The sequence below is a fragment of the Capricornis sumatraensis genome, chromosome 6, assembly GCF_032405125.1.
Source record: "Capricornis sumatraensis isolate serow.1 chromosome 6, serow.2, whole genome shotgun sequence".
NCBI lineage: Eukaryota > Metazoa > Chordata > Mammalia > Artiodactyla > Bovidae > Capricornis > Capricornis sumatraensis.
The window spans coordinates 121,476,404-121,620,175 of record NC_091074.1 but is presented as its reverse complement, the minus strand read 5'-3'; the positions used below and the strand labels follow the sequence as shown (position 1 = coordinate 121,620,175).

The 143,772-nt window shown below is 47.5% G+C and overlaps 3 protein-coding genes across 5 annotated transcripts; 1 reads left to right on the top strand and 2 right to left on the bottom strand.

The window, feature by feature from the left end:
• Nucleotides 1-27,114: 27,114 nt before the first annotated feature.
• On the bottom strand, nucleotides 27,115-92,960 carry SH3YL1 (SH3 and SYLF domain containing 1). The gene is made up of 10 exons (XM_068974197.1): nucleotides 92,892-92,960; nucleotides 73,139-73,249; nucleotides 69,821-69,934; nucleotides 66,928-66,992; nucleotides 58,992-59,104; nucleotides 57,811-57,939; nucleotides 53,985-54,153; nucleotides 52,228-52,303; nucleotides 35,455-35,511; nucleotides 27,115-27,825 (listed from the first exon to the last, which is right to left on the bottom strand). Coding segments are annotated over exons 1-10 (1,026 nt in total). The 5' UTR covers nucleotides 92,893-92,960; the 3' UTR covers nucleotides 27,115-27,634.
• A 661-nt stretch (nucleotides 92,961-93,621) lies between these two features.
• Nucleotides 93,622-108,202, top strand: ACP1 (acid phosphatase 1). 3 transcript variants are annotated; one of them, XM_068974067.1, is made up of 6 exons: nucleotides 93,622-93,741; nucleotides 97,836-97,909; nucleotides 98,157-98,270; nucleotides 105,224-105,285; nucleotides 107,064-107,169; nucleotides 107,323-108,202. In XM_068974067.1, exons 1-6 carry the CDS (start codon nucleotides 93,699-93,701, stop codon nucleotides 107,398-107,400), a joined length of 477 nt encoding a protein of 158 aa, XP_068830168.1. In that variant the 5' UTR covers nucleotides 93,622-93,698; the 3' UTR covers nucleotides 107,401-108,202. The 3 variants fall into 3 exon arrangements, 2 of the variants coding, with proteins under 2 accessions (XP_068830168.1, XP_068830169.1); XM_068974068.1 differs by lacking the exon at nucleotides 98,157-98,270 and adding an exon at nucleotides 97,996-98,109; XR_011145008.1 differs by lacking the exon at nucleotides 107,323-108,202 and having other exon boundaries at nucleotides 97,996-98,270; nucleotides 107,064-107,129.
• A 4,392-nt stretch (nucleotides 108,203-112,594) lies between these two features.
• On the bottom strand, nucleotides 112,595-116,938 carry ALKAL2 (ALK and LTK ligand 2). The gene is made up of 4 exons (XM_068973665.1): nucleotides 116,683-116,938; nucleotides 115,267-115,320; nucleotides 115,100-115,180; nucleotides 112,595-112,659 (listed from the first exon to the last, which is right to left on the bottom strand). Exons 1-4 carry the CDS (start codon nucleotides 116,936-116,938, stop codon nucleotides 112,595-112,597), a joined length of 456 nt encoding a protein of 151 aa, XP_068829766.1.
• Between the last annotated feature and the right edge of the window lie 26,834 nt (nucleotides 116,939-143,772).

The window sequence follows — 143,772 nt, the reverse complement described above, 5'->3', positions numbered from 1 at the left end:
ATCAAGTAAAGATACAATTGCACTGATTTCATTTGCTAGCAAAGTAATGCTCAGAATCCTTCCAGCTAAGGCTGTAGCAGTATGTGAACCAAGAACTTTCAGATGTACAAGCTGGATTTATAAAAGGCCGAGGAACCAGAGATCAAATTGCCAGCATTCACTGGATCATACAGAAAGCAAGATAATTCCAAGAAAACATCTGCTTCATTGACTACGCTAAAGCCCTTGACGGTGTGTGTCACAACAAACTGGAAAATTCTTAAAGAGATGGGAATACCAGATCACCTTACCTGTCTTCTGAGAAACCTATATGCAGGTCAAGCAGTAAGAATTAGAACCAGACCTGGAACAACAGACTGGTTCAAAATTAGGGAAAGAGTACAACAAGGCTATATATTGTCACTCTGCTTATTTAACATATGTAGGGTATACCATGCAAAATGCCAGGCTGGATGACTCACAAGCTGGAATCAAGATTGCCAGGAGAAATATCAGTAACCTGAGATACACATAATGATTCCACTATAATGGCAGAAAGCAAAGAGGAACTGAGGAGCCTCTCAATGAGGGTGAAAGAGGAGAGTGAAAAAGCTGGCTTAAAACTCAGTGTTCAAAGAAACTAAGATCATGGCATCCAGCCCCATCACTTCATGGCAAACAGATGGAGAAACAGTGGAAACACTGACAGATTTTATTTTCTTAGGCTTCAAAATCACTGTAGTTGGTGACTGCAGCCATGAAATAAAAAGGTGATTGCTCCTTGGAAGAAAAGCTATGACAAACCTAGATGGCATATTAAAAAGCAGAGACATCACTTTGCCACCAAAGATTCATATAATTAACCCCATGGCTTTGCCCGTAGTCATGTATGGATGGATGTAAGAGTTGAACTTTAAAGAAGGCTGAGCGCCACAGAATTGATGCTTTCAAACTGTGGTGTTGGAGAAGACTGTTGAGAGTCCCTTGGATAGGAGATCAACCAGTCAATCCTGAAGGAAATCAACACTGAATATTCACTGGAAGGACTGATGCTGAAGCTGAAGCTCCAATATTTTGGCCACCTGATGAGAAGAGCCAACTCATTGGAAAAGACCCTGATGCTGGGAAAGATTGAGACCAGGAGGAAAAGGGGATGATAGAGGATGGGATGGTTGGAGGGCATCACCAACTCGACGGACATGAGTTTGAGCAAACTCTGGGAAATAGCGAAGGACAGGGAAGCCTGGCGTGCTGCAGTCCACAGGGCTGCTAAGAGTCAACATGACTGTCTGAACAAGAACGATTGCAAGACCTGAGCTTTACAGTTTGCAAAATGACTGACATAAACTGCCTTTTTTTTTTAAACTCTAAACAGCTGTGTAACTGAACTAATATGCCTAAATATTGTTAACTGTGGAGACGTCCAAGACCAAATCAATGAAGCTTCCTCCATCGCTTCAACTGAGCGAGTAACTGGAGCTGGGACCGGCGGTCAGGCTGCCTGACCCCGTGGCCTCTGCTTCCACTGCCCAAAGGACGCTGGCCAAGGTGAGACCCTGGGAAGACATGAGACAGAGGCACTGGGGAGAGAGTGAAGGGAGGGGTGATACGCAGGCAGACGCGGGAGAAGGGAGCCTTAACTCCACGGAGTCAGAACTCGAAGGGACCGTGTAACCAGAGAGCCTCATGCCGGCAGCAGATTCCTGAGCTGACCCAGGGAAGGAACGCTCGTGACACAATTCCAAAAACGGTAAACCTGACGTATTCCAGACGTGAAGCAGTTAAGCCCTCACTTGGAAGGAATGACCCAGGTAACTGCACAAACGTCCATGTTAAGGAATTAAAATGAATTTATATCCATATAAAAATTTAGGAAAGACTGACTTAGATGTTTGGAGACTAAATTAGCAAATGGCTTCCCCAGGGGCACAGTGGTGAAGAATCCACCTACAATGCATGAGACGCAGGGGATGTGGGCTTGATCCCTGGGTCAGGGAGATACCCTGGAGGAAGAAATGGCAACCCATTCCAGTATTCTTGCCTGGAGAATCCCAGGACAGGAAATTGGAGGGCTCCATAGGGTTGCCGAGAGCCAGACACAACTGAGCGCGCACACACACGTACACAGCACACGTACACACATGTAGAGGCATGTGCACAAAGACACATATATGTACAAACACACATGAACATACAGAACACAAGATGTGTGTGACCACACACACGCATGTGCGTGTGTGCACACATATACAGACACTCATGCACATGCAGGCACACAAGTGACGAATGCACATGAACACGCATGTGTGCGCGTGGTCCTGTGTGCACTGTTCATATGAGTGCCTATCACATGTTCACTCACACATGTGTGCACACATGTGTTTAGCTGTTCAAGCAAAGGACAAACAAGCTACCTGGGGGTGGGAGGGGCAGGGTGCCTGTTGTCTCCACTGGAATCTTCTTGTCTTGTCTTGAACTGAATCCCACTCGCACACTGCTGGCCATGTGGTTGCTGAGCTCGGCTCAGCTCCTTTTAGAACCCAAAGACGCCTCTGTGATCCATCAGAACTGACTTCCTTTTCATTCTCTCAGGCAGGCTGCAGGGAAAGAGAGCGGCTGCGAGAGAGGGAGAAGCAGCGGATGGAGAGGTCTGGGGAGGAGCGGCAGAGCCTCGCAGCCAGATAGAGCACAGACGCCCCCGGGGCGTTAAAGCCGCCACGGAGAACCAGCAAGTGCAGCGAAGCCGCAGCTGTGCGGTGTGTGTTTGCCGCAGCTCAGGGGGGCCGTGAGCGGCGGAGGCATCAGACGAGGTCAGAGGCCTGGTGGTCCATCCGGATGGGACACTTCGCCACCGCTGTCAAGGCAGCAGCGTTGAAGTTGACAGGAACCCCCCATTTCCTCCCCTTAAAGCCCAGATCCCTCCACAGAGATCAGGGACACTTGGAATAAACACCTGCCTTGCCTCATTCCCCACGCTGGTGGCTGGGCGCATCCGCAGGCGTCCATACAACCCCCACTGAGACCAAAACTGCTGCTTCCCCAGTTGTCCCAGCTGACGTCAGGGCCTCTCGGAATAAAGAGGCAAATCCCCGCTCAGCCAGTCCTGGCGGCTTCAGACTCTTGGAGGTGAAAGGCGCTGCTTGTCTCCTGTGTGATACAATGAAGTGTGTTCTGGCTACTCTCTTCAGATTTTTCAGGCGACATGAACACAGACCTCTTTGATCTTTCAACTGATCTGTTTTGGAAATGTGTAAAAATAAAACAAGTTGCAATTCTGAGACTCCCAAGAAAAAACATTCAGTTTTAACCTTTGAAACCTAGAGCATGTTGCATTAATGACGGTGATTTCAAATGCACTTGCCATTCCTATCTGGAATAATAAAGAACAATAGAACAAGCTCTTTGCTCTTCTTCTAAATTTTGTGAACATTAGCAAGTCACCCTAATCCTCAGGTTGCTTGTTTCTTCTTTTGGAAAAAGGGAGGAGCCGCTGCCTAAGATTGTGGACCCCACGAGAATACAGGGCACACTAACTGAGCGTCCTGGGGGATTAGAGTGGATTGTTTTTAGACACCATAGCTTTGCTTTATTGACACCTTGTATTAAACAGGTCTCGCTTGCCAAATGCACAGGATACAGGCCGACAGACATGCTTTGAAAGTTCCCATGAGCTGAAGCTGTCTTGGATGCAAAACCCTGAGATAGTTAAAGAGGACATGCGTGTCTCCACGCAGGGCAGCCTCCCTGGAAGCCTCAGCAAGTAAATCTAAGTGGCACCATCCCTTCTTTTAGCAATGTGTTTAGATTTTGTAGATTTCTCCTAGATTTTGTCATGTGAGCTTTATATATACCAAAAGGTCTTAATTAAAGATTTTTAAATGTTGAGTAAAATGTTCACCAGTCTAGTTTGTAATATATATAATAAACCTGTCATATAATTTATTTTCTTTAAAAACAACCTTCTTATATAAATTGCCTTCAGGACTTTCAGTTAGAATTTAAGGTCATTCAGGGGTTAGTGTCATGTAAACAAAACTCTCTGAAGTGCTGGGGTCTTTGGGGGCGTTGCATTCCTACAAGCTGCGATCAAGCCAGGTTTAGTCAGCTCTTGGAAAAACAAATCCTTCTTGGTCTAGGAGCTCAGATGCCTAGGGCTAAGCCAGACGAAGTTTTCTATCCTGAGTCATGAATTCCTCAACGCAGGGTACAGCAGAAGAAAGACCAACTTTAACATCGGCATTGTGATCTGGCAAAGGCCTCAAATACCTCTATCGCCATAAAACTCGCAAAAAAAAAAAGGCCATCTTGCTAGAGGGCTCTGATTCAGAGTACAAAGCTGTGAAGAGTCCGAGTTCTCTCAGAGCCCTTTGTCCATCAGGAAGTCACTGGACTTGAAGTGGGATATGGAAAGGCACTGAGTCTCAGAGCTTGGACACCGAACCTCAATTTTCTGCTAGTTAAAGAAAAATGGTAATATCTGGGTCTTAGGGCCAAAGTGTGGATGAAACGTGTGGCCTGGTGAAGTGTCTAGATCAATGTCGAGCCACACTGGTTTGTTCAGTACCGGGTGCTGTGCGAGTCAGGGCAGCAGCAGCAGCTTCGGAGAGCTGGGCAGGCACGTGAACGGCACGGGAGGAGAGCCGCGGTCGCGCCAGGAGCAGGCAGGGCTTGGTCTGGACCGGCAGCTCACCCTCATGGTCTTCACTGCTGGGCCTCTCTTGGCAGGCCACCGTTGGCGCACCTTTTCCACTTGCCACGCGGTTATTTCTGAGCATCTCTCATTTCCTGGTAGCCACAGGAGCAGGTTAAATACAGGGTTGGGCCCAGCTCAAGATTTCCCTGAATGCTTTTAGAGTCAGAGGGCCCAGCCCCAAACCAAGATCCGTCCTCTGCCTCCGGAGGTGAGTGTGTTGGTGGAGGTGCGTCCCGCAGGACCCCCGGGCCCTTGGGCTCAGAGGGGACGTGGCCGCCCAAAGCTCCCCGGGTCCTGGCACACCCCCCAGAGCAACACGCTTGTCCTTCAGCCACGAAAATGATCCTCGGTTAGTCCAACTGAGGACAGGGTAAAGCGGCCACCAGGGAGCCTACAGAATTCAGCCGTGTAAAGCTTCCTCTGCATATTCACAGAGGAACGAACAGAACGCTCTGTCTCTCACAGAAAGTGTGCAGGTTGTTTCACGGCTTCAGAACATCCACTGCTCTTCATGGGGAAGGGACACTGTTGTGAACATGGTTTGTGTTCTCGTTCCCCCAGAAACGTGAACGTGAACTGATCAGAGGGAAATTAACATTCCAGTTACATCAGTTAAATAATTCATCAATAGAATGTGTTTCTATTAGAAATATTTGAAAGCATTATTGGTTCTTGTTGGTTTTTGTAACATAACGCACACATAACCAACCTGCTTTGGGAGAATGTGTTGTGGCGTTCAGCTTCAAAATTGGTACTCGTATTGAAAGTTCTCTAGAGATAGGTGGTCAGAATTGCTCAAATCTTTCTTGCCATAGGCAGCCCTGAGGTGCCCCCCACCCCCCACCAAATGATCCTGTCTCCCGGTTCTCGTGCCTTTGTACAAACTCCCATCCCTAGGGTGGGTTGAAATGATGTTGTTGTTATTCAGCCGCTCAGTCGTGTCTGACTCTGTGACCCCATGGACTGCAGCAGGCCAGGCCTCCCTGTCCATCACCAGCTCCTGGAGCTTAATCAGACTCATGTCCCATTAAGTCAGTGATGCCATCCAACCATCTCATCCTCTGTCGTCCCCTTCTCCTCCCGCCTTCAACCTTTCCTAGCAACAGGGTCTTTTCTAACGAGTCAGTTCTTCGCATCAGGTGGCCAGAGTATTGGAGCTTAAGCTATAGCATCAGTGCTTCCAATGACTATTCAGGGCTGCTCTCCTTCAGGATGGACTGGTTTGATCTCCCTGCAGTCTAAGGGACTCTTAAGAGTCTTCTCCAACATCACAGCTCCAAAGCATCAGTTCTTTGGTGCTCAGCTTTCTTTCTGGTCCAGCTCTAGCATCCATACATGACTACTGGAGAAACCATAGCCTTGACTAGACGGACCTTTGTCAGCCAGGTGATGTCTCTGCTTTCTAGTGCCCTGTCTAGGTTTGTCTGGCGGCCGCTTCTAATGAGCACTGTGAAGGGAGGGACTGGACGTGTTCGCAGCAGAGGCGTCAGAGAGGCTCTGAGCTCCTGCTTGCTATGCCCACTTGCTCTCGGCTCTGCCTGCTCCGCCGGAGGCCTGCCGTCCTGCTGAGCGTGCCCCTGTGCAGCGGTCCACAGGGCCAAGGGCTGAGGGCGGCCTCTGGGGCCCCACAGTCCACCAGTCCATGCGGTCAGCCCCTGCCAGCAGCAAGGGCCAGAGCAGCACCAGAATCAGCCACAGCTTCCGAGGAGAACACAGCCTGGGAGGCGAGATGAGCTCAGAGCAGCTGCCCTGCCACCCACAGGTTCCCAAAGCACAGAGACGCGCGTTGCTTCAGCCAAGTGCGTTCTGGGTGATCTGTCGTATTCAGTTCAGCTCAGTTCAGTCGCTCAGTCGCGTCCGACTCTTTGCGACCCCATGAACCGCAGCCCGCCAGGCCTCCCTGTCTATCAGCAACTCCCGGAGTCCACCCAAACCCATGTCCATTGAGTCGGTGACGCCATCCAGCCATCTCATCCTCTGTCATCCCCTTCTCCTCCTGCCCTCAGTCTTTCCCAGCATCAGGGTCTTTTCCAATGAGTCAGCTCTTTGCATCATGTGGCCAAAGTACTGGACTTTCAGCTTCAACATCAGTTCTTCCACTGAACACCCAGGACTGCTCTCCTTTAGGATGGACTGGCTGGATCTCCCTGCAATCCAGGGGACTCTATTCCTCCACCATAAATTCTCACTTTTAAGAAATGTCCACCTAACTTTCTAAAGATAAAGTGGCCCATTATCTCCAAATTACTCTCAAATGGTTCAGAAAAAACAATATGCACATATAAAAACAAATAAATAAATACGAAATAATAAGCAAAGGAAGTGAAATATGAACAACTGGAGAAAAAAAGTAAGGTTTTTATAATATTCTTAAAATTATTTCAACTTATAGCAAAATAAAAAGTTACCATTCAGGCCAGTGTAAAAGATCGGTTTAAGAAGAGAACAGTTAAAACTTGTAAAAATGGTAGTTAATAAAGTTGTGAGAATAGGCAGAAATGCAAAATTAAAGCTTTCATCGCACAAAAAATGTGTAACTATAGATGGTGATGGATGCTACTCAGGGTTACTGTGCTGATCATTTCATAAGGTGTACAAATATTCAATCATTACATTGTACACCTGAAAATAATAAATACAATATTACATGCCAATGATACCTCAATAATAAAATTTTTTTAATAAAATACAAAGAAGAAATTATGTTTAAAAACAAAAACAAAGGAGTTTATATTTTTGATTAGTTATGAGTTGTTATCTACAAATGGAATCCTGTGGTCAACATATCAACGATACAGGGTCTTGAAAACCCTGTACCATTATCTCTTCCAGCGTAACAATAGGCAGTAAGAAAGAGACTTGATTTCCCTAAATAAAGAAAAATTGTACAAGACAAAAGCACTGGACTACTTAGTTTATAAATAAAGTTATCACTTTTCATTTGAAAAATCTAAAAACAGCCTTTAGGAAATATATGGATGTTAGCTATTTTAGCTACTTCTTTGCTTATCTTTATTTTGATAAACAAAAATGTCTTCATCTTTAAACACACACCTGTATAGTTGCTCATCTTTAAAGGTATGCTTACATAGTTCAAAGTGGAAGTCTTAGCTGCTCACATGTGTCTGACTCTTTCCGACCCCACATTCGGTAGCCCTCCAGGCTCCTTTGTCCTTGGGATTCTCCAGGCAAGAATACTGGAGTGCGGTGCCATTTCCTTCTCCAGGAGATCTTCCTGACCGAGAGGTTGAAGCCGGGCTGCCTGCGCTGCAGGCAGATTCTTTACCATCTTAGCCCCCCTTCTCCTTTAAATGCACGCCTACCTAGCTGTTCACCATTAAATGCACACCTGTATAGTTATTCACCTTTAAATGCACACCTGTAAATATTGGGTTTGGAAGATCCCCTGGAGAAGGGAAAGGCTACCCACTCCAGTATTCTGGCCTGAAAAATTCCATGGAAAGTAAAGTCCATGAGGTCTCAAAGAGTCGGACACGACTGAGCAACTTTGACTTTCATATAGTCATTCAGCCGTAAATGCACACCTTTATAATTATTCACCTTTGAATGCACACATATATAATTCTAAGCAGTATGCCTCTATGATTTTTGGGAAACATCATATTGAGAATACTTATTTCTATTGATGTTGAACAAATTGGTTCAACTTACTAAAGAAATAATTTGTAAATATACATCAGAACTTTTAAAATATAGCCTTTGACTAGTATTTTAGAAGTTTCCCTGGGCAAATGCGTGCTATAAAAAAGCTTCACACACAAAGATGTTCATGACAACGAAAGTTGGAAATAATCCGTATGTATAACAATTAGAAATTATTTAGCAACTGGAGAAAAATGGAATATCATGTAATAATGAAACTTACGTTCGGGGCTTTTTTTAGACATGGAGACACCCTAAAATCTAGACGCCGATGTATGGAAACAGCAATGCGCGATGAGTCGCAACCGTCTCCTGACTCTTAGGAAGACTGGAGGAGCCACTCTTGTTTCCTTAATGCTGTCTCATATTTTCAAACTGATCTGTGTAACTTACAGTCATGTGCGTTCATGCTAAAAATACACAATAATGTATGTATCATACTCTAATTTTTGTAAGAGAAGAGATAATGGCTTATCTGATATTTTCTTTAATAATTAATAGAGTCAGCTGTGTTGAAGGAATTTAGCAAAATGTAGACATAATCTGTTAACGTGGACGCCAGGAGAGAATTAAAAGGAGGGCTTTTGCTGTCATTTTTAAAGAATATGTGTGCATGCCAAAATTCAAGAGCAGTTTCACAGAGAGTTTATTTTTTAAAGACTATTTATAAGTGACCTTATTCTTTGAGTGTAGTACACATGTCAAATATAATTGAAATAATACTAAGCTAGTTGTTTAGTGAACAAATTGTATCTCCATGTTGGCTTCAAACCATTTGCTGATTAGATTTTTAAACTAAAAAGAAAGTATAAATTCCTCTAAAATATCAACATTTTCCCTTGGAGTCATTTGTATTCCAAAAGTTTAACCAATGGGGAATCTTCAAAAGGAGAATTAGTAGATACCTCCCTTTGGACTCTCTCACGTGTGCTGACAAGGCACACAAAATCACCCTCGCTCCAGCGTGCGGCATTGGTTGCCTGAGAAAGGCTACCCTTGATAGAGCAGGTATCTGGTGTCCTGGGTAACATGCAGAGTAAGACCCCAGTGAGGCTTCAGAATCAAATGACTCCCGGGTCTCACTCAGGTCAGTGACTCTCAGCTCCGGACGTCCGGTTCCTTGTCTCCACAATGCGTGCCCATGTCTGAAGGTGTGTTTGCCACCGTTGAGGGGGACAAGTGGTACTATGTACACATGACACACAGTATAGCCCCACTGCACAGACGATTCAGTTCAAAATGTCAGCAGTGCTGATGTGGGGAAGCCTCAACTAAACGAGATCTCAGAATTGTGTATTTTTATTTTTTAATGCTTGTGTATAAACTCTAATATATTTCAGGCACATGCATCACTTAAGGGAAAAAATAACTTTTCTTTATTAAGGCAATTGTATCATTTAACAATTTCAGAAAAATATCTACTTCTGCTTCATTGACTATGCAAAAGCCTTTGACTGTGTGGATCACAACAAACTGTGGAAAATTCTTAAAGAGATGGTATACCAGACCACCTTACTGTCTCCTGAGAAACCTGTACACAGGCCAAGAAGCAACAGTTAGTCGGACATGGAACAATGGGCTGGTTCGAAACTGGGAAGAGAGTACAAGGCTGCATATGTCACTCTGCTTATTTAATTTATACGCAGAAAGTACCATGTGAAATGCTGAGCTGGATGAATCACAAACTGGAATCAAGAGAGCCAGGGGAAATATCAGCCACCTCAGGTGTGCGCATGATTCCGCTCTAATGGCAGAAAGAGAAGAGAAATTAAAGGGCCTCTTGATGAAGGTGGAAGAGGAGAGTAGAACAACTAGCTTAAAACTCAACATTAAAAAACTAAGATCCTGGCGTCCAGTCCCATCACTTCATGGCAAATAGATGGGAAAAGTGGAAACAGTGACAGATTCTATTTTCCTGGGCTCCAAAATCACTGATTCTGTCCAAAAGACTCTGATGCTGGGAAAGAGTAAAGGCAAAGGCGGAGGGGAGGGTAAAGGATGAGATGATTAGATAGCTTCACAGACTCACTGGATATGAGTCTGAGCCAACTCGGGAGACAGTGAAGGACAGGGCAGCTCGGCATGCTGCAGTCTGCGGGGCCACAGTCAGCCACAACCGAGCAGCTAAGCACAGCCCAGGCTTCTGCAGCAGCTAAAAATTCTTGGCTCCAGTGTCACTTACAGAAATCCACTCACATGACAAAATGCTAGGGAGCTCTCTGCACACTCTGCGCTAACAGCTATCTTCTGGTTTAGACATTTGACCGTCATTGTGTAAAGTGGGCGAATGATACAGAGAAAACCTTGATGCTATTTTGACAGCTTCTTGTGAATTTTTATCTATTTTAAGATAAAAAACTTAAAAATTTTTTAAATGGGCAAATGACTTGAATAGACATTTCTCCAAAGAAGATATGCAATTAGCCAGTAAATAGGGAAGCTCCTCAACGTCACCAGTCAGGACAGAATGTAGACCAAAGCCAGAGGAGCACCCCTCACTCTCCAGAGTGGCTTCAGTCAAAAGAATGAGAAACAGCAAGTCCGATGAGGACTTGCCTGTTCTTGCAGATTAAACCCCAAAGTTTGCTTTATTTTTCTGCAACCTCAGCTGTAAGTTTCCAAATGTCTTGTTTCTTCTCGTTTTTCCTGGCTCCTTGGCCCACAGGTGGCCGCTTTGCAGACGAACCCTCTAGACTGATGCTCACTGTGGTTAAGAACTTAGTGTAATTCTTAATCGGTGCAGTGTCAGACCAAACAAACCTCGACTTAGGCGTTTCAAGAAAAGGAGAGGGCTTTATGGCAATGGAAAGGACTGGGGTATCCAAGCATGTCCGGCTCGGGCAGGAGAGGCTTTGCCTTTCTGAGGAGGAGCGGACATGGGTGGAGAGCGGTGTGAGCCATGAGCGAGACTGCTGGGAGGAGGTGAGAGGTCAGCTGCTCATTTGAGTGCTCAAGGGAAGTCCGAGTTCAAGGGCCCCTGCTGCTGCTGCTGCTGCTGAGCCGCTTCAGTCGTGTCCGACTCTGTGCGACCTCATAGACGGCAGCCCACCAGGCTCCCCCATCCCTGGCATTCTCCAGGCAAGAACACTGGTGTGGGTTGCCATTTCCTTCTCCAGTGCATGAAGGTGAAAAGTGAAAGTGAAGTCGCTCAGTCATGTCTGACTCAGCGACCCCATGGACTGCAGCCTACCAGGCTCTTCCGCCCATGGGATTTTCCAGGCAAGAGTACTGGAGTGGGCTGCCATCGCCTTCAAGGGCCTCTAGGAGGAGAGAATCTTAGCCCAAGGTTGGTTCGTAAGCCAACAGGATTTTGTCCTCTGCGTCAGTGGAGACAAAGCCGCTTAGCAGGCCGCTTGTGGGCAAAGAAGAGAATGTGCCGGGTCTGCTCCTGGCCTTGTCCCGGGCGAACACGGGGATTCTCATCTCGGACGTGGGGAGCGTGTTCTGTGCGGTCAGTTTCTTGTCAGGACATGGGGTGGGGAGCCCAGGGCTCTTTGCTAGGACCCTGGGGCTGGGTAAAGTTCAGCATCGTCAGTAGTTAGAAATAACTTTTGTTTGGGATGGATTTCATTCCGTATGCAGAGTTCAATTTTGCACGGAGTTCTGGCGCTACAGTGTGGTTGAATTCTTACCCGAGGCCCCTGTCACCAGTCACAGCAGTACTGAGCGCACAATGCTGAGCTGAGCGCTTCTTCTTAGGAGGAGAGTCAGGCTGAAAACAGCACTTCCCTTCCATAGAAAGTGGATCCTGAGCGAAGCCACTGTCACTGCCTGGGAAACAGAAACTTAAGGATTTTAATCATCTTGTTTCTAGAATGATGTGGTTTGTGCCTGCTTGCATGGATTATGAGCTCAACCTTTTTCAGCTACACATCTTAGAGCATTTTCAAAGTTTTATATTTAAGAAACCCTTCAACTGTTGTTGAGAGCTAAACACTTGTATCACGTGGACCCCACTTAACTGCTGCCGCCCCCGAAGGCAGACCTGGGCAGGGGGCGGCAAGAGGCCTGAGCAAGGACCCCTCTGGTGTCACCCAGCCAGGGAGCAGGGCTCAGTCCAGCCACACCCTGGCACTCCTGTTCAGTAGGAATCGATTCGCTTCCAGTGACTGAAACAAGAGACGTACTCGGTAGGTGTGTACACGGCTGCAGATGGCTGCCTGGGCGCCTTTCAACCCCAGCGGCTCACTGACCCGTCCACACTGCAACGCACTCTCCTGGCTTCTGCAGGGGCGACGTGTAGCCTCCCGGGAGGTCACTCCTCAGAACCAACACTGTAATTATAATCTTGGAGCTGCTGCCAGGTTTAAAGGTCCGCCAGACAAAGAAGAGTAAACACCCTAGCCCTTTGGGGAAAAAAGATTAATTTCTACTTAAAATCTTTTCTAGGCTTTATTATTATTAAGAAAGGAAAACATGATATGAAATGCCAGACAGAAAAGTCTCACTGCACAGCCCAGCCCGCAGTCCACGCCCGCCTGCGCTTTCCCTCCAACCTCCACCCCTGGCACGTTTCACTCTGTCATATGGATATAAAAGTGTGTGTTCTGATTTTCTCTGAACAATGAATTGTAAGCACTTTTCTGAGCTGTTATTTACTTGTCATAATCCTAATTGTAACGGCAGTATAATATTTCAGAGTTTCTCAACCGTGCTCATATGACTGTGAATAAAATAATATTGAGCCATGATGGGCCTTAAAAGATTAAACAGTATTTCCTGCATGGGCAACAATAGCTGGATTTTCCTCGGGCTCCACATACTTTGGAACCGATTCCATCTCTGCGTGCTTGGTTCTCATCTGCCCGGTCGGGGCGTCTGCTGTGGAGAACATACTGTAGCCCAGACATTAGGCTCAGCCCCCCTGTCATTCTCTTCTCTCCAGCTGGGTCACCTGCAGTCTCCAGGTTTAAAGTTTGCTTTAAGCTTTGTCTTTTCCCACATTCTTTGCTTCTTTAGATAATGTGCATGCAATTATAAAAATAAATTTGAATCAAGGGTGCCTTTGGAGGTGTGGGTGCTGCTCAGAAGAGCCAAGTTCTGCAGAAAGCGGTACTCCTCCTCTGCTTGAGTTGACTGCATGGGAATAAAGCAACGTGACCATTTTACAATAATCTGGGGGGTAAGAACCCAAAACACTGACTGAAAATCAGCCTTGCTAGTCTGTCGGTCCGTTCTGAGTTCCTCCAGCATATGCCCATAGGTATTTAGGTCTTCTTCTGCTTAAATTTGGTTTTCAGCTTCTTTGAAGAGTGCAAGCTACGGATGCTTCGGCTTAGCTAGGCCTCCGCCGACCTGACGTGAGCTCTGTGAAAGGCTGGTGGAGGGAAGGTGAGCAAGGCGCAGGCTGCCCATCGGAGCCCATGGCCAGGAAAAGCCTAGTATCCGACGGTCTGTGTTCCGCCTGTGGGAGGCATCTGACTTCAAGGTGTCTGGGGGAGGAAGGGGAGGGTCAGATTTCATGCAACCTGGATGACTTCCAGTTCTATTTCATAGCATGGCATCGGAATAACGCCAAACGCTGCCCCTAATGCCCCCTTGTGTGTTTTTCTAGGTGTTGGCGCCCCCTATTTTGCACCAACACAGTAATAAAATTCTAACGTGGGGAGTTTAAGACTTGCCCAACTTCCATTTATTACACTGGCAGTTTAGTTAGCTTAAATTCCAAGGGCACAATGACAAAACTTCTGTCCTATTGGGGAGATACGGATGGAAGAGGGATAGAAAATCCAGTGTACAATATACGTGGGTTCAGTCCTCAATAAACGCGCCTCAGAAACAGCAGTTAGAACCAGAAGGTATCCACACAGCCCTTGGGTGCAGAGATTGCTGAGCTAACTGTCCTGTGTGATGCTCCAGGACTTCCCACTTTCATGTGCCCTTGGTGATCATATCTATTGATGATTGTGCCAGAAAGTGGCAAGACCCAAATGAAGCATATTGGCTCTGTAGGCGGCTGAAATATGAGCACCCAGATGGGTTTATGCATATTGATTACCAGTGATCACCTGTTCAAGGTGCAAAGTTTATCTGACGATACCAATAATACTTTGATAATGCTTATTGAGCATTTCTTAAACAACCATCACTCAATGAAATTACTTACATGCGTTGCCTTATTTAATACCCATTTTACATATGGTTGAGTGCAGCACTTTCACAGCATCATCTTTCAGGATTTGAAATAGCTCAACTGGAATTCCATCACCTCCACTAGCTTTGTTCGTAGTGATGCTTTCTAAGACCCACTTGACTTCACATTCCAGGATGTCTGGCTGTAGATGAGTGATCACACCATCGTGATTATCTGGGTCGTGAAGATTTTTTTTGTACAGTTCTTCTGTGTATTCTTGCCACCTCTTCTTAATATCTTCTTCTTCTGTTAGGTCCATACCATTTCTGTCCTTTATCGAGCCCATCTTTGCATGAAATGTTCCCTTGGTATCTCTAAGTTTCTTGAAGAGATCTCTAGTCTTTCCCATTCTGTTGTTTTCCTCTATTTCTTTGCATTGATGGCTGAAGAAGGCTTTCTTATCTCTTCTTGCTATTCTTTGGAACTCTGCATTCAGATGCTTATATCTTTCCTTTTCTCCTTTGCTTTTCACTTCTCTTCTTTTCATAGCTATTTGTAAGCCTTTCCCAGACAGCCATTTTGCTTTTTCACATTTCTTTTCCATGGGGATGGTCTTGATCCCTGTCTCCTGTACAATGTCATGAACCTCATTCCATAGTTCATCAGGCATTCTATCTATCAGATCTAGGCCCTTTAATCTATTTCTCACTTCCACTGTATAATCATAAGGGATTTGATTTAGGACATATCTGAATGGTCTAGCGGTTTTCCCTAATTTCTTCAATTTAAGTCTGAATTTGGTAATGAGTTCATGATCTGAGCCACAGTCAGCTCCTGGCCTTGTTTTTGTTGACTGTATAGAGGTTCTCCATCTTTTGCTGCAGAGAGTATAATCAATCTGATTTCGGTGTTGACCATCTGGTGATGTCCATGTGTAGAGTCTTCTCTTGTGTTGTTGGAGGAAGGTGTTTGCTGTGACCAGTGCATTTTCTTGGCAAAACTCTATTAGTCTTTGCCCTGCTTCATTCCGCATTCCAAGGCCAAATTTGCCTGTTACTCCGGGTGTTTCTTGACTTCCTACTTTTGCATTCCAGGCCCCTATAATGAAAAGGACATCTTTTTGGGGTGTTAGTTCTAAAAGGTCTTGTAGGTCTTCATAGAACCGTTCAACTTCAGCTCCTTCAGCGTTACTGGTTGGGGCATAGACTTGGATTACTGTGATATTGAATTGTTTGCCTTGGAAAGGAACAGAGATCATTCTGTCGTTTTTGAGATTGCATCCAAGTACTGCATTTCAGACTCTTCTGTTGACCATGATGGCTACTCCATTTCTTCTAAGGGATTCCTGCCCACAGTAGTAGATATAATGGTCATCTGAGTTAAATTCACCCATTCCAGTCCATTTTAGTTTGCTGATTCCTAGAATGTCGACATTCACCCTTGCCGTCTCTTGTTTGACCACTTCCAATTTGCCTTGATTCATGGACCTGACATTCCAGGTTCCTATGCAATATTGCTGTTTACAGCATCAGACCTTGCTTCTATCACCAGTCACATCCACAGCTGGGTATTGTTTTTGCTTTGGCTCCATCTCTTCATTCTTTCTGGAGTTATTTCTCCACTGATCTCCAGTAGCATATTGGACACCTACTGACCTCGGGAGTTCCTCTTTCAGTATCCTATCATTTTGCCTTTTCATACTGTTCATGGGGTTCTCAAGGCAAGAATACTGAAGTGGTTTGCCATTCCCTTCTCCAGTGGACCACAATCTGTCAGACCTCTCCACCATGACCCGCCTGTCTTGGGTTGCCCCATGGGCATGGCTTACTTTCATTGAGTTAGACAAGACTGTGGTCCTAGTGTGATTAGATTGACTAGTTGAGTATGGTGTCAGTGTGTCTGCCCTCTAATGCCCTCTTGCAACATCTATCGTCTTACTTGGGTTTCTCTTACCTTGGGCGTGGGGTATCTCTTCACAGCTACTCCAGCAAAGCACAGCCACTGCTCCTTACCTTGGATGAGGGGTATCTCCTCCCACCACCTTCCTGACCTTCAATGTGGGATGGCTCCTCTAGGCCCTTCTGTGCCTGCACAGCCACCACTCCTTGGTCGTGGGGTTGCCCCTCCCAGCTGCTGCCCCTAGCCTTGGGCATGGGGTTGCTGCTCCCGGTCGCTGCGGGCATGGGGTTGCTCCTTCCTGCTGCCACCCTTGGCCTTGGGTGCTGCCCCTGGCCTTGGAGGCGGGGTGGCTCCTCCTGGCCGCCGCCCCTGGCCTCAGACGCGGGATATCTCCTCCTGGCCATCACCCCCGACCTCGAGTGCGGGGTAGCTCTTCTTGGCCATTCCTGCGCCGTTGCAGCCTGGCACTCTAGGCCGCTAGCAAATTTGGAAAACTCAGCAGTGGCCACAGGACTGGAAAAGGTCAGTTTTCATTCCAATCCCCAAGAAAGGCAATGCCAAGGAATGCTCAAACTACCACACAATTGCACTCATCTCACATGCTAGTAAAGTAATGCTCAAAATTCTCCAAGCCAGGCATAAGCAATATGTGAACTGTGAACTTCCTGATGTTCAAGCTGGTTTTAGAAAAGACAGAGGAATCAGAGATCAAATTGCCAACATCCACTGGATCATGGAAAAAGCAAGAGAGTTCCAGAAAAACATCTATTTTTGCTTTATTGACTATGCCAGAGCCTTTGACTGTGTGGATCACAAGAAACTGTGGAAAATTCTTCAAGAGATGGGAATACCAGATCACCTGACCTGCCTCTTGAGAAATCTGTATGCAGGTCAGGAAGCAACAGTTAGAACTGGACATGGAACAACAGACTGGTTCCAAATAGGAAAAGGAGTCCGTCAAGGCTGTATATTGTCACCCTGCTTATTTAACTTCTATGCAGAGTACATCATGAGAAACGCTGGACTGGAAGAAACACAAGCTGGAATCAAGATTGCCAGGAGAAATATCAATAACCTCAGATATGCAGATGACACCACCCTTATGGCAGAAAGTGAAGAGGAGCTAAAAAGCCTCTTGATGAAAGTGAAAGTGGAGAGTGAAAAAGTTGGCTTAAAGCTCAACATTCAGAAAACGAAGATCATGGCATCTGGTCCCATCACTTCATGGGAAATAGATGGGGAAACAGTGGAAACAGTGTCAGACTTTACTTTTGAGGGCTCCAAAATCACTGCAGATGGTGACTGCAGCCATGAAATTAAAAGATGCTTACTCCTTGGAAGGAAAGTTATGACCAACCTAGATAGCATATTCAAAAGCAGAGACATTACTTTGCCAACTAAGGTCCATCTAGTCAAGGCTATGGTTTTTCCAGTGGTCATGTATGGATGTGAGAGTGGGACTGTGAAGAAAGCTGAGTGCCGAAGAATTGATGCTTTTGAACTGTGGTGTTGGAGAAGACTCTTGAGAGTCCCTTCAACTGCAAGGAGATCCAACCAGTCCATTCTGAAGGAGATCAACCCTGGGGGTTCTTTGGAAGGAATGATGCTAAAGCTGAAACTCCAGTACTTTGGCCACCTAATGCGAAGAGTTGACTCATTGGAAAAGACTCTGATGCTGGGAGGGATTGGGGGCAGGAGGAGAAGGGGACGACCGAGGATGAGATGGCTAGATGGCATCACTGACTCGATGGACGTGAGTCTGAGTGAACTCCGGGAGATGGTGATGGACAGGGAGGCCTGGCGTGCTGCGATTCATGGGGTCGCAAAGAGTCAGACACGACTGAGCAACTGAACTAAACTGAACTGAACTGAACTTACATATGGTTGGAGAAGGAAATGGCAACCCATTCCAGTACTCTTGCCTGGATAATCCCATGGAGGGAGGAGCCTGGTGGGCTGCAGTCCACGGGGTCACAAAGAGTCGGACACGACTTCACTTTCACTTTCACTTATATATGGTTCACCTGAGATTCGATATGGAAAGTTCCTTATATAAATCACAGAGCTTGTAGACAGTCGAGTCCAGGCCTGGTATTTAACCACTGTGCTCAGCAGTCTAACTCTAGTATATATGCTAATTTAAAATTTATATGACTATATAACTCCTTATTGCCAAATTCAGACTTAAATTGAAGAAAGTAGGAAAAACCTCTGGACTATTCAGGTATGACCTAAATCCAATCCCTTTTGGTTATAGATTCAAGGGATTAGATCTGATAGATAGAGTGTCTGAAGAACTATGGATGGAGGTTCATGACATGGTACAGGAGACAGGGATCAAGACCATCCCCAAGAAAAAGAAATGCAAAAAGGCAAAATGGTTGTCTGAGGAGGCCTTACAAATAGCTATGAAAAGAAGAGAAGTGAAAGGCAAAGAAGAAAAGCAAAGATATACCCATCTGAATGCAGAGTTCCAAAGAATAGCAAGGAGAGATAAGAAAGCCTTCCTCAGTGATCAATGCAAAGAAATAGAGGAAATCGACAGAATGAGAAAAGCTACAGATCTCTTCAAGAAAATTAGAGATACCAACGGAACATTTCATGTAAAGATGGGCTCGATAAAGGACAGAAATGGTATGGACCTAACAGAAGTAGAAGATATTCAGAAGAGGTGGCAAGAATACACAGAAACACTATACAGAAAAGATCTTAATGACTCAGATAACCATGATGGCGTGATCACTCACCTAGAGCCAGACATCCTGAAATGTGAAGTCAAGTGGGTCTTAGGAAGCATCACTATGAACAAAACTAGTGGAGGTGATGGAATTCCAGTTGAGCTATTTTAAATCCTGAAAGATAATGCTGTGAAAGTGCTGCACTCAACATGCCAGCAAATTTGGAAAACCCAGCAGTGGCCACAGGACTGAAAAGGTCCGTTTTCATTCTAAATCCAAAGAAAGGCAATGCCAAAGAATGCTCAAACTACCACACAATTGCACTCATCTCACATGCTAGCAAAGTAATGCTCAAAATTCTCCAAGCCAGGCTTCAACAGTACATGAACCATGAACTTTCAGATGTTCAAGATGTATTTAGAAAAGGCAGGGGAACCAGGGATCAAATTGCCAACATCGGTTGGATCATCGAAAAAGCAACAGAGTTCTAGAAAAATATTTACTTCTGCTTTATTGACTATGCCAAAGCCTTTGACTGTGTGGATCACAACAAACTGAAAAATTTTTAGAGAAATGAGAATACTAGATCACCTGACCTGCCTCCTGGGAAATCTGTATGCAGATCAAGAAGCAACAGTTAGAACTGGACATGAAACAACAAACTGGTTCCAAATTGGGAAAAGAGTAAATCAAGGCTGTATATTGCCAGCCTGCTTATTTAACTTCTATGCAGAGCACATCCTGAGAAACTTGGGCTGGAGGAGGCACAGCTGGATGAAGCTGGAATCAAGATTGCCGGGAGAAATCTCAATCACCTGAGATATGCAGATGACACCACCCTATGGCGGAAAGAGAAGAGCAGCCAAGGAGCCTCTTGATGAAAGTGAAAGGGGAGAGCGAAACAAAGGCTTAAAGCTCAACGTTCAGAAAACGAAGATCATGGCATCCGGTCCCATCACTCCATGGCAAACAGATGGGGAAACAATGGAAACAGTGACAGCCTTTATTTTGGGGCTCCAAAATCACTGCAGATGGTGACTGCAGCTATGAAATTAAAAGACGCTTGTTCCTTGAAAGAAAACTTATGACCAACGCAGGCAGCATATTAAAAAGAAGACCTATTACTTTGCCAACGAAGGTCCGTCTAGTCAAAGCTGTGGTGTTTCCAGTGGTCATGTATGTACGTGAGAGTTAGACTATAACTGTGGCTGAGCGCTGAAGAACTGATGCTTTTGAACTGTGGTGTTGGAGAAGACTCTTGAGAGTCCCTTGGACTGCAAGGAGATCCAACCAGTTAACCCTAAAGAAAATCAGTCCTGAATAATCATTGGAGGGACTAATGCTGAAGATGAAACTCCAATACTTTTGCCACCTGATGTGAAGAACTGACTCATTGGAAAAGACCCTGATGCTGGGAAAGATTAAAGGTAGGAGGTGAAGTGGACGACAGAGGATGAGATGATTGGATGGCATCACCAACTCAATGGACATGAGTTGGAGCATGCTCTGGGAGTTGGTGATGGACAGGGAAGCCTGGCGTGCTGCAGCGGGGTCACAAAGAGTCAGATATCCGAGCAACTGAAATGAACTGATAAATTGCTTCAAACACAGGGTCCTGAAAGGTTTGGAAGAAAGGCGGTGAGTAGTAGATGGTGAGAGCCATCAGTAAGACATCTCAGAGCTGGTCGGCACGCCTGTGTGGGTTTGGGACCAGCACTCCCGCCTGCCCTGGAGCTCTGGCTTGCCACTTACTAGCGGTGTGGGTGGACATTCAGTTTCTGCATCACTAATATTTGCAGTGATACTCTATTTTGTTCATCTGTGAGGATTAAATGAAAGAACGGTTTTGAAAGTAACTCATAAACCATAAGGCCTGAAATACACATCTATTTGACATTTTTATTTGACTTAAATGAAAGCATGGACATTTCAACATGTTAAAAAAATGGTTCACCTTTGTGAATATAAAATAATTTTATGAGATTTTAAACATCTGTTTTATTGTTGTTTTTAACTAAATTCTTTAATCACTATCTCTGTAGTATGACACAGAAGCTCTATTGATTTACACTGTGACCAATAAGGATTTGGGGGTATTTGATGGAGAGATCATTCTTTGGAAGGAATGATGCTAAAGCTGAAACTCCAGTACTTTGGCCACCTCATGCGACAAGTTGACTCATTGGAAAAGACTCTGATGCTGGGAGGGATTGGGGGCAGGAGGAGAAGGGGACGACCGAGGATGAGATGGCTGGATGGCATCACTGACTCGATGGACGTGAGTCTGAGTGAACTCCGGGAGTTGGTGATGGACAGGGAGGCCTGGTGTGCTGCGATTCATGGGGTTGCAAAGAGTCGGACACAACTGAGCGACTGAACTGAACTGAACTGATGGAGAGATCAGTCTGATAGAGTGAACTAGCCCCTCAGATTTTATCTGAACATGAACCTTAATCATTTGTGAAAACCAAATGAAGTCTGGAAACTACCGGTGGAACCAGCTGGTCAAGGAGCAGTGTGTTCACAGCTTGGCTTTGCCCAGATCGAGAAAGGGAAGAGAAATCACTCAGGACTGGTTTTTGCTTCAAACCAGTGTCCAATACTGAGAAGCTTTCCCAGCTTCTCTCTTCCTACACGAGCAGGGAGCCCTAGGACCACGGGGTGGCCTGCTAAGCTCATGAGAAGGACCCCAGCTTTGCTTCAGGCAGAGTCTCCTTGCTGGTTTCTACTTTCCACCCTTTGCTGTTGTCCCACAAGAGCTGTGTCTGAAGACAGACAGCTCCGCTTACTCTGCTATGATAATAAAAACATAATTATGAAATAATGTAAACATGCATATAAAAACATTCAGAAAAGCCAAACACAGTAACAACCCTGCCAAGCACAGCAACTTAGCCTAAACCCTAAAGAACGCCGAGCAGAGGGATTCAGGCCGGAAAGGCACACTCTAGCAACGCTTAAGCATGCAAACCTTTTAAAACTCTTTTCATGCACAAAAGCTAATTGCAATTGTGCATTTTTTATTTTGACATACTTCTAGACTATAGAAAGCTTGTAAAACTTCTAGATAGATCTTCCTGTCTTCCTCCTATGTTAATATCTTGTTAGTTATCGAAACGGTCAACGTTAGACTCTGCTTGCATTTTGCGCTTTCCGTCCATGCCCTTTGCTGGCCCAGGAGCCTCTCCTTGCTCTCCTCCAACGTGGACCCTGCTTGGCCTCCCATCTGTCAAGGTGAGGAGGTGCTTTTGAAGAGCATTCAAACTGCCGCTCAGTGTTGCTACTGGCGCGACCAGCCTTGGTCACTTGGCGGAAGTAACGCCTACTGGACTTTCTCATTGTGGGGTTATCAGTTTCCCATTTTAATCAGCTACCTTGGGGAGACACTTTGAACTATGTATGAATCTCCTGCCCCTAATTTTGAATCTGTGAGTAGATCTGGCCTGCTAGAATGATTACTATTGTGTTCTTAGGTGATTTTATATTTTCTTGATTCTTTTAACATTATTGATTGGAATTCTTTTCTGAGGAAGAGCTGCCCTTCTTCCCCATTTATTCATTTATCCAGTTAGTAATAGCAGTATGAACTCTGGGTGTTTCTTTTCTGGATTATAATAGAAAGCTTTCATTATTTTGCTGCTCAGATTTTTCAGCCTGGTCACTGGGCACTCTCTTTGGTGAGGGCCTGGGCCATCCCCACATCCCAGACCCTTTCTGAGCTCTTCCTTACTTTCTGGCCCCACAAGGTTTCTCAGGCTCGTCTAGTATTTTCCTGTCTCCGATAGCGGCATCGGCCAATTCTTTCATTGACGTTTAGATGGCATTGCTATTTTCACGGTGTTTCAGAATGAGGATCTCGGGGGCTGGGTGAGCTCAGACAGCAGGGGCTCCTGGCTCCGGGGCCCTCTCGGTGCAGAGCTGGGAGCACGTGGTGTGGACGGTCCGTGTCCGTTTGTCTGCACACGTATCGCAAGCCGTGAGCAACAGTCAGTGCCTCTGACTCCAACCTCAAGCCGAGGGCGCTCCTCCTCGTCTTATTCCCGGGGGCTGAGCTGGTAACTCGTTTCACGTGAGACAGGGCCCGCCTGTTTGTTCAGTCCCGGGGCGTGCACGGCTACGACTGCGCCCCACACGCCGAGCACACTCACCAGCTAGAGTGTGGGACTTCTGAACCTGTTTTCCTCAGTCAAAATCTTGTCGGCGTTAGACTGAGGCTCCCCCTCCTGCCCCTCCAGGGGCCCGCCTGCAGCACAGGCTCACGGCACGGGTTTCCTCTCACGTCATGTCACGTTCGCGTTCTCTGGTGCAGTTTAAAACAACGCTTTCTTTACATGGTTATCTCCAAAGACCGCGCGGAAGTTTACTGGAAACTGCACTCTAGACACAAACGCCAACACTGCAGCACCTCAGATGCTCACGCCGGCGCTTGTATATAAAGGCATTTCCAAAGCATGAGGACAGAAACGGAGTCCAGAAAGCACTAAACCGTCCAGTCCGAGAAACCGCTTCTCAAACATCAGTCATTCATACATAATTTCACAATTTCTTACCACTTTAGAAAACCATCTGCTTTGTTACTAAACACTTATTAAAAGGAAATTTTATTTTGTATTGGCATGCTAAATGGAAGACTGGAATCATCTAACATGAAAGAAAACAGCAAATATTTACATGTAAGCCTGAGTTAAAGGAAAAGGATCACTTTTTAAATAAAAATGAACATATTCTAATATAGCTGTTGGGTTTTACAAAATGAAAACTTAGGTATCTCCTAAATAAGAAAACATTGTAATTGATGAAGAGTTAGCAACAAATGACAAATCAGTTCAGTCGCTCAACCCTGTCCGACTCTTTGTGACCCCATGGACTGCAGCACGCCAGGTTTCCCTGTCCATCCCCAACTCCCAGAGTTTACTCAAACTCACGTCCATCGAGTCGGTGATGCCATCCAACCATCTCATCCTCTATCGTCCCCTTCTCCTCCTGCCTTCACTCTTTCCCAGCATCAGGGTCTTTTCAAATGAGTCAATTCTTCACATCAGGTGGCCAAAGTATTGGAGTTTCAGCTTCGACATCAGTCCTTCCAATGAATATTCAGGACTGATCTCCTTTAGAATGGACTGGTTGATCTCCTTGCAGTCCAAGGGACTCTCAAGAATCTTCTTCAACACCACAGTTCAAAAGCATCAATTCTTGGTGCTAAGCTTTCTTTATAGTCCAACTCTCATATCCATACATGACTACTGGAAAAACCATAGCTTGGACTAGACAGACCTTTGTTGGCAAAATAGTGTCTCTAATTGTTAACATGCTGTCTAGGCTGGTCATAGCTTTTCTTCCAAGGAGCAAGTGTCTTTTAATTTCATGGCTACAGGAATCATCTGCAGTGATGTTGGAGCTCAAGAAAATAAAGTCTCTCACTGTTTCCATTGTTTCCCCATCTACTTGCCATGAAGTGATGGAACCGGATGCCATGATCTTCGTTTTCTGAATGTTGAGCTTTAAGCCAACTTTTTCACTCTCCTCTTTCACTTTCATCAAGAGGCTCTTTAGTTCTTCTTCACTTTCTGCCATAAGGGTGGTGTCATCTGCATATCTGAGGTTATTGATATTTCTCCCGGCAATCTTGATTCCAGCTTGTGCTTCATCCAGCCTACCATTTCTCATGATGTACTCATAAGCAGGGTGACAACATACAGCTTTGGCGTACTCCTTTTCCTATTTGGAACCAGTCTGTTGTTCCATGTCCAGTTCTAACTGTTGCTTCCTGACCTGCATATAGGTTTCTCAGGGGACAGGTCATGTGGTCTGGTATTTCCATCTCTCTCAGAATTTTCCACAGTTTGTTGTGATCCACACAGTTGAAGGCTTTGGCATAGTCAATAAAGCAGAAATAGATGCTTTTCTGGAACTCTCTTGCTTTTTCAATGTTCCAACAGATGTTGGCAATTTGATCTCTGGTTCTTCTGCCTTTTCTAAATCCAGCTTGAACATCTGGTAATTCATGGTTCACATACTGTTGAAGCCTAATTTGGAGAATTTTGAGCATTACTTTACTAGCATGTGAGATGAGTGCAATCGTATAGTAGTTTGAATATTCTTTGGCATTGCCTTTCTTTGGGATTGGAATGAAAACTGACCTTTTCCAGTCCTGTGGCCACTGCTGAGTTTTCCAAATTTGCTGGCATATTGAGTGCAGCACTTTACCAGCATCATCTTTCAGGATTTGAAACAGCTCGATTGGAATTCCATCACCTCCACTAGCTTTGTTCGTAGTGACGCTTTCTAAGGCCCACTTGACTTCACATTCCAGGATGTCTGGCTCTAGGTGAGTGATCACACCATCGTGATTATCCGGGTCGTTAAGATCTTTTTTGTATAGTTCTTCTGTGTATTCTTGCCACCTCTTCTTATTATCTTCTGCTTCTGTTAGGTCCATACCATTTCTGTCCTTTTCAAGCCCATTTTTGCACAAAATGTTCCCTTGGTATCTCTAATTTTCTTGAAGAGATCTCTAGTTTTCCCATTCTGTTGTTTTCCTCTATTTCTTTGCATATTTTCCTCTATTTCTTTGCAGAATTCTTGCCTTGAGAACCTCAAGAACAGGATGAAAAGGCAAAATGATAGGATACTGAAAGAGGAGCTCCCCAGGTCAGTGGGTGCCCAGTATGCTGCTGGAGATCAGTGGAGAAATAACTCCAGAAAGAATGAAGGGATGGAGCCAAAGCAAAAACAATACCCAGCTGTGGATGTGAGGTCATGTGGAAGCAAGGTCCGATGTTGTAAAGAGCAATATCGCATAGGAATCTGGAATGTTAGGTCCATGAATCAAGGCAAATTGGAAGTGGTCAAACAGGAGATGGCAAGAGTGAACGTTGACATCCAAAATCAGCGAACTAAAATGGACTGGAACAGGTGAGTTTACCTCAGATGACCATTATATCTACTACTGTGGGCAGGAATCCCTTAGAAGAAATGGAGTAGCCCTCAGAGTCAAGAAAAGAGTCTGAATTGCAGTACTTGGATGCAATCTCAAAAACGACAGAATGATCTCTGTTCGTTTCCAAGGCAAACCATTCAATATCACAGTAATCCAAGCCTATGCCCCAACCGGTAACACTGAAGAAGCTGAAGTTGAACGGCTCTATGAAGACCTACAAGACCTTTTAGAACTAACACCAAAAAAAGATGTCCTTTTCATTATAGGGGACTGGAATGCAAAAGAAGGAAGTCAAGAAACACCTGGAGTAACAGGCAAATTTGGGCTTTAGTACAGAATGAAGCAGGGCTAATAGAGTTCTACCAAGAAAACACATTGGTCATAGCAAACACCCTCTTCCAACAACACAAGAGAAGACTCTACACATGGACATCACCAGATGGTCAACACCGAAATCAGATTGATTCTATTCTTTGCAGCCAAAGATGGAGAAGCTCTATACAGTCAGCAAAAACAAGACCAGGAGCTGACTGTGGCTCAGATCATGAACCCCTTATTGCCAAATTCAGACTTAAATTGAAGAAAGTATGGAAAACCACTAGACCATTCAGGTATAGCCTAAATCAAATTCCTTATGATTATACAGAGGAAGTGAGAAATAGATTGAAGGGACTAGATCTGATAGATAGAGTGCCTGATGAACTATGGATGGAGGTTTGTGACATTGTACAGGAGACAGGGATCAAGACCATCCCCATGGAAAAGAAATGCAAAAAAGCAAAATGGCTGTCTGAGGAGGCCTTACAAATAGCTGTGAAAAGAAGAGAAGTGAAAAGCAAAGGAGAAAAGGAAAGATATAAGCATCTGAATGCAGAGTTCCAAAGAACAGCAAGAAGAGATAAGAAAGCCTTCCTCAGCGATCAATGCAAAGAAATTACATGTTAAGAAAGCTGAAAAAAAAAAAAAGAAGTTAGCAACACAGTCGTGGAGGTGGATTTTAACCTCCAGACCAACCACAGACCTCTGGTTACAAAAAGAAAATAAGAAAACCAAAATCAAGACAGTAACTTAGCATTTTAAAAACATTTATTTAGAGATAATGGAAGCATATCAACCTAACTTTACTGTTACATATGAGCGAGCATCACTTCATAAAGAAGGGAAGCTAACAGATGTCATCTTTTTAATGCATAGTTGGATTTCTTTGAAATTCTTTGTAATGTTTCATACACATATAATTTTTGAAGATATAGAGATAATTTTTAAGGATTACTATTCTAGTCAATATCTCCAACTCTAAGTATTACTTAATATACCATTTAAGCTGATTTATTCTTTTCTAGTCATTTTGCAAATATATGAAGTGGTATTCATACCCTAATCCTTAGATTCTCAAGATACAATCAAGTCACCATATACATAGGCAAATCAAATGTTTAGTGTATGTTTGAAAATGAGCACAAGAAAAATGTGACATTAACTATTAAATAGTATATGTGATTAAAAAATCAATGGAAAGTAAAGATATGTAAGTTAACCATATATATATATATATATAAAGCCAAAATCTTTTACATACTAGATAAAAGTTTATGGAATAAACAGAGGTGTCTTTACATTTATACTAAACATTATTTAACTGAATAGTAATTCCCTCCAGTGTAGAACTAATTTTTTTATAATTCTCAAAGAACAAAATTATATAAACTTTAATTCATGGTAACATAGTTGGCTGGAAAAATGCCAGTTTGACCTCGAAGCTTTCCTTCCCACCAGTCGAAATGTGAATCTGTTTTTGATATAACTGTGATTCTGTCTCCAGCTTGAAAATTCAAATCTCCTGGCTGTTGTCCTTCAAAAGAATATAGTGCTGTCACTTCTATGGGTTGGTGTGACTTGCCTAAAACAAGAAAAAAATATTTATTCACATTTTTATGAGAAAAGCAGGAAGCATGTGTAGGGAAAAGATAAACCAGCAGCTCAGGGCTTGGGGTTCTCGTGTGGGAGGCCAGCAGAGCCCAGAGCACGCGGTCTCCGTGACTTTTCGTCACATTGTTAACCTTATGTTTTTCTTTGTAAAGAGCAAATATTTGGAAATAACATTTCCTAAATGACACAAGTCAAACTGTATATTATTATATACTTACATATGTGTTTGGCAAATCCCTGTGGTTCTAACTGCTTCAATTTTGTCTAGTCTGTAAGATAATATTATTACGTTTTCCCTATTTTAATAGGAGAGTCATGGTAGTTGCAGTGAATTATACTATTGGGTAAAAGCTGATATTTTACACTCTTGATTGTATCATAAAAGATTGAATTTAAGAACCATGCTCTGTGGTCGCTGAGGATGTGGGCCGCAGCTCAGGTGCATCTGCTGCGCCATCCGTGGGCATTTATCTCCCTCTAGGCTTTTATGGCGGTTTCCACTTCCATGTTTGACCCTTTCTTTCAAAAGAGAGACGAAATTCAAATTAGCACATCAAGACGCCTGCCTGCAGACGTTTAATCAGAGCTTCAGCAAGCATTCAGAAAAAACACCTTTGAGGACTGAGTGGGTAACATGAGCAACACACATTAACTATTATAAATTGTACAGAATCTTAAGAGATTAAAAAACATATTCACTGTGTACTCAGCTACGTGGAATTTGGTATTTCCATGTTTCATATAATTCTGTGCATGAATTAGGCAGTTAGATGCTTGTTTAACGCATCTTAGTACAGAGATACTGAAAGCATATATAACCAAATTCTAAATCTAGTTACTTGCTTGAATCTATAATACTATAATCATAAAAAATAAAGTGACCTTGACCTATTAGTAAGAAATGAAAATAGTCAACACTCTAATAAAATTACATTTACTGAAGCACTGAATTTGTATCTTACACAAGATGGTGCTACAGTTTTTTTAATAAAGCGTGTGCCATGTAGTTGAATTCTCCTAAAGAAATAACTTTAATAATACCTAACATAATTATATCAGTGATATTGTTGGTATAGTTTTTATCTATAAAACAGAGGTCTATATATTTTTATATTTTATACTGTTTACTTTTAACTTATTTATTTTAAAGAAATAAGAGCAAAAGTGTGTCATGAAAGAATAAAGTTTTGATACAGTCTGGATAAATCAAAGCAGTTACACAACCATTAAGGAATAAGAACGGCCGTCACTGCGCACTATGAAGACGGGCGACGGCGCTGCACTGGGGACGAGCAGAGAGCCCTCGCGGCAGCCTCACTGAGGTCAAGCCAGCGTCAGAGGAGAAGTCACTCTGAAGGTGGTTTCATCAGTAATTGTATCCATGACTTCCATACATAAAGCTCAGTCTCAACATACCAAACGCAATTAATGAAAGCCCTCAATAACTCCTCCGCCCCCTTCTTGTCTCCCAAGCACTGTGGAGAACAGAAGCAAGTAAAAAGGGTGCCTGTGAAGATGAGGGAATGTTCTGGAAGCTGCAGCCACCTTAGCTGTAGTACATGCACACACCTGTAGCACTAATTACTCAATTAAGGGTGCAAGCCGGCGCTCCGCGTGGACACAGTGGAACGGCGACGGGGCCTTCAGCCAGGCACTGTGATGGACACACTTGCTCCTCACTTCCAGGGAGGGAGCTCTCACGCCACTTCCCAGAAAATGAACCTGAGACCTACAAATGTTAAGTAATCTGCCCAGGGGGTGAGATTCAAATCTCGGAAGCCTGTATCCAGGCAATCTTAATCACTACTGAGATTAAGCCACAGAGTCTTCAGCAACCATAGAAGTCTTAAATTGCATTCAATATATTGAACTTGGATTCATCAGTACATTTTACCTTCTTAAAAAATTATTTTATTTTTAATGGAAGGATAATTGCTTTATAGTATGCCATGATCTTAGGTTTCTGAATGTTGAGTTTTAAGCCAGCTTTTTCACTCTCCTCTTTCAACTTCATCAAGAGGCTCTTTAGTTCCTCTTTGCTTTCTGCCATCAGGGTGGTATCATCTGCATATCTGAGGTTATTGATATTTCTCCCTGCAATCTTGATTCCAGCTTGTGCTTCATCCAGCCCAGCATTTCACATGATGAACTCTGCATATAAGTTAAATAAGCAGGGTGACAGTATACAGCCTAGACGTACTCCTTTCCCAATTTGGAACCAGTCCATTGTTCCATGTCCAGTTCTAACTGTTGCTTCTTGACCTGCATACAGATTGCTCAGGAAGCAAGCAAGGTGGTCTGGTACTGCCATCTCTTGAAGGATTTCCCACAGTTTGCTGTGATCCACACAGTCAGAGGCTTTGGTGTAGGCAGTGAAACAGAAGTAGGTATTTTCCTGGAACTCTCCCGCTTTTCCTATTACCCAACAGATGTTGGCAATTTGATCTCTGGTTCCTCTGCCTTTTCTAAACCCAGAACATCTGGAAGTTCTCAGTTCACATACAGTTGAAGCCTCGCTTGGAGAATTTTGAGCATTATTTTGCAAGTGTGTGGTAGTCTGAACATTCTCTGGCATTGCCTTTCTTTGGGTTTGAAATGAACACTGACCTTTTCCAGTCCTGTGGCCACTGCTGAGTTTTCCAAATTTGCTGCCATATTGAGTGCAGCACTTTACCAGCATCATCTTTTAGGATTTGAAATAGCTCAATAGGAATTCCATCACCTCCACTAGCTTTGTTCATAGTGATGCTTCCTAAGGCCCACTTGACTTTGCATTCCAGGATGTCTGGCTCTAGGTGAGTGATCAAACCATCATGGTTATCTGGGTCATGAAGATGTTTTTTGTGTAGTTCTTCTGTGTATTCTTGCCACCTCTTCTTAGTATCTTCTGCTTCTGTTAGCTCCATACCATTTGTCCTTTATCGAGCCCATCTTTGCATGAAATGGTCCCTTGGTGTCTCTAATTTTCTTGAAGAGATCTCTAGTCTTTCCCATTCTATTGTTTTCCTCAATTTCTTTGCACTGATCACTGAGGAAGGCTTTCTTATCTCTCCTTGCTATTCTTTGGAACTCTGCATTCAAATAGGTATATCTTTCCTTTTCTCCTTTGCCTTTTGCTTCTCTCCTTTCCTCAGCTATTTGTAAGGTCTCCTCAGACAGCCGTTTTGCCTTTCATTTTCTTGGGAATGATTTGATCACTGCTTCCTGTACAATGTCATGAACCTCCGTCCATAGTTCTTCAGGCACTCTATCTATCAGGTCTGACCCCTTGAATCTATTTCTCACTTCCACTTATCATCAAAGGGGTTTGATTTAGGTCATACCCGAATGGTCTAGTGGTTTTCCCCACTTTCTTCAATTTAAGTATGAACTTTGCAATAACGAGTTCATGATCTGAGCCCCAGTCAGCTCCCAGTCTTGTTTTTGCTGACTGTATAGAGCTTCTCCATCTTTGGCTGCAAAGAATATAATCAGTCTGATTTTGGTATTGACCATCTGGTGATGTCCATGTATAGGGTCATCTCTTGTGTTGTTGGAAGAGGGTGTTTGCTATGACCAGTGTGTTCTCTTGGCAAAACTGTTAGCCTTTGCCATTTTATTTTGTACTCTAAGACCAAACTTGCCTGTTACTCCAGGTATTACTTTTGCTTTTTTTTTTTTTTTTTTGGTGTTAGTTCTAGAAGGTCTTGTAGGTCTTCATAGAACTGTTCAGCTTCTTCAGCATTAGTGGTTGGGGCATAGACTTTGATTACTATGATACTCAATGGTTTACCTTGGAAACGAACCAAGATCATTCTGTTGCTTTTGAGATTGCCCCCAAGTACTGCATTTAAGACTCTTTTATTGACGATGATGGCTATTCCTTTGCTTCTAAGGGATTCTTGCCCATAGTAGTAGATACAACAGTCATTGGAATTAAATTCGCCCCCTCAAGCCCATTTCAGTTCCCTGATTCCTGGAACGTGCATGTTCACTCTTGTCATGCTCGCTCCCAGTCTGCCTGGATTCACGGGCCTGGCATCCCAGGCTCCTGTGATTCACGGGCCTGGCATCCCGGGCTCCTGTGATTCACGGGCCTGGCATCCTGGGCTCCTGTGCACTATTGCTCCCTACAGCATTGGACTTCTGGATTCACAGGCCTGGCATCCCAGGCTCCTGTGATTCACGGGCCTGGCATCCCGGGCTCCTGTGATGCATGGGCCTGGCATCCCGGGCTCCTGTGATTCACAGGCCTGGCATCCCGGGCTCCTGGGCACTATTGTTCTTTACAGCATTGGACTTTACTTTTACCACCAGTCACATCCACAACAGGGCACTGCTTTCGCTTTGGCCCCGCCTCTTCATTCCTTCTGGAGCCAGTTCTCCCCTCTTCTCCAGGAGCATATTGGGCATCTTCCGACCTGGGGAGCTCATCTGTCAGTGTCCTTTTTGTCTCTTCATACTGTTCATGGGGTTCTCAAGGCAAGAATACTGAAGCGTTTGCCATTCCCTTCTCCAGTGGACCACCTTTTGTCAGAACTCTTCACGATGACCCGCCCGTCTTGGGTGGCCCCACACAGCATGGCTCTCAGTTTCACTGAGTTACACCAGGCTGTGGTCCATGTGGTCAGTTTGGGTAGTTTTCTGTGACTGTGGTTTTCAGTCTGTTTGCCCTCTGATGGAGAAGGATAAGAGACTTGTGGAAGCGTCTGATGGGAGGGACTAGCTGTGGGGAAAACTGGGTCTTGCTATGCTTGGGGAGGCCAAGCTCAGTAAATCTTTAATCCAATTTCCGGCTGATGGGTGGGGCTGCGTTCCCTCCCTGTAGTTTGGTTAGGCAAACTATTTTCCGGGGTCACTGAGTTATCCAGACTGTACAAATAATAGGAATATCTGCTGCTGCTGATCCCTGAATTTGTTCTTAGCAGTTTTAGAAATATATTTTATAATGAATAATTAGAGGAAGAAAGATATTATGACCTGAAGAAAAGACAGAAGGGATTGCAGAACAGATTCAATGTTTGCCCCTCCCCCTGCCGGAGGTTGTCTAACTGCCTCTGAATTGCAGCTTCCAAATAAGATAAAGATAAAACAGTAACAGGAAAAACGGGTCTAAGGGCCAAGCAGGGGTTCTGAGTCACAGCAGAGGACGAGGCGGTGCTGCGGGGTGGGAGGAGGCTGGCGCTCCGCGTTCCTCCTGGCGTCCACCCCGGACAGAGGTGAAGCAGAGGGAGGGGTTGCTGCTGGCAGAGCTGGTGAAGGGTGTGGGCAGGATAGGCAGACAGAGGTGGGCCAAATTCCTCACCCATTCACCAGTCAGGCAAATCCCTCTCTTCTAGGAGGGTGCAGGAGGGTCTTGAGTTGAGGGGTTGTTGGGAAAGTTCATTCACAGGAAACAAAGGAGAGAGCTGGGCTCAGGTGAGAGCAGACGCCCCCAGCAGGGACCAGTTCACGTCCACTCGGTGCCAGGTCCCCCTGCTGGCTTTTTCTTCAATAAGCTCAAAATGACTTAAAGTTCCTCTTTACTGTAAGTAGTAGGGACAGTTTCCATAGAAGAAGTTTAATGTCCACAACGCAATCCATTAGAAGAGGCCAGCCAAGAGGGTCTGTTCTTCCAGGGAGGGAGACAACCGTGGAGCGCAGGGCAGTAAGGCCCACAGGGCACCCGAACGGCCAGTGTCCAGGCGCTGAGGACACGCGCCTTCAAGACCACATTCCTACACTTCGAGACAATCTGGAGGGTCTCTGAAGCAACTGACTATTTTGTATCCAAATATTCAAGTTTATTCAAATAGACGTTAGCTTTCTCTCCCCAATCAGGGCCATACTTAACAGGAAACAGATTACAGTCGGCTGTGGTGACTGGCAGCTGCTCTGAGCTCATAATTAGCAAGTCTGCGGCCACGGGATGCCACCGTCTCATCTCACTCCTCAGTGGAGCCTGCATGATGTGACCCACGTGGCATTGTCACATCTGGCCCTGGACACGACTCAGAAGAACCTCAGCCCTTGGAAGGTCCCTCCAGGATGCACGGGAAGCGGGCCTTTGCTGCCGTGATGCTCTGGGCAGCTGACCCGACCCTGGCACCCACATGCCCCAGGATACAGGTGGGGTCCACAGCCCTTGGTGACCGCAATCTCTCTACAGGAGTGTGAGTGAGCAGGATGGGGCCACCAGGAGAGCTCACGAGACCCATGATTCTCAAACGGCAAAGTCAGAAGACGAAGGGCGTCTGTGGTTGTCACACTCAGGGAGGGGGCACCACTGGCATTGAGTGGGCCTAGTCCTCAGGCACACACAGCTCAGGACAGCCTCATGGCAGAGAGCTATGCGCCAGGCCCAGAGGGCCCCTGCCAGTCAGAGGACGGACGGGGGCGGTGATGGATGCTGACCACGGAGGTTTGGACCTCCAGGTACGAAAACCTCAGTTAACAGGGCTATGGATGCTCACCCCATTTTACCGTGAGGTCAGAAGACTTGGTAGCAGGAGCTTCCAAAGGTGTGAAGCAAAAGCACACACCACCTGGAGAACCATCGCTGTGCCCACGCAGCCGGGGCAGGCCCAGGACAGCCAGCCGGGGCAGGGCCACGCAGCGTGGGGCAGGCCCAGGACAGCCAGCTGGGGCAGGGCCACGCAGCGTGGGGCAGGCCCAGGACAGCCAGCCGGGGCGGCCAGGAGTCCTGCTCAGACGGGGCAGGCCCATGCAGCGTGGGGCAGGCCCAGGACAGCCAGCCAGGGCGGGGCCAGGACAGCCAGCCGGGGTGGCCAGGACAGCCAGCCGGGGCGGGCCCGCGCAGCCGGGGTGGCCAGGAGTCCTGCTCAGACAGGTTTTCAACTCAAGCCTCAGGACCGAGGAGTCACAGGGCTGGGACTTTTCTCTGCAAGGCTGATAGACTGGCATAAGGAAGTCCTTAGTAAGAGTTTAACTGATTTCACACAGCAATGTAAAGTAAGCTTTATTTTTAAAATAGACTTTAAATCTTTCCTTGCATTTTCCTTTTCAAAATCCCTTATATGTTAAGAAAGGACTAAAATAAATTAACATTAATATTAACTTATTACCTACTGTTTGAAACATTTAGCTTGTGCTACCCTCAAATATAAAAGCAAAACCCAACCAACCGACCAGCCATGGGAAGTAAAGTGTTTGGAACACACACCCAGAGAATAAAAGTGCTGGCTGTAAGTCTGAGCCTCTGTGCCCAGATCCCACTTAGGGTTTTGTTTCTTATCTTCCCTCATTGCTTTTTAAGAGTTATTTCTAATATTTATCAGGCACTTAGACTATAGGTGGAGACTTTAGAGGGTCTGAGAAAAGGGACGCTAGCCCCAGAGTCACACTGCCAAGGCCACTTCTGCTCAACGGCAGTCAAGGCCCCTAACCCCTCAGGGGCCAGTGGCCCTTTCCCAAGCAGGTCCAGTCTATCTGCTGACTTCATCAAGTTTGATTAGTCCAATTGTGCAGGGTCTGTTTTAAATGAAGTTCTTCTCAAAGTAACATGAACATCCTATTAATGAAATAAGAGGTATTGATATTTTCACAACCTGCCAAATTAGTTAGGAGGTTTGTGATTATAAGATGGTTACAAATCTTTTAAAACAGAAACATTTTTACTTACCAACTCTCTCACGATAGCTGGAAAGTTCAGGATACAGATTATACTCGTTTCTGCTACCTGCACAAAGCAAATAGATACATAAGAGGGGAACATTTAGAAACTTTATTAGTATATAGTATATAGATACCAGGGCTTCCCTGGGGGCTCAGAGGGTAAAGCGTCTGCCTGCAAGAGACCCGGGTTCGATCCCTGGATTGGGAAGATCCCCTGGTGAAGGAAATGGCAACCCACTCCAGTATTCTTGCCTGGAAAATCCCCATGAACAGGGGACCCTGGTAGCCTACAGTCCATGGGGTTGCAAAGAGTTGGAGACAACTGAGCGACTTCATGCGCATGTAAGATACCCAAGAATGCCAAATACTGTTCTTGATAAGCAGGTATTTAAAATCACTCTAGTTGATTGAAATATAATTATTTTATCCTCTTTCAATCAAGAGGGATACCTGGATATAAACAGAAAATAGACCAAACGTAAGGCAGACAGTAAACGTCTAATATCTGCATGACCTCAGGCACATAAATTACAATTCATGGCACTGCAATTACATGTTCACAGAAAATGGATACATCTTTTTCCAAAATTACCAGAATAATAAAATTTGCAATCACCAAGCCAGTGATTTTCAGACAGTCTTGCTTGTTTAACATCTAAAGTAATTTTTAAAGAAGTATTGATATGTGTATTTTTAAACTGATACCTAAAATTGTTAAATGTAAGATTAAGGGTGTAATTTTAGCATATTTTAATGTCAGTTACTTAAAATTCGTGTCACTCCCTTTTTGGGTAAAAGGATCTAAATATGATAATGCTCTGAACCCATCACCATTCATTAAAGAAAATCAAGATTTTTTAATAGTCAGAAATTATATACTGTTCATTTTAAATCTTTAAATCATATTTTCGCTTCATTTGTTCCAAAGATTTTTAACCAGTATATTAATATCGTACTTTTAACTGTGGTGTTGGAGAAGACTCTTGAGAGTCCCTTGGACTGCAAGGAGGTCCAACCAGTCCATCGTAAAGGAAATCTACCCTGAATATTCATTGGAAGGACTGATGTTGAAGCTGAAACTCCAATATTTTGGTCACCTAATATGAAGAGTTGACTCATTTGAAAAGACCCTGATGCGGGGAAAGATTGAAGGTGTGAGGAGAAAGGGACGACAGAGGATGAGATGGTTGGATGAAATCACCAACTCAATGGACATGAGTTTGCGTAAACTCCAGGAGTTGGGGATGGACAGGGAGGCCTGGCGTGCTGCAGTCCATGGGGTCGCAAAGAGTCAGAAATGACTGAGCAACTGAACTGAACTTATGCAAGTTTCTACAACAAGAATTTGTACTAAATTTATTTTAAAAATTTTCTTTTATATAACACAATCATCTATTTAATAATTTCTTATAGATTGAGTTATCATGATCATTATAAGCACACATTGATCAAAACTTTAAAAATATTATAAACTCATTAATTTACTAAACATTAAAGTGTCACTTGAATGTATTTCAACAGGTGGACTAGACTTTGAAAAATTGGTTCATATACACCGTTCAGTTCACTTAAGTTGCTCAGTGGTGACCGATTCTTTGTGACCCCATGGATTGCAGCACGTGGCTTAGAGGTTAAAGTATCTGCCTGCAATGTGGGAGACTTGGGTTCGATCCCTGGGTCAGGAAGATCCCCTGGAGAAGGAAATGGCAACCCACTCCAGTATTCTGGCCTGGAGACTCCCATGGACAGAGGAGCCTAGCGGGCTACAGTCCATGGGGTCACAAAGAGTCAGACACGACTGAGCAACTTCTCTTCCACTTTCTTTCAGGCTTGCTCAAGCTCATGTGCATCAAACAGTGACCCATCCAATCATCTCATCCTTGCCGTCCCCTTCTCCCCCCCCCCCCATTCTCCAAGCTTTCACAGCACTGGGGTCTTTTCTAGTGAGCCAGTTCTTCGCATCAAGTGGCCAAAGTCCTGGAGTTTCAGCTTCAGCACCAGTCTTTCCAATGAATATTCAGGACTGATTTCCTTTAGGGTCAACTGGTTTGATCTCCTGGCAGTCCAAGGGACTCTCAAGAGTCTCCTCCAACACCACAGTTCAAAAGCATCAACTCTTCAGTGCTCAGCTTTTTGTATGGTCCAACTCTCACATTCATACAAGACTACTGGAAAAAAAAAAAAACAACAACATAGCTTTGATTATATGAAACTTTGTTGGCAAAGTAATGTCTCTACTTTTTAATACACTATCTAGGTTGCTCATAGCTTTTCTTCCAAGGAACAAGCATCTTTTAGCTTCATGACTGCAGACACCATCTACAGTGATTTTGGAGCCCAAGAAAATAAAGTCTCTCTCTGTTTCCATTGTTTCCCCATCTATTTGCCATGATGTGATGGGACTAGATGTCATGATCTTAGGTTTCTGAATACTGAGTTTTAATCCAGCTTTTTCACTCTCCTCTCTCACGTCCATCAAAAGGCTCTTTAGCTCCTCTTTGACTTCTGCCCTATGTGTGGTGTCATCTGCATGTCTGAGGTTGGTACTGGCATTTCTCCTGGCAATCTTGACTCCAGTTTGCGCTTCATCCAGTCTGGCATTTCACATGATGCACTCTGTCCACAGGCTAAGCGGACAGGGTGACAATATACAGCCCTGACGTACTCCTACCCCATCTGGGACCAGTCCGTTCTTCCAAGTCCGGTTGTAGCTATTGGTTCTTTACTTGCATATGGATTTCTCAGGAGACAGGTAAGGTGGTCTGGTACTCCCATCTCTTGAAGGATTTCCCACAGTTTGTTGTGATCCACACAGTCAAAGGCTTTAGTGCAGTCAATGAAGCAGAAGTAGACATTTTTCTGGAACTCTCTTGCTTTTCCTGTGACCCAACGGATGTTGGCAATTTGATCTCTGGTTCTTCTGCCTTTTCTAAATCCAGCTTGAACATCTGGAAGTTCTCAGTTCACATATTATTGCAGCCTAGCTTGGAGAATTTTGAGCATTACTTTACTAGTGTGTGAGATGAGTGCAATTGTATGGTAGTTTGAATATCCCTTGGCATTGCCTTTCTTTGGGATTGGAATGAAAACTGACCTTTTCCAGTCCTGTGGCCACTACTGAGTTTTCCAAATTTGCTGGCATATTGAGTGCAGCACTTTACCAGCATCATCTTTTAGGATTTGAAATAGCTCAATAGGAATTCCATCACCTCCACTAGCTTTGTTCATAGTGATGCTTCTTAAGGCCCACTTGACTTTGAACTCCAGGATGTCTGGTTCTAGGTGAGTGATTACACCACTATGGTTATCTGGGTCATGAAGACATTTTTTGTGCAGTTCTTCTGTGTGTTCTCGCCACCTCTTCTTAGTACCTCTGCTTCTGTCAGGTCCAGACCATTTCTGTCCTTTATCGAGCCCATCTTTGCATGAGATGTTCCCTTGGTATCTCTCATTTTCTTGAAGAGATCTCTAGTCTTTCCCATTCTATTGTTTTCCTCTATTTCTTTGCTTTGATCACTGAGGAAGGCTTTCTTTTCTCGCTTCACTATTCTTTGGAACTCTGTGTTCAGATGGGCATATCTTTCCTTTTCTCCTTTGCCCTTCACTTCTCTTCCTTTCTCAGCTATTTGTAAGGCCTCCTCAGACCATCACTTTGTCTTTGTTTTCCTTGAGGACGGTTTTGATCACCAGCTCCTCTACAATGCCACAAACCTCCGTCCATAGTTCTTCAGGCATTCTGTCTACCAGATCTAATGCCCTGATCTATTCGTTACTTCCACTGTGTATCGTAAGGGATTTCATTTAGGTCATACCTGAATTTAGGTCATATACACAGGATAACTATTATTTATAGAATGACACAGTTTCAACATAAAATTGTATCTCAGTGTTCTTTTTTAAGGATATAGATGCTAAGAAAGCTGGTTTTTAGAAAAACTAGAGGGGCCAAGAAAGATATTTTATAAGAATGTAACAGAATTTTTTATTTCCCTTCTTAATAGAGGTAAAAAAATTCTCATAGAGATCTATCATCAAAACAATAGCAATAATAAATTACTTATTAATGAACTATTACTACTATAATTTTTACTTTTATGATAGCTATGTGATTTTATAAATAATTCATGTATAATGATAATATTAATTACTATTCTCATTGTAAATCCAGGCAACGGTCCATTAGGTGTCCATTCAGCTTTGTTGAAAGCTAAAAAAAATGTAATTCATCTAATTTACAAAATTATTTACTGCCCATCAGACTTACCAACTACACTAATATTAGCTTTCATATTTCAAATTGTATCATTGTCCTTACATTTTGGGGACAATGTTGAAGGAGTGTGTTTGTTTTTCTCATTCAAGTGTGAAAAAAACTACTGTAAAAGAACAGAAGACAAAGAGGGCAGCATGTACGTCATGTTCTCAACAAAGAACACGAATGGGGACCGGCCATCTGTAAACTGCACCTCAAGCCACCTGTGCCCAGGAGCTCTTTCCCAACCTCTGGGTGCCCCTTAGGGCTTCCCTGGTGGACCTGCTGGTAAAGAATCTGTCTGCAATGCAGGAGGCCCAAGTTCGATCCCTGGGTCCAAGATCCCCTGGAGGAGGGCATGGCAACCCACTCCAGTGTTCTTGCCCGGAGAATCCCATGGACAGAGGAGCCTGGCGGACTACAGTCCACAGGGTCACAGAGTTGGACAGGACTGAGCGAGTAAGCACATGCCTTCCTCATCTCTGTGAACCCCTAAGGACAGAGGGGCATCAGCGTGAAGGCCACTGGCCAAAGAGGTTTATGAATATAAAAATATAGAAATAAGCATTGGCAATGTGGGGAAGAGGGTATAAATATCAAGAATCTATTTTTAAAACCTGACGAGAAGTAAGAGATTTAGGGTAGGTGACCACATATAAGACAAAATATATGTAAATTAAGGCTTTCTCAACTATTAAAAGAAGCACCCTGGAATATAAATGGGAGAGCGTCTTCCATTCAACACAGCAAACAAAATTACCAGGTACTTAGAAATGAATTTAACAAGAAAGGCACAGAAACTATGAAAGCTTAGGAAAGACATAATATCTCAACAAATGGAAAGGGTGAAATAGGAAGATTATCATATAGATGCCAAATTTATTTGTTTATATATATAATGTTACTGTAATTAATATGAAAAAATCATAGAGTTCATATAAGTACATAATATTACTTTACCAGAATTGCATTGGTACTTGAGAGGAGTATTGGTAAAATGCTCTTAAATTGGCTGAGGAGTAAGAATTTAATAACTGCAAGAATGAGATACTTCAAGAAAACCTAGGACACTATGAATGCAATGTACAGGAGAGAAGACCCTAACCATGCCAAAACACTGATGCTTTCAAACTGTGGCTCTGGAGAAGACCTTGAGGGTCCTTGGACAGCAAGGAGATCAAACCGGTCAATCCTAAAGGAAGTCAACCCTGAATACTCATTGGAAGGACTGATGCTGAAGCTGAAGGGCTGACTCACTGGAAAAGACCCTGATGCTGGGAATGACTGGAAGCAAAAGGAGAAGGGCATGACAGAGGATGAGATGGTTAGATAGCATCCCTGACTCAATGGACATGAACTTGAGCAAACTACAGGAGACAGCAATGGGTAGCAGAGCCTGGTGTGCTGCAGTCCATGGGGTTGCAAAGAGCTGGACATGACTCAGCGACTCAGTAACAACAACTACAAAATATGAAATCTATAAAAAATAAGCGACAGATATATTTTTATGTAAATGTTAAAATGTTGATATATGAAAGTTTTATATGTCAAACTTGCCAATGCTTATTTAGGGATTATGAACTACATGAAAACTGAGGTCAACAAACGATGCATCTAGAGAAATAAACTGTCATCCAAATGAGAAGCCCCTTAATACACAAGACATTCCTGCAAGCTGAATGCAACAAGCATTCCAAGAAAAAAATTAGCCAATGAAATAGAGACTTTTAAGATAAGACTAAATTCCAAACACCAGCAATAAGATGAAAAAGAATGCTTAAATCACTAATAGGGACAAACTCAGTCACTTAACAAGGAGATGTAACCAACTGTCAGACTAGTAGACACTTCAGGATACTCCACCACCACCAGTGACAAGGGATGGCTGTGAGGCATGTTGCGGTAGAGTGTGCACAGTAGGGTGTGTAGGTGTCTAGGGGTGTACACAGTAGACAGTGTCGGTGTCTGATACAGGTGTACGCAGTAGGGAGCGTAGGTGTCTGATACAGATGTGCACAGTAGGGCGTGTAGGCGTCTAGGGGTATACACAGTAGACAGTGTCGGTGTCTGATACAGGTGTACGCAGTAGGGAGCGTAGGTGTCTGATACAGGTGTGCACAGTAGGGCGTGTAGGCGTCTAGGGGTATACACAGTAGACAGTGTCGGTGTCTGATACAGGTGTACGCAGTAGGGAGCGTAGGTGTCTGATACAGGTGTGCACAGTAGGGCGTGTAGGCGTCTAGGGTGTACACAGTAGACAGTGTCGGTGTCTGATACAGGTGTACGCAGTAGGGAGCGTAGGTGTCTGATACAGGTGTGCACAGTAGGGCGTGTAGGCGTCTAGGGGTATACACAGTAGACAGTGTCGGTGTCTGATACAGGTGTACGCAGTAGGGAGCGTAGGTGTCTGATACAGGTGTGCACAGTAGGGCGTGTAGGCGTCTAGGGGTATACACAGTAGACAGTGTCGGTGTCTGATACAGGTGTATGCAGTAGGGAGCGTAGGTGTCTGATACAGGTGTGCACAGTAGGGCGTGTAGGCGTCTAGGGTGTACACAGTAGATAGTGTTGGTGTCTGATACAGGTGTACGCAGTAGGGCGTGTAGGTGTCTGATACAGGTGTGCACAGTAGGGCATGTAGGCGTCTAGGGGTGTACACAGTAGACAGTGTCGGTGTCTGATACAGGTGTACGCAGTAGGGAGCGTAGGTGTCTGATACAGGTGTGCACAGTAGGGCGTGTAGGTGTCTAGGGGTGTACACAGTAGACAGTGTCGGTGTCTGATACAGGTGTACGCAGTAGGGAGCGTAGGTGTCTGATACAGGTGTGCACAGTAGGGCGTGTAGGCGTCTAGGGGTGTACACAGTAGACAGTGTCGGTGTCTGATACAGGTGTACGCAGTAGGGAGCGTAGGTGTCTGATTGGGGTGTACACAGTAGGGCGTATAGGTGTCTAATTGGGGTGTAGACAGTAGGGAGTGTAGGTGTCTGATTGGGGTGTACACAGTAGGGCGTGTAGGTGTCTGATACAGGTGTACACAGTAGGGCGTGTAGGTGTCTGATACAGGTGTACACAGTAGGGAGCGTAGGTGTCTGATTGGGGTGTACACAGTAGGGCGTATAGGTGTCTAATTGGGGTGTAGACAGTAGGGAGTGTAGGTGTCTGATAGGAGTGTGCAGAGTAGGGCGTGTAGGTGTCTGATAGAGGTGTACACAGTAGGGCGTGTAGGTGTCTGATAGGGGTGTACACAGTACAGAGTATAGGTGTCTGATGGGGTGTGCACAGTAGGGAGTGTAGGTGGAGTGTACACAGTAGGGTGTGTTGGTGTCTTGGGGTGTATACAGTATGGCATATAGGTGTCTGATTGGGGTGTACACAGTACGGCGTGTAGGTGTCAAATTGGGGTGTACACAGTAGGGTCTTTGATTAGAGTGTGCACAGTAGGGAATATAGGTGTCAGATAGGGGTGTACACATAGGGCATGTAGGTGTCTGATATGGGTGTACACAGTAGGGAGTGTGGGTGTCTGTCGGGGTGTACACAGTAGGGCATGTAGGTGGAGTGTACATAGTAGGGAGTGTGGGTGTCTGTCTGGGTGTACACAGTAGGGGGTGTGGGTGTGTGATTGGGGTGTGCACAGTAGGGAGTGTGTCTGTTGGGGTGTACACAGTAGGGCGTGTAGGTGGAGTGGACACAGTAGGGCATGTAGGTGGAGTGTACACAGTAGAGACTGTGGGTGTCTGTCGGGGTGTACACAGTAGGGAGTATGGGTGTCTGTTGGGGTGTACACAGTAGGGCGTGTAGGTGGAGTGTACACAGTAGGGCGTGTAGGTGGAGTGTACACAGTAGGGGGTGTGGGTGTGTGATTGGGGTGTACACGGTAGGGAGTGTGGGTGTCTGTTGGGGTGTACACAGTAGGGCTTGTAGGTGGAGTGTACACAGTAGGGCGTGTAGGCGTCTGTCAGGGTGTACACAGTAGAAAATGTGGGTGTCTGATTGGGGTGTGCACAGTAGGGAGTGTGGGTGTCTGTCGGGGTGCACACAGTAGGGCATGTAGGTGGAGTGTACACAGTAGGGAGTGTGGGTGTCTGACGGGGTGCACATGGTGGCAGCGTAGGTGGTGGGGAATGGCTGACAAGTCTCTGCAGTAGTAAAAACTTTAAAAAATCAATCTACCAAATCTCTTAAAAATTTAAAAATACACCCTTTCACCTATCATGTCTGTTCCTGGAAATTATCTTAGAAAATCTTCCACTCTGTAGACAGCTTAAGAAATTGTGACACTGCTTGGCATGAAAAACCTGAAAGTTAGCATCGATCAGGAGGAGAGTGGCTGAGTAAAATATGTCCAACTGCATGATGGAATACTCAATAGCCACTACGAAGAATTAAATTAACTGAGGAGTGAGTATCCAGTAACTGCAAGAACGCAGCTGATTCAGGGATTCCCATGAGATGTCACTGAGCGAAAGGAACAAATAAATCCCACGAACAAACAAGCTCTAGTGAAGCATGGAAACTGCAACAGCACTTTTGTGAGATGGCAGCAAAGCACTGGGCCCGTCTGTGTGTGTCTACATGCTTGCACACACGCTTGTGTGTGGAACTACATGGGGAAAACACAGAGGAACTGTAGGAACACGGAGAAAAGCACCATCCCTATTGTCCCCACGGGTCTGCTGGTGTGAGTATCGAAGAGAGTGACGTGCAATTTAGGACAGAGGAGAATGGGAAAAGGGGAAGGACTCCTAAAAGAAAAAGAAAAAATGCTTTCAAAAAACACATTTATGAACCACATAGACACGTACATAAAATTATATATGTGAGGATATATAAGAAATTAGAAATTAAGATTTTGTTTTTTAATAAAGCACTTAATAATGTCATATTTAAAATGAAAGGTTAAGAATAGATACAAATTTTAAACTTTTGTTTTATTGAATCAAAACCAGGTGTTTGCAACCAGGCATGGCATGCTACATGAGAAGAGATGATGGGCATGTGGAAAAACAGGAATCGAGCAACAGACACGGAAGCTGAAAAAGGAAAGGGGGAGGAAGCGCGGGCGGTGGGCAGAGCTGAGTCTGCAGAAACGTGCCCAGGCGAGCAGGTGAGCGGGCAAGCCCACTGTGAAACCAGCGAGCGCAGCCCCTGCCGGGACAGGAAGCTTCTGAAGACCGAGGTCACTGCCGCAGACAGCCAGGCCAAGGCTGGCGCGGCAGAGGACCCGTGACCAATGAGGCTAGATGCTAAAATACCTGCTCAGGAAGAATATGCAAGAGAAACAAACCTTCCAAAATCTTTCCATTGTTAGCTGAGAAGAGTTTCTTGAGATAAGTTAAGTAGCTTTTAAATCTACACTGACAAGTACCTGATATTGAAGACTCGCAGGATTTTTATGATCTTCTCAACCCAGGGATCGAACCTGGGTCTCCCGTACTGCAGGCAGATGCTTTACCATCTGAGCCACCAGGGACGCTCAACAAGTAACTGATATTGAAGACTAGCAGGATTTTTATGTAGGTGTCATATAGGTACCTACTCCCTCACTGAGGAAATTTTAGAAACACTCTGTATTTTGGAGTATTCACACAGGTCAAGTTTTATGTAATCACTCCTATCTAAATTAAAAAAAGATTCAATGCTCACATCTTGCTACTGAAAATAAGAGTGTAAGCAAATCAATCACCAGAACATAAATAAAAATAAAAATAGGCCATCCCTTTGGAGGAAGAAAGCAGCATTCCAAGAGAACAGGATACACAGCAAGTTGCGTGTGTGTTTAGGGCGTGGGGTGGGGCTCAGCGGCAAAGAACACGCCTGTCAACGCAGGAGATGCAGGACACACAGGTTTGACCCCTGAGTTGGGAAGATCCCCTGGAGGAGGGAACGGCAACCCACTCCAGTATTCTTGCCTGGGAAACCCCATGGACAGGGGAGCCTGGCAGGCTGCAGTCCATGGGGTCGCAGAGTCAGACACGACTGAGTGACGAGCACGCACACAGACACACACACACGCTGAGACACACACACACACGCTGAGACACACACACACACACTGTGATACACACACTGTGACACACACACGCTGTGACACACAAACATGCTGAGACACACACGCTGTGACACACACACTGAGACACACACACACGCTGAGACACACACACGCTGAGACACACACACACACACGCTGAGACACACACACACACACACCGTGATACACACACTGTGACACACACACACGCTGTGACACACAAACATGCTGAGACACACACGCTGTGACACACACACTGAGACACACACACGCTGAGACACACACACGCTGAGACACACACACACGCTGTGACACACACACACGCTGTGACACACGCTGAGACACACGCTGAGACACACACATGCTGACACACACACGCTGAGACACACACACACACGCTGTGACACACACACACACGCTGAGACACACACACACACACTGTGATACACACACACGCTGAGACACACACGCTGAGACACACACACACACGCTGTGACACACACACATGCTGTGACACACGCTGAGACACATGCTGAGACACACACATGCTGACACACACACGCTGAGACACACACACACGCTGAGACACACACACACACGCTGTGACACACACACGCTGTGACACACACACACACGCTGAGACACACACACACGCTGAGACACACACATGCTGAGACACACACACATGCTGAGACACACATACCCTGAGACACACACACACAGTGACACACAATACACACTGAGACACACACGCTGAGACACACACATGCTGTGACACACACACACACTGTGACACACACGCTGAGACACACACACGCTGAGACACACACACACTGTGACACACACACGCTATGACACACACACGCTGTGACACACACATGCTATGACACATATACACGCTGAGACATACATGCTGAGACACACATGCTGTGACACACACACATTGTGACACACACACACACTGAGACACACACACACAGTGACACACACGCTGAGACACACACACATGCTGAGACACACATATGCTGAGACACACACACACGGTGAGACACACACGGTGAGACACACACTGTGACACACACACACTGAGACACACACGCTGAGACACACACAGGCTGAGACACACACACGCTGAGACACACACTGTGACACACACACATGCTGTGACACACACACGCTGACACAAACGCTGTGACACACACTGACACACTGTGACACACACACATGCTGTGACACACACACACTGAGACACACACACTGTGACACACACACTGAGACACACACACGCTGTGACACACACACACGCTGAGACACACACGCTGTGACACACACACGCTGACACACACACACTGACACACACATGCTGACACACACACGCTGTGACACACACACACTGTGACACACACGCTGAGACACACACATGCTATGACACACACACACTGAGACACACACGCTGAGACACACATACACGCTGAGATACACACATGCTGAGACACACACACAGGCTGAGACACACACACAGTGACACACACCCCCACACGCTGTGACACACACACACATGCTGAGATGCACACACACACTGAGACACAAACACACGCTGAGACACACACGCTGTGAGACACACACACGCTGAGACACACATACACACGCTGAGACACACACACACTGTGACACACACACACGCTGTGACACACACACGCTGAGACACACACACGCTGAGACACACACACACACGCTGAGACACACACACATGCTGTGACACACACACGCTGAGACACACACACACGCTGAGACACACACACGCTGAGACACACACACGCTGAGACACACACACACACTGAGACACACACACACGCTGTGACACACACGCTGAGACACACACACACGCTGAGACACACACACACGCTGAGACACACACACACACGCTGAGACACACACACACGCTGAGACACACACATACTGAGACACACACACACGCTGAGACACACACACATGCTGAGACACACACACACACTGTGACACACACACACACGCTGAGACACACACACACACACACACGCTGTGAAGAGCAGCTCTAGGTCCTGAGTATCTTCCTGGAGGAGGTAAATTTAGATGAGCTGAAGGCACAGCCAGGAATCAGTGTGGGCGCCGAGTCGGGTTTCATGCTCATGTCTCACCTGGGCATGAAAACTGGGCAAATGGACACAAAACTCGGAGGGGGAGGGCAGGACCCGCTTTATGACCTTGGCAGCACTTTGACACTTAGAGTCCTCTGCCCAGAGCTTCATATACTGCTGACTGTTGAATAGCGTGGGTTTGCACTGTGTGGGTTCACTTACAAGTGGATTTTTTCTGATAACATTGGAAAATTTGTCTGAGATTTGCCACAAACTGAAAAAACTCAGATGAAACACACAGCCTAGAAATATCATGTGTGTGTGTTGCGAATGCATGGGATTTACGTAGATGCGATTCTGTCTCGCCATTTGCCACTGTAGGGAACACACAAACCTTTTACCAGGAGTTAGAATTTACCAGAACTGTGCGCATGCACACTCAGCCCTCCATTCGCAGTGGAGAGAGATGTAAGCAGATGTGAAGCTGCAGTGTTCAGTCCTAACCATATGAATGAACGTGCTTATTGTACATGCACAAGCACACACACCATACCCTGGAAGACTTGTGTAGCCACCCCCTGCTGCTGTGGTGAGGCGGTGAGGGCTGCAAGTAACTGCCAAGGATGCTGACCTTAATCGTCTGCACGTGACGAGCTGTCTCTCCAGTAAACTGTGTATCACTATGATAAGTGTATTTTTCATTGTGTTTAAAATAATACACCTTGATTAACACCAAGGGACCCATAAAAAGTACCACTAGTGATCCTGGAAGTGCTCCCAAGAAGCAGAGAAAAGTCATTACAAGCAAAAGCTGGACTGCTTGCTGTGTGGAGACTGAGGTCTGCAGCTACCCCTGCCCACCATTCCAGCATGAATGAATTCAGTGTAAGAATCGTTTCTAAAAGAGAAAAGGAAATCCATGAAGTTGTTGCTGCAGCTACACCAACAGGCACAGAAACGCTGCACTGAAATACCTTTTTATCTTATATTACAAATGCAGTTTTTATGTGGGTGCAATAGACTCTAATAAGATTTGAGAAAAAGCAACGTCATTACATGACAGCTTAAAGCAGAAAGAAGGTGAAGGGTCTAAAACTGGAGAACTAAATGCCAGCCAAGTTTGCTTTGATAACTTTAGCAGGAAGTTGGGCTTAAGTAGCATCAAGATAACAGGAGAAGCAGCTTCTGCTGACCAAGAGGCAATAGCCAAGTCCCAGGCGCCATTAAGAAAATCACTGACAAGAAAGAATACTTGCCTGAACAAGTTTTTAATGCAGATGAAACTACCCTATTCTGGGAAAAATTGCAACCAAGGACATTTATTAGTAAGGAAGAGAAGTGAGCACCAGGATTTAAGGCAGGAAGGGACAGACAAGCTCTACTCTTCCGAGCATAGTCTGCCCTCCTCTATCGAACTGCTAAGCCCCAGCCTGGAAGGGGAACAGATAAACACAAGCTGACAACCTTTGGTTGTGCAAAAAGAAGGCCTGGATCATGACAACGCTTTTCCTGCTTTCGGTCCCTGACATCAGGAAGCCCTGTGCCACTCAGGGGCTGCCTTTCAAAGTTCTCTTGATACTGGACAATGCCCCTGGCCACCCAAGGGCCCCGCGAGCTCAGCTCCATGAGCAGACCACCAAGCGGTGTTGCTGGCCTCCAACACAACATCTCTATTTCAGCCCTCTAGATCAGGGGATCATCAGAACTTTTACAGGCTCACTACACACGGCGCTCTGCAGAAAGACCTGCTGACGCTGTGGGAGAGAATGCCTAGAGTGAGAAGAGTATGGAAGCCTGGAAGATCACCCCGCGGAAGACGCCGCTTCTTACAGAAAAGGCCATGAAAGCCATCAAGCCTGAAGCAATAAACTCCTGCCGGAGGAAACTGTTCCAGACGCCACACACGCCTTCAGAGAGTTTAGAGCAGAGCCAGTCAAGGAAGTCAGGAAACAGACTGCAAGCACAGAGACACAGGTGGAGGGAGCGTGGCTGCGAAGGGTCTCAAGGCACGGATCTTGGAGACTTTCAAGGGCTGATGGACACCACATCAGAGGAATTAGCAAAAGATGACTCGATGCAGAGGAGAGCTCTTGAATCAGTGCCAGACAACTAGGAAAAAGACGCAGGGGCAGTGCCAAAGACAAACTGGCATCAGACAATCTGGCAGAGGGTTCTGCTTACTCAGATGGAAGAGAAAGCAGCAGCTGCCCAGTCGTGTCCGACTCTCTGTGACCCCAAGGACTGCAGCCCGCCAGGCTCCTGTGTCCATGGGATTCTCCAGGCGATAATACTGGGGTGGGTTGCCGCACCCTTCTCCAGCTGATCTTCCCAACCCAGGGGTCAAACCTGAGTCTCTCATCGCCTGCACTGGCAGGCAGATTCCTTAACGTTTGAGCTACCTGGGAAGCCCCTGCTTATTCAAGACTGCTTTTAAACTTCTTTTCTGACATGGATCTCGTATGATACACAGACTGAAACCGAAGCAAAGAGTGGAAGGAGGACTGGGATCCCGTATACACATTTTTAGAGAAACGAAAAGCAAAAATGTCAGACAGAAATTATGATGCATTTCCATAAAGGGACATGGAGGGTGCTGCCTCTCTTGCCTCTCTCCCCCCACTCCACTCTGCCACCCCTGGGGCAGCAGACCACCCCATCTTCTTCCGCCTCCTTCTCCTCAGCCTGCTCGACATGAGCATGAGGAGGAAGAAGACCTCTGTGATGACCCACCCCCACTTAAAGGAGAGTAAATGATCGTCGCGTCATTCAGCCAACAGACTTATCTGCTGTGTATGCGCGTGTCCTCATGTGAAAGTCTAGCAACTGTGAGAGGTCTCCGTCATCACAGCATCGCCCAAGCGCTCACCGCGTGGGGCACTGTGTGCGGGACTTGTGAAGAAGTGGACAGGCTGCCCTCACACAGGCCAAGATGGGCCACGTGTCACGCACAATCAGTGACGGGCAGTTTCCTTACTGTCGTGTAACTTGGCTTTCAAAGAATTACACTACGGTATAGCATGCCCCTCTCTCTCCTCTTGTAATTGTAGAAACTATCAGTCTTCATCACATGTAAGTGGTTTTTAAAAAATGTACCAATGTTTCTAATATTTATTATAAACGTGGCTGTAATACTGTATGCCAAAAAAATTTTACAGTTCTTCATTCCCCAGTATATAGGCTAAGCCACCATAAAGCAATCACACTGCTATACCTGTAAATGTGAATTTCTTTTTCCTATTAATTTCTAATTTTTTTTGTTAGCATTACACATAACGTTTACAGAGTTTGTATCACATAAGACAATGTTGACATGGGTGCTGGCAGACAATTCATCTTGTAAACAGATGATGTAAACTTTTGGTATAAATAAATACAGTCCAGTACCATCAATGTATTTTCATTTCCTTACACTTTTCTTAATATTTTTTCTAGTTTACTTTATATAGGAATACAACAGTAGGTAACATATATAACTTACAAAATATGTGTTAATCAACTCTTTATGTTATCAGTAAGGCTTCCAGGCAGCTGTGGGCTCTTAGTAAAGTTTGGGGGGAGTCAAAAGTTAGATATATATTTTTGACTTTGGCATGGGGGGTTGGTGCCTCAGACCCTTGCATTATTTCATGGTACGTCTTCCTGAAATTGCAGTTACTTTTCCACATGTGATCTCTCTGCTCCTGGAGGGAAAGTTCTTTAAAGGCAGGAGATAAGTTAGCTTCATCACTGTGCTCTTAAAAGCCACAGCACAATGCGACTTGCATAACAGGTAATCCCTGCGTGAAACATTGCCTACTTTACTATTCTGCCATTTACTGGAAGCCTCTGTCCATGAGAACCGGAATTCCAAAAGTGACTGTCATAGAAATGAGTGATAGAAAGAGGAGTGAAGGCCGAAAACCTGATGCTTCGTGACTTTCTTCTGCTTTACAACCCTGAGCTATTTAGAAACCCTAGAAAATAGGGTTTCTATTTTGTGAAGCCCTGAGGTTCCAAGAATGTATAGTAAAATCAGTTTTCAGAAATATAAATCTATGTGTATATGAGAAAAACAGGTTTATTGTTTCCATTTCAAATCAGCAGAATAACAGTGTTTGGAAGAGATGCAAAAAAAAAAGAAGAGGAGGAGAGAGAAAACCTTTAAAGTCGAAACTCTGTCACAGGAAAAAGCATTTTCTGAGCGAGAATAAACATTTTCACAAATTACAGGAACGACAATCAGCCTCATGTGTTTAGAAGAGGCCAAGCATTTGTTTTTTTTCTCTTTAATATGCATCAGTTCTTCTATTGGACTCTAAAGCTGTAACTTTTGATTTCTTAATAGTATTTCATACCTACTTAATTATAACTGTATTTGAATTGCAAGAAAAACACTTACTTTGAGAGCCAGAACGCAGCTGTGCTTGTGCAGGTGATTGCTGTGGTCTTGATGATGGTTTCGGAGGCAATTTAGCCTGGGAAGAGCAGGAAAAATGCACGTGATTTTAAATCTGTTTTTTCTTAGGAGCATGTGATTCTTCCCCGCCCCCGCCCGTGCGTGTACATGCAAGTGCGAGGCCCTGCACTCGTTAGCAGAGCACACACACTGCTCTGGGCCACCCCTGGTTGAACTGGACAACAGGCAGGTGACCGCAGGGGCCACGCTTCTGCAGCTGGAAGCGTCCCTCCTCCCGGCCCCGCCACTGCGCAGGAGGAGCCCGCGATGGACCGAGCGGAGCTATGAACCCAGCGCAGAAGGCTCTCCACACATCAAGGCACCAGGCCGGCAGCGGTTATTAGTACTGTTAGTTAATATTATAAAGGTCTGATCTCGCAGAAAGGCAATGAAAGAAAACTGCATCTCTTCCTGGAATTTGTATAGATGATTGCCAAGGTTTCAGGACATTTTTCACAAGAACTGTACGCAAATGAAATTACAAGGGAGGTTTAGTAGGGTGTTTAGAACCGGATATGAAGGATGTGTGTGTTAGTCGCACAGTCCCTTCCGACTCTTTGTGACCCAAGGGACTGTGGCCCACCAGGCTCCTCCGTCCAAGGAAATGTCCGGGCGAGACTACTCGAGGGGCAGCCGTGCCCTCCTCCAGGGGGTCTTCCCTGGCTCAGGATGGAACCCAGGTGCACCGCACTGGAGGGGAAGCCGTGCCCTACTCCAGGGGGTCTTCCCTGGCTCAGGATGGAACCCAGGTGCACCGCACTGGAGGGGCAGCCGTGCCCTCCTCCAGGGGGTCTTCCCTGGCTCAGGATGGAACCCAGGCCCACCGCACTGGAGGGGCAGCCGTGCCTTCTTCCAGGGGGTCTTCCCTGGCTCAGGATGGAACCCAGGCCCACTGCACTGGAGGGGCAGCCGTGCCCTCCTCCAGGGGGTCTTCCCTGGCTCAGGATGGAACCCAGGTGCACCGCACTGGAGGGGCAGCCGTGCCTTCTTCCAGGGGGTCTTCCCTGGCTCAGGATGGAACCCAGGTGCACCGCACTGGAGGGTCAGCCGTGCCCTCCTCCAGGGGGTCTTCCCTGACTCAGGATGGAACCCAGGCCCACCGCACTGGAGGGGCAGCCGTGCCTTCTTCCAGGGGGTCTTCCCTGGCTCAGGATGGAACCCAGGCGCACCGCACTGGAGGGGCAGCCGTGCCCTCCTCCAGGGGGTCTTCCCTGGCTCAGGATGGAACCCAGGCGCACCGCACTGGAGGGGCAGCCGTGCCCTCCTCCAGGGGGTCTTCCCTGGCTCAGGATGGAACCCAGGCCCACCGCACTGGAGGGGCAGCCGTGCCCTCCTCCAGGGGGTCTTCCCTGGCTCAGGATGGAACCCAGGCGCACCGCACTGGAGGGGCAGCCGTGCCCTCCTCCAGGGGGTCTTCCCTGGCTCAGGATGGAACCCAGGCGCACCGCACTGGAGGGGCAGCCGTGCCCTCCTCCAGGGGGTCTTCCCTGGCTCAGGATGGAACCCAGGCCCACCGCACTGGAGGGGCAGCCGTGCCCTCCTCCAGGGGGTCTTCCCTGGCTCAGGATGGAACCCAGGCCCACCGCACTGCAGGCGGATTATGGACTGAGCCCCTTGAGGAGCTCACTACCAAAGGCAGAATCGTCTATATGAAGAAATCCTCTGCAGCTACTAAGGAAAATAGAGAAACCCAGCATCACCGAAGCCTTCTTCTGCTCCCGGGCGGCTCTTCTGGCGTTGACTCGCTGTCCTTCGCTTTCATACTTCTCAGTAAAGGAATCAAGAATTTCATAAAGGTCTTCTGCTTGAGCAGGCCGTGTGATATCGCCAAACAAAATGTCATAGGCTCGAATGTCTTGACAATAAAATCTAGCAGGAAACATATGAGAACGTTTATTTTGAAGACATAGATCTTTTCTGGAGGTAGATGAAGGACACACACCCAGGCGTGTCAGTGTGTCTCGCTCACCCACGGAACTTTACACAAACCACTCTTCAAACACTAACCACCCGCGTTAAGGCCCAACATTCATCCCTCTAAGCTCACCTCTAGAGGCAACTGCCGTTCAGTGGCCTGATATTTATGTCCTTTTCCCAACAATATAAAAGCACTTCACATACACATACATTTATACATAAAAACATATATATAACATTTATATATAAACATATATATACACAAGAATTAAACCCTTGTGCACATGTACCTACAAGCACATACATCTTTTACAGGCTTTTGCTTTATAAGTTTCTTATAAAAATGGTGCCAACCTACAGTTCCCTAAAATGTTTATTTGTAACAAAATTATGTAAGGATCTGCCTTACATGTTTGGAAGCCTTGCAGTTGATTTAAAAGTATATTTGTTTTAGTTTATCCAGGGATTAGGTGAACTTTAGTGGGAAAATCTTCCAAAGGCCTAGAATCACACATTTCTAAAAGCATTCTTAACTTAAATTTCTCAAATTAATAAAACCAGAAGTAAAAACCATTTCTCTTGACTTTACAAGGTAGAGAGTTCTGCAAGCCTTACTTTCCCCATCCCTCCCGTTTTCTGGTTGTTGAGGTCTGCACTGAACATCACTGAGTGAGTGTGGGGCTCCAGGTGGAAGAGCGCCACACACGTGGCCCCTGACTCCTCTCTGTCAGGTGTGAGCAGCAGGCGTTTGCCCACCACCAGCAGGCCCAGGTCCCTGACTCCTCTCTGTCAAGTGTGAGCAGCAGGCATTTGCCCACCACCAGCAGGCGTCTGTCCACCACCAGCAGGCGTCTGCCCGCCACCAGCAGGCGTCTGCCCGCCACCAGTAGGCGTCCGTCCGCCACCAGCAGGCGTCTGCCCGCCACCAGCAGGCCCAGGCCTGTCAGGGTCACTGTTGTGGGACTCCTGCCAGTTTCTGCAAGCAGTCCTCTCAGTCCTAGCTTCTGACCTTTTTCTGGGCAATTAGACACATTTTAGTGGAAATTTGGAAGCACAGTTTTGGGAACTATTAGCTAGATGCCAGGTTAAAGAGGAAGTTCCTTGTTCCCTGTTAGGATCCTCCAAATCTTTTACTTTTTTTAGCTCAAAATTGGTCTGTGAGTTGTGGAAGACAGACAAAGGCTGAGTGTAACAATAGGGAACCTCTTATAATGGTGGACACTGCGCCTTTATTATGTGGGTACAGAAGTGACTGTGGCTTCAGACCACGAATTTTAAGTCATTATAACTAGGTTCAAAAACATCTTTATTAATCAAAATAGGAACGATTACAATCAACACGTTTTCACCAACAAGAAATAAGTTTGCTTATTCCTGTCATGTAAAAATTCATGCTTCAGGATTCAATGAACTCTTGGAAAGCATTTTCTGCCTCCTGCTGGTTGTGGAAGAATTTTGCCTGCAGAAAGTTGTTGAGATGCTTGAAGAGTGGTAGTCAGTTGGTGAGAGATCAGGTGAATACGGTGGATGAAGTGAAACTGTGCAGCCCAACTTGCTCGCCTTTTGCAGTGTCGGCTGTGTGGCAGGTGGCAGGCGTTACCACACAGAAGAATTCGGCTTGTTCTGCTGACCAACGCCCGCTGCGGGCACTGCAGGTTTTGAAGCATCTCTTCAATTTGCTGAGCAGACTTCTCAGAGGTAATGGTTCCTCAGGATTAAGAAAGCTGTAGTGCATAAGAGCAGCAACAGGCCACCAAGCAGTGATCGTGATCTTTTTTGGTGCAAGGTTGGCTTTGGGAAGTGCTTTGGAGCTTCTTCTCAGTCCAACAACTGAGCTGGTCGTCACCAGTCGTCGAATAAAATCCTCCTTTCATCACACGCCACAATCCAATCAAGAAATGGTTCATTACTGTTGCTTAGAATAAGAGAAGACTACACTTCAAAACGATTTTCTTGATTTTTGGTCAGCTCATGAAGCACCCTGGAGAAGGCAATGGCAACCCACTCCAGTACTCTTGCCTGGAAAATCCCATGGACGGAGGGGCCGGGTAGGCTGGAGTCCATGGGGTCACGAAGAGTCGGACACGACTGAGCGACTTCACTTTTCACGCACTGGAGAAGGAAATGGCAACCCACTCCAGTGTTCTTCCCTGGAGAATCCCAGGGACGGTGGAGCCTGGTGAGCTGCTGTCTGTGGGGCTGCACAGAGTCAGACACGACTGAAGCAACTTAGGAGTAGGAGCAGCAGCAGCAGCACGAGGCACCCACTTATTGAGCTTTTTCTCCTTTCCCATTTGCTTCAGATGCAGAATGACTGTAGAACGGTCGACACTGAATTCTTTGCCAATTTGTCATGTGGTTATAAGAGGATTCGATTCAGCGATGGCTCCCAGTTGATTGTTGTCAACTTCTGATGGCCCACGACCACGCTCCTCATCTTCAAAGCTCTCGTGTCCTTGCAAAACTCCTTGAACCGCCGCTGCACTGCCGGTCCGTCAGCAGTTCCTGGGCCGAGTGCACTGTTGATGCTGCAAGTGGTCTCTGCTATTTCACGACCCACTTTGAAATTGAATAAAAAAATCATTTGAATTTGCTTTTTGTCTAAACATCATCTCCCTAATCTAAAATAAATATAAAATAAACAGCAAGTAATAAGTCATCAGCAAAAAACATAAAGTGAGAAACGAGCATTAAAATGAAGTAGAGCCACAATAAGAATGGATTCCAATATCAAATGACAAATTTCAACAACGTAAAACCGCTCCTACTTCCGCACCAACCTAATATGTTATGAGGATGGCTTCTTTCTTCCGTCTCATGAGCCAGCCTCTGCCAGCTTCTCCCTTTCCTTCTGTAGCCCCCACACCTCTCTCCGCCTTCGCAGAGCTGCGGAGAATCAGGGCCTCGCTCTGGATGAGGCTTTGGCTGAAGGCAATGTTGCGCTTGCTTTGGATCTTCGATCCAAACCACTGAAACCGTCTCCGAACCAGTGACGAGGCTGCTCGCTGTCTTATCGCTCATCCTTTCACTGGTGTGGCACTTGTCGCTTCCTTCGGGAACTTCTCCTTTGCAGTCACAGCTTGGCTGACTATTCGGCACCAGAGGCCTAGCTCTCGGCCTGTCTCAGCTTTGACGTGCCTTCCTCATTAAGCTCAGGCGTTTTCAGCTCTTGGTTTAAACTAAGAGATGTGCAGCTCTTCACTTGAACACTTAGAGGTCCTTGTTAATTTCAATGTATTGTATCGAAGGGAACAGGGAGGCCTGAGGAGAGGGACGGAGCCTCGGGGAGGGGCGGTCAGAACATAGACACGCTTACTGACCAGGTTCTCCCCTGACAGGGCGCAGGGCCTGATGTCCCAAACAATCACAGCTGTAACATCCAAGGCCACAGATCACAGATCACCGGAGCCGATGCAATAATGAAAAAGTTTGAAATCCTGTAGGAATTACCAAAACGTGACACAGAGACGCAAGGTGAGCAGGTGCTGCTGGAAGCTCGGTGCCAGCAGACGTGCCGTACGAAGGTGCTCTGTGCCCTCTTAAGAACCACATGAATCTACAAAGGCTCACTTTCTTCAAATCAATTAAAATTATTTGCCTTAGACTTACTTTCGGTTGGTTTCCTTCCTCTCAATCAAACAGCTGCCTTCTAAAGATATGCCGGCGAAGAGGCCTCTTGACTTGCAGTAAGTAAAGACGGCAGCTGAGCTTCTTAGGGAGACATTTCCTTCTAAATTCCTGCAAAACATTATCCCAGAACTGTGAGCATCTTCACCTAAAGGTGACTGTCTGAGCGGCACTAACTTCCAACCCAAAAGAAGGATCTCGCTCTATATACCTACTTCATTTTTATATTTTACTTCCTGCTGGCCTAAGCTAGGTGTGTTGGAGGTGGTTCAGAGGACAGAGTAGGCAAGACGGTTATAGGGCAAGGTGGCACACGGGAAGAACACAAGTTAAGCTGAGATTCTCTAACTTTGTCTTCTTTTACCAAAACAGGGAAGTGCTTCTCAAGAGTAAAAGACTGTGGTTCTGTTTACTGTGAGTATCTCCATAGAACTCAGAAACACTTTTAGATGATTTTACTAACTTCTACAAACAGTCTGAGTTAAAAATATTTAATTGTTCAATTAACTCAAGAATAGTTCTTCATTAATAGCGAAGGGGAATCCACAGCATTGTAAGCATCGCTCATGTAAAACACTTCCACTCCAATTTTTCACAATGTAGTTTGGAAAAATGCTTTTCTTTTTTTTTTCCTGATCAATGCTGCTCTTTCTCAGTTAATTAAAACTGACTTGACCAGGCTCCTTCAAAGCGTATATATAAGTTTTACGTTAATTCTGCATTGCTGAAAATTTAGTTTCCTTTTACATGTGTTAGTTTCAACTTTTCTCATTTTATTACACTGGCTGTGTTTTGTAAGTTTCTTATTTGTGAGCAACCTCAAACCCTCTCTGCATGTGTGTGTGCTCAGGCGTGTCCGACTCTTTGGAACCCGTGGGCTGAAGCCCGTCGGTCTCCTCTGTCCACAGGATTCCCAGGCAAGAATCCTGGAGTGGGGGACACCTCCTCCTTCAGGGGACCTTCCGCATCCAGGGACCTTGTCTCGCTGTCTCCTGCATTGGCAGGGGGATTCTTTACCACTGCTCCACCTGGGAAGATCCTCTGGGACACATGCAGGTCACAAATTTGTGTCACTCTAACTCAATTTTCTCTTAATGCAAAACAATATGGTTTTTAAAGTCTTTACAGTCCATAGCTGCTCAGAAAGGGTTTCGAGCACTCACCTTCCCAAGGGCCCGACGGCCACTGTGAGGTTCCCGCCAAGTGTTAGGTTACCACCTTTTGCAAAAGCTTCTACGGCTCTGTCATAGTTCAAAATTATCACCAAGTCCGATACCTGAAAAGCAGAGCCATGTATTTTAAAATAATCCCGCCCGTATATCACTTAAAATGTGTTTATCACAACTCAAACGTGCGATATGTCCTGCAGCGAGAATCTCGATGTGGGCAAAGAAAGAGCACGAAAGCAGAGTAGCGCTTTACTTTCAGCTGAGGACTTAGGCAGCCCCCGTCCCCCAGGTGAGGAGAGGGGCCGGGCGCCCGCCAGGGGTGCCGCTCCAGCTTCTCCACAGCCTCGTGGGTGAGGCCGGGTGGGCTGTCCTAGTGACCGGCTCACACTCAGGTAGGTGTGAAAGGTCAAAGGACTTTCTCAAACTAAACACTCGGCGAAGGCCGAGCCGGAGAACGGGAGTGAGGAGCAGGCCGGCAGGTCGGGGGTCCGGAGTCTGGATCCCACCCGTGCCCCCCCACCCCAACCCGCACAGACCTGCGCGGTGTCAGGAGGAAGACTTGTGGTCCTAGCTGTGCCTGTCACCACAGTTAGTCCTCCCAGCACAATAAAAGCGACGCTGGAGGGAGAACACGCCCAGGGGTGTATTCTCCAGACTCCTGGGCAGGGCCACCAGGAGGGCTGACAGGGTCCCAGGACCGTTGCAGGTACCTTTGGCCTTTTCATACTTAAAGTCCACAACAGGACCCACCCCTGAGCTACGTGCCCAGAAAACAGAAGGCAGGAGGGCGTAGCTGGATATCTGGGTGATAGCCCCACTCCTGCCCTTGCACACCGTGTGTGTGTGTTAGTCGCTCGGTCGTGTCCGACTCTTTGCGACCCCCTGGACTGTAGCCTGCCAGGTTCCTTCGTCCATGGGATTCTCCAGGCAAGAATGCTGGAGTGGGTTGCCATTTCCTTCTCGAGCACACTGCGTGACCGTGGGCAAACTGAGCAGTTCAGAGCCTCAGTCTCCTTCTCTGTAAGATGGGTATAACAGTAGTTCCCACATTTACAGGCACACGTACTCACACAGGCATGTGCACTGTTGGTGTTCAGCCACTAAACTGTGTGCGACTCTTGGCGACCACACAGACTGCAGCATGCTAGCCTCCCCCGTCCTTCACTGTCTCCCTGAGTTTGCTCAAGTTTATGTCCACTGAATCGGTGATGCTGTGTAACCACCTCATCCTCTGCCACCCCCTCCTCTTTGCCTTCAGTCTTTCCAGCATCAGAGTCATTTCCAGAGTCGGCTCTATTGCATGTGTGTATGTGCATGAACAGACACAGCTGTTTGAAAGATGAATTGAAATAATCTGTAAAGCCTGGCATAGTCACATCTCAACAAAATATGCAAAGGCCAAGCAGATTAATGCTTAAAAGATGAGTTCATTTACACTGCTCTTTACATCTTTCAAGTAGATGTCTTCATCGACAGAAGAATCCAATTATTATCCAATGTGATTGTACTTGGAAGGGCCTCGTAGAATTCCTGATACAGTTTAATTTGAATCACTTCATGAAAAAGTACACTCAGGTTCTGAAGGACAGACTTAATATGCCACCTAACTGACCCATGCAAAACATACCGCTGACTCATATCAATTGTTATTTTTACTTTATACAAGAACAGTTCTGAGGAGCATGGCGTTTAATGATATAGAATTATTTAGCACTTCTCATGCAAAGTTAAGCAATTTTGCCAATGATTGACCACCAAATTGTACATATTTTTTAAGAAAATATACATGGAATTACTTTGCATAGTGCTTAGTGCGTAGACACTGTCACTAAACCTCCAGTCATGACCCTGTAGGTGCTCCAGTTAGTACGGCCCTTTCTGCTTGGTGCGTCTTAGTAAAGTCAGGCACAGCTATGAGTCAGTGAAGAAAATAAATTAACCCTTTAAGTTCATGTCCAATCTCAATTCAGATCTCCTGGAATAAGAGTAAGATAACGCTGCGTTCTCCGGCGACACGACCAATTAGACAGAGAGCCAGGCCCAGAGCCACAGTCTGAAGAGCAGCCGCAGTGCCGATGGCTCTCTACTTCTTTCCGCAGCTTAGAGTGGAGAGCAGGGCGGATTTCCTGAAAGAGGGCGGGGGCAGTGGAGCACGTAAGCCGCATAAGACCGACAGGTGAGAATGTGACAAGGGCTTCTTAACAAGTTGGAATTAAGATACAGTTAGCTTGTAAATAAAACCAAAGTTTTATAATTAAATCCAATTCTTAAACAAGAATTTAAAAAGTCACACAGGAAAAGCTAGGGAAAAGTGTTCTCAGGGGCCACTGGCCACGGCTCCCCGACCCCCTGCCCCACACACCCTGCCCTCTGCCCTCTGCCCTCAGACATTTACCCACCGAGGACCCGAGTCCCCGACACTGCAGTCCTGTGGTGAAGCCAGGCATCCAGGCAACCTGCGGAGAAAGCCCAGGGCCCCGCCTGTGGTTCTGGTGAGACCTGCCCCCGCCTCCTCCACCCTCTGCAGAAGCTCAGACAGTCTTTTTTTCCATCTCTCCAGCCGTTCTGCTCAGAAGTCTGCCCCACTCCCCTGGAAAGCCTCCTCTTGTGGGTGACAAGCTTCACACTCTCACTCAGGGGCATCATCAGCCTCAACATCCAGGCCAAACTTGAGAGGCTCCCAGCGCCTCTCACTCCTCACACCAACAGATCCTCTCGTGCACAGCAACCTCTGATCTCTAACAGTAGCTTCTCAGCTTCAGCCTAGATCTAGCCTTTCTCATTATTAAAGTAAAAGAGTTCATCCAAATTCTCCTGGAAATGACTGAGCCGTTTTTCTCACGTTACAGTCTTGGGCGAAGCTGATCAGACTCGACGGCCCAGTGTGGATTCTGGCTTTTGGTAAACGACAAACAATGGGGTAATCTGTGGTGTCGGGGTTTTCAGAGCTTTGGCCTCTGCTATAATTGTCCTGGAAAGAAAATATTAGTAGCATTTAAACCAGCTCTTTGCATTATCTTTCCTGACTCCACTGACTTTTAAAACTTTTTTTGTTGTTGTTGTGTTTGGTGGGTTTGCATAAGTCATACAACTTTGGGATTCTCAGCAGCTGTCTCAAGTGGACCAGTGCCAGACTGTGTATTTAACTAATGTCCAAGCTGATAAAGGTCAACAAATCCTATCAAAACATGACAACCTATGAAGGACTTCATGGTCTTATCCCGGTCCAGATTCCAAAGCAGAGACTGATCTAGACTTCCTGGTGGTCAGGCCCACATTCCCACATGCATGGAAGGGGCCACCACCCACGGGAGGCAGCACGGAGGGCGGACACCCCCTGGGGCCCTGGGCTCAGGCCCACATTCCCACATGCATGGAAGGGGCCACCACCCGCAGGAGGCAGCACGGAGGGCGGACACCCCCTGGGGCCCTGGGCTCAGGCCCACATTCCCACATGCATGGAAGGGGCCACCACCTGTGGGAGGCAGCACGGAGGGCGGACACTCCCTGGGGCCCTGGGCTCAGGAGAGGGGTCTGGCCACAGGCAGGAGCAGCACCGGCTCCTCCAGCCCCGCACCCAGCACTCAGCTGCCCTCACACTGACAGGTGGTGAGAGCAGCCGTCCCCAGACACTGGCTGGGTCGCTTCTGTCCTAGGACTTGCCTCCTCTCCCTGTCATCAGACCATGGTGAGTTTACCAGGGACGACAGCCTTGCCCAGACGCTTCCCCTTCTCTGTCTGCTTCCCTGGGCCCCTTACAGTCCCCCCGAGAACACTTGCTCAGTAAATCACCTGTGCCCTGAGTCCCATCTCAGGCTCTGTCTCCAGGGGAACCAATCAGAGACAACCACACACCACCTCTGCATGTGGCTGAGTGTCTCTCAGCACTGAAATACCCTCAAAGAGGTAGGCACCCTGCCTACCTCACGCATGTCCTCAAATCCACAGTGTGTTACAGGGACGGCAGTTATAGGCCAGACCAGATGGGGCACCGGAAGCAGCCCTGGAACCAAGCACACAGGGCTCGACGTCTCTGAGCCTCCCTCTTCTTGCCTGTGAAAGGCGGCCAAGACAAGATATCTCGTGAGGGAACCAGCACCCAGGGTTGCAAACAACTCATAACTGTGTTTGGGGCCAGAGGCGTCCCTCTGAATAACCAGCCTGTCGCTCTCTGACTGTCTCCACCGGAGGGGTCACATAACTCAGTTATCTACACAATGACATCCTTCATGACTATGGTATGGAAATGATTCTGTAAGAAGATATGTGAGCGTTTTATGAGACTATTAACTATTATTGCTAACTATTCCACTCTAAAACAGAATGGCAGATCATTAAAGTAGTCAACAAATATTTGATAGTCTGAACCTCTGACACCAGTGCTCTAAAGAAACAGACTTACTCTGTGTGTCTACTTGTGGGTGATACTTGGTCAATCTAAGGACACAGGTACGAAGGCCTCACAATTCAGATAAGGGCCAGACAAGAAGCTCTCCAGGCTGGAGCTTGTGTCAAGCCCTCTGTCTCATTAACAGCACGTGTCTGGTGAAAGAAGAGCACTAGACAGAAGACCAGGAAGCCCAGGGGGCTGCAGAGCCTGGGGCGTGGGCCTTCAGCACCCACTGGCCACGGCTCTGCTATGTTTCACCGGGACCAGAGCTGGGCTAACAAGAGTGTCCAGCAGCAGGAGGTCTGTGGGCTCGTGGCCAACAACCCACCAGCTTCCTCACTCATCCTGGTCCAGGGGTGCGCCCAGAAGGGAAACACACTTCTGTCCAGGTCTGAGATGCTTCCTGGGGGGACCAGCTTGGCCTCTTCCTAGCAGTGAAAAGCAACTGATGACCCTAACCTTACAGCTGTGCTTGGGGAAGCAAAGTGAGGTCATATTCAAGAGGCACAAACTCCTAGGACAGTCTGATCTCTACTTGAAGTGGATATTTTTCAAAGTTAATATGTATTTTCCACGTACAGTATTTAAATAGAATTCTAGAGTTAATTTCTATACAGACACAAGGCTAGGTTGTGTTCAAAGTTTCCACAGTTCAGTCACTCAGTCGTGTCCATCTCTTTGCGACCCCATGGACTGCAGCACAAAAGGCTTCCCTGTCCATCACCAACTCCTGGAGCTTGCTCAAACTCATGTCCATCGAGTCGGTGATATCATCCAACCATCTCATCCTCTGTTGTCCCCTTCTCTTCCTGCCCTCAGTCTTTCCCAGCATCAGGGTCTTTTCAAATGAGTCAGTTCTTCCCATCAGGTGGCCAAAGTATTAGAGCTTCAGCTTCAGCATCAGTCCTTCCAATGAATATTCAGGACTGATTTCCTTTAGGATTGACTGGTTTGATCTCCTTGCAGTCTAAGGGACTCTCAACACCACAGTTCAAAAGCATCAATTCTTCAGTGCTCAGCTTTCTTTATAGTCCAGCTCTGATATCCATACATGACTACTGGAAAAACCATAGCTTTGACTAGATGAACCTTTGTCTCTGCTTTTTGGTCATAACTTTTCTTCCAAGGAGCAAGTGTCTTTTAATGTCATGGCTGCAGTCACCATCTGCAGTGATTTTGGAGCTCAAGAAAATAAAGTCTGACACTGTTTCCATTGTTTTCCCATCTATTTGCCATGAAGTGATGGGACCAGATGCCATGATCTTCGTTTTCTGAATGTTAAGTTTTAAGCCAACTTTTTCACTCTCCACTTTCACTTTCATCAAGAGGCTCTTTAGTTCTTCTTCACTCTCTGCCATAACGATGGTACCATCTGCATATCTGAGGTTACTGGCATTTCTCTCGGCAATCTTGATTCCAGTTTGTGCTTCATCCAGCCTGACATTTCACATGATGTACTCTGCATATAAGTTAAATAAGCAGGATGACAATATACAGTTTTGATGTACTCATTTCCCAATTTGGAGCCAGTTTGTTGTTCTATGTCCAGCTCTAACTGTTTCTTCTTGACCTGCATACAGATTTCTCAGTAAGCAGGTCAAGTGGTCTGGTATTCCCATCTCTTTAAGAATTTTTCACAGTTTGTTGTGATGCACACAGTCAAAGGCTTTGGCATCATCGATAAAGCAGAAGTAGATTTTTTTAGGAACTCTCTTACTTTTTCAATGATCCTATGGATGTTGGCAATTTGATCTCTGGTTCCTCTATACAGTCAATGGAATTCTCCAGGCCAGAATACTGGAGTGGGTAGCCATCCCCTTCTCCAGGGGATCTTCCCAACCTAGGGGTTGAAGCCAGGTCTCCTGCATTACAGGCAGATTCTTTACCATCTGAGCCGCCAGGGAAGCCCCAAATTTCCCAAAGATGGAAAATATAAGTAAATGTTATTTGAGATGGAGCCCCAAAATCTGGGGTCAGAGGGCAGTGACAACAGGGACATGTGGGTGCAGTGCCAGGAGGTGTGAGCAGGGTGCACAACAGATGCTGAAAACACGCTTTGCATACGAGCGCCATGGTGCTGAAGGCTACAATCTCACTGTAAGTAAGGGCCTCCCTGATGGCTCAGACGGTGAAGTGTCTGCCTGCAATGCTGGAGACCTGGGTTCACTGAATACACAGCAAAAAAGCAGCTGTCATAGCAAATCTGAAATACACTCCTCTTTTTATGATACAGATTCATGCAGCAGCAAGTAAAGGTCAAATAAAAATGAAAAAAAAAAACAGTAGTGGAAATAATTCCTCGTGTGTGAGTTCTAAGTCGCTTCAGTCGTGTTCGACACTTTGGGACTCCATGGACTATAGCCTGCCAGGCTCCCCTGTCCACGGGATTCTCCAGGCAAGAATGCTGGAGTAGACTGTCATTTCCTTCTTCAGGAGACCTTCCTGACCCAGGGACTGAATCCACGTCTCTTATGTCTAACCAGTACTGGCAGGCAGGTTCTTTACCACCAGCACCACCTGGGAAGCCCAAGGTCATTTTAAACTATGGCAAAAGAGCAAATTCATAAAAGCAGAGCTTAGGAAGAAATTGGCTGTAATTTGAGAAGAATTCGGGAACATTAGATTTGATTTACCAATCACTAGCAGTAAAACACGGAGAAGGCAATGGCACCCCACTCCAGTACTCTTGTCTGGAAAATCCCACGGATGGAGGAGCCTGGAAGGCTGCAGTCCATGGGGTCGCTGAGGGTCAGACACGACTGAGCGACTTCCCTTTCACTTTTCACTTTCATGCGTTGGAGAAGGAGATGGCAGCCCACTCCAGTGTTCTTGCCTGGAGGATCCCAGGGACGGGGGAGCCTGGTGGGCTGCCGTCTATGGGGTCGCACAGAGACAGACACGACGGAAGCGGCTCAGCAGCAGCAGCAGCAGGGAGACAGCGGATGAAAGATCAGCGCCATGCAGATGCTCGCTGTTGGAGGCCTCTGAAAAGGCGTGCGTGCTGGCGCGATTTCTAGTCCACTTGATGGAAACCATAACGAGAGCAAAGTTACAAAACGAAATAATACAAAGACAATTTGTACTTTAAAAATTTGAAGTAATTTGAACATTAGTAGTAACACAAACTGGATTTTGCCACAAATGATGATACATAACATTAAGCTGTTTGCCCCCACGACTGCTGTCAGAAGCCAGAAGCTGCCAATTAGATTTTGTCAGATCTGAGAATAACTGCTCTTCAGATGTGCTAGAGATGGGAACACGTGAGATGGCAAATGGAGGGAACTCTGCAGCCAAGGAAAGAAAGAGAGACAGATGATAAACGTTAGGAAAGAAAGAGAGACAGATGAAAAACGTTAGGAAAGAAAGAGAGACAGATGAAAAACGTTACACAGTTTAGGCCGAGACTCAAGAAAGTAAAGGGGAACAATTTCCACAGGTGGTGAAACAAGAACAGGAGGAAATCTCAAATCTCTCACCTTTCACGTATCAGCTGCTTCCAGAGAATAAGTCAACTGTACATACACGTCACTCACTCACCTCTATTCCTAGTTCAAATCCGCCACCAAGCCCAGCTATCCCGATGGCTGAAGGCGCAGACCATTCTAATAGAAACAAACAAGCAATTACTCTAACAATAAAACTCCTCGGCATATAAATATAGAGAGGAAAGATGCTAAAATGTGAATGAATGGTGTTTATTTTTAAAATAATGAGACTTTAGCATTTTTGCCTGTTTTTAAATGTTCTTTAATAAACATATAATTTTTTAAGTTAAAAATGTTTAAAAGGTGTTAGATATGTATTATGGGAGAAGGCAATGGCACCCCACTCGGGTACTCTTGCCTAGAAAATCCCACGGACAGAGAAGCCTGGTAGGTTGCAGTCCATGGGGTCATGAAGAGTCGGACACAACTGAGCGACTTCACTTTCACTTTTCACTTTCATGCATTGGAGAAGGAAATGGCAACCCACTCCAGTGTTCTTGCCTGAAGAATCCCAGGGACGGGGGAGCCTGGTGGGCTGCCATCTATGGGGTCGCACAGAGACGGACACGAATGTTTAAAAGGTGTTAGATATGTATTATGAGCTTCATAGACTTACAAGTCTATGTTTTCCAATCTTTCCCTATAAATATGCATAATACCAAACTACTGAATTCTCACTGATTAACTATGCATAGCATTTGATAATTTCATCATTATTTATAATGTTTTGCAAAATAATTGAGCTGGAATTCTAGTCTTTAGTTGGAACTTTATCACAGATATGAGAGCAAAAGGATTCAAAATAATCACTTCTAATGGTAACATAATACTAAACTGTTTCTATTATAAGTCTCTGAGGGCAAAATCCTGTTTTGACACCCTTGGTGCCTAGTAGAAGCACAAGAAACAGATAATCAATTCAAGCTGATTAAAATTCTAACAAGATACATATCCTGACATTTGGAAGCTAAGTAAAACCACTCCATTTGCCATGATACGGTACATTTCAGGACTATCTGTGCATATTTCCTGATGTAGACACAATTATGTTAAACAAGTCTAGAGAAAAGTAACTGGGGGATGGGGTGGTCTTGATGAGTACTTCAGGAAGATATGCGCTGGCGTCCCTAGCCTAGCTTCCCTTGCTGTCATGTATCCTGGATGACAGGCTGGTGCCTGAATGCATCCAGAACTCATCTGTCTGTGCTTAGGGGGGGTTGACTCTGTAAATTAATGTCTCGTAACCCCAAAGTTGTTTTCCACTTCCTCTGTTAGGGACTGTCCCTGTTTAAAGACCACCCACCTGGCCAGAATGCGGGGATTCGCTTGCCCCACCAGCTGGTTTTTGAAATACTCTCTGCAGAGTGACCACCAGATAGTTGGGAAGATGAGAGAGAGAAACTTGGGTACTTAAACCAGTGGGTGGGTCCCCCTGAGGTTCTGAGAGGAGCCCCAGGGTGGATAGCTCCTCCTCTTTCCTGACAGGCACCTGTCCACCACAGCGCTGACCTGCAGGGCAAGATGGGGGGCTTCTTGCAAACCTGGAGCCTAAGAGTGCACTCAATTTGAATGTGCCTACTTGCCTGGTTGTACTGCTGAAAACCTGCCTAGGATAATTTGGGTAACGCGTCTTCTCTTGAGAAAAAGAGAATTTTGTCATTTAGGTTTCATAGCCAAGTCTGGAGCTATGAAATCTGAAGTACAAACTCAGAGGCCAACTCTCATTTACTGTGGGGACACTTCACAGGGGACAGTAAATCCCACTAACACACGTTCCAGAGCTGTGCACCCCACAAATGCCCAGATTTATCTACTGCAAGTGGATGGCCCATGTTCTCTCGGCAGAAAATTAAATTATTGGCACTAAAAAGAGCTATTAGCAGAAGTGAAGTGAAAGTCGCTCAGTTGTGTCCGACTCTTTGCGACCCCATGGACTATATGGTCCATGGAATTCTCCAGGGCAGCATACTAGAGTGGGTAACCTTTCCCTTCTCCAGGGGATCTTCCCAACCCAGGGATCAAACCCAGGCCTCCCGCATTGCAGGCGGATTCTTTACCAGCTGAGCCACAAGGGAAGCCCGACACATTAACACAGTAACAGAAAAAAATGTGTTCAATTATATAACTGAACAGCTAATGTTCAATTCATATAAAAAGGCTTTTAGATGTTATGACACGCCTGGTGGTGGTTTAGTCGCTAAATCGTGTCTGACTCTTGCGGCCCCATGGACTAGAGCCTGCCAAGTTTCTCTGTCTATGGGATTCTCCAGGCAAGAATACTGGAGTTGCCATTTGCTTCTCCAGGGCGTCTTCCCAACCCAGGAATCGAACCCTGGTCCCCTGCATCGCAGGCAGATTCTTTACCAACTGAGTCGCGAAGGAAGCCCCTTACACATACCTACACACATTTCAAATGTGATAAATGTTGGCTCTTGAGAGTCAAGGCAAATGCATTTTGACGTCATGTCTGAAAAATCAGGTATTAGATTTCATACAAGAAAGTAAAGCCAAATTATACTGATCTTGATATGATTCTGCCCTGGGGATGGATATTCTTTAAAATGTTTCCGTTTTTAAGGTCTCCTACAGGAAAAATGGGGGGAAAGCTTACAAACGGTCTTTCACCTTAGCTTCCATAAAACAGAAGAAAACAGCACCCTGAAGCTGAGGAATAAGAATGCGTATTTGACAAGAGAAATATAATGACAACGTTTAGTATCTGCTCCGCGGCAGGACGAGAAAACACGGAAAGGCGGGGGCGCACCTTCCGGGGTTCCGGGAGGCCCCCGGCGGGCAGCTGCCGGAGAGCACCCGGGGGGCCGCCCACCCGAGGCGGGGCCGCGGGGCCGGAAAGCCCGCCTCCCGCCCTGGGACGCGGCTCACGGCTGAAGCGGGGAACCCAGGCGGGGGCTCTCGCTCCCCCGCCTTTAGAGCCACTGACTTACTTCCATCCGGAAGGCGCGCCAGCACGATCCCGCTGCCTCCTCTCGCCGTGACCAGAAAGCCAGCCTTTATCACCGACAGGATCGCGAGGCCCTTGGCTTTGGCGATGACGTGCGCTGCAAAAGAGGAGGGCAGTGTGCACCCCAACGGGCCAGCCCGGGGCACGGAGCTGTGCCTGCGGGACCCGACGGGCCAGCCCGGGGCACGGAGCTGTGCCTGCGGGACCCGGGTCTCCCTGGTCCTAGTGGCACAGGTAACTGGGGAGAATCCACCCCAGGAGAGCCTGAAGCCTTTGGTGGCCCTAACCCGACAGGAGAGGTGCTCAGAAAGTCTGCAACGGCCACAAGAAATGAGAGCCTGGGATGAGACTATGCTGATGTCTAGTAGAAGGACAAATAATTTGATATTTCAATTAATTTAGAACATAATGTATAATTTTCTAATTTATTCAAAGAAATTAAGATCTACAGAGTATTAAGGTCTACGGTGACTGATACACAGTGTGTGGCAGTGTGAGCTTACAGCCACATCACTGGGCTCACCTGCTCTAATAATATGAAAACCTGGATTCAAAACCAGAAAAATTTAATGATTCTGCCATTTAAAAAAGGTTTTTAACTTTATAAAATGATTTGATAAGTATTTGAATAACACATAACTACCAAAGCACTGAAAATATAATTCCATTTACAAAATATCGGTTTATTCACATTTCAGGGAAGTTCATTCTGTAAAAGGAAGGTTATTAACATAGGTCCCACTAAACACAGTGTCTCACTATTCAGTGGATTTATTTACACAATAGTACATCTTTCAAATAACAAAGGAAGCCTTAAGACTGAAATTATTCTTGGAACCCAATTCTACTTTTAAAGTAGTTTAGTTTATCATCATTTTAGTCATATATAATTTTGAAGAAGTCAAACCAAATAGTGTACTCAAATACACAAAAAAGACTTTGTATGTATCCTTAGGAGACACTAAATTTTGAATATAATTATGCATACCATTTCAAAATTTAATAACAGACCCTCAGAGATGATTGAACCAAAGGCACAAGGAGGGGGACACGCAGATTGTCTCTGCAGCTGCTGATACTGAAGCAAGGGTTAGAAGGAATGCTGTTCAGAGGGCGGCCTGCTAAGGGTGCCTGAGTTCCAGTTCCAACGGGTGTAACAAGGTAATGATAACGGGTAGTTTCACTACACGTCGGGAGCCTGGTTTATGCGGCACATGCCGGCAGAACATCCTCAGCACCTCACAGGCCGCTCTCGGCGCTTCTACAACGGGTGGAACAAGGTAGTGATAACGGGCAGTTTCATTACACGCCAGGAGCCTTGTTTATGCGGCACATGCCGGCAGAAATCCTCAGCACCTCACAGGCCGCTCTCGGCGCTTCTACAGTGAGCACTGCCTCTGTTCAGAAACATTAAATAGAACAAAGGTAGATTTCTTTAATGAACACAATTCAAATGTCAGGTGTGTTTTTAATATCTTATCCACCCAAGTTCAGAGACAGTAAACTACCCATAACCACTAAATAATTGTCCACTTAGCTCTTCATCTGTGACTAAGATGCATCAATGGCAAATCGACTCTAAAGTCAGCCTCGCATCTCAGAGCCCTGACACCGGAAAGCTGCGGACGCACGGCCACGGAGGTCTAAAGGTCTGGGCATTCTGTTTTAAGACGCCTTGAGACTTCATCTCCTGCTTCGTAACAGAGCTCCCGGGTTTCAGTGTAAACAGAGCGCCCCGCCCTCCGCGTCCCACGGATAGGCAAGGCTTGGTCCCCAGGCAGCTGGGCCGGCCTGCCCTCCACCCCCACCCCTCCACTCGCAGTCTGTACACCCCGGAAGCAAGCTCTTCTTAAGGCGCCTACGTAAACAGATTTTCATTTTCTGAGTGACAGCCAGTGAAAGGGAGTTGGGTGGCCTTTAACTGGAGGAAGAAAAAGCAAGACAGAATTCTGCTGGACAAAATCCTTGAGAAATAATCCATACCCAGATAATTTTTATGGTAGGAAATACACTTTATCTGTAAGTTGGGCTAGCCTGATATGTAGCTGATATATATCCCAGATATTTTTATGGTAGGAAACGCGCTTTATCTGTAAGTTGGGCTAGCCTGAGATGCAGCTGACATATATCCCAGATATTTTTATGGTAGGAAACGCGCTTTATCTGTAAGTCGGGCTAGCCTGAGATGCAGCTGACATATATCCCAGATATTTTTATGGTAGGAAACACGCTCTATCTGCAAGTCAGGCTAGCCTGACATGCAGCTGATAAATACCAAGAGATGTCTTCTGCCTCCTGCTTCAGAACAGAGCTAAGAAAACTCAGGTTTCCTGGTGGAATTTCCTTCGAGTCCTGTGCGGTGCTTCTCAAACTTTCACAGGCACGTGCCTCACCGGAGACCTTGTGATTACACAGACTATGATTCCTTAGGTCTAAGAGCCTGAGGTCCTACAGTTCTAACAAGCTCCCAGGTGATGCCCAAATGTTGTCCAGTCTGCACTTTGAGTATCAATGCTCTAAAAAGCCCTGTTTTCTTAAGATGAGAGGAGTGGCTAGGCCAAAATAAGCGCAATTATTATTATTATAACAACAACAAATTTTTAATTTTTAAAAACATTCAAAGACCTGTTAAATAACTTCAGAAAATCTAGCTTAAGAAATTAAACTCCTTTCTTTAAAGAAGGATGAAAGTCCTGCACTAAAAGGGAAATTTGCCTGCCCAAGCTTGTTTGCATACGAGTCTCTTAGCATCAGGTAAGTATTTTCTGAAACACCTTTTAGAAACAATGGGTAGTAGTAATAAAGAGACAGTGGTTCCCAAAGGCTTGCCTCTGGACCAGGTCTGGTGTGGCCCGCCTGACTACCGGAGTATCACGGAGTCTGATTCAGCAGGTCTGGGGGAGCTTAGGAACTGAGGTTTCGGACCCCGGGAATACAAATTTCTGGTTGTACTGAAAATCACTGATTAGTCTTCTTAAACCACTGTAAGGTATAACTATCTTATCTAGAAACACAAATTTAAAATTTGTTTATGAGTTAGCTAGTGAGTTTGCAAAGTCCTAAGAAACTGAGGACAAGACCTGTGAGTTTGAGCAAGTGGCGCTGGCAAAGGACACAGGATACTCACAAAAGGAGAAAGGAGCAGGAAGGCAGGTGGGAGAGGGGGCCGCCCAGAGCCCGGCGGGGAAGCCGGGCCCAGAGCAGAGGGGTGGTCTGAGGACCTGGGTGCAGTCAAGGGTGGAGAAGATAATTTGGGAAGCAGAGCAAATGTAGAAGTGGAAAGTACTTATATTACACCTACCAGGGATGATCTTATCAGGTCCATTTCTGGAAGTTATTTCTGTGAATTCTCTTAGAATTTTAGCAGCCTTTTTTGCTTCAGATTTCAAATTGGAAGGTATAGGGTTGTTCACTAAAAGATTAAAAAAGTGATTTTAATAAAAAAAAAACTACAAAATAGAAGTTTGTTATAATTTCATTTTTGTCATACACAATTAAGCATTAACAAACTGTATCCTACCAGACAAAGGAAACAAATTGAAAATCCTTACTTGGTGATCATTTCATCTCTATTTTCCTAATAAATTAAATTCACTCTGAGATTGAGAAACCTTAAACTCTCAAAAATCTTAAATTTAAAATCACGGTGATCTAAAGGATCTTAAAAGGATTTAGCAACTTAACAGCAACCGTCTGGAAGGAACTCAGGCTGAGGTGGGTTCTCTCCCCTGCTGCAGCTTCCAGCAGAAAAGCGGGAAGTCGTGGCCTTCATCTCAGTTTTCCCTCCCCTCAGGAGCCCTAGATCCGTGTGCTGGCATTCAGTATAAAAACATGCTCTAAACATTTCCCCCAGTTTCTGTTTACACAAATGCAATTCCAACACCAGCTTCTTCATTTGAAGCTCTCAGTGCACTTTTAATTTGTTCTTTTATGATGAATAATATTAATATCCTTCCATTTCCGTCAAATCTTTTTTTAAAAATATTTCTTGTCTATTTAGGGAGGGTATTTCTCTGTTTCTTATTGATTTATATATTAAAGGAATTAATCTTTTTTCTAGAATACAAGTTACATTGATTTCCTCTTTGTCATTTGTCTTTTCAATTTTCTTATGATAGTTTTTCTACTTTTTAAAAAATGAAATCAAGTTCATATCCTCTTTTAAGTCTAACAAGTATTTTTTTTTACTAAATAAAGTAGTCCTCAAATTCATTTGGAAAAATAAGCAAGAAAGACTAGAAGAAAATGTGTGAAACAGGAAAAATAAGGGTGAAAACCTCCATCTAACATATTATAAAGCCTCAATAAGTTACCTCCTGGTGATACAAATATGGACAGAAAAATCAGTTTTACAAAATAGAAAATTCAAAAATTGGCCCAAATGTATAAGTGAATTTAATATGTGATGAATACTGCATCTCAAATAAATGTGGAAAGTTGTCTTGCACAATAAACAGTCGTCCTTTGGGGGAAAAAAATCATCCGCAGTGTCACACTACATGAACTCCAAATCTATCAATGATTCAAAATGCCAAAAGTCAGACCATACAAGAACCAGAAATTATGGGAGAATTACTTTTCAAATTCATAGTGTAAAAGGCCCATGAGTTTTGAGACGAAAAGTTTAAAAAAAACAAATAGAAATTATGGCATAAGGCATAAGTGCGTTGTAAAAATAACAGAAAAAGTATAGGTATGCAAATACTGAAGAAAAAAAGACACTCCGACTCCTGATATTCACCAGTACTGCTGTCTGCATTTAGCGTGTGCTTCAGTTGGTTCCTGTTGTTAAACAAGTAGATTATTTCATTTTTAGCTTTTATTGATACCACTGTTGGATAGTAATTATCTTGAGAGAATCTTAGGAGTTGGAATTAATGACTTAAAAAAATTTTTTTAGGCTTTTTTCCATTATCGTCATCTTCTAAAAACACTCTCCAACCTTAGACCCACCAAGTGTCACCACGAGACGTGTACTGTCCCCAGGGGAGCGGCAGAGGCGAGGTGGGCGCGTCAGAACAGGGCGGCGAGCTTGTGTCTGAGCTCATCCACCGCCAGCCAGTGCCTCACTTGTTTCACCTTGCTCTCATATCTTCTGTTGGTGCTCTTTGCCTATTTTTCTGGTCCTATACTCATTTCTCTATAATTCTAGTCATGTCGCAAGTTTCCATCTCAGCTTCTTGTTTTTTACACTTTTATGTATAGTTTCTTAGTATTTGTTTTCATTTGTGTGGCAGTATCTCTCTGGGCTTTCTACCATTATCATCTTTCTATTATTGTGACTAGAAGTCTTATTTTAAGAAAAAAGTTATACAAGTATTATTTCAGATTTTCTTTCAGAGCTTTTATTTTACATTAAATATTTGACATACTTCAAACTTGTGTTTGTATAGGATGTGAAGTTAGAACCTAGTATTTTAAACATATATGACACAATTTATTGAATAAACCACAGCACTTAATTAACAATGCTACATTCACAAGAAGAGCAAGAAAGGAATATTCATATAAACATATATACTCATATATTTAAAAATATATGACAGAGATGACACAGTAGATTAATAAATTGTTCTGGGACAACTCTGGATCATTCAAAGGAAAACAAAATAAAATTAGATTACAACACCACATCATACAAAAAATTCAATGTAACTGAAGGCCTAAATATTAAAAGCATAACTTTGTACTTTTAGAATAAAAAGAATAGGGAATATCTTTATGATCTGAGGATGGAGGAATGGTATAAACAAGGCACAAAATAAAGGGAAACTACAGCTATATTCAACTACATTAAAATGTAAAAAGTTGTATATCAACATACATTTAAAAATAAGAATAGAAGCCACAGACTGGAATATATTTGTCATAAGTATAAATGACAGAGATTTAGAACTCATAATATATATAGATATTTTACTTAAAACACATAAATTTAAATGTATTTGCATTTATTATGACTGATATAATTTATGGGTGATTTATTATAATTACAAATCATTGAATTTTTCAATTTGTATCTCTACCATATCCTTAGAATTTTTTCCTTTGTTATTTAAAGTTCTTCGTGTAGACTTTTTAAAGTCCATCTTTGGTTCCGCACATTTTGCTTCTTCAATTTTTCCTTTAAAAAAAAAAATTCATTGGCGTATAGTTGATTTCCAGCACTGTGTTAGGTTCTTCAGTGCAGAAGAATCGCTCACACACACAGTCATTGCTTTCTCACCGCTCTTTTCCCATACAGGCCGTCACGGCACCTTAATCCGAGCTCCCTGAGCCACACAGTGGGCTCTTATCATCTAGCTTATGCACAGTCACGTGTGGACGCCAGCCCCAATCTCCCAATTTATCCCTCCCTACCCCGTAAGTTCCGTAAGCGTGAGATTGTTTCCTATGTCTGTAACTCTATTCCACATATAAGTGGTATCATATGATATTTGTGTTTGTCTGACTTACTTCACTCAGTGTGACAATCTCCAGGTCCAGCTATGTTGCAGCAAATGACATTGTTTCATTCCTTTTCATGGCTGAGTAATATTCCACTGTATATATGTACTACATCAAGAATATATAAAGATCTTTTAATATCAAAAAATATGAAATTACTACAGAAAATTAGGCAAAATATTCAACTACTAATCCACAGAAGAGACCACCATGGCCAGTAAATACATGGAAAGTGGATCGAACTCCTAAGAGACCAGGGACGTGAAAGCCAGGCCATAATGCATTATCCTCTCTCGTCCTCTAGGTGGGCAGCAGTGAACAAAGCCTGCCAGCGCGCGTGTGCAGGCCGGGCAGGGGCACAGAGGGAAGCCTGTGGCCCGCTGGTGGGTCCTGAGGAAGGGCAGCTGCTGTGGGAGCTCTCTAAGGACAGCAGAGATGACCCACCAATTCCACGCCTGGATGCGCTCACAGAGACGCTGGTGGCTGGGCGGGACGGTGGCCCCAAATTCATGTCCACCAGGTCTCATTTGGAAAGGGGTCTTGATTGGAAAAAGGGCCTTTGCAGATGTAACTAAGTCACTCCAGACTCCCCAGGCGGTCCCTAAGCACAGGATGACTATCCTTAAGGAGACAGAAAGTGTGAGACCTGGAGAGAAGGGGAGGCTGCACTGTGCGGCCGCCAGCCTGGAGCCCGCGGGCTGGGGAGGAGGCGGGCCTTCTGGAGACGTGGGGCCCTCCAGGTGCAGCCGCTGACTCCCCACAGGAGGACTCCCCCGTGGGAGACAACCTGCCTGTTGCTGGGAGCCAACCAGTTCCTGGTAGCTCGTCGTGCAGCCCAAGAAACCAGCACTGCATGTGTGAGAAGGTTCCCTGCGGCAATGCTTTCAATAGCAAAATAAGAGCAGCACACAAAACGAAGCATTTTCAAAGCAGGAGACCAATTCCGCTCAAGAGGAGGATGGCTATACCTAGGCTGGTACAGTATTACAACTGTATTCTATACTGAACTTCAAATAAACCAGGCTTGCATGTATCAACATGGCAAAATATGAATATTGAGAGGAAAAGCAGGCTACATAAAGATATATAGGGTAGCACACACTTATGTAAATGTTTATATAAATATTTATATATAAAAGTAAAGTATAATGATGCTTGCTGTGGGGTGTGGGGAAGGCTCATATAGGAAGCTTGCTGGAGGCTTGTACTGTGGATAGTAAGTCATGGAGGTAAACTGTTACTCTCAATAGTCCTTTGTATGTTGTATGTATGAATATTACATAACAAAGACTTCTCAGTGTAAGTTGAATATTGTACGATTAAATACTTAATGTAGTAGTGTAAATGCATGACTCCAGCTATTTAAAAATGTGTATTATGAATAATTACTCCATACATTATCTTCTGCTTAAAATGTGACCTCTCACAATGAACATGTCTTGTACGAAGAGGTGTAGAAAAGTGAAAATATATCCTTACATTTTACACAAACAAGAGTACAGACAGCCTCCCCTCCCCAGGCATGTTTTGACACACACACACACACACACACACACAATTCACAGGACAGGGATTTGGTGAGTAGCTACACACTGAATGTTCAATTATTAGTATATGCATCTGTGTATCATTGCCAACCCTTAAATTTTAACTTTAGGAACTGATGTACAGTCGCTCTTCCTTCCCCAGTCGTGTATTTAAAATCACACTGTCCCACTTTGCTGATGGGACCAAGATACTGAGGGGCTGAAATTCTCAGTGCTCTGCCGTCACTCTCAGCGGTGGCTATAAAGCACAAAGACGCACGCAGACAAATTCTCAGAAGCACATAATTTTCAAGTAGGGAAGGAATCTTAAAACACCCACTTAAAAGTCTGTCAATGTTCTAGTGACTTTTAAACATTTCCTATTATCAGTGCTTTGGTTAAACAATCTGGATTTAAAAGGTCTTAGAAAAAATATATCCTAGAAAAATTCCAAAGGAACGTATTTCTGTAGACATTTGGGCCCTTAAAGTGCATTTTATAGAAGGAGCTGTTAGTCGTGACTTGATTAATGTGTTACTTTGCTTCAGTTGTGTCTGACCCTTTGTGACCCTAGGGACTGGAGCCCGCCAGGCTCCTCTGTCCATGGGATTCTCCAGGAAGGAGCCCTGGAGCGGGTTGCCACTTCCTCCTCCACGGGACCTTCCCCACCCAGGGGTGGAGCCCTCGATTCTCTCGTCTCCTGCGCTGGCAGGCGGGTTCTTGGCCACCAGTGCCACCAGTAGCAGGCTAAAGACACACAACTGCTTTTGATATTCCGCAGTGATCAAGAGAAAGTGCATATGCTGGGGGCATTCCCAAGTTTTCAACACAGTGCTGACCCCGTGAACAGACTCTCAAAACGGCAGCCAGAGTGAAGACGCGATGGAAGCCAGCCCCACTTGCCGTGATCAGGACGAGGGAGGGAGGAGCTGAGCCCGCAGGAGTCAGCAGGGCACACGGGACACGAGGGGAAAACTGACGAGAGCACCCCAGTCTGCACACTGCGCCCGACTAGGCGGGCCTCTGTTCTCTTACGCAGCCTTGCTCCTATCAGCTGCACGCCGGGTGAGTCGCGCGGCTGGGCAGGAGTTCCCACCCACAAGCGTGCTCGTTGCCGTCCTCCGTCCTCCGGAGCGGCTGCTCAGACGGCGGGGCAGCGTGTTTCCCCACCCTCTCCTTCACTGGCTGCGGGGAGCTGCCCATGACCTGGGGCATGAGGGGGAAATAACTCTTATCGTGGCAAGAAATCGCGATTTGTGGGCTCGCTGCGGCTGAAAGTCGTCATCTCTCCGTGGCATCTGGTACAGAATATGGAAAAGTATCTGCAATTTTTATTTTCTAACTTAGAACTAGACTTGACTTGTTTTATACGCATTCTAATCACTCGGTTGGTTTGGGGAGGTAAATACAACGTGCACATGTTAATGTCTTCCTCTCTGATTCTATAGCTTTTCTAATAGACTATCTGCAAGTCCTTCCTCAAGAAAGCAAAGGTGTGGTTTTCGCCTTTTCATTAAATGTTAAAATGGATGAAAAGATGGTCTTGGCTGCACCTGGAAACAGCCTCACGTCAGAGGGCCCTCCCTGTGCTCTCCCAATCCCTGAGTTAGGCCAGCTCCTGTGGCTGTAACCCCCCGCTCACCTGGAGGAGGTGCAGCAGGCGAGTCCGACAGCAGGTGGAGGCAGGCAGCAGGTATACCCGGGAAATTAACTGTGGGACATGTGCAAGGATGCAGCCCTTCTTGGAGGAGGTGAGGCTCAGCTGCAGACCGCAGAGCACCGTGCTCCCCCAGGCTGGGCCCTGCTGGGAGCTGTGCCCAGGGGTACTGGCAGGCGTGGGATCTGGGCGAGGCGGGGGCAGGACCCTCAGAGCCCGTGGGGGCTCCAGTTTCTGAGTGGAGGGGGCTGTGTGGAGTTCTCCGAGGGCCTTTCTTGGGCCTGTGGCTCAGGAGGCCCTGCCAGATGACCTCTCACCACTCGCTGACCCCGCCTGACCCTTCCTGAGGAAGCTCAGCATCGCCCCTCTAAATGAGCTCTGCTGGTCCTCCCAGAGCACACGCTGAAGGCCGCGTGCGGAGCCAAGAGCACCGAGGACTCGGCAAATCCAGCTGCCGCCTGTTCTCCTATGGCCTGACTGTGAGAGTGCTGCTGCTGCTGCTGCTGCTAAGTCGCTTCAGTCGCGTCCGACTCTGTGCGACCTCATAGACGGCAGCCCACCAGGCTCCCCCGTCCCTGGCATTCTCCAGGCAAGAACACTGGAGTGGGTTGCCATTTCCTTCTCCAATGCATGAAAGTGAAAAGTGAAAGTGAAGTCGCTCAGTTGTGTCCGACCCTTAGCAACCCCATGGACTGCAGCCCACCAGGCTCCTCCGACCATGGGATTTTCCAGGCCAGAGTACTGAGTGGGGTCCCATTGCCTTCTTGGATGTGAGAGTGGTTGGTTGCAAAAAAATGAATCAAAATAAGAATGTTTCGGGGGAGAACACACTTTCAAAGATGAAATAGGTAAAATCTCATCATAGATCAGTGCTGACAGCTAAACACTCGTGACCTGTGGTGATAAAGGGCACTAAACAGTGAGCTCAAGTCGAAAGTGTCCTCCCGCAACGAGAATCACCGTCCACGCGTCAGTACACCTGGGTTACAGAAGTGTCCGTTATCACCACAATCCAGTCACCAATAAAAACGTGTGGAAGGTTGTTTTCTCTCTTGTGTGTCAATGCACAGTTCTGCCTCTTGGCTGCCAAAGCCTGATCTACTGGCTGGCTGGCCCTACAGGAAAAAATGGCGACCTCTGACCTCTTAAAATACCATTCATTCTTCAAGATCAACGTTAAACTCTGTTTCCACTTGAAATCATTGCCCACAGACAGCCCTTTGAGGAACTGAAATCTTAGACCAGGCCTGAGATTTGGCATGAAGCCCTCCCACCCGCCAGCCCTGCCCCGGGCCATCCCTTCCTGGGGCAGCTAAGCAGAGCCTCACCACTTGGACCACACAAAACACAGGTGAGCTGAGGGGTGAGGAACAGCCCTACCCCACGCCTGGAGGGCGAGGCCCGGGGGCCAGCAGCACCAAGGCTGCTAACGCCGACTCCATCTACCTTGCCAGCTCAACACTGTCACTTGTCATCTGACTCTACAGATTAGGTCACTGCAGGTGCAGACCTTCCACACACCCTGAGGGGAGTTCAGGCTGGAGATCAGGAACAAAGCCCTCTCTGCTCTGGAAAAACTGGTGGAACAGGCCTTCAGATAGTTAGACATTTTCAGGAGGAGATTTTAAGAGCCCAGTTTCTTGCCTTTTCTCCTCTCTAGAAGAGCACTAAGGTCATGAATGGAGACACCCCTTCCTTGTGATGAGCAGCAACTTCCGGCCAAAACGTGTGCCTGACTGCAGGCGCCCCCTTCAGCCTCCCCACCCCATCCCTTCCGAGCAGCTCCTCGGCAGTACCTCCGCGACAGTCTGCCGGGTTACGTTCCTCGTTTGGCGCCGAATAAACTGAACTCGCAGCTCTCACACTGTGCATCTCTTTCGGTCAACAGCCTCCAGGAATGAGCCAGGAGGTGGAGGCTAGGGTCCTCTCAGCCTCCCCAAGGCGCCATCCTTTTCTATTCACACTCAACCCTAGGCCTGTGACTTTAAACACCACTTATATCTGGTAATCCTTTCCCGAAATGCCAGACTCAGGGTATCAATTACTAATTGAACATTGAAATCAAGTCAGCATCTCAAATAAATCACATTTAGACGTTACAGTGACGCCCGACTCCTCTCCAGCCTGCTCCCCAAGTTTCCTTTCCAGGTGGGCTCCATCCAGCAGGAGCTCACTCTCAAACCCCAGGCCAGTTGGGACGCCCACGTTTCTCTCGTGCCTTGCCATCCCCCAGTACACAGCACCAAACACAAGCCCCCAGCTTAGAACCTGACTGCATCTCTCCCTCCTCCCGCCTCCAGTCTGGCCCAGGGAGTATCAGTCCTGTGGTGTCCGTTCAGCAGCCTCCTCTGGGGTTTCTGGTTCCAATCTTGAACTCCTGTTCATTTCTCCGCGGAAATGCTCTAAGTAACATCTCAGATAATAGCAGTCCACTGATACATCCCTCAAGGCTCCTCCATCACATCTAGCCTGCACCGTGACCTGTATCTATGTGGGGCATCTGCGGGGTGGCTGGGCTTGCTGGGACTGAACAATAAGGCCGAGGAGCCAGAGGAGAGGACAGACAGGGCCCAGAGCTTGGTGGGCTGCGGGTCATGCGGGCGGCGGATCAGCCCCAGGGCGGCCAGTGGCAGCGATGAGGCTGAGGAACCACGCGCCCCGGGTGTGCTCCAGCCTCAGCTCCCGCCTCCCCAGACCCCTCTCCGGGCACTCCAGCGGGGCTGCTGCCAAGGCCCCTGGGTGGCAAGCAGATCGACACTGGGCGGCCAGTAAAGGCTTACAGGCTCAGTGAGGACCAGCTGTGGGACAGCCAGGGTGCCAGCATGCTGTCCAGCTATGGGGAGTGGCTGAAGGGCACGTCCCTGCTAGTCAGGGCCTGACAAAACGTGGTCCGTGGGAGAAGGGAATGGCAAAACACTTCAGTATTCTTGCCTCGAAAACCCCATGAACACCATGAAAAGGCAGAAAGATATGACACCAGAAGATGAGCCCCCAGGTCAGTAAGTGTCTAATTCACTTACTGTTCTTAGGGAAGAATGGAGAAACAGCTCCGTAAAGAAGGAACAGGCTGGGCTAAAACAGAAACATCACTCAGCTGTGGATGTCTCTGGTGGTGACAGTAAAGCCCAGGGCAGTAAAGAACAATACTGCAAAGGGACCTGGAGTGTTAGGGCCAGGCCCAACGGGTCAAGGTAAACCAAGCTAAGGCGGACATGGTCAAGCAGGAGACGGGAAGCATGGACGTCGACACTGTAGGAATCAGCGAGCTACAGTGGACGGAACGGGCAAACTGCCTTCAGAAGATCACTGTATCTACTACCGTGGGCAAGAATCCATTAGGAAAAATGGAGTGACCCCCACAGTCAACAAAAGAGTCCAAAATGCAGTACTTGGATACAGTCTCAAAAACAACAGAATGATCTTGGTTCGTTTCCAAGACAAACCATTAAACATCACAGTGATTCAACTCTATACTCCAACCACTAAAGCCAAAGAAGATGACACTGAATGGCTCTATGAAGACCTACAAGACCTTCTAGGACTAACACACACACACACACAAAAAATATATATATATATCCTTTTCGTCATAATCAGTTTCCCTCGTGGCTCAGATGATAGAGAATCTGCTTGCAATGCTGGAGACCCAGGTTTGATCTCTGCCTTGGGAAGATCCCCTGGAGAAGGGAATGGTTACCCACTCCAGTATTCTTGCCTGGAGAATCCCATGGACAGAGGAGCCTGGAGGGCTACAGTCCCTGGGGTCACAGAGTTGGACATGACTGAGTGACTAACACTTTCTTCATCACAGGGAACTGGAATGTAAAAGTAGGAAGTCAAGAGACATCTGGAGTAACAGGAAAGTTTGGCCTCAGAGTACGAAATGAAGCAGGGCAAAGGCTGAGTTTTGCAAAGAGAACACACTGGTCATAGCAAACACCCTCTTCCAACAACACAAGAGATGATGCACATGGACATCACCAGATGGTCAATATTGAAATTAGACAGATCATGTTCTCAGCAGCTGAAGATGAAGAAGCTCTATACAGTCAGCAAAAACAAAACCTGGAGCTGGCTGTGGCTCAGATCATCAGCTCCTTCCTGCAAAAGGCAGGCTCAGATTGAAGAAAGCAGGGAAAGCAAGGAGAGATAAGAAAGTCTTCCTTGGTGATCAGTGCAAAGGAACAGAGGAAAATAATAAAGTAGAGATCTCTTCAAGAAAATTAGAGATACCAAGGGAACAATTCATGCAAAGATAAAGGACAGAAATGGGATGGACCTAACAGAAGCAGGCGATACAAGAAGAGGTGGCAAGAGTACACGGAAGAAGTGTGCAGAAAAGATCTTCACGACCCAAGAACTACAGTGATGTGCTCACTGACCTAGAGCCAGACATCCTGGAGCGTGAAGTCAGGTGGCTCCTAGGAAGCTTTATATGAACAAAGCTAGTCGAGGTGATGGAATTCCAGTGGAGCTATTTCAAACCCTAAAAGGTGATGCTGTAAAAGTGCTGCACTCAACACGCCAGCAAATTTGGAAAATGCAGCAGTGGCCACAGGACTGGGAAATGTCAGTTTTCATTCCAATCCCAAAGAAAGGCGGTGCCAAAGAGTGCTCAAACTACTGCACAATTGCACTCATCTCACACGCTAGTAAAGTAATGCTCAAAATTCTCCAAGCCAGGCTTCAACAGTACATGAACCGCGAACTTCCAGATGTTCAAGCTGGTTTACAAAAGGCAGAGGAACCAGAAATCAAATTGCCAACATCTAGGGGAATCACTGAAAAAGCAAGAGTTACAGACAGGTATCTACTCCTGCTTTACTGGTTACACCAAAGCCTCTGACTGTGTGCATCACAACAAACTGTGGAAAATTCTTTACGAGACAGGAATACCTTACCTGCCTCCTGAGAAATCTGTATGCAGGTCAAGAAGCAACAGTTAGAACTAGACATGGAACAACAGCCTGGTTCCAAATCAAGAAAGTAGTACATCAAGGCTGTATACTGTCTCCCTGCTTATTTAACTTATATGCAGAGTACATCATGAGAAATGCTGGAATGGATGAAGCACAATCTGGAATCAAGATTGCCGGGAGAAATATCAATAACCTCAGATATGCAGATGACACCACCCTTATGGCAGAAAGTGAAGAGGAACAGCCTCTTGATGAAAAAGGAGAGTGAAAAAGCTGGCTTAAAACTCAGCATTGAAAAGACTAAGATCATGGCATCCAGTCCCATCACTTCATGGTAAATAGATGGGGAAACAATGGAAACAGTGTCAGACTTTATCTTTTTAGGCTCCAAAATCACTGCAGATGCTGACTGCAGCCCTGAAATTAAAAGATACTTGCTCACTAGAAAAAAGCTCTGACCAACCGAGACAGCATATTAAAAAGCAGAGACATCACTTTGCCAACAAAAGCCCATGTAGTCAAGGCAGTGATTTTTCCAGCGGTCATGTATGGATGCGAGAGTTGGACATGTGCGAGTGAGACCTGTGCAGGGGCTGGTGACCAAAACCATCCCCAAGTTAAAAAAAAAAAAAATCCAAGAAGGCAAAATAGTTGTCTGAGGAGGCCTTACAGACAGCTGAGAAAATAAGAGAAGTGAAAGGCAAAGGAGAAAGGGAAAGATATACCCAACTGAATGCAGAGTTCCAGAGAATAGCAAGGAGAGATAAGAAAACCTTCTTAAGTGAACAATGCAAAGAAACAGAGGAAACCAGTAGAATGGGAAAGATCTAGAGATCTCTTCAAGAAAATTGGGGATTTTATGCAAAAGGGAACATTGGGGATTTTATGCAAAGACGGGCACAATAAAGGACAGAAATGGCAAGGACCTAACAGAAGCAGAGAATATTAAGAAGAGGTAGCAAGAACACACAAAGAAGTGTACAAAAAGGTCTCAATGTGGATAACCATGATGGTGTGGTCACCGACCTAGAGCCAAACATCCTGGAGGGCGAAGTCAAGTGGGACTTAGGAAGCATCACTACAAACAAAGCTAGTGGAGGTGATGGAATTCCAGCTGATATATTTCAAATCCTAAAAGATGATGCTGGTAAAGTCCTACACTCAATATGCCAGCAAATTTGGAAAACTCAGCAGTGGCCTCAGGACTGGAAAAATCACTTTCCAATCCCAAAGAAAGGCAATGCCAAAGAATGTTCAAATTATGCTACAACTGCACTCATCTCACATGCTAGCAAGATTATCCTCAAAATCTTTCAAGCTGGCTTCAGCGGTACATGAACAGAGAACTTCCAGATATGTACTTTGGATTTAGAAAAGGCAGAGACACCAGAGATCAAATGGCCAACATCCGTTGGATCATAGAAAAAGAAAGGGAAATCCAAAAAGAAAACTACTTCTCCACTGACTACGCTGAAGTCCTTGACTGTGGGGTCACAACACACTGAGGAAAATTCTCAAAGAGATGGGACTACCAGGCCACCTTCCCTGTCTCCTGAGAAGCCTGTATGCAGGTCCAGAAGCAACAGTTAAAGCCAGAAATGTAACAACGGACTGGGTCCAAACTGGGAAAGGAGGACGTCAAGGCTGTACATCGTCACCCTGCTTATTTAGCATACATGCAGAGTACATATGCAAAATGCCAGGATGGATTACTCACAAGCTGGAATCCAGATTGCTGGGAGAAATATCAACAATTTCAGATATGCAGATGATGGTTTAATGGCAGAAAACGAAGAACTAAAGAGCCTCTTGATGCATGTGAAAGAGGAAAGTGAAAAAGCTGGTTCAAACTCAACATTCAAAAAACTAAGTTCATGGCATCTGGTCCCATCAATTCATGGCAAATAGATGGAGAAAAAAAATGAAACAATGCCAGACTGTATTTTCTTGGGCTCCAAAATCACTGTGGATGGTGAAATTAAAAGACATTTGCTCCTTGGAAGAAAAGTTAAAGTGAGAGGGTTAGTTGCTCAGTGGTGTCTGGTTCTTTGTGTTCCTAGGGACATAGTAGCCTGCCAGGATTCCATGTCCATGGAATTTTCCAGGCAGAATACTGAAGTGGGTAGCCATTCCCTTCTCTAGCAAATCTCCCCCACCAAGAGATCGAACCTGGGTCTCTTGTAATACAGGCAAATTCTTTACTGTCTGATCCACTAGTGAAGAAATGTTATAACAAACCTATAGTGTATTAAATAGCAGAGACATCACATAGCCAACAAAGGTCCATATAGTCAAAGCTATGGTTTTCCCAGTAGTCATGTACAGCTGTGAGAGCTGGACCTTAAAGAAGGCTGAGTGCCAAAGAATTGATGCTTTCAAACTGTGATGCTGGAGAAGACTCTTGGACTGCAAGATCAAAACAGTCAATCCTAAAGGAAATCAACCCTGAATATTTACTGGAAGGACTGATGCTGAAACTGAAGCTTCAATATTCTGGCCACCTGATGTGAAGAGCTGACTCACTGGAAAAGACCCTGATTCTGGGAAAGACTGAAGGCGGGAGGAGAAAGGGACGACAGAGGATGAGATGGTTGGATGGCATCCCCGCCTCAATGGACACGAGTTTGAGCAAGCTCCGGGAGATAGCGAAGGACAGCAGAGCCTGGTGTGCTGCAGTCCATGGGGTCGCAAAGGTCAGACACCCCTTGGCGACTGAATGGCAACAACATGGGCTATATCCCTGCCCTGTCTAATCCTTCTACCCTGACCCCTCCCTCCACGGTGGAAGTGCCACAGGGCCAGCACACTGACTACACTGTCCAGTGTAGTTTCTCCAACACACATAAGTGTGCACAGCGAGTGTCCAGTAAACATTTGTTAAATGAACAAAGTAGTTGTGATTTTTTGAATTAAAGGTCAAATCTCTGTGTGGACTAGGAAAGATTAATTTACTTGGAAAATCCTATAGGTTTAGAAGAATATGTGCTGAATAAGAGCTAAGGTGCCCTGCCTCTCAGACCCTGTAACATTTTCCAGACCTTAAAAGAGCAGAGGGTAAGGGGGTAGTAAGGTATAAGTGGTCTAATGCCCTAAAATAGTGCTTTCAGAGTTGTCACAGGAAAGGGAGACCAAACCAAACCAAACCAAAGCTGAGATCTGTGTGTGACTCCAGTGTAAATGATGTGCGCCCCACTAAGACCACTGCTGCCCAGAAGGCACAGGAGAGCCAGCTGTGCCCGTGGCAGGGAACTCCACGTTGTTCCAGGAGCGCCAGCTGTGCCCGTGGCAGGGAACTCCATGTTGTTCCAGGAGCGCCAGCTGTGCCCGTGGCAGGGAACTCCACGTTGTTCCAGGAGCGCCAGCTGTGCCCGTGGCAGGGAACTCCATGTTGTTCCATCCGAGAGCTGGAGTGTCAGACCTTGTGAATGCAACAGGGACCATCTTCAGAATTAATGATAACTGAAGACCAAAGAGAGACCTGTATGCAGGTCAGGAAGCAGCAGTTAGAACTGGACATGGAACAACAGACTGGTTCCAAATAGGAAAAGGAGTACATCAAGGCTGTATATTGTCACCCTGCTTATTTAACTTACATGCAGAGTACATCATGAGAAGCGCTGGACTGGAAGAAGCACAAGGTGGAATCAAGATTGCCGGGAGAAATATCAATAACCTCAGATACGCAGATGACACCACCCTTATGGCAGAAAGTGAAGAGGAACTAAAATGCCTCTTGATGAAAGTGAAAGTGGAGAGTGAAAAAGCTGGCTTAAAGCTCAACATTCAGAAAACGAAGATCACGGCATCCAGTCCCATCACTCCATAGGAAATAGATAGGGAAACAGTGGAAACAGTGTCAGACTTTATTTTGGGGGGCTCCAAAATCACTGCAGATGGTGACTGCAGCCATGAAATTTAAAAGAAGCTTACTCCTTGGAAGAAAAGTTATGACCAAACTAGATAGCATATTGAAAAGCAGAGATATTACTTTGCCAACAAAAGTCCATCTAGTCAAGGCTATGGTTTTCCAATGGTCATGTATGGATGTGAGAGTTGGACTGTGAAGAAGGCTGAGCGCTGAAGAATTGATGCTTTTGAAATGTGGTGTTGGAGAAGACACTTGAGAGTCCCTTGGACTGCAAGCAGATCCAACCAGTCCTTTCTGAAGGAGATCAGTCCTGGGTGTTCATTGGAGGGACTGATGCTGAAGCTGAAACTCCAGTACTTTGGCCACCTCATGCGAAGAGTTGACTCATTGGAAAAGACTCTGATGCTGGGAGGGATTGGGGGCAGGAGGAGAAGGGGATGACAGAGGATGAGATGGCTGCGGGGCATCAATGACTCAATGGACGTGAGTCTAAGTGAACTCCAGGAGTTGGTGATGGACAGGGAGGCCTGGTGCGCTGCGATTCATGGGGTCGCAAAGAGTTAGACATGACTGAGCGACTGAACTGAACTGAAGACCAAAAGCAAACCTGACTGGGCAGAGATGGCACCCACTCTGAAAAGTGACTGAACGTGGGGCTCAGGATGAAAGGCTTGCGTTTCTGGCATCTGAGTGTGTGGTTTGAGACTCATCCACACACCGGTCCCGCACTCTCAGCTGCAGTCCTCACAGGTCAGGAGTGCTTTTATAAAGCACACAGAGGCTCAATCTCTCTCACTGCCTTGCATTAATAAACTGCAGTGGAAACTGGTTCCTTTGGCTGCTAAATATCTATGTCTCTTGAGGGGGACCAGCAATTTGTCTGTTCCCCCTAAAACAGCATCCAGAGCAGGACAGGTGACCCGTTTGCTGAATCAGAACCAGTGTCCTCCCTGTGCCACAGCAGAGCTTTGTAACCAGAGCTGATCCACACCAGCATCTGGCCGGGATTGTGTGGGAGCTGTCAGAACTCTCTTGCAGGTACTTGTGTTTGGACTTGTTGCAAGATTGTTTCACCACTGGGGAGAGCCTGAGAGCAGAGCTGTGCAGAGAAGCTCCTGACTAGAGTTAGAGAGGGAAGCCGGGCTCTGCTGGCACTCCTTCAGCCCGGGCGGGGCCACAGCTGAAGCCACAACCAGCCCTTGCAGTGTCTTGCATTTCCTGCACTGGAGGCGGATTCTTTACCACGAGCACCACCTGGGAAGCCCCCTCTTCAGGCACATGGGCCAGTAAAATCCTCTTCTGCTAAAGCCAGTTTGGATCAGATTTTCTGGAACGTGCAACTAAAGTTTAGTAAATGATCATAAATCCTACCCCCAAAAGACCTTCTACTTTGAACTCTATCAACCAAGCAGAGTTAAACCAGTTAAACAAGAAAATTCCATGTTGAGAGTTGCTATTGCAAACATCCTGTTTAGGGAAGGTCAGAGCCTCTTTTCTAAACATGGGAAGGGAAGCTACTGGGCTGGGGAATTCAGATCCAGCTGGGATGCCTGCAGACCACTGAGCCTGAGTGCCAGACACAGCCCTGGTCACTGAGAACTGGTGTCACAAGGCTGGCCATGGTGAGGACAGCTTCATGTTCAGCTGAACTCCAGGAGAGCCTGGCTAATGCGTTTGAATAGCACAGATCCTACTGAATCTCTAATAAAAGCATATTGCTCAATCATAGTTGTGTATAGTGCATTTCTCTGTCAGAGCCAACAAGTAACAATAATGATTTGGAGACAAGCCTCAATACCAGTCCTCAGTATCATGCTGCGGCTCTTCCACGCTCCTCTGCTGACCATAAGGCAGAGGGGCATGGTCTGATCAGAAGGCTGGTATCATTATGTTGCTGAAGTTATGAAGATACAGGTCACTGTTGAGTCATGGTTTGCATCTGAACATTCATAAAAGTTTTAAGTCTCTTGAATTCCAAGGCAAAGCAAATTATACATAAATATTTGAGTTTCCTCCTAAGAGAAGGATGGGTTCCAAACCTCAAGCCAAGAAAACAGAGGCAAAATTTCCTCTAAAGTAGCTAAAAGAGGGCTTCCCTGGTGGTCCACTGGTTAAGAATCTGCCTTGCAATCCAAGGGACACTAGTTCAATCCCTGGTCCTGGAAGATCCCACAGGCTGTCGGGCAACTGAGCCACGACTGCTGAGCCCACATGCCTAGAGCCAGTGCTGCGCAACAGGAGCCGCCACAGTGAGCAGCCCACACCCTGCAGCAAAGCCCTGTGCAGCCAAGGACGAAAGAAAACGGAAAGTAACTAGGACAATCAAAAATCCCCATGCTAAGTCGTCTTTTTTTTTAATTGAGAGGACTTTTTTTTTTAATACTGAGGAGAAAATTTTTACTTTTGAAACCTCAAAACCTTGAAATGACCTTAAGATGTAGAAATAACTTCCGTATTGATCAGAGGGTATTAAACTCAGGGCTGGGGGCACTGGGGGCAACCAGGACATTAGAATCTACTTAGAGAAAGTTGCCACCTAGGAGAGAAGACTGACTAGTTTCCTGTCTGACCCTTCAGAGGTCTGGAATGAACGCAGGAGGGGAATGGCCCCTCCCAGCACCTCAACACTGTAAGACTTCAAGGGCTTCCAAACTGTCCTTCTGTTGACGACAAGCATCCAATATATTATTTTCCTCAACAGAGTCTCAATTACAAGAAGGCTATCTATAGGAAATTTTCTACAAGGTTTTAGTTTGGCTATAAATCTTAGCTAAAAGAAACTTTATATGTGATCTTTCAAAAATCTCTGAAATTTTCTCTTTAGCTTCATTAGTATATCATCATCATGGGTACCACTGCCTGATAACTGTGGCCATTGTTTCTTAAACCAGTTCTTCTCTTTCTGTGATCCAGGCGTAACTGCTTCCTTTGTCTTAAGGAGACAAAGTCTGTCAGTTCTAGAAATCAAAACGGGCCCCTCTGGCCAGGTCATTAACCTTCTAGTCCAAACTTCAAACCACACCGATCATTTGAATCCCAAACATTATCGCGGCTTTTGCCTCTTTTCTGTTCCCCTGACTTCAGGCTTTGGATAGGGGACAGAAGAGTGACGAGACCCATAACTTCCAGCGTTAAGGAGACCCTTGACTTCTACTCTTTACCACTTCTCAAGCTGAAGAGTGATCCTGGCTCAGAGTAAGACTATATGCCACTCTAGTCCGATCACTGACTGTGAAAAATTGATTCCTCCCAAAGAAAATAAAATTCAGTGTGCTAAGGTCTTCAGCTGCACAGGACGGCGTCTTACCACGACTACTTGCGCGTAGCTGTGCCCACCGGCCACTTAGTGACCCGGCAGCAGCATCCCCTTGACTTGTCAGCAGTCTCCTTTCCAAACACCACTTCCTAATTTCTAAACAGAGAGAAACTCCCTGAGAAAATTTCCTAAATGCAATAAGGGCATCAAATCACTCTTGATGAGCAACAATTTCTTTTAAATAATTTTTTTAATCTTTCAAACGATGAGGAGCAGTATTAACTAAGTCTATAGAAACTTTGTTTAAATAGAACATTTGTAAACCAGGTAACCAATTCTCGTTAGTTTAAGCATGATAAACAGGCTGGAAGTAATAACTTCCTTCCTGCAGCTGGTCACTGCACAGGTATTTCAACAGCAGGCCAGGCAAAGAACTAAACAGTACCACTGGAGACTTGTTTCTCCGAGGAGGGTGTGTGCAGAGTGTCTGACAAACCCATTATAACTCAGGCATCTCTCACATCCCAGTAAAAGTCTCATGAGGACAAAAACGCAGAACACTGCATGTTCTGTATATAAAATAAAACCCAGAAACCCCGCCCTTTTGGTAGAACATTCTGGGGCCATCCGCTTCCTACTGTCTGTGGGCAGGGGTCCCCTGTCTGTGTCATTCTCGCCAACTTAGCCTCAGCAGCAGCAGCAGTGGCGACACTCCAATTGAGAGGGAGTGAAAACGACACATTTCCCCCTAGTAGGCTCCATCTCATTACCGTCTGGTCATCTAGCAACTCGGAGCAGTTTCCTGCTTCTTTAAACAAGGAAAAACTACCACAGCAAAGAGATACGGGGTCCAGGGCTCTCAGAGCCGGGCTGCAGTCTGCCCTAAGCGATACCCGCAAAGCGCGGCTGAGCCCGGAGGGCCTGGCAGTTACGCCTCAGGAGGTCGCGGAGCAAGGGCAGCACCCGGACTGCTGCCCGAGTCAGAGGCCGACGCAACCCAGACGGCTCTTACAGAGGTCCAGAATGACCTGCACTTACACACAGGAAACCAAAGGACAGCCACTACTACCTGGCTTCAAGCTTTAAACATTTACACATCGTATAAAATGAATGATAACCGAAAAAGGGGAAACAAGAAAAGCTTGTCTGTTTATCGCATCGACGGGGCCTGAGTCCGCATCACAACCACGTTTGTGGAGAGTCCTTTCAACTTCTGCCAGCTTGTGTGTGGGATGACAGCCTTAAAAGACGCGCAACAGCAAACAATCCCAGAGACACGGCTTCTCCCTTTTCCCCCGAAGACTGACCCTCCCCAGCGAGACTCGGAGGCCCGGAGGCAGCCCCGAGGCCAGGAGAGGCCCGCGCCGACGCCCCTACTCACTCGCGACCCCGAGCCTGGCCCGCTCCGGCGCCCCGGCGCTGCGCACCGCGCCCGGGGAGAGGACGGCCGCCGCCGCGGCTCCGCCCCCGGACGGGGGCCGCTGGGGGCGGCGCACACCTGCGCAGGTGAGGCCGCGGCGTAGGCGCACACCTGGGCCAGGTGAGGGGCGGGTCCACACGCTCCCGCCGCGGGGGCCCCGCCTGGCACGGACTCGCAGGCAGGGGGCGCGCCCGGCCTCGGGCCCGGAAGCAGCCCGCGGTCGGCGAGCGCGCAGCCCACGGCCGCGCGGCCGGCGCGGGCCGAGCGCCGCGGCCCCACGGGCGGGGGCGGGGCCCCAGGTCTCGGGCGGCGCGCGTGGCCCCGCCCCCGGGGGCGGCCGTCACGCGCAGCTGGCGGCTCGCTGACGCGCGCTCACCTGAGCGCCCCGCGAGGCCCCGAGGGCCCCGGGCAGGCCCCGCCGCGCTGGCTTCGCCCTGCGGCTCCGCGAGCCCCTGCGGCCCGGGGCTACGCCCTCTCCGGCCCCGGCGGCCCCCGGCGGCGCGAGCCCCGCTCTGCCCCGGCGCCCTGCCCCCTCAGGTGGCTCTCGGCGCCGCCCCGCCGCCCCCGCCCCCACGGCCTCCAGGTGGCTCGCGGCTCCGCCTCCAGCCGGCGGCGCTGGGGCCAGACTGCGCAAGCGCAAGACCGCCCGCTCGCCCCGGAGGTCGGCGCCGGACTACGCAGGCGCACGGGCGGGCCGCTCGCAGTGCGCAGGCGCCGCGCCGGAAGCGTTCCGACGTTATTACTGGGCGCCTCTGCGCGCGCGGGAAGATGGCTGAGCAGGTGACCAAGTCGGTGCTGTTCGTGTGTCTGGGTGAGACGGCGCCGATCTAGCCCCGCTCTGAGCTTCCCGGAGGGCTGAGTAGGGCGTCACGCGTTCTGAGCTGCGCTGCGCCGCTGAACCAGGGAAAGTGCTGGGGAGGCGGCCAGAGAGGGGAAACCCGAGGGTGGTGGGTGCGCGGCGCCCCGTGTTTGCGCCCCGCGGCCGCCGGGCGACTCTGTACGCGGGGTGCTCTTGACAAGCCTGGTTCTAAGTCCGGTGACTGAGCCGACTCCTTTGTGCAGGTCTGGGTCTCTAGCTTTTGTTCGGTCTTCTCAAGCCCGGGTCCCCGCTCACCTGCAGCATCTGCACTCCAAGCCGGGGCTCTTGCCGTTGTACTTGCCTATAATTCCTTCCCCTGCAGGTAAACCCGAGGCCACTGAACTGATCTGACCTTTAAGGGTCTTCTGATACCCGAGACCCACGATAGTACTTGTTTGCTGGCCTGTTTCCTTGCCTCAGGTTCGCAGATGGAGCGCACTTAAAGGCAGATGGAGTGCGAAGGCTTAGGATTTCTTGTAAAATTCAAACCCGGGAGATTTGATTCTCTAGGTCGCTGTGTAACAGCCCCATGTGCCAATATTTCTCTGCATGAAATGAAGGTATTTTTCTCCCTTTTAATTCTTCAGGTACTTTCCAGCTCGAAATTATTTCATTTTTAAGATTTCAGCAATCAGCCTTCCTTTCTTAAAATAGGGTTCAGTGTCCCTTTAGATTTCAGGACTCTTCTTTTGATACCGCACCCCAGCACTTCCACCCCATCTCCTTAATTCCCAGAGAAAAAGGCCTAAATGGCCAATAGTCCATAAAAAGCTCTGGATGAGTCTGCATTTCCTGCAGAATCGTAGCTTTTCCACTCTTAAGATGCGCTCTTCCAGAAGGCCGCAGAGATCGGCTTGGCCTTTGCCACTTTGCCTGGTTCCCTATTTCCTACCCAAACGCCCTCCGGCTGCCTGCTCCCTTGCTTTTCAGCTGCTCAGCGTCCCTTCCACTGTGTACTTCTTTCTGGGCACTCACTTTGCATTTTTCCAGGAGAATCTTTCTAAAAGGTCAGACCCAAGCATTCCCTTCTTTACTTTTTCCAGCTCCTCTTGGTACAGGTAATTGTTCCCATGACCCTTTATAGACATCTTTCCTCACACAGATTTTATTATAATTACTTGAAAGCCTGCTGCAATGACTGTGGCTTATTTTTCTTTCTGTTTACAGCTTTCAGACAAAATGTATTCAAGTATTTGTGGAATTGAATATCTATGAAGGAAAAAGTGAGAGGCTTCCTTGTTTCACGTTGACAGTGGGCGTCATTTGACTTTAAGCTCTACACTGAAGGTGACTGATGGACTCAGCAGCTTTGTTAAAGGGGGGTTCGGTCTGTGTGGAGTAGCTAATAGGGTTCCGTTGCTGTGCTTGTTTTACTTAGGTGTTGATAGGCTGACGTGGTGCACTCTCCTGGCTCTTGATGGGAGATCCCTGCTTGTGTGTGTTCTTCTTCAGTACGCTTTCTTTTTCCAGCAGCTGCCATGGTACCAGGCACTGTTCTGAGTGCTGGGGATACAGTGGTGAGGAAAACAGACAACAATCCCTGCCTCTCCAGAGCTCACATTGTGTCATCAACAATCAAGTATTTGGCTACTCAGTTAGCTGGTGTTAACACTTAAGGCAAGAAGGGCAGATGGGAGTGGAGCGCAGTTGAAAGAAGGGTTTTGAGGAGAGGCCTTGCTGAGAAGGTGCCATTTGAAGAAGGACTTGGGAAAGTAGGGAAGAAGCATGGGGTATTTTGGAAAAGTTTCCTGGACCTGGAGGAAAGTAGGTGACAGACCCTGAAATGAGGGTTCTGGCCACGTTCACGACACAGCAGCGAGGCTGCAGCCCTGGGCCCGGTGCCCGAGTTGCTTCTGGACGGACTTGCCTCAGTTCCCGAGGACTTGGAGATAATGTTGACTCGTTTTCTCAGGGCCCACTGGCTCCGAAACTTGCCCATTCTTGGTGCACGTACAGTGAGTGTTCTGAGGCAGAAGTCAGCAAACCCTTTAAAGAGCCGGAGAACAGGTACATGTGCTTCGCCGGCCACACCGGAAGCGCAGTGCAGAAGCTGCCCCGCCAGTGCACGAATGGTCGTGCTCGGTGTGACCGGTCGTGCCCCTGGAATCTGAATTCTGTGTAACAGTCTCATGTCACAACATACTGTACTTTTGGGTTTTTTCAATCGCTTAAAAATGTAAAAATTATTTTTAGCATTGAGAACTGTATACAAAGGTGGTGGGTCCTGATTTCTAGTTTTCAGACCCATATTAGGTCCTGTGGAGAATGGACCTGGTGAGGCTGTGTAAGGACTTGGGTCACTGAGTGAGCTAAGCCTTTGGAGGACCTGGAGCAGCGGTGGGGAGCTCGGGTTGTGTTGAGACCAGACTGAAGAGGGTGATTGCCACAAGAGGGAGAGCCGCCATTGAAAGCGAGCTTGTGTGGTGGAGAGGGTGAGACGTGGCGTCCTGATGGGATTTGAGGTCACCGTTTACCATTTCACTTGGCAGCCTGTATGCAGGACAGTAACAGCAGTGCATTTCCGAAAGGTGAAAGTTGTATTCCTTCAAAGCGTTTACATGGACCTTTTTCAGATTGAAGTGCAGAAAAGTGTCTCATGTTTGCCATCAGTAAGGGTGATAGCAGAAAAGAATGGAACTGCTTGTTCTGGCGAGACTGTGAGTACTGGGTGTTTCTGTGCAGTGGACCAACTGGAGGGTGTGTGCTGCTGCTGTGTCCAGCCAGCACCGTGGGAAGTGAGAGCTCAGTGGTGCCGGGTGGCCTTTTCCTACAATTAATCAGTGTTTATTGATAAGTATTTTTCATCCTTTACAAACCAGCCTAATTGTTCTTTTTTTCTTATAAGAAATGTTGTTATCTTTTTTTCCTGTTCTATCTATCAGCATTTATTTTCTTGTTTTAATTGAGTTTAATTATAGCTAATTAAGCTATAAATTAATTATAGTTACTCCCAATAAGTCCTTGGCACTGGAGCTCTGGGTGGCATTCTGGATTGGCAATACCCTGAGTATTGTCACAGATGGATGATGGGAAGATGACCTGTCCCTGAAGACCAGAGTTTCCCATTTAGAACTCTTCCAGAATCTTCGCTGTGCCCTCTGAGTTTGGCTGGTTCTGTCTGTGTCTTTTTGTAATAGTGAAACTATAACGTCTTCCTGAATTCTGCAGTCCTTTGAGAGAAATACTGAACCTGTTGTTGGTCAGTCACCAAGTCGTGTCCAGCTCTTTGTGACCCCTTGGACTGCAGCACGCCAGGCTTCCCTGTCCTTCACGATCTCCTGGAGTTTGCTCTGATTCATATGCATTGAGTTGATGATGCCATCCAACCATCTCATTCTCTGTCACCCCCTTCACCCCCTGCCCCCAGTCTTTCCTAGCATCAGGATCTTTTCCACTGAGTCAGCTCTTCACATCAGGTGCAGACCCCCCAAAATTGTGGCCAGCTAGTTTGAACTGAGGGTGGTCCTGGAAATCCATGAACTTGCAGCTGATAAAAGTACTGGGCAGACTGGACGGCTTGGAGGACTGTCCCTACCCAAGCTGGCCAGCTTCTGGGTGCACGGCGCTCAAGCAAGGGCTCTGCACAGGTCCTTTAGTAGAAGTCTGTGTAGAACCACTGTTAGGCCTAAATGTATTTGCTTCTGTATTTTATGAAACAATATATTGCTTTATTGTGTGCAGTATACTTGAAAGTACATATTTTAAAAGTCTATTCTGTATCATTTTAAATCAGACTGGTTGCAACCCACTTCACTGATTTCATGATTAGCTTCTGGGTCAGTGATGCAAACTGGAAGAGGGTGATTTTGGCCCTGACTGTTCTGGTTCCTAATGTCCTCGTCGTTGGTGCTTTGTGTGTCTGGATGCTTGGCTTGCAGTCAGAGTGGGGCTGGGTCGACTGTCTCGCTGGGCCCTGCAGCGCGCTGGTTGGCAGCCACCGTGGAGAGGCGAGTGCGCCTCGCCCCCTCACCGCCCGCCGCCGGGGCTCAGTGCCTGCACCCGCTCAAACCAGACGCTCACTCTCTGCTCCCCCACCTCTCTTTAAGGCAACATCTGTCGATCACCCATTGCAGAAGCGGTTTTCAGGAAACTTGTAACTGATCAAAGCATTTCAGATAATGTAAGTACCGTTCACTGTCTTAAAGAGGCCAACTTGATTGGCTTTGGGGCAGAAAATTGTGAAAAGAATTCTTTTTTTCTCTGCAGTGGAGGATAGACAGTGCAGCGACATCCACGTATGAACTAGGAAACCCTCCTGATTATCGGGGGCAGGCTTGCATGAAGAAGCATGGTATCCCCATGAGTCACGTTGCCCGGCAGGTACCGTACTTGACCTTGAAAGTGCACTTGTGTGTTTTATGTTGCAGTGGGTCATTGACAGTGGCGCTGTTTCTGACTGGAACGTGGGCCGGTCACCAGATCCAAGAGCTGTGAGCTGCCTAAGAAATCATGGCATTAACACAGCCCATAAAGCAAGACAGGTAGAAGAAACTTTGTTTAATTTCTCATACACTGATCCCATAACCTGAGAAGCTTAATGAGACTTACGTGTAGTGAATGTGTTTATGTAGCGTTGGCTGAACCAGCCACAGTGCACCCGTTCTGGGTCCACAGTTCTGAAGGGTTTGTGCGGCCTTGGAATTGGTTTTCTCGAGTCCGAGGTCGAGAGAGCCCTGGCTGAGCGCTGGGTGCCCTGAGCTGTCGTGTCCTTTTTATTTCTGGTGTCCTGTTATATTCTGGTCCACGGTGACCTATTCTGTCTCCACTACAAGGTTGTTGCTATTGGCCTGACCCAAAAGTTTGTTTGGGTTTTTCATAACATCTTACAGAACAACTTGAATGAACTTCTTGGCCAACCCAATAGAATACAGTGCTGCTATTAATACAAAAACATTTCCACCTGTGAAGTGCCTTGGAAATACAGGGTGATGCTGATATTTTTATGGATGCGTATTCTGCACAGAGCAGTTTTACTTCTGAGCTTGGGTTCTGGAGTGTGGCCCAGCAGAGCATTCTGCATCGAGGCTGCGCATCTCACCTGCTTTCCAGGGTGGAGTCCACCAGCTGCATGTGGCTCTTGCACCTTTGAGGTGTGGCCAGTGTGATGGGAGCTGAATTTTAAATTAAAACACATTTCAATGGCCACTTGGCCTGGTGGGTGCCTGTAGGGTTCCAGACTCACATGGGACTGTGGGGTAGGGGAGTAAGGGTTCCGTGGCAGCATGTCTGGCGAGACATCGGGGCCCAAGGGCAGCCAGCCCTGTCCCTCCTTGTGTAGAAGCTCCAGTGGGTGCTGGCACCAGGAACATCTGTAGCCATGGGGACCAGCTTCTGCAGAAATAGGCCTCCTTCCTGACTGCTGTGGTGTTCTACGGGAGCTGTTACTTTATCAGTACGATTGTATTGTGGAGATTCAGTGGATGTTTTAAAAAACCTAAAACCTTCGAACTTCATTTCGTATCATCCTAACAAAACGTACAGCTGTGTGGACGGGGATGCCAGCTGAACCGCGCATACCCCGAGAAGGGCTGTGGCTTGGTGTCAGAGCATGGCAGCCCACGCCTGGAGGAGAGCTTGTGAGGCCTTCAAAATGAGAAGCCAACTCTTTCAAAATCGCTTGTCAAACACGTCGCATGTTTATAAGTATGGATGGCAGCGTGGGAACTGTAACTGAGCACTAGTGCTTAAGTCAGAACTTTCTGTAAAACTAGATAAAGGTCCTTTAGTCGTTGTTACACTGAATCCTGTCTCTGCTGAAAACTTTGCAGGCTGCTTTGCCATGCATCATATTTTAAATTATTATTGTCTTAATTTTTATCAATTATGGGAGAAAGTGGTTGACAAACACATTTTGCAGATCAAGAAACACTTCCAGAGAGAAAATAAATGACTTATTAAAGGTTACCCAGCTGCCAAGTAGTAGACCTTGGATTTAATTGCAGGTTTATTTGGTGGAATGTGAGCCAGAAAATTCACAAAACAAAATTGCTATAGAAATACTTTTAGCACGTGTATGTCTCAGGAATTAGTAATACATAGATTATTTTTGTCTTAATTTATTCTGAGATCTGTGAACTAATTTTCTGGCTATGTCAGTTGACTGTGTATTAACAATTTACTATTTAACTATTAAAAAACCCTTTCTTAAGTGGAATTTCTCTGGACAGAGATGAAACATTTTTTGTATCATTTCTCCACTCTAATCTCTTCAGGGTTTCGGATTCCTTGCCAATTTCTACTTTCTGTTTTTTAAATATTTTGAGTAGTCCTTGAGAATTATGAGCAATCATATTTTCATGTTTTCTATTTTTAAGATCAGATTATTTTTCATATACTAAGTTTATAATAAAAATGGGCACGAATGAAGTATTTTAAATACACATGCCTTAAAAAACCAAAGCTGGAAAGTTATTGCTGATGAAATCATTACCCGTTTTAGAAGCAGCATCTCCACATAAACTACTTTCTCTTTTCCTTGTTGCTTTTAAGAAAATTCTCAACAGTGATTTATTTTAAAATTTCAAAGTCCTAGTAAGACATGTCAGTATCACAGCAGACCTTTGCTCTTTTTTAGCCTTTTCTAATGTTTACAGGTTTCCTCTCCGTGTCACAACTTGTGTGAGAACTGCAATGCTTCCACTAAACCTGAGTTTAACAGACAAAATACATGTAGGGTGCTCTTTCCTCTGCGTCACGTGTGAATCGCTCTCTGGCGTGTGTGAGCTCACATCCGGTTAGTTCTGCAGCGTTGTTTACCTTACGGTACATCCTTTCCTTTTCAGTAAACTGCGTTTGACACGGACACAGATGGCTGGGAGCTCAGTGCCTCTTGCATCTCACCAGCTCCCCTCCTCTCCTGCAGGGGGCCCCACTCAGAACGCCTTCTAACCTCTTACCTTTACGGCAGTGGGACCCTCTAGTGCGTGTCTTTCTGTCCGCGTTGTGCTTTGTGAGATTCTCCGTATTGCTCATAGCAAAGCTTCAGGCATCTCCATTTGTGGACTCAGGGTCTCTCCACAGTTACTGGCAGTCTGTCTACCAGCGCCTCTGGGTGGAGCGGCCTCGTGACCCAGGCGGCCTAACATTCTCTTCACGTGGAGACGCGCCGCACAGCGGCAGCGTTTCTGCTTTAACCGTTGGGGAAGGGCTCATCCGCTCCACCCGGACTTTTTTGTTTCCTACGCTTGCTGTCGTTCTGTTCTGCTGTCTTCAGCTTTTCTTTGGTGTGTAGTTTCCAGCAATTTTATGTGGTCAGCTTCATTCACTTCCTGAATTGTGTCTTGATGGTTTTTATCAGTTTTTTTATCAGAGAATTCTGGGCTGTTATCTGAATATTTTTCTTCCCCTCATTCCTCTGAAATTCAACCTAAGTGTATTTTAAACATAAATTTCTTATGGCTTTTCTACTTTTTCCATCCTTTTCACTTTAGTTTTTAGTCTGAGATTTTCTACTGACCTGTTTCGTGATATACTAATCTTTCTGTGTTTTCAAACTGTTATAAGCCTTTATTGAATATCTGATATCTGTTATTTTATTTAAGAAATTTTATTTTATTTCATTTAAAAATTGATTCCAGCTCTCGGGTAAAATTATGCATCTTGCCCTATATTTTTTTGAACAGTTCTGATCATAACTTTTTATTTGGTTGGCCAAAAAGGTTTTAACAAACCTAGACAGCATATCAAAAAGCAGACATCACTTTACTGTCAGAGGTCCATGTAGTCAGAGCTGTGGGTTTTCCAGTAATCACGTATGCGCGTGCGACCACAAAGAAGCTGAGCGCCAAAGTATTGATACTTTCAAACTGTGATGCTGGAGAAGACTCTTGAGAGTCCCTTGGACTGCAAGGAGATCAAACCAGTTAATCCTAAAGAAAATCAACCCTGAATATTCACTGGAAGGACTGATGCTGAAGCTGAAACTCCAGTACTTTGGCCACCTGATGCCAAGAGCCAGTTCACTGGAGCAGAGCCTGACGCTGGGAAAGGTTAGGGTAAGAGGAGGAGGGGTGCCAGAGGACAGGGTGGTTGGCCGGCGTCGCTGACTGAGCGGACCTGAGTGTGAGCGAGCTCTGGGAGGCAGTGAAGGACAGGGAAGCCTGGCGTGCTGCAGTCCATGGGGTCGCGAAGAGTCGGACACAACTGAGCAGCTGAACAGCAACAGCAAGAGTGAGTTTGGAATTTTCCGTAACATTCTGGAAAAACCCAAATGAGGTTTTTGGCCAACACGGTAAAATAAGCTCTGGTGACTGACACCTGGGTCCTCTGTGAGTCTGCTCTCCTTCCGCTTTGTTCATTGCTTCCGTGCTGATTTGGATTAAATGCCGAGCACGACGTGTGAGCCGTGTGGACCCTCTGGGTTCAGGTCCTTTGCTGTCGGGGTTCGCTTTGGCGGAGAGGGTCTGGTTCGGAGCTGACTGAGAGCTCATCCTGCTTCACAGGGCCCTGGCCGTCCTGGCCAGCTCCTCTCAGGGGAACTCCGGAACCCCACCTGATCGGGGGGCTGCTTCTGTCTGGAGGCCAAGTTCTGTTTCTCCCTCCCTGGGCCTGCAGCCGCCAGCCCCCTGTCCTCTTGGCTTCTTGCACTGAGTCTGTTAGGAGCTCATCGGGTGCTCTGAGAGAGACCCTGAGGGGACCAGGCTCCCCTGTCTGGGGTCTCCCTCCTCCTCTGGCCATCCTTACCTCCAGTTTCTCCAGCTGGTGAGGTTGTTGGCTGACCTCTGGTGCTTCTGCCCAGGCTTCTTGTGCCCGGGAGGCCGCATGGTTCTGCTCTCTTGATGCCAAGCACCCACTTTCCCCCCCATTGCGGTGACCACAGTGTCCTCAGATGCTGCTAGCAGCCCCTCCTGGGGGTCTAAAGCATGATCCCCACAGTGGGGTCCAGGGACCCTCGGTCATGCAGCCAAAATGAGTGAGTGAGGGATCCATTCAAAGGGTCAGACTGGGCAGTGAGCATGAGCAGAGGAGGAGAAGCTTGCGGATGCGACTTCAAATTCGTATTCCGCATTGCAGGTAACCTGTGAGAAACCACTGCTTAGTGAGTTTTGGTGTTAGACCAAAGAATATCCGCAGTCATACAATGGGTGTTAAAAGACTTCTTTTAAACTATGTACTTGTATGAGACTGGGTTTGCGTATTTCAGCCAATCGGACGCTGAAGCACACAGGATAACCACCTGTCTTGAATAAGCAGATATTAAAGAGATTTGTAGAAATGTAACCAGTGCAGCTGTCCTCCTCCCTGTGTTTCAGTGTGGAAAATACAGCTGTTTTCATTTACAAAAATGTTATGATAACAAGTAATGAGTTTTTATTATTTTAAGCAAATAGTTTATAACAGTTTTACTTTTAATAACTTTGGTAAATATTTTAAGAGTTAAAACGTTCTGCAACCAAAAAGTTTAAGACCTTTCTTCCGACCTCAAGCCGAGGCACAGGGTCAGCAAGTGCTCTGGGGATGGGAGCAGGCTGCCGGCTGCCTCTGGCAGGTCAGCCTCTCAGGTAGCCAGGCTTGCCTGCAGCGGCAGAGAGTCCCCAGGTTTGCACGCTTGGCTCTGCGCACGCACTTGGGATTTTGGCCTTTCTCAGCCTGGCCATCATGGGCGTCTGTTAATGATTGTGCAGAAGTGTTCAGTTTTTATGGGCATGCTCTAGTTTTTTCTAGCAATAGGGTTGTTTTGTCACAGCTATTTCATTTATAGCTGCAAGCAGAAATCCTTTACCATGCATTCTTTAATTGTCAATTCTTTGACAATTATTTTAACATCTTAACATTATGTAGCTACATGTAGCTGTCAGTTACTAAACTTTAGGATTTGCAGTCACAGTCTTTGCAAAATTAAAACCAATGTTTACTCCCAGGACATTTTCAGACAGCTAACTTGGGGAAATAAGTTATAATATTTGTTCTAATATATTTTGAAATAATCTAGTACCTTGGGAATGTGAGCAAAATTTGATTCCAGTATTTTATTAATATAGTATACTGAAAACTAATGCAAATGCATGCTGAGAGCCAGAACTTACCATTTTTAACAGAATAACGAGTATATTTATTGTTCTTTTGCAACACTGATTGTGGTCAAGTATCACTCTCTGCTTAACCAGATTATCAGAGTCTTCTTGTGGCATCACTGTACCACTGTATTTCAGGGGACTTTTTTTAGTGATAAGATGATTATTGAAACTGCATTCCTAGAAATTACTTCCACCTTTGATTTGGGGTCATGTTTTCCTTCCTCCTTCCCCGCCTTCCTGCCATTTTTTAGCCGACATGTAGCTAACTCGCAGTGCTGTGTTGGTTTCAGGAGCACAGCACGGTGCTGTTATGTGTGCTCTGTTTCAGGTTCCTTTCCCTTGTAGGTTATTAACGTTGAATATAGTTGCTCCTTTCTTATTGTCAGTATAACAGTAAAAAATCATAAAATAATTTTTCATTTATATTTTAGCAGGCTTGTGTTTATAAATGTCAAGAAATGCCAAGTTTAGGTTAGATTTAGTAAAAATACTGAATGGCACTCTCTTCTGTGTCGTGTCCAAATTATAGATACTCAGTCAGAAGAAGGAAGATCCAGAGACTGGTACTCATGCGTTTCTCTCTTAGTTCTGGATACTGGAGTGGGTAGCCTTTCCCTTCTCCAGGGGATCTTCCCAACCCAGGGATCAAACCCAGGTCTGCCACGTAGCAGGTGGATTCTTTACCAGTTGAGCCACAAGGAAAGTCCAAGAATACTGGAGTGGGTAGCCTGTCCCTTCTCCAGCGGATCTTCCCGACCCAGGAATCGAACCGGGGTCTCCTGCATTGCAGGCGGATTCTTTACCAGCTGAGCTGTGAGGGGAGCCCTCCAAATGCCAAGTTCAGGTTAGAATTAGTAAAAGCGCTGAGCGGTACTCGCCCGTGTCACGTCCAAACTGTGCGTGTTCAGGCAGAAGAAAGACGATCCAGACAGCCTCGTTTCTGCGCTTCCACCTTAGTCCATCTTCCCTGACCCGTACTCACACACCATCTTCCTCTCCCCTCTTCTCTGCTTTATTTTCCCATGAGATACAGTCACTCCTGTGAGCTGCCCGCCCAGCATGGGCAAAGCCCCACAAGAACAGTGTCTGCCCTGCAGTGGGCGCCCGTCACTGGGGCTCAGAAGGAGGGCCTGGAGAGTGAAGGGCAGCACTGAGATAGGGACTGTGTGATAAGTTGGCTGCGTCACACTGCGTTTCTAAGAGGAAGTCTAAGCTTTGCGTGCATATAACTTTATAAAACATCTTTTGGGAAATTATTAATAGGTTAACTCTGTTTATCTTTAAAGTGCCCTAAATGATTTAACTTCATTAGTAGCAGATTCAAGTATAGCTTTTTCTTTTTTTAAGTTGCTTTCGGTCCTCTAGGCTTGATTGGTCTGAATGTAAACACTGTGTTTTGATTTCTCATTTGCCTTTAGGTCACCAAAGAAGACTTTGCCACTTTTGATTATATTCTGTGTATGGATGAGAGCAATCTGAGGTAATCACATTTTTAAAGTGTATTTCTCTTCGACTCATTTCAGTAATAGGCCAGGCAGTTTGTTGTCCAAATGATTTTTTTATTACCTTAAACTTTTAATGAATAGTGATGGTCATAATATGCAGAATTATTTATTTAGAAGAGTGAGAAATCCAGTCATTTAGAATTGAGTCTCAGAGGTGTGTTTACATGGAGGCACGCCTTTTGATGAGTCTGATATGTAAGGTGATTCTTTGTTTTGCAGAAGAGAGAGTTTGTTATTGCTGTGATAACTCATGAACAGCACGGTGTTTCATCATGTCTCGTCTAACTCCCCTTTATTGCTGCCCCACCCCCACCCGAAAAGAAAGACTGACTGAAACAGACTTTACTGTATTTAAATTGTTGACTGCCTTAATCAGTTTATAAACAAAAGCTGTCAGATTAAGGTATTAGAGAAAAGTGGTTCTGCACACCAGAACACTAGCCCCAAAGTGCACGCTGCCCCCGTCCTGTCACTGGGAACTCGAGGTGCAGAGGGGCTCATCACGTGCCCAGGTTCACGGCTCAGGGGTGGACGTGGCGGACTTCGGGCCTCGGCTCTGCAGGGCCTGACTCACACCGCCGCCGTTCTGTCACCTCACGTGGGTTGGACCCTCGGGACCTAAACTGGGTGAGAGGGAACTTGGTGGCATTTCTGCAGTGCTGCATGCCTAGCACCGGTCCCCGGGGCCTCTCTTGTGAAGTCTAGGGTGGGCCACGTGTGTGAGAATTAAACCCAACAAACAACATGATATAATGTGCCAACGGTGCAAAGATGAGTGAACACAGTGCATCTGACGGCTCAGAGGACTGTGTGGCCGTGTGCCGCCGTGAGGCAGGCACCAAGCTGCGTGCCACAGTCTGCCTGCAGGGCCCCCTGGTCTGCCCGCACCAAGGGGCCAGGCCGCCCTGGCTGCCTCCCTGCTCACCCGTAAATGTGCCCGCACTTCATTAAGAGAAGCTCTCTCCTTGAGTCGCTCTTGTGGGGTGGACAGGTATGGATGCACTGAGCTTACTAGGCTTTCATTAAGTTCATTAAAACGTGTACGCTTTCTGTTTTGTGTTTCACTTGCTTGGCCTCCTTTTTCTCGCTGAGTAGCTTCTCAGTACCAGCAGTATCTTGCTAGAGAGCTCTGTGTGGCATATTTATTAGAGAAGTTCCCAGAGGCGGTCGGCATTTGGTGGTACAGCCCTTGCCACCCCAGCCCTGCCCGCCCTTCTCGTTTCAGCCTCGTGGCTTCTCAGGGAGGCTCTGCGCTCTGAGGCCTGCAGGTTTCCTGTGAGACGCTGGCCTCCCCTGTGGAGGTTGTTAATCAGGCCCCACACAGCTGAGTAGGAAGGCTGAGGTGGGAGCAGACGGCCGTAGGGTCCGCTCAGGACACCTCCCCAGGAAGCCTGCCACCCTCTGGGACCTGGTCTTCGTGGCTTTCTGAGTGCCGCCCTGTCTTCTTGCTCGGTTGCTGGCCCTGGGTCTTCCTGGACGTGCGCTTCAGAGAAGAGTGCTAGTTATTGTCCGGCCTGAGGGTGCACATCCTGTGGAAAGCTGCTGCCGTCGGAGCCCCCTTGCCTGGGGGGGAGAGAGCCCGCGGGGGCAGCCACCTGGAGGCTGTGCCCAACTGCCGAGTGTTTGGTTTCCTTTTTAAATCAGGTCACTTTTGCTGGATTTTGATACGGATACTTCATAAAACCCTAGCAGATGTCCCAGTTTAACTGGAAGCCATAGATCAGAAAACTAAGTTCATGTTTCAATTTTGCAGAGATTTGAATAGAAAAAGTAATCAAGTTAAAAACTGCAGAGCGAAAATCGAACTACTCGGGAGCTATGATCCACAGAAACAGCTTATCATTGAAGATCCCTATTATGTAAGTGTGGTCTCACTTCCGTCCTGATGCTCACAGACAGGGGTGACGTACAGAGAGTCCGCATGAGTGCCTGCCGTGGGGGGTCGGAGGCAGGCTCCCTGAAGGCGAATTCCTGAGCGGTTCTGTCACTCTCCTTTCTCCCTGTCCTTCCAGGGCAACGAGGCCGACTTTGAGACCGTCTACCAGCAGTGTGTGCGGTGCTGCAGGGCCTTCCTGGAGAAGGTTCGCTGACCGGCCGTCCCGCTGTGGCCCAGGCTCGTCCCCCCAGGCTGTGTCCAGTGTCAACCGTGTCACCGTTCCCGAGCCAAGGCTGCAGCCCTCTCTTCAGTTGACTCACTGTTTCTCACCTGAAAAAATAATTGTAGATGGAAGTCAGTCTTTGTGTTTGGCGAAAGAGTAAATAAAAAACCTTTGATTCAGATAGTTTATTTGGGGTAAGAGTTCCTTAGACCAGCTAAACCTCCCACTACGCCCAGTTGCAAAAGCAGTGGAGCAGAGCCCAGGAGAGCGTGGGGAAGTGCAGTGAGGCGCCCCTGGGGGCCTGCGCGGCCCCTCCCTCTGTGGCCGGGCCCTGCCCACGCCGCCCCCCGGGGCCTGGCGCCCAGCGGCGGGAGCTGCCACTCTCTCAGGGCGCGCTCAGGACGGAGGAGCTGCTCCGTGGGGCTCATCTTCACCTTCGCTGCTTCCTGGTTTGTGTCTGTGGTTCATTTCATAAGGAAGCCACCTTATGTGTTCCCATCTGAACCCCTTTGCCTCTGGAAATGCAGCCGCATCCGGGAGAAGGGCGGATGTGCTGGTTTATCTCAGCTTAGGGACTGTGTCTGCTACATGCGTATAATTGCCTGATGTCAGTTATAGATCACCTTGTGTGGGGAAAGGTATTAAGTTGGAAAAAGTCCTTTTCTGTTGGAATGCCTAAATATTGATGAGTATTCTTTTGTCAGCGCCTGGTTATAGGGAAATATACATAATTTGTGCGCACTTTGAAATAACTGATCTAAAATTCATATGAATATATGTCAGAAAAAATTGTTCTCAAATAAACTGGGGAAATTACAAAAATACAACTGCGGTGCAAGCCTGGTGTCTGCCTGCTTTTACTGAGAGGTGAGGAAGAGTCAGAACGCCTGGGTTCCCGTCCCCGTGTCTGGGGTGTGGTCTGCCTGTCTGCTCAGGGTCAGGCAGGAGCCTGAGGAGCGGGCCTGCTGAGCAAGCGCGTTGCTTCCGCTTGACTCATCTGTTCATGGGAGAAGCTGGTGGCCCTCAGCCATAGCCTTGCCTCCCCGTACCCTCAGCAGAGGGTGGGGCTGGGACTGCGTGGAGGGCTCGATGAGGGACAGCGTTTCTCCGAGTCTTCACCCCGGTCCACAGCTGGTGACCTGAAGCCCTGGGAGGACTGAGTCTCAGGTCAGTCTGAGTGACGGTCACTCAGCAGCAGGGAGAGCGCAGAGGCATGGTGTCCCGTCCTCAGTCTCATGAGGGTCTCGGGTCGGGGCATTTAGTCCTAAACTAACTTGGGCCTGAGGGGCGAATAAGGCTGTCGTCGGGTGGCAGAGGTGAAACGCTGGGTAGGTTAGGCAGAAGACTGTGCCACGTAAGACTCTTGTCCTGAAGACGAGTTAGGTAGACTGAGGATTTGATGATGGTAGCTCTGAAAAGTAAAGAATCAAGGGGGGACGTTTAACTGCAGCTGGGAAACGGGAAAGTGAAGCGCTTCGGAAGCTGCCCTGGGGTCCTGGCCGTTGGGTAACTGCTCAGGAGTCTCAGAGCAAGAGAAGTTTTTCCTCTTTGCTCTTTCACGTTCATAGTTTACCTCCTTAATGTTTATGTCTTACCTGCGGATTATCACACAAATCCTAGGATTCTAGCTGACTTTGTCCCTAGGCTATATCCAGGGCGTCCCTGGTGGCTCAGCGGTACAGAACCCACCTGCAATGCAGAGCCTCAGGAGCCACAGGTTAGATCCCTGGGTCGGGAAGATCCCCTGGAGGAGGGCATGGCAACCCCCTCCAGTACTCTTGCCTGGAGAAGCCTATGGGCGGAGGAGCCTGGTGGGCTGCAGTCCCTGCGGTTGCAAAGAGTCAGACACGCCTGAAGCAACAGCACACTATGTGTTAAGCTGTATTCAGACCAGGGATCATTTGAACAGAAAAACTCACTGCTGAATTCACTTGTCTTAAAAAATTTTAGGTCCAGTCAGATTTGTTCAAAATATATCTACCTATAAAATCTGGAGCTTCTTAGAAGCTTTAAGGTCCCTCTTAGTTTAACGTTTCCATTACAAAGTCATATTACAGGGAATAGAGGCAAACTTATTTGAACTACTCACTACCAAATCACGTATCTTGTGGAGCATGCCACCAGTCTAGTACCACTCTCTAGAAAATGCTGATTGTCCCTTATAAGGATTTGTAGCTTTCTCATTTTATTTGTGCCTTTTATATTCTGTGACTTCTGCCAGTATTTCAGTCTCATAAAGATTTGTAAGTCAGAGATTCCCCAGATAAACTTGCTCAGAAGTAAAGAGTCACTCTGAAGACGTCACTGTAACAAACACTGCATTTATTACTTGTGTTATTCACAGTATTTACATATTGCACAGAACCTGGACACCACTTTACATTCGTTTCACAAAAGGGCAAGTGAAATTAGCCTGAGCATGTACGCAGATGTCTCCACACTGAAGTTTTTTGTTTTTTTTTTTTCATGCAGTTCCAAATAATACTCTGGGAATGTAATTGTAAAAATAATAAAATATCAATACCATATGCTATATGAAAATATAATTTTAGATTCTGCTGACTCTGCTTATGTTTCTAAAGAAATATCTGTGATGTCACCTAATCAGGAAAAAGATCTCTCTCTGCCATTTCACAGCATGACACGTCAAAGGCAGTCCTGTTGTCTAAAATAATGAGGCAAGCATAGCTGTCAGGCACACAGATTCACTGACTATCCGTCCACACGTGATGTCAACAGCATTCGAAACGCAAGGTGAAGGAATTATGGAAGAGTCTGTCTGCAAAAATAAATCTCTGTTCACGGGGTGTGTGCAGAAGGCAGTGGGTTCTGTCCTGTTGTCTCCAAGGCACTTCTCATGGGTCCTGGGCTGCTGCAGAGCTCTGCTCACTGCAAAACAGACAGGCTTGGTTCTCTAGGATGACTCACACTGGAAGACCTGTATGTTAGATTACATGTGACGTGCCCTACCTGCGACGCAGGAGACCCAGGCTCAGTTCCTGGGTCAGGAAGGTCCCCTGGAGGAGGAAATGACAACCCGCTCCAGAATTCTTGCCTGGGAAATCCCGTGGACACAGGAGCCTGGCGGGCTACCGTCCACGGGGCTGCAGAGTGGGACACGACTGAGTGGCGAACGCTGGTGTGTGTCCAGACCTGAGGAGTCTCCGTCTGCATGTGTCTCCCCGTGTTCCTGTGTGTCTTTTACTGTGAGAAATAGCTCAGCTCTGTCACCACAGGCCTGCTGTGCTGAAGGAGTGAAATCGTCTCAGATGAAGAGCGTGCCTGTCGGGGGCTGAAGCCTAGAGCTCGGTGTTGCTGCGTCTGCTCTGAGTTCTCGGCAGTGCAGTCTGACTGACTTCGGTGACCCTGGGCTGCATTTTGTAGAATGAGGTGATGCTTGCTACTTGTTTCCTCTGAAAATATACCAGGCCTGAGGCCGTGAAATTACCCGAGGGGAAGCCCAGGTCAAGGAGAGGCTGTGGGAAGGCTGTCTTGCCATGTGGGAGAGGGGCTGGAAAGCTAAACTCCTCTGGCTGGAGATCAGGTCGTGAGGTTCAGAAAGAAGGAGAGGGCTCTGCTCTGAGATCACGGAGTGGAGGGTCTCCACGCTCAGGACCCCCTGAAGCCCGACTTCCTTCAGACCAGCCTTCAAGAGGCTGAGGTCATGGTCTGGCATGGGAAGAAGCATCTCCCCCCGCAGGCGTGTCCTGACGTCTTCACGGGTCAGAACCACAGAAGAGCCGCTTGGGCACAGCTTACGGCTCGTGAGCAAAGTCGGGTGTAGATGCAGGATGTGGGCTGTGCCCTCCAGGGGGCCAGGGAGACCCTTGACTGCACTGTCACCAACCAGTTAGGTGTTGGCAATTGTGGCTTAAAGCTTCTGGAATTGGAAGAGATTAATCTTTCAAAGCACTATAAAGCTATTTTAGCATAAGAATCTATATTCTAAATGACACCTTTCTTGGCCAAAACGAGCACGGTTACTGACTGTGGTGACAAGCCTGCTGTGCTGGGAAAGCCCTCCCTGACACGGAGCAGAGCGGGACCACGCTTGGGAACAGCCCCACAGCCGCGAGGGCTCCTGGAAGCCACTGCCCCCACCTCTGCACTTGGGCAAGCTGTCTCTGCAGGAGAGCAGTTACGGGACGCAGGGGTCAGGTCACAGGCAGGGAGGCAGGGAGCCTGCGGCCTGACCAGGTCTCCCCACTTGTGAGTAAATGGCAGTTGTTTTCCGAGGATGTGCCTGGTTCATCTTTGGGAACAGTGATGCTTTAACTGTAAAGAAATACTTAATAAAAGCATTCTCATCTCTCCTGGCCGGTTCTTTGGGAGACTTATAATAATCCATTCATTGCTTTAAAATTAAGTGTTCTGTTTGCCACGTGGGCAGTGGAAGAGAGACTGGACAGCATGCAGATGAGCAATGAAGGAGCAGGAGTTTCTCAGCTTTCACTTTAAACAGTGTGCCTTCACTCCCCCTAGATAGGAAGTGTCGTAAGTTCCGTGAGCCTGTGGAGGGTGTGGGCTCACAGCCTCCAGTAACTGCATGTCTCCCTGAACCCCGGGTTGCTGGACGGACTCCCGCTGGGGAGAAGCAGTGCTGTGGACGGAGCTCAGGGCAGCACCCGCGGCGGCTGCCCGGACACCCGCGCAGACCTGGGTCAGCGCGGCCTTCGCCACAAAAAGCACCTCTCCTCCACTCACGGGAGACGAAGGGGCAGCCATCAGACGCAGGAGACCTGACCTCAGCCGCTCCTTACAGCTTCATCAGTGCCTGACATCCTGACAGACGTCCGCCTCAAACAGTATGTCTCTAGAATCTGCATGGATACGGCCAGTCGCATCCTCATCTATGAGCGTCTGAATGAGAGCCTGCAGCTGGGTGTGCAGGACGTCACGCGTGCACCAAGCGCGTGCTGAAGTCGGTAGCCAGTGGGCTGTGTGCAGATTACCGTGCTCTCGGCCAGCACGTCCTCCTGGGACTGGGCCCCAGCGGCTGCCTGCACAGCTGTGTGTTTTACTGCTGGCTAGTATTTAGGGACATTTGGAGTATTCTGTCAGCCTGACCCACAATAACTCTACTTTCGCAGAGAATGACTGTCTCTAAACCCCCGTGAATTTTTCAAGTCCCAGACACACCCCATCTTTGGTGTGCAGGGCATGGTGACGGGGCCACCAACTCACCTTATCCCTCCATGCACATTGGGCTGACTGCCAGCCGAGTAAGAAGCCGGGCACACCTCTTGTAGTCTGCAAGTGGGGACAGATCACAGACCCTCGTGAGATACCTCAGCAGCTTAGATGAACAGCATTCACTTTAAAAACCACAGCAGCTGCTAAAGCCATTCATTCCTTTAAACACTCTAAGTTCCCTGGAAGCAGCACGCAGCCTGTCACCTGCAATCATGGCTTGAAGCTGCTGACTTAATAATGGATGGCACCTCGGGGCCGTCAGTGTCACGTGACAGAAGTTAGGTGATGTGACTGGGAGGCCGTGGGGGGCAGGGCCGCAGACGTCCACACGCCTGTCTGCTCCTCACAGTGGTTGCTGGGCTCACAAAATGGCTTTCGTTTGCTTCCTGGCAGATGGTCTTCCGTGCCCTGTATTATTTAACTTTTAGGTCACGTGCAGGCCGGGTCCCCTCTTGAGCTGATCATAACATAAAGCCTTCCGCACAAAAATTCTAAAGACAGTGGGTCAGCAGCCAAGTGCCAGAGCGAAAACACCTGGCTGGATGCTGCAGGGAAGCAAGAGCTGCTTTCTGAGTGCAGCCTGGCCTTCCTAGCGACCGCGTGTGGCCGCCTGCTCCTTTCGTCTCGTAGGTGCTGCCTCGGGGGACAGGCGGCTCAGCCGTCATGGCCATACAGGGATTCCTCAAGACAGAGTTTACTTCTCGAGAGCCACAAAACCCTACTTAAAGATGGAAGGGTTCATACTCTTGGCCAAATTCCGAGTGAATGAATAAATTAACAGCGATAAATATGCACCGCACGGTAGACAAGCAGCTAACTCTTCAAAACTGCACCTGATAAATATTTAGAGGACATAGTTTAGAGTCAGAGGGCGACCTGACAGCTGGGAGTGGGGTCACTAGGACTGCTGGCTTTTGGCTCTTCACCAGATGAACCACATTTTTTAGGATGTGGTTTTCCTAAACAGGCCATATTTGATACAGTGGATTGTATGAGCTCAAAGAAGATACTGGCATTTGACACACCCCTAAGATCCTGAGGTCAACCACCTCCCTGCTGGACAACATGTTCTCCACTCTGATGTGCACCTCGTGGGGGGGGGGTCCCCTTAAGGTGCAGACTTTGCTCAGCAGGTGTGATGGACTCAAAAGTCCTCCTCTTCCAAGGAGCTCACCCCAAGACTACACCTTGAGGGAGGAGGTCCATTGTTCCTTCTGTCTGACCTGCCGGGATCCTGGGAACTCTTGGATGCAGGCTTGAACTGCACAGACGTGCCCAGACGGCTCCGCAGCGCATTATGAGCTGAGAGGGGTGGGAGCCGTGTGAGCAGTCGTGCATGCAGGGCACTGACCTGTCTCCAGGTCCAGGTGCAGCCGTGGTGTGTCCTGATCCTGCCACCTCACCTTCTGGGTGACCAGGAGAATCGCTGCCTCGCTACTCAGTTACGTCAGCAGAGGAGGCAGCGAGTGTGTGTGTGTGGCGGGGTGTCCCGGGGAGGGTCTGCAATCAGGCCCCTGCAGCCCACAGACAGCGCTTGTGCCTCTGCCCCTGTGCCCGCGCTGAGCGAGGCCACCGCCCCCCTCCAGGAGGAGCTGCCTGCCTTCCTGCCGCGTCCGGGGGTGGGAGAGCTCCACAAAGTGGCTCTGCTGCCTGCGCAGAGCAGTTTCCCCTTCATGGAAAGGGGCTTACTGTTTTGAGCAGGACAGGCAGGTCTGGACAGTCTAAGGACAGCCTAAGGACAGTCCTGAAAACTGCTTCTAAGAGGCTTGACTTAGTTGCACAGCTGTCCTCCTGTGAGCCTTAAAGGGAAGGGAAGTTGTGGTCCCCACAACACACAAAAATTGGCTAAGGGCTGTAGCACGTGTCACTCTAGCTACTAAGCTTCTTGTCATCATTGCATGTTTTGTGAAGAGCACAAGGAGCCACTTTTGGGGGAAATGAAATACCTTTTGTTGTAGATAACCCAGAAAGCTACAGCTGAGAGCCACATGAAGAGGGGCACCTGCATTTCTGAAAGAGTGATGAGACCAAGCAGAAGAGCAGAGTTCTGAAATAGCAGTAAAACTCTGGGGTGATGAGGTCATAATTACTGGTGGAAACAAGAAGTCTCTGGCCAGGGAGGTGGGAATGGTCCAGAGCCATCCCTCGATACTTGATAACCCACAGTAGTCATCTTAGCAACTCATTTTAAAAGTTTGCTCCACTGTCAGAGTTGAGTGGATACAAGGACAGGCATGAGGCCAGAATTCGAGAAATGCACGGAAGAGTCCAGCCCATTCCAAGAGCTGATTAATTCCGGCAAATGTAAACTGTGTTCTGTCTGGCACTAGCTGCGCATGTCGTTATCCTCAGTGGCTGCTCAGCCCAGCCCCTGACTGCAGTCAACAAGGGGTAAATGTTTGCAAGTCTGGGTGACACAAGGCAGGCGCCTGTTCACCCAGGCGGAGGGACCATACTCACGTCTACTCTACGCAGTGATTCAGATGTGGCCACTTACATGCGGGGATGGTGCAGTCTCGGGTGTTGTGGTAAAGTCTGTGGAAGTGTTTGCTGCACTTTGGGCTGAAATACAGAGGGCCTGGAGCATGCAAGGAGAAACAGATAGTGAGAGCTCCTGGGAGACCAACATCTGGGGAGAGGCGAAGGAACGAGGGGCAAGCTTACCTGTAAGATGTTTTAGAAACTTGTCTTTCATCCTTAGATCTCGAGGGACAATTTCTGTTTAAGAGAAAAGAACTTGATTATTAACTTGACCAAAAGAAGCCTTTTCTCATGTGATCTGAAGTGGGTGTTTAAAATTACTGGATATTCTTCTATAAACAGCAATCAAAGCAGTCCCTTGATTGCTGTACACGGCGATACGAGGATGGGTGAGTGGGCACATTGTCCTCAAATCAGGTTCGCAACACTCCAAGATCTGCTGCTAACACCGATCTCTACCATCAGGAGAGAGGCAGGGACCATGAAGTGTGTGTGTGTGTGTGTGTGTGTGTGTGTGTGTGTGTGTGTGTGAGACAGTTATCTTCCAGTGAATAAATCGCTCTAGACACTTTCATCTTGAAGACCTAGAGAATCAAATTCAACAGTCTCTCAAAGTTCCAAGAGGAAAACCTGATATCATCCTTCAAACAAACAAACAAAATCTGCTATAGGCGTATTCTTCTGGGTATTCACTTAGAAAAAGGGTGAGATTCTGTCAGTGCCACCTGTTGTGAAGGCTGGTATGAATGCATGCCCTCAGACATGACCGGGTAGACGAGCTGAAAGTACATTTCCCAGGGAGAGCTGTGTCCGCACAGTCCCAGCTGGTGCTGGTGACTAGCCTGGCTGACATCCTTTCTGCTTTCAGCCTGTTTCTGCTCTTTCTAACAGTCATCTGGATTCATTTGTACTCACCTGATCTGCACTAGCAATGTGATGGCATGTGGTCACACTACCACCAATTCTCCTCATTCAAAGAGGGAAAATCTCCATAAGCATCTTGCTTGCAAGGTTTAGACATCTCCTAAATGTCAGTCTTCGCTTACAACTAAGTTTAGTCAGTCTATATAAAATTGACCTTATCATATTTGACCTGATTGTGTCATGAAAGCATTAAAAGCTTGCATGCTTTCCTTGGAAATTTCCCAGAGGGCAGCCACTCTGGGAAGGCTCTGCCGTGGGGATGGGGGTGGGGGGTTCTGAAACATGTCTGTCTCAGTTGAAACCGCTTTGCTGAAAATATTTCCATTTCCAAAATGACAGATGACAGTTCCATGCTGAAATTACCGACCAGGGTAACAACTCACACGTCTTAGATGTGGATGAGGGCTAGTTATGTTATCTGCCAGGCATCATTCATGGAATTCCTATCTCCTTTTTTAAATAAAAATATTTCCCAGCTTTTTAAAAAAAACAGTAGAAATGCATTTATATGTTAAAACTACGTATGCGTTCTCAGAGTTCTATCTCCAAGCAAGTCCTGGTTCTTCTAGCGTCCCCTGATACAGGACAGGCAGACCCGGGGGGCTTGGCCAGCCCCACACGCAGGAGGCCTTTGCAGGCGGCGCTCGCCTGCACAGCGGGCGGGCGGGGACTCACCCACTCTCTGCTCCTCCGGGTAAGCGTAGTCCGCGACCTCCCTGCGGTCCAGGGTGTAGTCCTGCCGGCCCGAGAGCTGCAGCCGCTTGGACTCCCCCGAGTGGTACTTCCTGAGCTCCTGGACGATCTCCACGATGAGCCGCAGCAGCGTCTGTCGGTCCGCGGCCTCGCGGGGCTCCGCGCCGCCCCTGCCGGGCCCCGCCGCCCCCAGCACGAGCAGCATCCCCAGCAGGAGGGGGCGCCCGGGTCCGTGCATTCTGCGCTCGGCCGGGCCGGGTGGGGTCGGTGCGCTCCCGGAGCTCAGCTCGCTGGAGGGACAGGGTGCGGGGAGACCCGGGGAGCCGGTCGGCAGGGAGGGCGGCGAGGCCCCTCCCCATCGGACCGCGCGCCGCGGCCCCCGCGCCCCTGAGGACGCGCGCCAAGCCGGTGCAGGGGCGCCCCGCGCCGTCCGGACCGGGCAGGCCGCCGCGGGGCCGGGGCGGGAGGCTGGGCGGGGTGCCCACGCGGACGCCCCCTCCCCGAGGCCCCTCGCGGGGACGTGGAGAGCGCGCCTTGGGTGCCGCGCGCCCTCAGCGCCGGGCGGCACGCGCCTCGGCCCCGCCGCGGCCTCGAACTTCGCTGGAGATGGCGCATCGGCCGGAGCCCCGCGGCGCGGCGCAGCGCCTCAACTTTCCGTCCCCAGCGGGCGCCGAGAGGGGGCCGGCGGCGGCGCGGGGGCCCGGGCCCAGGCGTCTCCCTCGGGGAGCCGCCGCGCACCCCGGCGAGCCGGGGGTGTGGGCGCCCCGCCCGGCGGCCGGGCTCAAGTTTCCAGCAGCGCCTTTGTGTGGCGGCCGCCCCCTCTTCCCGGTGTTCCCGATCTCCGCCGAAAAGCCCCCGCGACGAGACCCTCGCCCCAGACGCCCGCTGGGCCCGGTTCTGGAAAACCCCTGGCCCCGGGGAGGGAGCCCGGCTCGTACCTGCCCGGCGCCAGCCGCGGGGCCACCTGCGCGCAGGAGCCCGGCCGGGTGGCCCGTCCCTGCGCCCCGCAGCCGTGCGCGTCCTCCGGCGTCCGTCCCCGCGCCCCGGAGCTGGCGCCCGGCTCCCTACTCCATGCCCGGCGGCGCCCGGCCGCTGCGCGCCCTGGACGCGCGGGGAGGGCACGCGGCGCCTCGGAGCTGCGGGCGCGGAACTCGCAGCGGCCTGGGGTGCGTGCCGGCGGAGTCCGGCCTCGGCCCTCGGGGCGCCTCTTATCCCCGCGGCTGCCGACGTCAGGCGGGTCCCCCGGGCCCGGCGCCGGTCTTTAATTAGAAGCCGCCGGAGTGTTCGTATCCCCGCGCGGATCTCCGTCAGACACCCCCTTCACCACCCCCATCTCCTCCCCGCCTCCCCGCCCCGCCGGCCCCCCCGCGTGCCCCCCTTCGCCCGTCGGCTCCGCTCCCTCCTACCCCGCTCTCCGCGCGCACCCGATCCCCTTCCCCGTCTCCTCCGCGCCTCCCCTGCCCGCCCCGCACCCCCGCCCCGGCGGCCCCTCTCCCGTCTCCCTCCCTCCTCGTCCCTCCCCTCACCCCCCCTTCTCTCCTCCAGTCTATTTCGCTCCGTTCCTGTCACTTATGACAGGATGAGAAGAAACGCCTTTACCAGGAACTCGGATCTGTTTTTGTCTAAATGTAGATCTCGGCTATTAAAAAAGGAGCTGCCTGATTGCCTCACATTTAATAAGCCAACGAGAGTCTGTGTGTTTGGGGGGATGTGCCGGCGAGGCTGGGGACCACTCCCGGGGCCGAGGTCACTGCGCCCCAGGCCGGTCCGGGGCGCGGCGGGGAGGGCAGGGCCTGGGTTAGCGCTGGGACCCCCGGACACAGCCCCCTGGCTGGACCGCGGCGGCCCCTTGCCACCCTCACCCGCCCGTCGAGCCCTCGGAGGACGGCGCGCCGGACCCTCGGCCCCGGGCTCGCCGGCTCCCTCGGCAACGCCCTCGGGCGCGCTCCCGGGCCCTCCGTCCAGGCCCGCGTCTTGCCGAGAGTTTCAGGTTGTAGGCAGGCCCATCTGTGAGAGTTCAGCAGTTTACCTTCTTTAATTTTTCTTCTTGTAAATGTATTATCAATCAGTTGCGCATTTTCCCATTTTATTGGCTCTTTCTGGGCAAGAGCTGGCCTTCCTCCAAACCGGCGATCTGGTTGGGAAAGGTATTCTGGGCGCAGTACCCGCAGGGAGCGCGGCGGCGGGAATGGAAACCTCGGCCGCGAGCGCGGCGGCTGCTGGCCGGCTGGATGCGCCCGGGACGCTGCGGGCGCGCGGCGACCCCGGCCGGACTCGCGCGGATCTCCGCGTCTCTTCCTCTCGCTCCCTCCCGGAGGTCCGAGTCCTCAAAAGTGTTTGGCAGAGTCAGGTAGGGTAAACAGAACAGAGCTGAAAAATCGTGGTCATCTAAACGCACCACCGCCTTCTGCACACACACTTCTGGGGGCTATGTGTTTGAAGGAGACGGTTTGATTTCTCAGTGAACTTCTTCTTTCTCCAAGCGATGTGACTGAAGCGTGAACTTCCTGTCAAGGTGTGCTCTAGAAAAGTAAAAACTCCCATCAAACTGCCCTGAGGCGGATAGAAGAGGCATTTTCCCTTTTCCCCCTTCTGTGTGTAGATGGAGTTGACGCTGCTCTAGGGAGAGCACCGCCTAGTGACAAGCCTTTCCCAGCCAGCTCTCAGCAGCATCCCTGTGCAGCCGGGTGTCTTTGGACTCCTCTCCAGCATAGTGGAAGCGGATGACGTTTCTATGAAAAAATATTTTGGTGTAAATCTGTTTTTGGAAAAACATCTTGCTGCAATGAAAAAAGAAAGCCCAAGCTCATATTATTTGAAATTTGCATATAATCTTTCGTTCTAAATTTTACCATATCAAAAGCTAGATTTTTTTTCTAAAAAATACCAGTAAGAACTATCTTCCACTGCACCCCAAATTATACCAAAGAAGGCTTGATAGTAATCACTGTTGTCCTTGTTTATTTTGCAGTTTTTAAATGGGACAGACAAATGGAGTTCTTGAATGAATCCTTCTCTCACCCAATCATATGTATGCCAACACTTCAGCTCAGCTTATTAGATACTTAGGCGTATGAACAACAGTGACAACACAGGCACTCAGTGGGTCTTCAGAGTCACGGGCTCTGCCGGTGGAGGCTCGGACAGCTCATGTGTTAGCTCACCCACTGGTTCACAGGCTGGAATGACTCGGTGCCCTCAGTCTGGATGAGCCTTTTTAACAAACTTTTTCAACTTAATAAAAGAGTGCACTGATTTAGAATCTCTACTGAGCTTTTCCACTTGTGGTATTGTCAGAATTAACTTTCTGGAGCTCTCCAATCACCAGAAATATGTGTAATATACAGACTGTTAACACATCTGACTGGCTAAATTAAGGGGCTTCCCTGGTGGCTCAGAGGTTAAAGCATCTACCTTTAATGTGGGAGACCTGGGTTCGATCCCTGGGTTGGGAAGATCCCCTGGAAAAGGAAATGGCAACCCACTCCAGGATTCTTGCCTGGAGAATCCCATGGACGGAGGAGCCTGGTGGGCTACAGTCCATGGGGTTGCAAAGAGTCAGACACGACTGAGCAACTTAACTTCACTTTCAAGGCAAGTTGAAGTATAATATATGTAAACTGGCTCACACAAAATGTGAAATTGTATTTGCAAGTTGTTTAGACTCTCCCCTATCTTTTGTGTGAAATGCTGGTTGGACTGGATGTTTTCTGAAGTCTAAATTCTGAAGTCTAAGTGTAATTCTATGATGATTACCAACAAAGTTTAAAAACAACAAAAATGGAACGTTCCTACAAAAAGGTGATGATAATTCACTGAAATCTCTACAAGCTTCACATCTGTTTTTAGGCAAGAAGAGGTGATATATTCATATTAAGAAATTTGAAGTGAAGTTGCTCAGTTGCTTAAATTAAAAGAAATTTAATTCCCTCCTTTAGAAAGTGAACAGCTTTCCACTATGAAGTGCCCAGAAAAGACAAGGGAGAAAATTATACAACAAGAACAACAAAAATAATTTATTTTGCTAGATTTGATTTAGTTTTTTGAGAAAGCAATATTGGATCATAAAGGGAAGAGCTGCGTTTAACTTATATTTACTATAGATGTATGTTGTGAGATGGAAATGTGTTTTTTTGTAAAAGTGTAAAACTCCAGTGTTTCAGCTACATCAATTTTCTCTTTCGCTCCAAAAGGAATATATTTTATTTGAGATAACGATTAACTAACTTCAAAGGCTTCCAAAGTAGGTATATGTTAATTAACTACATGTTTCAAAATGAATTGTTACATTTGTTCAACCATTATGCTTATCATTTAATAGTCTAACTAAACTCTTATCAGGGAGAAAACAATTACCTTTCATAAAGGATAACATTATGTGCTATAATGAAATATTGTTTAATGTTTAACTTTTATCAGCTCTGTTATTTTCACTATTAATATGCTGTTAGTATGCTAGGCATATACTAGAAACTGTGCATTTAGGAAGACAACCTTTCTAACAGGACCAACCTTCTTAATGCAAATGTAATACAAATAACGTTGTTATATGTGCACAGAAGTAATGGTGCTACCTAGCAGTGTATTTTGGATTAACGAAATTTAGCTTCCACAGAGTTCTTTGCCTCAGATATGAGAAGGGAGCACGGTGTCTAAAGGCGCGTAGGCTCCGCCCACTTTCCATTCCTTGAGGCACACATCATGCTGGTCCAGAAAGGACAGGGCCTGAGGGCCCCTGATGACGTCACTGACTGATTCTTGCTCAGATCTTTGTTCAGGGCTGAAGAGGGGGCCCCCAGGACCCGGATGAAGGGGACTCCCCTCAGGAGCAAAGCTTAAAGGGAACGTGGACGTTACCGTGTTCCTTGGAACTGGTTCAGTTATAAAACCCAGCTAGAGAAATTGTCTTGAGGCTTGGTGAGAGTTTCTGTCCTTAGAGGTAACACTCTGGTACCTTTTGATGGTACCACATTAAAAAAAGACCTCCTTATTTGGTAAATATGTCCCAAGTCCGTAAACAGTCAGGGTCGCCCATGGGAATATCCGCACAGACTGTAGTCCTGCTGAGGAACGATGTGATAACCCACACCAGTCTGTTAATATTTTCTGGGTACTTTTTTCTGCAGGAGATCAAACATCCTGATCAAAAGAGATGTGTGTAATGATTGGGGTTACGTAGGCAATTCCAAGGAGAAAGCAATGACACCCCACTCCAGTACTCTTGCCTGGAGAATCCCATGGACAGAGGAGCCTGGTAGGCTGCAGTCCATGGGGTAGCGAAGAGCCAGACACGACTGAGTGAACTCACTTTCACTTTTCACTTTCATGCATTGGAGAAGGAAATGGCACCCCACTCCAGTATTCTTGCCTGGAGAATCCCAGGGACAGAGGAGCCTAGTGGGCTGCCGTCTATGGGGTCGCACAGAGTCAGACACGACTGAAGCAACTTAGCAGCAGCAGGCAATTCTAATGTGCCAAAAAGGTGCCATATTCCAAAGATATTCCCAAACCAAGTAGTACTTTTTAAAGTAAAATAACTTCTCTGACAGACAGTCCTTGTATCTTAGTGGCTTAATGCAATAAAAGCTTCTTTCAAGTCTGGGTCTACCATGCGGAAGGCCCCGCTGGGCCCTCTGCCTCTGGTCTGGCGGGTGGTGGGAGCTGGCCGGGAGCTGGCTCATGGGCCCCACCCAGTCCCTGGGGTCAGCACCCCCCAAACACGCCAGCCTGTCCTCTCACAGCAGGGTTCAGATCAGCGTGAGCAGCAGGAGCAGGCTCTCTTCAGAAACCTAAGACCTGTTTTCTTTCCCTTAAGGAATTCAGAAAGCGACAGCTCCTAACCCCTGGCCTCAGGTCAGGGTCCCTGTGCCCGCTGGTGGACAGGGCAGCAGGGCGGAATGTATGCCAGCAGACAGCCCTGTGCTGCCCAGTGCCAGGCTCCGGGCAGAGAGGCAGGACTGCAGGGCTCGCTGGCCTCCCTGAAGGAGACCCAGCCTCAAGACCTGTGCTTCAGCCACGTGGCTGTGCTTCAGGAATTCTCGCCTCTGGACCTTCACCCAAACTGCTCTTTTTGTGCAGAACCACTTCCTTCTACTCCTCACTTTCGCTGAATAGCTCATTCCCAATTCAGACAGCAGATCTTCTGGGAACCCCCAGCCCCCACCTGCCTGAGCCTCGCATCTGTGCTTCTTCCTATCACGGCACTAACCTCACTCACTCCATTTGGTTCCCGAAGTATCCTGCGTTACTTTTCTGTGTCCTCTTGCAGCCAGGAGCTCTTTTAGGTAGCCAGTGTTGATGTCATATGGGGAACACTGTGCATGCAAAGTAAATATGCTTGAAAAAAATGAATAAAGATATTATTTGATGTAATCTTTCTGACAGATACTCATAAAGCATGACTTAAATACTTATCAGGAAATGGCAACCCACTCCAGTATTCTTGCCTGGAGTATCCCATGCACAGAGGAGACACCCCTTTAGAAAATGTCTGATCATATGGTAAAGCTGCTGCTGCTGCTGCTAAGCTGCTTCAGTCGTGTCCGACTCTCTGCGACCCCATAGACGGCAGCCCACCAGGCTCCCCCGTCCCTGGGATTCTCCAGGCAAGAACACTGGAGTGGGTTGCCATTTCTTTCTCCAATGCATGAAAGTGAAGAGTGGAAGTGAAGTCCTCAGTCGTGTCCCACTCTTCTCGACCCCATGGACTGCAGCCCACCAGGCTCCTCCGTCCATGGGATTTTCCAGGTGAGTGGGGAGCCATCGACTAATATACTGTTAATAAGAAAACCTTGTCTCCTGCTGAAGCTATCTCATAAGACTTTGTAGGAAAAGTGATATTTGAAATGCACTTGAATGATGGGGGTTGTCCGTGGGGATGAGGGATGTGCGTGTCCAAGGCCAAGGTGAGCGCACAGAGCCACAGGGGTCTGGAGCGTGAGAGGCTTCTGGGTTCAGGCTTCGGACCAGGGAGCCCAGGGGGGTGGAGGGCGCGGCTCAGCCTGACTCCTGCGCCCCGCTCCAAAAGTTTTTTTCTGCGCTTCTTACAATACGCTGTGAGAGAGAGCGTCACCCAAATCCTGCAGCGTCTGGGGCAGCAGAACTCGGTGACTCGTTCACAGCTGCGCGGAAAATCTATAGTTAGAAAGTGGACTGAAACATCCAGAACTGTTAGCAGTCCGCGTGACCAGCTGGCACGCAGCCCAGCGGGCGAGGGCTGCGGCCCGGATCTGCGGCAGCAGAAGCCCCGCTGCTAAGTGAGGGAGCCGCGTGCGTGGCCGGCGTGGGGCGCGCATGCGCAGGGGCGCTCTGTGTTCCGATCGCCTGCCCCTCGCTCGTGACCACGGGGCGTTCGAACGCGGCAGCACCGCTTCTGCTTTCGCTGCTTTTATGATGCGACCCAGCAGACAGAGCATCTGGGATACTTGGTGCCCCAGATGCAGGCTGACCCCGGTCCTGACGGAGCTCAGTTTCAGTGACATCAGACAGAAACAGGGCTATACTTCTAGGAAGGCAGGGTGAATGCACGTGGAGAAACTTCAACTCACACCTTCAGCTGTTATAAGTCCTGGAAAATCTGAGGAGTTCCTCTCTGGAGAAGTGAAGCGAGACCAGGCCGTTCTGAGTCCTGTGGACTCTCTCCTGTGGTCTGTGAGAAATGTTTGCGGGGTCCTCAGGGTTATATTTTACATGGATCCTGCTGGGGCGGATGTAAAAAATAGATTCAGAGGGTTTGCCAGTGGCAGATGGCCCAGTGAAGAGGCCCATGGTTCATTCTCTCACCCAACCCTCCCTCCAGGCAGCAGCTGTCCTTTGCGGGGCTGTGGACCTCACGCTGTGGATATCACTGTGGACATCACCATGGACCTGACTGTGAACATCACCCCGTGGGCCTCACACCGTGGACCTCACCCTCACCATGGACATCACCGTGAACCTCACCATGGACCTCACACCATGAACATCACCCCGTGGACCTCACACCGTGACCCTCACACCATGGACCTCCCTGTGGACCTCACACCATGGACCTCACAGTGGACCTCACGGTGGACCTCACACTGTGGACCTCACACCATGGACCTCACACCGTGGACCTCACGCTGTGGACCTCACCGTGGACCTCACTGTGAACATCACACCGTGGACCTCACCCCGTGGGCCTCACACCGTGGACCTCACACCGTGGACCTCACACCGTGGACCTCACACCGTGGGCCTCACACCGTGGACCTCACACCGTGGACCTCACACCGTGGGCCTCACCGTGGACCTCACCGTGAACCTCACACTGTGGACCTCACACCGTGGACCTCACGCTGTGGACCTCACCGTGGACCTCACTGTGAACATCACACCGTGGACCTCACACCGTGGACCTCACACCGTGGGCCTCACCGTGGACCTCACCGTGAACCTCACACTGTGGACCTCACACCGTGGACCTCACGCTGTGGACCTCACCGTGGACCTCACTGTGAACATCACACCGTGGACCTCACACTGTGGGCCTCCCTGTGGACCTCACACCGTGGACCTCACACCGTGGACCTCACGCTGTGGACCTCACCGTGGACCTCACTGTGAACATCACACCGTGGACCTCACACCGTGGGCCTCCCTGTGGACCTCACACCATGGACCTCACACCGTGGACCTCACCGTGAATCTAACACCGTGGACCTCACACCATGGACCTCACACCATGGACCTCACCATGAACCTCACCGTGAACCTCACACCGTGGGCCTCACACCGTGGACCTCACCGTGGACCTCACACCGTGGGCCTCACACCATGGACCTCACAGTGGACCTCACCGTGAATCTAACACCGTGGGCCTCACACCATGGACCTCACACCATGGACCTCACCATGAACCTCACCGTGAACCTCACACCATGGGCCTCACACCGTGGACCTCACCGTGGACCTCACACCGTGGGCCTCACACCATGGACCTCACCATGAACCTCACCGTGAATCTCACACCATGGACCTCACACCATGGACCTCACCATGAACCTCACCGTGAACCTCACACCGTGGGCCTCACACCGTGGACCTCACCGTGGACCTCACACCGTGGGCCTCACACCATGGACCTCACAATGAACCTCACTGTGAATCTCACACCATGGACCTCACACCATGGACCTCACCATGAACCTCACCGTGAATCTCACACCGTGGACCTCACCATGAACCTCACAGTGGACCTCACACCATGGACCTCACAGTGGACCTCACGGTGGACCTCACACTGTGGACCTCACACCATGGACCTCACACCATGGACCTCACCGTGGCCCTCACACCATGGACCTCACGGTGGACCTCACTGTGAACGTCACACCATGGACCACACACCGTGGACCTCACCATGGGCCTCACGCCGTGGAGCTCACCGATTGTCCAGCGCTACGTCAGGTCCCTGCCGGATGCTGCTCTCATGCCAGATAACAGGTGACTGAGTAAAAACGCAAATTACAAAAGGTTCCAAAGGTGGAAAGAAAGAAAGTCTGAGAAAGATGGGGTCACAAGATGTGGAGGGGAACCTGTGTTTCACAAGGTGGCAGGAGAAATCGTCTCTGAAGAAGCATCATTTGAACAGAAATCTGAAGAATGGAAACAGCAGTAGACTTGAGAAGAGGACAAAGCCCAGACTGAGGAGCGGAGGCGAGGCTGGAGAGGAAGGGAGGCCTCGGATGCCTGAGAGAACTTCCTCTTTTGATTTCTTGTTTCATCATGAGGTCAACATGCCCAGTGAGGCAAGGTTCCCCACGTGTGTTAAAAATGCAGTGAAAAGACCAAATGTGAACTTGAACCCCTGTTAGCTTATGCCTCTTTCCATCCAGCAGATACCGGCCTTGTGCCCACCGCGTGTTGATGCGGTCTTAGCAGATGTGGGAACGCTGCAGTGTGCAAAGCCTAAGTTCTCACTACTTGGCTTAAGAGGAAATGTTAGCCACTTAGAAAAAACAGGCAACAAAAACAAAAGGTTAACAAAGGCCGCATCCTGCTCTGCAGCAGGGGACACAGCCACACACCTGGCTGCTTGTCACTGCCACAGAAATGTGCACAGTGTCCTGTACAGCAGATTTAAGCCAGTGGCAGCGGGGTTTTCCCCCACAGAGAGGGGGCATCTGAGTTTGAGAAGAGACAGCACCTTAAAAGGGGCACTTTGTTTAGCATTGTATTGCATTTATTTTATAAAACAGTAACTGGATATAAATAGCGAAAAGTAAATCCAGTTTGCATTGTTCAGAATCCTGGTTATCGGACTTCCTTCAGGCAGGCCCTGATTAAATGCCATCAATACCGTGGCATTGATGAGGATGTAACCAGTCTAATAGAGGTCTGTGTTGGAACAACCTAGAATTGATTGGTGCAATTTGAAAAGCGTTCCTAGTTGAAGTGATAACAATAAGCAGTTTTCAAAGGACGTTTTTGATAAAATTAATTGATGTCCTATTTTAAGCAGTTGACAGGGTTTCTTGCTTCCTAACTGTGCTCCTACTCAGACCCTGATGAATAAGTGAAGTCCACGTGCACACCACAGTAGGAAGACATTCCATTTTTATTGCCACATATTGAAGTTAGTGATAGAAAATGGTAGAAACAAATTTATATCAATTCCAAAGTCGCAGCTTAACTGGGTCCAGCTTTTCCCTGATATGATTTGTCTGTACAGAAAGTAAAACAGCTCTTTACACTTTTGACTTTTATTTGAACCCTTATGATTAGCAGGTTTGTGAAAGAATAGTCCCATATGTAGAGGTTTAGTAATTATAATTTCCTCCATCTTTTAAAATGCACTCAGTTTTGAGAAACTGATATATAGTATGACAATATCCACTCTACAAAAGGCAAGAACATTCATATGAAAAATGAATAATGGTATCAATCATTTCTATGCTTTCAAATGTTTGGCATCTGTAGAAATTCCATCTAAATAACTAGCTCATTTTTTAGAAAGTATTTTCATAGAGCTGACCCTGAGAATATGCTTGTAATTACTTATGTATATTCCTGAGAACATGGGTGAAATTTAAATTGAGTTGAATCCTAAACATGTTAAGGGTGTTTGTTATTTAAAGAATCTGCTTATTTTTAAAGAAATATATACTTTTTTAAAATGAGGAAAATTGATATTCATTATAATTTTTTGCAGATTTAAATTTATTTCACTGAGTAGAAATAGATTTTTAAAACAATCTTGGATGCCTTAGGATTCTTTTGATTATTTCCTTACATTTTTACAATAGTTATTTTAATCCTCATATTTAAATTATAATAAGCTATGTAAGAACTCTGGTATCTGGTATCTACAGATATACAAAGGCTTCATGTTTGCCACTGTGGAATTCTGGATTTCTAAGCCTCATTACCTCCAAGCGGACTCTGGCTAAACTTGAATCTGGGGCTTTGAAAGAGTCCGTAGAAGTGCAGTGCAGCCCTTTTTCTTTTTCAGGAAGGATTCGTCTTTTCTGTTGTCAGTCTTATCCTCCTCCTCCTCCTCATTCATCGTCACTTGCTGGAAAATCTTGACAGTCAAGCAAAGACCGCTTGCTCATTATGCCACATTCTCTATGTATACACTGTCCTTCCCAAAAATGTTGACTTACAACGGTCAGATGAGTAAACAAGCTTCAAACAGAAAAAAACCACCCTCGGCATGAGGCCCTGAGTCCTTTCCTCTCCAAGGAGACGGTTCCTGAAGCCGTTCTTTGGGCTGGTGCTGGACCCCAGGCGCAGGGGTGCCTCTGGTCACCGGCCAGCACGGCATCCCCTTGGCATAACCGCCTCCACACCCTTCACCAAGATCCGCGTCTACGTTTCAGCGAGACCCGGTGATCCCGCACACCTTAAAGGTTAGAAGCAGCCGTTCACATTCTGCTAGCCTTGTTAGATGATTCGGACTTGCCCTGCGACGTCTGGGTGTGGTCTGCACCCTCTCAGCTCTCTCCTCCCATGAGACAAAGGGAATTAGTTCTCTGCATTCCGCTTTCCCACGGGCTCCACGGGAAATGCACACACTTTACTGCCTCTTACTGTGAATAACTACCTGCCCTTCTGCTCTACAAGTGCTTCGCTTCTTTGACTCTGCCCCTTCCCGGCCTCAGCATCTAGGCCGCTGCGCTTTACCTTCAAGGCTGATCAGTCACACGATCTGTTCAGACCACCATCAAGACTGTCATGCTTGGCTACAGCTGACCTAAAAGTTGCGAATGAAGGATTTAGCGATGATTTTTTCAATAATAACAGGAAACTCAAAGGGGGCTAAACATATACAGGCACACGCATATACACATGGACACGTGTGGATGCACACGCGCACGCACATGCATATACACATGGACACGTGTGAGTGCACATGTGCAGGCACACGCATATACACATGGACACGTGTGGATGCACACGCGCACGCACATGCATATACACATGGACACGTGTGAGTGCACATGTGCAGGCACACACATATACACATGGACACGTGTGGATGCACACGTGCACGCACATGCATATACACATGGACACGTGTGAGTGCGCATGTGCAGGCACACACATATACACATGGACACGTGTGAGTGCACATGTGCAGGCACACGCATATACACATGGACACGTGGATGCACACGCGCACACACACATATACACACGGACACATGTGGATGCACACACGCACACACGCATATACACACGGACACGTGAGTGCACACGCACTCGCACATGCCCATACACATGGACACGCGTGGATGCACACGTGCACGCACACGCCTATGCACATGTACACGAGTAAGCGCACACGCGCACGCACACAGAGGCAGGGCAGGAGTGCGGGGGCTTGGTCAGTGCTCTAGGGTGTCAGTCCAGCACCTCTGTCATTTGGATGTTTTGTCCGGGTCTCGCGCTGGCTGCCTTGGACACAGGGTTTTTCCTCAGTCCCCAGTGGAGAGTCTTCCCAACTCAGTGACCAAAGATGCTGATGACCAGGGTTTACTGTGTGAGGTAGTTCTGTTCCTGTTTCTGCTGCCCCAGAGCACACACGTGTCAGCAAGTTCTAGCCTTTAGGAGAATGGGTCAGTGGGCTGCGGGGAGCGGCCTCTGGTGTTCCCTTTGTTTGCAGCCCTGGATTTTTGGACTGAAGGCGATGCAGGTGAAGAGAGCGTGAGGCCCTGCAGGAGAGTGCTCGGGCCTGGCTGGCCAGAGGGGGCGCTCTGCGAGAGCACGGATCATGACTACCCTCATCAGTCATCAGACCTAGGAGGGGACATTCGATGCCATGATGACTAGAGGCAGGCCACGGGAAACCACAAGGGCTTCCGGCTCCCACACCCAGATCGGTGAGGGTGAGAACACCGCAGAAGGCCTGGTTTCAGGAGAGACAGAGCAGCTCGGGTGACTTCACAGGCAGGGAGCAGGGGGGTGACAGTGAGGGGTATTCTCTCCCTCCCTTGGGTGGGCTTCCTGCTGGCCGAGAGAACCTCGCCAAGTCTAGGGTGTGTGAAGCAGAAGGCCGGTGGGAGGCTGGTGATATTGTGGATTTGCTGTTTTATCTGCTAGGTTGCCTAATAGCACCTGCTTATTTTATGCAAAATATAATTCTCTATGTGGTCAAGCCATTGTGAGTTGTATGTCCTGGTCCATGCAACCACAAGTGAAAGAAAGGAAAGAAAGAAAGTGAAAAGTCGCTCAGTCATGTCTGACTCTTTGTGACCCCGTGTTCTATATAGTCCAGGAATTCTACAGGCCAAAATACTGGAGTGGGTAACCATTCCCTTCTCCAGGAGACCTTCCCAACCCAGAGACTGAGCCCAGGTCTCCTGCATTGCCGGCGGACTCTTCACCAGCTGAGCCACCAGGGAAGTCCAAGAACACTGGAGTGGGTAGCCTGTCCCTTCTCCAGGGGATCTTTCCAACTCAGGAATTGAATCAGGGTCTCCTGTATTGCAGGAAGATTCTTTACCAGCTGAGCTACCAGGGAAGCCCCCATGTAGCAAAACTCAGCCTTAATACATGTTACTTTATCAGTGAAATAACCTACCACCCGATCCACCGCTGCGACCTGAGGCGCCATTGCTGCTAACCTGGGCGATCCTCTTCATAAGTCACAGCTTCCTCGCATCTTCCTTCATCAGGAACCTGAGGCGTCTTCATTTTAGAGACAGCACTATTCCTGTGCTTTCCGTCTCTTTGTGTGGAAAACCCCGAGTGTTCTTCCTGTCGGCGAGTTACTCGACACAGTCGTGTCTGAGCGCACGGGAACTAGCGGCGGTGCTCCGGGAGCTCCCCGGAGCCCCACGACGGACCGGCACAGCTGGGCTCCGACAGCAGGGCCCTTAATCTAGGACAACGCTTTCATTTGCAAACTGAGCTTCTGCTTAACATTGCACTGTGGAAAAAATTAAAGAGTTTCACTGCTTAATAAAGATTGAAAATTGCTAATCTATGCTGATGCTCTCACCTTCATAGGAATGCATTCAAAAAAGTTATTGGAAATCCATTTCCCTTAAGATCGCACAGCTTAAGTGGTAGATTTGAGGCCTGAATCAAGGTTTTGGATGTTTGCAACTGTACTCGTCCCACTAGGCTCCTAATTTCTTATGGTAGCCTCTAAAATATAACTATGTAAACAAGATGAGCATACAGGCTTATTTTATGAAAACAAGAGTCGAATATCTGAGTGGATGTCGGTGTTCACGGGGACCAACTGGGCAAGTGATGGGCAGGGGGCTGGCAGCAGGAGGAGGAGGTGAAGCCCTTGCTGTCCGTGAGCTGGAGCTTCGGGGTCTGAGCATCTCAGACAATAGGAGGCTGACGGCGAGCAAGTCCCCCGTGGTCTCCAGAGCTTGTTAGGACCCCTGGACACCAACATTAGGTGGAGTGAGTTTTCCAGCTGAGGATATCTGGGAAATCTCAGTGGTGACTGATGGTCAACAAAATTCATCTGTCTTACATGTGTTTAGTATTTTCTGTTAGTTTATTTCTTAATGTATTCAGTAATTTGTGTAAACGTGTTGGTCCTGTATGGCCCAGCCTTTCTGAGACAGGACGGTGTGCATCAGGTGAGGGTCAGGGCAGCGAATGACCAACTGCAACGCCCCCTGCTTCAAGGCAGGTGCCCCGGTGCCCTTAGCCTCCCTTTGTTGCTATGGTGACCACTGTCAATTTATCCTTTCTGCCAAATGGAGCTTTAATCGGCGTTCAGTTTCAGTCTTTCTGCTGACCGAAGGACGCCAGTCTAGGGATTTTATAGCCAGTTATTCCTTTGCTAGCAGGAATTTTTCTCTCCTGAATCTTTTTTTTTAAACAGTCTAAACAGTTACTTATTGTGCTGTGTCAATGGCTAATCTTCACTAATTCATGTCTGAAAGTACAGTATGATACAATATATTTTTAAAAATTTTGCTGGACAACACCAGTGATCTGAAAACACCTTTCCACTGTGTTTCACTGAGAATTAATTTATTTTTATGTAAGGGAGTAAATCAGGACAGTCCTCACACCCCACTTGCCTCCTAAGTGTTTGGAGACTCTCCAGGGGTCTGTTTGTACACATTTCATGTAAACGGAGAGACAAATACAGCACCCCTTTCCTTTCTCTCTCTTGTCTTTCTGTCTGTCTCTGAGTCATTTATACACTTGAAAATAAAACACTTCAGTTCAGTTGCTCAGTCGTATCTGACTCGTTGTGACCCCATGGACTGCAGCACACCGGGTTTCCCTGTCTATCACCAACTCCCAGAGTTTGCTCAAACTCACGTCTATCAAGTCGGTGATGCCATCCAACCATCTCGTCCTCTGTCATCCCGTTTTCCTCCCGCTTTCAATCTTTCCCAGCATGAGGGTCTTTTCAAATGAGTCAGCTCTTCCCATCAAGGGGCCAAAGTATTCAGCTTCAGCATCAGTCCTTCCAATGAATATTCAGGACTGATTTTCTTTAGGATGGACTGGTTGGATCTCCCTACTGTCCAAGAGACTCTCAAGAGTCTTCTCCAGCACCACAGTTTAAAAGCATCAATTCTTCAGTGCTCACCTTTCTTTATAGCCCAATACATACATGACTACTGGAAAAACCATAGCTTTCACTAGACAGACATTTGTTGGCAAAGTAATGTCTCTGCTTTTTAGTATGCTGTCTAGGTTGGTCATAGCTTTTCTTCCAAGAAGTAAGCTTCTTTTAATTTCATGGCTGCAGTCACCATCTGCAGTGATTTTGGAGCCCCCCCAAATAAAGTCTGACACTGTTTCCACTGTTTCCCCATCTATTTGCCATGAAGTGATGGGACCGGATGCCACGATCTTCGTTTTCTGAATATTGAGCTTTAGGCCAGCTTTTCACTCTCCTCTTTCACTTTCATCAAAGGCTCTTCAGTTCCTCTTTGCTTTCTGCCATAAGGGTGGTGTTATCTGCATATCTGAGGTCGATATTGATATTTCTCATGGAAATGCTGATTCCAGCTTGTGCTTCATCCAGCCTGGCGTTTCACATGCTGCATTCTGCATGTGAGTTAAATAAGCCAGGTGACAACATGCAGCCTTCATGCACTCCTTCCCCAGTCTGGAACCAGTCTGTTGCTCCGTGTCCAGTTATACTGTTGCTTCCTGACCCGTACAGATCTCTCAGGAGGCAGGTCATGTGGTCTGGTATTCCCATCTCTTGGAGAAATTTCCAGTTTGTTGTGATCCATAGAATTAAAAGCTTTGGTGCAGTCAATAAAGTAGAAGTAGGTGTTTTTCTGGAACTCTCTTGCTTTTTCTATGACCCAACGGATGTTGGCAATTTAATCTCTGGTCCCTCTGCCTTTTCTAAATCCAGTTTGAACATCTGGAAGTTCATGGTTCACATACTATTGAAGCCTGGCTTGGAGAATTTTGAGCATTACTTTGCTAACATGTGAGATGAGTACAATTGTGCAGTAGTTTGAACATTCTTTGGCATTGCCTTTCTTTGGAATTGAAATAAAAACTGACCTTTTCCAGACCTGTGGTTACTGCTGAGTTTTCCAAATTTGCTGGCATATTGAGTGAAGCACTTTACCAGCATCATCTCTTAGGATATGAAATAGTTCAGCTGGAATTCCATCACCAAATAGCTCCAGAAAGAATGAAGAGGCCGAGTCAAAGCAAAAACAGTGCCCAGCTGTGGATGTGACTGGTGATGGAAGTAAAGTCCGATGCTGTAAAGAGCAATATTGCACAGGAACCTGGAATGTTAGGCCCATGAATCAAGGCAAATCGGAAGCGGTCCAACAGGACAGCAAGAATGAGCATCGACATTTTAAGAATCAGGGAACTGAAATGGACTGGAATGGGCTAATCTAACTCAGATGACCATTATATCCACTACTGTGGGCAAGAATCCCTTAGAAGAAATGGAGTAGCCATCATAGTCAACAAAAGAGTCTGAAATGCAGTACTTGGGTGCAATCTCAAAAACGGCAGAATGAACTCTGTTCGTCTCCAAGGCAAACCATTCAATATCATGGTGATCCAGGTCTATGCCCCGACCATTTATGCCAAAGAAGCTGAAGTTGAACGGTTCTATGAAGACTTATAAGAGCTTCTAGAACTAAAAACAACAACAAAAAAGAAACCATGAATCTTTTATTTTGTCCAAGGTTTTCTCCTGGACACTTCTTGCTTATCCAGACATCAGTGTTTTTCCTTGGCAGGTGGAGACTCAGCATCTGATTGGAAATCCATACTGAATGACATTGACCTTTGATTGAAGAACCCATCTTCAACGTACAAGATTTCCTCTACTAGAGGCCGAAACATCCCCTTTGCTATTGTTTAGTCATTAAGTCATGTCCACCTCTTTTGCAATCCCACGGACAGCAGCCCACCAGGCGCCTCTGTCCATGGGGTTTCCCAGGCAAGCATACTAGGGTGGGTCGCCGTTTTCTCCCCCGAGGAACCTTCCCAACCCAGGGATCGAGCCCATGTCTCCTTTATCGGCAGGTGGATTCTTTACCATTGAGCTACCAGGCAAGCCCTCAGACGTCTCCTTAGACAATTCCATAAAAATTCCAACAGAATAAAATGGAAACACATCAACTGCTTTCACTAATAAGTGAGGATATGATTCTGTGGGTTTGACATAGTGACTTGATTGCCTTGAAATCAATGTTACATTGAAACATGACGATGTTCAGTGACCCAGGAACCAGTTCAGTTCAGTCACTCAGCCATGTCTGCCTCATTGCGACCCCATGGACTGCAGCACGCCACGCCTCCCAGTCCACCACCAACTCTTGCAGCTTGCACAAACTCATGTCCATCAGGTTGGTGATGCCATCCAATAATCTCATCCTCTGTCCCCTTCTCCTCCCGCCTTCAACCTTTCCCAGCATCAGGGTCTTTTCCAATGAGTCAGTTCTTCCCATCAAGTGGCCAAAATATTGGAGTTTCAGCTTCAGCATCAGTCCTTCCAATGAATATTCAGGACTCATTTCCTTTAAGATGTACTGCTTTGATCTCCTTGCAGTCCAAGGGACCCTCAAGGGTCTTCTCCAACACCACAGTTCAAAAGCATCAATTCTTCGGCACTCGGCTTTCTTTATAGTCCAGCTCTCACATCCATACATGACTACTGGAGAAGCCATAGCTTTGAGTAGACAGAACTTTGTTGGCAAAGTAATGTCTCTGCTTTTTAATATGCTGTTTAGGTTGGTCATAGCTTTTCTTCCAAGGAGCAGCGTCTTTTAATTTCTGGCTGAAGTCATCATCTGCAGGGATTCTGGAGCCAAGAAAAATAAGTCTGTCACTGTTTCCAGTTTCCCATCTATCTGACATGAAGTGATGGGACCAGATGCCATGATCTTAGGTTTTTGAATGATGAGTTTTAAGTCAGGTTTTTCGCTCTCCTCTTTCACTTTCATTAAGAAACTCTTCAGTTCTTCTTCACTTTCTCCCATAAGGGTGGTATCATCTGTGTATCTGAGGTTATTGATGTTTCTCCCAGCAATCTTGAATCCAGCTTATGCTTCATCCAGCCCAGCATTTTGCATGATATACCCTGCATAGAAGTTAAATAAGCAGGGTGACAATATACAGCCTTGCCATACTCCTTTCCCAATTTGGAAGCAGTCTGTTGTTCCATGTCCAGTTTTAACTGTTGATTCCTGACCTGCATACAGGTTTCTCAGGAGGCAGGTAATGTGTTCTGGTATTCCCATCTTTTGAAGAATTTTCCACAGTTGGTTGTGATCCACACAGTCACAGGCTTTGGCATAATCAATAAAGCAGAAGTAGATATTTTTGTGGAATTCTCTTAATTTTTCTGTGATCCAACAGATGTTGGCAATTTGATCTCTGGTTCCTCTGCCTTTTCTAAAACCAGCTTGAACATCTGGAAGTTCATGGTTCACGTATTGCTGAAACCTGGCTTGGAGAATTTTGAGCGTTACTTTGCTAGCGTGTGAGGTGAGTGCAACTGTGCAGTAGTTTAAACATTCTTTGGCATTGCCTTTCTTTGGGATTGGAATGAAAGCCGACCTTTCTCAGTCCTGTGGCCACTGCTGAGTTTTCCAAATTTGCCGGCATATTGAGTGCAGCACTTTCACAGCATCATCTCTGAGGATCTGAAATAGCTCAGCTGGAATTCCATCACCTCTACCAGCTTTGTTTCTCGTGATGCTTCCTAAGGCCCACTTGACTTTGCATTCCAGGATGTCTGTCTCTAGGTGAGTGATCACAACATCATGGCTATCTGAGTCATGAAGCTCTTTTTTGTACAGTTCTTCTGTGTATTCTTGCCACCTCTTCTTAATGTCTTCTGCTTCTGTGAGGTCCATACCATTTCTGTCCTTTATTGTGCGCATCTTTGCATGAAATGTTCCACTGGTATCTCTAATTTTCTTGAAGAGATCTCTAGTCTTTCCTATTCTATTGTTTTTCTCTGTTTCTCTGCATTGATTGCTGAGGGAGGCTTACTTATCTCTCCTTGCTATTTTTGGAACTCTGCATTCAGATGCTTATATCTTTTCTTTTCTCCCTTGCCTTTTGCTTCTCTTCTTTTCTCAGCCAATTATTACAGAAAGCATTTTGTTCTTAGCAGAGATTTTTACATTCTTAGTAGAAATGTTACCCTCCTCCCCCAAATAATGAGAGAACTGAAAGATTTCCTTAAAGTGGACCAGAGATAGCCCAGGTTAGTCTGAAGAATTGGTCTGCTAAGTACGCATCAGCAGTATCAATATCATTCAAACATGGAAATCTTGAGCCTGTAGTTTGAAACCTCAGCCTAAACAATGCAGTGAATGACTGCGTGAAGCCTACACATTCTGAGCAGCGATGCCCATGCTCTGAAGCGACCCGCCTTCCTGGGGTCAGGGCACTTTGTGCACTCTTTGTGCTTTGCAGCTTTGCACACTTTCATCCCATGAAAGAACATGTGCCTCCTGAAACATATTTTTTAAATTTCTTTGCATTTTTAGCAAAGTTCTAACCCGTCCAAAATGTTCAGCTCTGTTTCCTTTTCTCCTACAAAGAGGAAAACCTACGATGTTGGTAAACAGACAATTTTGCCATGATTTAGCAGCAAAAAGTGGTTAGTTGCTCTGATGTATCGGGCTGCTTGTTTTCCCAGACTGGCTTAAGCACATGTAAAGTGTGGCCATTGGCCGTATCTGGCTTGATACATGTCTGACCGTCGATGCGGATGGCTGCCTCCATTTGAGGAAAACAGCGACGGCTGCTCTGAATGCGTTCAGCTGCTGCACACAGAGCTCCGTGGCCTCTGAGAAATGAGGATTTCACTCGGTGTTTCAGTTCCTGTGCAGACCTTTGCCACCTGTCGTTGTGAGGCACCTTGAATATCCTCCTGTCTTAGGCACCCCAGGTGCAGCCTGCAGGTGTGTGACCTCAGCTCTCAGTCAGGCCTGGTGGCCCACTGGGGAGCGGTAGGCGGGATGCCCCCACACTTGGCTGGCCCTCCAGATGCCACGTGGCTGGTGCAGGAGCGCCTTCCCAGGGAGGCCCTGCGATAGTGCCACGTGAAGCTTGGGGCCTGGCTCTGGCTCTTGGAGATATTTCCCCCATCTTACACCTTTAGAAGAGTTACTTTGCTGCGTAAACCATCTGTATTCAGTGCTCTTCTTTGTAAACAGGAACAAAGATTTGCTGATTCCTATGTAGACTGAGAACACCATGAAAGAGAGTAAGATATTGTTCCCATCAACGGTGAACTCAGGGTCAGGAAAGAGGACTCCAACTACATCCGCACCCACACATCACATCTCTCGTCTGTCTGTCTGTCTGTCTCTATATATATACACACATGTATATATTTATATAGACATATGGCAATGGCAGCCACTCCAGTACTCTTGCCTGGAAAATCCCATGAGTGGAGGAGCCTGGTGGGCCGCAGTCCATGGGGTGGCTAAGAGTAGGACACGACTGAGCGACTTCACTTTCACTTTTCACTTTCATGCATTGGAGAAGGAAATGGCAGCCCACTCCAGTGTTCTTGCCTGGAGAGTCCCGGGGACGGGGGAGCCTGGTGGGCTGCTGTCTATGGGGTCACAGAGAGTTGAGCACGACTGAAGTGACAGCAGCAGCTGTATGTTTGTTCCAAAGCTCCCCTGGTCCATCTGGTGCTGGTGGTTTACAGAACACACGTTGCAAAATGCACTCTGATGTTCCATGCAGAAGCCGCTCGATACATACATGCTGTTTCACGGATAAAAAGTACTGTTCTTTGTTGTGGGTTGTAAATAAGAGAGCAGACCCTCTCCAGTGACCTTCCACGACCAGCGCTGGGGCTGCTGATACTCAGAGGTGTGTCCCACGTGCCGTTAGCTACATGAGCTGGAAACACACATTCATCCTTTCAACAAACGTCTGTGCCCTTAATGTGTCGACCGCTGCTGTGCGAGCTGGAAGTGCAGCAGTGAGTAAATAGAGAAGCCCTGTTCTCGTGGCATTTACCTTGAGGGAGGGGCACGACGGTCCGCAGAGAAATGGGATAAAGGCATGTGTGTCAGATGATGAAGCCGTGCGGAGACACAGCCGACGGAGAGCTAGTGCGCGGGGTCTGCAGCCCGAAGCAGGGCCAGAGGTGCCCCCCCGCTTCATGAGGCCCGCGCCACACATCCGCACTCACAGACTCAGAAACCCCGTTCTAAGGCCTTAATGATGGGCCCCTCCCTGTGCTCCAAGAGGCAGTCAAGTAGCAGAATCAGAATTTAATCTTGTGAGTCTAACAAGAAATTGAGCATTTAAAAATACAGAATGAAAGGGATACAAGATGAATTTGTTAAGAAGGAGAAGGAGGAGACATAATACGTGTTAATACTTATATTCATAACTGCACCTTAAAATGAGCCCAGGTTTTACACTTAAGATCCCCTGGGAGCCCACGTTTTGCTGTCAGGAGTGAACACTCCGCAGGTGTTATCTGGGCTCACAGGAGGGCCTGTGTCACTTCTCTGACCAGAGGGCAACACAGACCCTCTGTGCTTGTAAAACATCTGGTATTCAGCTCAGAGGGCGGAAAGGCACCCGAGGCGGGCAGCAAGCGTTCTGGCTGCACTTGGTCCAAGTGCCTGGGCCCAGGCAGCCGTTTAGCATTTGCTCACTTAGGAGAGTGGGAAAGTAGCATTTAGTGCAGTTCAAAAAGTCGCAACAATCCTCCACTTGGTGAGTCCAAAGAAAACAGCGATCGCGAGCAGCGCTGGGGGCAGGAGGAGGGGGACGGACGCGCTCTGAGCTTCCGCGCCCCCACCTCCTCGCCAGCAGGTCCAGGCGGCCAAGCCTCTGGCTGTCGTCTCAGCCGGGGTCGGACCTGTTTCTCTCTGCGAATCTCTTGAAACAACTGCCGTCTACCAGGAAGGGTGTCCAGAGATGTGGCCGCTGGAGGGGGAGGGCGAGCTGTATAGATTTACGGCCTTTGGGGTGTGTTTCTGTTCCCCAAATTGGAAACACATGGGGGACTCCGCTGCAGCCCACCACCTGGCCCCAAGCAGGCCGCCCACCACAGGGCCTGGCCCTGGACCGCCCTGTGTCTCTGCGGGCCTGGCCGCCTCTCCCAGACCCGCACACCTGAGCTGCTACCCACCAGGATGGCTTACCTGAGGCTGCCTGAGATGTGGCTTTAGCTTTGGGCTTCAGCTTTTATTCCCAAGTGTATTTGTTTAACACTTACTGGATCTTTCCCCTTGGGCTTTATGAAAAGAACGTCTTTGAATTGAAAACAGGAGAAAGAAGGAAAATGATGATTTTTTGCACAGAAAACTGAGGTCACGCAATGCCTTCAAAAGTGAGCCTTCCAGGTCTCTGCACCGAGCAACCTGTCGTCCACATGTGGCAGAACGCCTGCCCAGTGCCGCTGCGGTCCCACCGCCTGAGGAGGTAAACGCCTGGCTTCTGTGAGTCAGCGCCGTCCCTCTGGGGTGCAGGGGCGGGTCAGAGCCCTCAGCGCATCTGTTGTCTGGTGTCCTGTAGTCCAGCAGTGCACAAGGGTGCCAGCCCTGGTGCCCACGGGCTGGGCGTCCTGGTGAAAGTGTGCGACCCTGGAGCCTCCAGCACTCCTGGAGCGTCAGCAAGTTACGGGCAAGAACAGACCTGTTCTGTCTCCTGCGGACCGTGCCACACTGAGCTGAGGATTCGAACCCTGGTAGACCCTCCAGGAATGTTTCCGAATGATTGAATCAATGCCTTTACTCAGTTTAATGACCAAGAATGGAAATTTTAGGCTTTCAATTCTTTCCAAATCAAAACCACTTGTATAGGTGATATTGAAAACTCTCTACTAAAATAAATAGGGGATGACCCACAGAGATGTTATGGGGAGGGAGGTGGGAGGGGGGTTCATGTTTGGGAACACATGTAAGAATTAAAGATTTTAAAATTAAAAAAAAATAATAAATAAAAAATAAATTAAAAAAAAATTTAAAAAAATAAAATAAATAGCTATTAATATTTCAGTTCAGTTCAGTTGCTCAGTCGTGTCCGACTCTTTGCAAACCCATGAATCACAGCACGCCAGGCCTCCCTGTCCACCACCAACTCCTGGAGTTCACTCAGACTCACGTCCATTGAGTCAGTGATGCCATCCAGCCATCTCATCCTCTGTCGTCCCCTTCTCCTCCTGCCCCCAATCCCTCCCAGCATCAGAGTCTTTTCCAATGAGTCAACTCTTCACATGAGGTGGCCAAAGTACTGGAGTTTCAGCTTCAGCACATTCCTTCCAAAGAAATCGCAGGGCTGATCTCCTTTAGAATGGACTGGTTGGATGTCCTTGCAACCAGAGGATTATAATGGCGATCATAGAAAAAAATGCTCACAAAGTCCAAATTACTCAAAATAGAAAGTAATATTCAAAGAGAAAATGTCTCTTTGATTGGGCCTACCAGCAAGGTAGTATTGGGGTACTGTGCCCCCAATTTTTATATGTTTTATACATATATTACATATACAACCCACGGTTTCCCGCATTAACAGTAAGTCAATGCCCAGCATCTAAGACATGGCACATGCTGGAGGGTCATCCCATGGATCTCACATGGATTTTTGACTCACTGCTAAACAGGTGTTTATCAGTGGGAAGGACAGGTGCCCCGGGGTGGTTCCTTCCACTGTCCACCCTGGCTTCGTACATTGGCCGAGGGGACCCAGGTGTTCCGAAACCACCCATCACCGTCCCCCTGGCTGAAAGAATTGAGAACACGCGCTTTCAGCCTCTGAACAGTGAGCACTGCGCGCGTTGGTCGGAGCGAGTCTGGGCGGCATCTTGTGGGGGCGGAGCTCCAGGCAGCGGAGGCGGGGCTGAGGGCGGGGCTGAGAGCGGGTCTCCGCGCGGTTCTGCTCGCGGCAGGGCTCTGGGACCAGCTGCAGCTAAGTAGCTTATGACCCGGAACTTCAGCCTCTGTGCCCTTCAGTGAGAAAGAAGATGAAGTTAGATTTCCTAGGACCATTCACAGTCTGTCCAAATTAAGTGGTCCTACTTTCGTGACTCACCAGTCATCCAAGTAAATGCATTTTTCACTTCTCAACTAAATCACCTTCTGTTGTATAGGCAGAGCTGTCAACCCACACAGGAGCTGAGCTGGAGGCTCTAGTGTGATGAACACATTTGCTGTGATGGAATAGAAATCTGAGCCTGTCGCTGCCAGCCTGTGGTGGCAGGGATCTGGAGCGTGGTCTGCGATCAGTGGGGACACCGGGTCCGCTGGGGGGCCCTCGGGTCCCTGTCCTGCGGGCTCAGGGCCTGAGGCTGGCCGGGCTGCGGTCAGGCGGGCCGCGGCTGCGGAGGCGCTGGGCGACGCCTTTGACTCGGGAGCGCCCCCGTCAGGGTCCCACGGCCCAGCACCTCTGCGAGTCCCCGTTGCGCGAGAGTTTAACGAACGGCGAGATCGCCTAATGAGTCAGACCTGACGGCAAATTGCCCCGGACTGGCACCCAAGCCCATGCTGGCTTCAGGAGAACTGGTCTCTGTCATTCTGGTGAAAAGTTAACCCTATCTTTGCAAACAAAAAATTGGGGGGCTTCTTTTCCTCTAAGATTCAGATTTCCTGTTGCCTTTCTACAAATCAGCTTTGTTTTATGAGACAGACTTTCCAGTTTAGCAATGTGTAAATGTGAAAGTAGTGGCTGTAGCAGTGGTAATAGGCGGAAAAGTAGGTTAAGAAATCCAATTTTTAAATTGTTCTCACAACAGAACAACAACCAGATACCCGTAGAATATGGTGTCGGACAAAAAAGGGCCCCATTTCAAGGAACAGAAGTAATAAAACACCGACCCCCCACCTCACCCACCTTCTAAAAGCTAACCCTTTCAGTATAACACCAGGATAGGCTAAATCGCTTCTCATGCCCAAGTGTAAACCATCCCGAGTGCACGTGGCCTGGTGGGAAGGAGGGGCCGTGTGTCTGGCACCTTATATGTCCCTGTTTAATGCCAGGCAAGCATTCTGTTCCTGATACGAGACATCTGTTGGACATATCAGGCACGCAGAGCGGGGCGCTGAGGGCTATGGGAAGGTCTCTCATTGGCACCAGCATGTAAGGATAAACGCTTAGCCACCCAAAATCAAAATTCAAAAAGAAAGTTGAGTTTTTCATCAAGAAGATATTGTTAGCTTCTATTTGTCTCACTTGCTCATTTCCTTTCTTCCTTTGGTACCAAATAAAGGCAAAATTCCACCGCCAGCTTTGCGTGGCAGGCCACTGGCCACTGTTGGCATCTGGCCAAATTACTCATGCACCACTGGTACTCAGATTTTTCATCTCCCCCATGTGGCTTAGCAAGTGAGAAAAAGCACGGAGATATAAGCAGCCTGCTCTGTGCCTGCAGGGAGGCTGGAGAGGGGCCAGCCCCGCCCCCACCCCGATACAGCATCGCTGGGCTTGACCTCTTGTAATTCAGGCTCTTCAGATTCCCTCTGCTTTTGGACACATGCAATCAATATGGCACATGCTGATTAGGCAAGGGTGATTAAATCTGGGGTTTGGCTTTAGACTGGCCTTGGGTGGTGATCCAAGGGCGCACAACAGCGGGGCTAACTTCTAATCAAAGGCAGGTGCCGCCTCTGTCTTCAAGAGCCCTCACCTCAGGTCAGAGCGCCTTGCTCTCTGGGAGGTGGAGTCCAGTTCGGGGTGCAGTTGGCGGTGGGGCAGGCGTCGCAGATGCACACTTGGGTTTCTGCTTTCCTACTCGTGATCACACGAGATCAAAGCAAAAGATGATGCTCCCTAAGGCCCGATTCTCTGCGCACATTTGCTTATCCGGGTGGCCTGGAGGGTTGTGTGCAGTTTTGTTCCCAGGGTGAGCGCGTCCTCTGACCTCACTGAGTGAGACGACCCCTTCGGCTTACCTGGTGCCTCTCGAGCTGAGGGCTCACGTGGGTTTTGCCTTGGCTTTGGGACCTCCCCCTTGCCTATCTGCCCTGCCTGCAGGGAGATGTCAGATCCTGTCTGCCTGTTTATAGGCTCCAATTAGCGAGTGCTGATCACTTGGGGCTATTTTTGGACACACCTTTCTCAGAAGGAAATCTGGTTTGAAAACTGCCGCGTTTGAAATGTCAGAATCTGCCAGCTTTCCTCCTTCCTTCCCATGCGCTC

What these genes read in the sequence shown, in the direction of transcription:
- ACP1 (XM_068974067.1), top strand. Translation starts at nt 93,699, where the DNA reads ATGGCTGAGCAGGTGACCAAGTCGGTGCTGTTCGTGTGTCTGG. An exon ending in GGTGCTGTTCGTGTGTCTGG is followed by an intron (nt 93,742 to 97,835) that starts GTGAGACGGCGC and finishes CCTCTCTTTAAG; the next exon opens with GCAACATCTGTCGATCACCC. An exon ending in ATCAAAGCATTTCAGATAAT is followed by an intron (nt 97,910 to 98,156) that starts GTAAGTACCGTT and finishes TTTATGTTGCAG; the next exon opens with TGGGTCATTGACAGTGGCGC.
- SH3YL1 (XM_068974197.1), bottom strand. An exon ending in GGCGCGCCTTCCGGATGGAA is followed by an intron (nt 66,993 to 69,820) that starts GTAAGTCAGTGG and finishes TGTTTCTATTAG; the next exon opens with AATGGTCTGCGCCTTCAGCC. An exon ending in AGGAAGGAAACCAACCGAAA is followed by an intron (nt 54,154 to 57,810) that starts GTAAGTCTAAGG and finishes GTTTCCTGCTAG; the next exon opens with ATTTTATTGTCAAGACATTC.
- ALKAL2 (XM_068973665.1), bottom strand. Translation starts at nt 116,938, where the DNA reads ATGCACGGACCCGGGCGCCCCCTCCTGCTGGGGATGCTGCTCGTGCTG. An exon ending in GTTTCTAAAACATCTTACAG is followed by an intron (nt 115,181 to 115,266) that starts GTAAGCTTGCCC and finishes TGCATGCTCCAG; the next exon opens with GCCCTCTGTATTTCAGCCCA. An exon ending in AGACTGCACCATCCCCGCAT is followed by an intron (nt 112,660 to 115,099) that starts GTAAGTGGCCAC and finishes CCCCACTTGCAG; the next exon opens with ACTACAAGAGGTGTGCCCGG.